At 44.7% G+C, this 141,685-nt stretch overlaps 5 protein-coding genes and 1 long non-coding RNA gene across 13 annotated transcripts; 3 read left to right on the forward strand and 3 right to left on the reverse strand.

Moving 5' to 3' along the window:
- The first annotated feature begins 4,009 nt into the window (after nt 1–4,009).
- LOC139600691 (uncharacterized) lies at nt 4,010–6,059 on the forward strand. Its single transcript, XR_011682642.1, has 3 exons — nt 4,010–4,098; nt 4,201–4,336; nt 4,937–6,059. It is a non-coding gene; the product is annotated as an uncharacterized lncRNA (long non-coding RNA).
- Nucleotides 6,060–7,110: 1,051 nt separating this feature from the next.
- PANK4 (pantothenate kinase 4 (inactive)) lies at nt 7,111–25,616 on the forward strand. The gene is made up of 19 exons (XM_071449053.1): nt 7,111–7,261; nt 9,792–9,874; nt 10,351–10,559; nt 11,969–12,152; nt 12,660–12,752; nt 13,884–14,037; nt 14,703–14,884; nt 16,264–16,345; nt 17,459–17,559; nt 18,177–18,332; nt 19,151–19,263; nt 19,743–19,830; nt 21,046–21,197; nt 21,615–21,670; nt 22,145–22,194; nt 23,331–23,438; nt 23,587–23,687; nt 24,124–24,192; nt 25,217–25,616. The coding sequence occupies exons 1-19, from the start codon at nt 7,144–7,146 to the stop codon at nt 25,428–25,430; spliced, it is 2,313 nt and encodes a 770-aa protein (XP_071305154.1). The 5' UTR covers nt 7,111–7,143; the 3' UTR covers nt 25,431–25,616.
- On the reverse strand, nt 25,328–37,782 carry LOC139600688 (probable glutamate receptor). 3 transcript variants are annotated; one of them, XR_011682640.1, is made up of 12 exons: nt 37,578–37,782; nt 35,875–35,986; nt 34,179–34,210; nt 33,119–33,178; nt 32,282–32,461; nt 31,198–31,424; nt 30,446–30,543; nt 29,765–29,982; nt 29,015–29,240; nt 28,356–28,603; nt 25,853–27,337; nt 25,328–25,473 (listed from the first exon to the last, which is right to left on the reverse strand). XR_011682640.1 is itself a non-coding variant. In XM_071449054.1 (11 exons), exons 1-11 carry the CDS (start codon nt 37,683–37,685, stop codon nt 27,236–27,238), a joined length of 1,611 nt encoding a protein of 536 aa, XP_071305155.1. In that variant the 5' UTR covers nt 37,686–37,716; the 3' UTR covers nt 25,602–27,235. The 3 variants fall into 3 exon arrangements, 2 of the variants coding, with proteins under 2 accessions (XP_071305155.1, XP_071305156.1); XM_071449054.1 differs by lacking the exon at nt 25,328–25,473 and having other exon boundaries at nt 25,602–27,337; nt 37,578–37,716; XM_071449055.1 differs by lacking the exon at nt 25,328–25,473 and having other exon boundaries at nt 25,602–27,337; nt 35,875–35,983; nt 37,578–37,715.
- Nucleotides 37,783–39,581: 1,799 nt separating this feature from the next.
- Nucleotides 39,582–106,389, reverse strand: PLCH2 (phospholipase C eta 2). 5 transcript variants are annotated; one of them, XM_071449049.1, is made up of 24 exons: nt 106,177–106,389; nt 70,372–70,518; nt 69,272–69,515; nt 68,252–68,381; nt 67,073–67,243; nt 65,167–65,260; nt 61,591–61,794; nt 60,408–60,528; nt 58,998–59,169; nt 58,632–58,739; nt 57,288–57,446; nt 56,455–56,547; nt 55,894–55,994; nt 55,474–55,571; nt 54,970–55,152; nt 54,082–54,189; nt 53,783–53,907; nt 53,290–53,374; nt 52,707–52,853; nt 51,735–51,814; nt 46,244–47,276; nt 43,540–43,569; nt 42,523–42,547; nt 42,333–42,414 (listed from the first exon to the last, which is right to left on the reverse strand). In XM_071449049.1, the coding sequence occupies exons 1-22, from the start codon at nt 106,286–106,288 to the stop codon at nt 43,559–43,561; spliced, it is 3,726 nt and encodes a 1,241-aa protein (XP_071305150.1). In that variant the 5' UTR covers nt 106,289–106,389; the 3' UTR covers nt 42,333–42,414; nt 42,523–42,547; nt 43,540–43,558. The 5 variants fall into 5 exon arrangements, with proteins under 5 accessions (XP_071305153.1, XP_071305150.1, XP_071305149.1 ...); XM_071449048.1 differs by lacking the exon at nt 42,333–42,414 and having other exon boundaries at nt 42,439–42,547; nt 106,177–106,388; XM_071449051.1 differs by lacking the exons at nt 42,333–42,414; nt 106,177–106,389 and adding an exon at nt 98,300–98,527 and having other exon boundaries at nt 42,439–42,547.
- An 11,664-nt stretch (nt 106,390–118,053) lies between these two features.
- Nucleotides 118,054–121,337, forward strand: PEX10 (peroxisomal biogenesis factor 10). The gene is made up of 6 exons (XM_071449056.1): nt 118,054–118,299; nt 118,461–118,541; nt 118,996–119,402; nt 120,070–120,245; nt 120,542–120,677; nt 120,885–121,337. Exons 1-6 carry the CDS (start codon nt 118,191–118,193, stop codon nt 120,954–120,956), a joined length of 981 nt encoding a protein of 326 aa, XP_071305157.1. The 5' UTR covers nt 118,054–118,190; the 3' UTR covers nt 120,957–121,337.
- A 387-nt stretch (nt 121,338–121,724) lies between these two features.
- On the reverse strand, nt 121,725–129,539 carry RER1 (retention in endoplasmic reticulum sorting receptor 1). 2 transcript variants are annotated; one of them, XM_071449058.1, is made up of 8 exons: nt 129,382–129,524; nt 128,901–129,018; nt 125,761–125,846; nt 125,116–125,220; nt 124,173–124,272; nt 123,576–123,654; nt 123,334–123,469; nt 121,725–122,566 (listed from the first exon to the last, which is right to left on the reverse strand). In XM_071449058.1, exons 3-8 carry the CDS (start codon nt 125,839–125,841, stop codon nt 122,477–122,479), a joined length of 591 nt encoding a protein of 196 aa, XP_071305159.1. In that variant the 5' UTR covers nt 125,842–125,846; nt 128,901–129,018; nt 129,382–129,524; the 3' UTR covers nt 121,725–122,476. The 2 variants fall into 2 exon arrangements, with proteins under 2 accessions (XP_071305159.1, XP_071305158.1); XM_071449057.1 differs by lacking the exon at nt 128,901–129,018 and having other exon boundaries at nt 129,382–129,539.
- Between the last annotated feature and the right edge of the window lie 12,146 nt (nt 129,540–141,685).

A 141,685-nucleotide genomic window follows, 5' to 3' on the forward strand; every position in this document is an offset into this window, starting at 1 on the left:
GAGAGGTTCAGACTTCCCGATAAACCTGATCCCAAAGATTTCTCTCTAATGTACAACTCTCCCTTTTCATTTTTAATTCTTATGGAATTTAGGGGGTTTTTCTTCCCCATGGTTTCTTTCATCTCTCAATGTCTAATTTAATTTATCAGCCCATTCCACTGATTGATGAATGGAAAAAGATGTTTGCTTTTACACATAAACTTTAGGTTTGCTGATAAATGAAATTATACATTGAAAGATGAAAGAAACCATGGGGAAGACAAAACCTCTAAATTCCATAAGAATTAAAAATTAAAAGGGAGGGTTGTACATTAGAGGGAAATCTCTGGTATCAGGTGTTTTGGGAAGTCTGAACCTCTCAAGTACCTCAGAAATGGGGAAAGAGAGAAGGGAAATTGGATAAAAAGGAGGCTGCATCCTCCAAAAATGGGAGAGACCCCAGGGGAATGCCCCATGGCCTCTGCCTTTATTGGAATAAAGTAAAAAGGGACTCCTCTGTCTCCTTTTTGGACATAAACCTCTGGTATTTGTGGGTTAATTTTCCTAACACTGGGGCTGTTCCTCAGCTCACAGCAATCCCACAGGTTCCCCTGTGGAACCAAAGATGCCCCTGCTGGTAAACCATCTCCAGACCACATTCCAAAGCAATCAGGTATTTCGTGTTCCCGTTCTTTTCTGAGGCTTCTCGGGAGAAGAAGTGCTAGTGAGGGGATTTGACAGAAAATAGAATGGAATTTTCAGAAAATAGAATGGAATTTTCAGAAAACATCATGGAATTTTCAGAAAATATCACCGAACTTTCAGAAAATATTGCCGAACTTTCAGAAAATACCATGGAAAATGCAGAAAAATGCAGGAATCCGGGGTGTTTGGGGGGCAGAGGGCTGTTGCGTGCCCGGCTCACCATTCCCATCAGATGGAGGGAGCTGCCAGGGTTTCCCATTTTGCCCCTCAACAATAGAAGTGTGCCTGGGAGGGTCCCGGGGAGAGCGGCGCCATCTGCCCGGCCCTCGCAGGAAGGGATCAGCCTTTAATCACCCCGAGCTGGCTGAGCCCTGTGGAGGCCGGGGCATTGTGCTGGGGACGGCGTGGCATCCTTTAAACCCGCTCATTTCGTATTTCCAGGGCTGGAAATTGGGTCAGAGCTTCCCTCCCCATCTCCCCGTGGCCGCCTCCAGCATCCTCCTTCCTTCCCATCCCCTTCATCCCAGGAGGGATCCAGAAAATCCCGTGCTTCACTTCCCTCTGCAGGAAACGGCACAAGCACATGCACGGATTGAACTTTGAACTTTGAACTTTGAACTTTGAACTTTGAACTTTTAATTTTTAACTTTTTTGAGAGGAACGGCGGATTCGTCTTTCCAAACAAGCTGTGGGGCTGCTGGTGGATAAAACCAGCACTGGGGGAGAGAAAAGAAGCAATGGGGAGGATTCCGCTGATTGATGAATGGGAAAAAGAGATGTTTGTTTTTACAAATAAACTGTAGGTTTGCTGATAAGTGAAATTAGACATTGAGAGGTGAAAGAAACCATGGGGAAGACAAAACCTCTAAATTCCGTAAGAATTAAAAATGAAAAGGGAGGGTTGTATATTACAGGGGAATCTTTGGTATCAGGTGTTTTGGAAAGTCTGAACCTCTCAAGTACCTCAGAAATGGGGAAAAACCCCTAAATTCCATAAGAATTAAAAATGAAAAGGGAGAGTTGTACATTAGAGGGAAATCTCTGGTATCAGGTGTATCAGGAAGTCTGAACCTCTCAGGTACCTCAGAAATGGGGACAGAGAGAAGGGAAATGTGGCAGGGAAATGGGGATGAAAAGGAGGCTGCATCCTCCAAAAATTGGAGAGATCCCAGGGGATGCCCCATGGCCTCTGCCTTTATTGGAATAAATTCAAAGGGCTTCTCTGTCTTCTTTTAGGACATAAACCTCTGGTGTTTGTGGATTAATTTTCCTAACACTTTTAACTTTTTTTGATTTAACTTTTTTTTTTGACTTAGAGATGAGGTAACTGAGTGGTGTTTTAAAAATTTTTATTCAATTTTTATTCTTATGAGAAGGGTGAGATACTACAGACATTATTTTCTTAATTTATAAAATTTTCTTAATTTATAAAATTGTAATCATAATTTGTTATAATATTAGAAGTTAGATATTTTTATTTACAATTCATTATAAGTGTTTCTTGGCCTATCAGCTTCAACCACACCATACTATAAACACCTTAAAATGAATCATCTAAAATTACCCCTCATAAGTCCTACTACAATACATCTTTCATAATTCTATTTCTCTAAAGTATCCAATCTTATTTACAAAACCAACCTTTAAAACTTACTTCTAATTCAATTTCTCTCCCAACAATGCCTATCCTATTCTGTAGTATTTCTAAGTCAATATTTCTTATCTCAAAATTTACATACAAATACAAGCTGTATAAACCCTCTATCAAATTTTAAGAATTTTCTACAAATCCGTTTCCCACACCTGCAGCAGGGATAGCCCCAGCTCCAAGGAATACTGCAGATTACTGCAGGAATGCTGCAGATTACAAGCTGACAAAATAATTCAGCTGATTTTGAATGAGACTCATGGTCTGTGTTAAGTCATAGCTCATGACAACCATCAAGAATTAAAATTGTTGTACCCTAAGTGATCCATCTAAATATAAATTGTCTTTGGGCTGGGAAGGGAATACGCCTGGCTTGTGGAAATTGTGGAAAAGGCTTTAAAATCTTCAGGTTAGTAATTAAAAGTACAGGATCACCTTTAGCAGAATTACATCCCTTTATTCACCAGCCCTCTGTGTGATGGGACACTTTGCTATCCAGGTATCCATGGACACAGGTTTGGCCAGGGGAGGGATGCTCTGATTAAATCAGAGATTTCCTGTCTGATTTTGAAAGGCAGACACAAGAAATAAGCAGGGTTCTCATCAATGTTGTAAGAAACAGGTGTTAAAAAGCTGCACGAGGCCTGACAGATCCTGAACACGACTGGGTTTGTACTGGGTTGTGCTGGAAGGGGGCAGCAGACCTGAGCTGGCAGCTTAAAACAGACTGGAAAAAAAAAAAAATATCAATATTGCTGCAAGGCAGCTCCAATCCAGGATCCTGCCTGCTCCTTTCTCTTCATTACAGAGAAATCCCAAAACTGAGCAGAGTGCCAGCAGGGCCTCACACCTGTGGAACAACCTGAAAATGGGATAATATAGCAAAATAATAGTCAGGAATTGACTTCTCGCTCCCTCTCAGATGTCTGTAAATGGGAAATATATTTAGGTGGAGGCTCAGGAACAGTGAGGCTTTTACAAAGTGGCATGAAATTAAACAGGACGTGTTTAGGAAAGACATCACAATCACCACATGTCTGCCGTAGGAAAGCCCAGATTAGCCAAACAAAAGCAAGGAAGAGCTCTGGGTATAACTTACAGAGGGACTTTCCACAACACAGAGGAAAATATTCCAAGCTAACTGTTTGAAGGGCTCTCCCCTCGATTTTAGCCTGAAAATTATCTGGTACTGTATTCATCTAAGCACGGTTTAATGTCAATGAAAGGGTTTAGTCCCTCTAACTCTGCATTTTTCCCTTTTCAACCTCTCTTTGGGGCGCAGAGCATTATCTCTTCCTGGGATCAGTCCTCTGTGCTTCATTTCAAGCCAGCCTGGGAAAAGGCAGCACATTGAGATGTCGAAGTTCCCAACATCAGGCAGAAGCCGGATGATAAAGACGGGCAACGCTTTCCCACGTTCCCTGCCCAGAGCCGCGATGCCAAACCCCATTGTGTCCCTCACTCCCCGGCCCACCTGCTCCTTTGGGAGCGGGGTATTATCCCCAGGCAATTCACAGTCAATTTGCCATGCTGTAATGGATGCTTTCCCATTGTCCCGGGCACGCACGGATTGGCTGGAGACTGTGGGAAACTGCGACTCGCTCCGGACCCAGACTTTGGTAATGCGGCTCCTGTGTATAAATAGGGCAGATCCCGGCTGATTTCCCCACTCCGAGCCGGGAGCAGCCCTTGGGATAACGCTGCTCTGTCCCTGGACATCTGCCCTAAGGCAGGACAGCATCCCACGGCCCGGAGGGGAGCGCAGGGTGAGTACCTGAGAAGGGAAGGGCCGCACCTGCCCGGGGCTGGGAGCTGGGGAGGGGGAGCCTCGCTGCTCACCTGCCCTCACCTTCCCTTCTGTGTTACAGCTCGGCAACCCCGGGTGGGATTTACAGCAGCTGGAGCTGTCTGGAGAAGGGATTGCAGAGGGACCAGCCCAGCTCTGAGCGGGGGAAAGGAGAAATCCTGGGGGGATGGCTGTGAGCGAGCCGGGATACGGGTGAGGTGAGTGCTGCCCATCCCATGCCCCATCCCACTGATCCCATCCCATTCCATCCTATCCCATTGATCCCATCCCATCCCAATGATCCCATCCCATCCCATCCCATCAATCCCATCCCATCCCAATGATCCCATCCAATCCCATCCCATCCCATCAATCTGATCCCATCCCATCCCAATCATCCCATCCCATCCTATCAATCTGATTCCATCCTATCCCATTGATCCCATCCCATCCCAATCATCCCATCCCATCCCATCCCATCAATCCGATCCCATCCAATCCCATTGATCCCATCCTGTCCCACTCATCCCATCCCATCCCATCCCATCAATCCCATCCCACTGATCCCATCCCATTGATCCCATCCCATCCCATCAATCCCATCCAATCCCATTGATCCATCCTATCCCACTGATCCCATCCTATCCCACTGATCCCATCCCATCAATCCCATCCCATCCCACCAATCCCATCCCACTGACCCCATCCCACCCATTGATCCCATCCCATCCCATCCCATCCCCTATCCCTCTCGCTGCCTTTTCCTTTGGGAAAACCATCTCCCTCTGTAACACTTTTCCCCTCTCCTTCCCTTGCAGCCCCTGCCAGGAGCCCTCAGCAGGATGACCCTGACGGGCTCCTCTGCAATTCCCGTCCCTCCATCCCACGGGGAAGCTGAGCTGCCACTCCTGGAGCTCACAGGTGGCACCTGGGGACCCTGCTGCTTCCTCCCAGCACCGAGGAGATGCCACGGCCTCGGGAGGCACCAGCATTTCCCAATCCTGGGATTTTTGGACTTTTCCCGTATTCCAGAGGAGCCCATGGCTTGGCTGTACAAGTCGCCCCCGCTCCTCTCACGAGTAGGGAAGAATGTTTCCCCTTTTTCTGAGCAGGTCGTTGCTCCGCGCGGGTGCGAGCTCCCCTTCTCCCTGAAGGAGCACAGCCATCCCACCGCGTGGAGAGAAAGTTGTTCTGAGGGAATGAATGCGAGCTGGATCCTCCTGCTGGGAGGGCTTGGCTGTTCTCAGCCTCTGTGAGGTTGTCCTTGTACCTCTGCTGGGAAAGCTGTAACCCCTGGGATGGTCAGAATTGCCAATTTTCCTCTTTCCTTTTCCTCCCAGGGCATCTGCACCTGGAATGTGTCTCGCTGTGACACATTTGGGAATCTGGCCTTCCCACGGTGCCACGAGGGGTTCTATAATATTTATAATCTGTAATGTTTATAATCTATAATATTTATAATCTGTAATATTTATAATCTGTAATATTTATAATCCTTAATATTTATAATCGATATTTATAGTGCGTACTGAGCACGCTCTGAGAATGGTCAAACCATATCCCAAACTGTGTAGAGGAAATTCCTCGGGATGTCTTGCTCACGAGCCAGGGCTGTTTGTGAGGTTCAGGATGCATGTGTGCCTTTTGTAAAGGCAGGAGCTCGTTTTTGTGTCCTTATAGGACCAAAAGTTACAGCTGTGCTGTCCACTGGGAAAGAAATATTTATCTAAGTCTTTCATGAAAGGCAGATGTATAAATTATATTTAATTTTTGGTACCCTTTTGCCAGGGGAAAATGGGAATTTGTTACTGTCCTTGGAGGATGTTATGATGTGTTCTGTGCAAGCTGCACCAATGTATGACCTGTGCCAGAGTTGTCTTGAACATCAGAAGTTGCAGAAACTTTTAAAGGTCGAAAATAAATAAAAATCTGCTTAATCAATCCAAAGTCTTTTTTTTTTTTTTTAATAGTTTTTACAGCTGGTTTGCCTGTGGTCAACTGGCATGAGACAGATTCCAGAGAAAGCAGAGATATTCAGATTTAACACCGAATTTCCCATCGGGACCTCTGCAATGCTGTTTTCCACAGCTCGGGAATATCAAACCCCAGCTCTCTCAATGTGAGACAAAAATAACAGCACGCCCGAGCAGCCAATTCTCTGGGAATTCAGAGCCAAGAAAGGTCACTGCAAGGGTGAAAAAAACCATGGAATGGTTTGCTTGGGAGGGACCTTAAATATCACTTAATTCCGACCCCTTGTGACAGGCAGGGACACCAAACAGAGGAAGCACTTTTAATTAATTTAAATAAAGTTTTCCAAGGCGCAAACTCACATTCCTGGGGATGCGTCCGGGTCACAAATCACTTGGAAACACGTGAGGGGTTAAAATTAGGGGGTTTGGCTACAGAGGACACGCGTGGGGCTGCTCAGTGGATGTGTGGCTGTATCGGTGTCCTGGACCCCCGTGAGCTAACGGGGATCCCCCAGCTCCCCCCGGGGTCTCTCTGCCCATTCCCCTCCACGTTTCACCGGGGGTCTCTCTCCCCATCACCCCCAGTTTTCTCCCCCAGGCTCGCATCGACCCCACCAAGGGTCTGTCCCTGTCCCCTCCCTCGCTCCTCCCGAGCTCTCTGCCCTGGCGTCTCTCCTCGTCCCCGCCCTGGGGTCTCCCTTCAATTTCCCCCGGGGGTCTCTCCGCCCTTTTCCCCACAGCTTTCCCCGGGGATCTCTCTGCCCTCCCCAGGGGTTTCTCTCCAATTTACCCCTCGGGGTCTCACCGACCCCTCCCCGGTATTTCCCCCCCATTCCCTCCGCGGTCTCTCTGGGGTCTCCCCCCGTTCCCTCGCGGTTTTTCTGCCCCCTCACCGCGAACTCCCTCAGGCCCCGCCCCCCCGCCAGTGGGAGGGGCCAGCGCGCTCTCCCCGCCTGATTCCCCGCGCCTCCTCTCGTTCGCATGCAGATTTATGCGCATACATTTGCATGCCGATGAGGCCGGGGTGAGGGAGGGAGTGGGTCGCGTTCAAAATGGCGGAACGGGGCGGGCGCGGCAGCGGTCACGGCAGCCTGGACAAGAGTATCACCCTCCCGCCCGACGAGATCTTCCGCAACCTGGAGAACGCCAAGCGCTTCGCCATAGACATCGGTAACCGGGCGGGGGAGGCCTGCGGGGAGGGGGCGGCGGCGGGGAACGGGCGGCAGCTCCAGCCCCGCTGAGGGGGCCCGCGGGGGGCCGGGCCGAGCGCGCGCGGGGCGCGCTGGGAAGTGTAGTCCCCCACGAAACGCGGGCCAGCGCGGGTGAGTGCGGGCTCACTACAGCTCCCAGCGGGTTGCGTGATATGGGGGTGGCACGGGGCACGACGGGAGTTGTAGTCCCGCCGCCGGGTGCCGGCGCGGCCCTAGCGAGGAGCGGCACTACAAGTCCCGGCGGGCCCCGCGTGGGTAACGGGCCGCGGGGAGCCGGGCGGGGTGGCCCGGTCGGGGCTGCCCTTGGCGGCCAAGGGGGGACAGGGGAGAGCCCGGCAGGCTCGGCCGGGGGGCGGCGGAGCTGGGGAACATCGGCTGCACCCCCTCAGAGCGCACCGGGCCTTGCCCCAGTGCGCCAGGCCCGAGTGCGAAGCCCCTCGGCCGCCCCCCGGCCCAGGCCGCGGCCCGCGGGATGCTGCGGGCGCTCCTCCTGCTCCCAAACCGGCCTGGAAGAAGCAAAAAGGGCCGGGGACGGCGGCTGTGGCACTGCCCGGGCAGGGCAGGGCGGATGCGGGGCTTGCCGTGTGTCGGGGTCTGTCACTGCTGCCTCAGTCACCCCCAAAACCACCCGCTGCCCTGTGCGTACACCCCAGCAGCCGACGCTGGCGATTTTCCCGGGGGACAGGGTGACACACGGGACAGGGTGACAGCCGGGAACTGTGCAGGGACAGGCTGAGCTTCTTCCCAGTTCCTTCGTGCAGGGATCAGCAGTGGTTCTGCGGACACCCACTAAGCCACAAGTGCCGTTTCACACATTTCCCTTCCCTTTTACGGTCTCGGGATCAGCGGAACTTTTTAGGAGAAAAGCCAGGGAAAAGAAAAGCAAGCTGTTACTGGTCAGGTGAACACTGCTCTGTGCGCTGGGGACTCAGGGAGAGTGGGAACAAAACCTGCACCATAGCAGAAAATGTTGTCGTGTCACTTCAGCCCCTCGGGAGCTGCTGGTTCCACGCCTGTGAAAATAACAGCTGGAGCTGGCCCTTTGTGCGGGTCAGCTCGGAATTAGAGTCCTGGGATTAGTTATAAAACCTAGTTACATGTCTCAGCTGGTGTTCTGAATGGATTTAAGTCTTTAAAAACTGGGAGAGCAAGGGGATAATGCACAAAGCCACGGCTCTGCATCCCGTGGGTCTGGTGGTGAATTCCTGCAGCACCTGTGTCATTGTTGGTGTAAAGAATGTGACATTCCAGCACTGAGCCTCAGCTTGGAGCTGTGGAGGGAAACTTTCCCATAAAAACTGGGCAAGCCCTCACCTTTTAGCAGAACAGACCGTGGGTTTTGTTTACCAGAAACTTCAAAGCACTGCCTGGGACACTGAAATCAGATCCAAGGTCAGGGAAGGTTTATTGCTTTAGTTACTGTAGGTGTCTGTCCATGGTCACTCTACGTTGACCTCACTTAAATTTTCCTGGAGTAAACTGCCTGTTTTTCTCCTACAGATTGCAAATATTTTCCTAACAAAAATGTTTGAGCATTGTGGAAGAGCTGACAGTATCTTTCACCTCTGCTGCTTTATTTCTTGGTTTTCATTAGGCAGCAGAGTGCAGTGCCACTGAATTTAGTCATTATTTAGGATCTAACATTGCCAGGTTTTTATTTACTTTCAGGACTTTAATGTCCTGACTTTAACCCAGCAGTGGATCACAGTTACCCTCAGACCTGGAGCACTGTGCTGGAAAACATTGAAGTTATTCAGTGTAACCCCAAATCCACTTTTGCAGGTCAGATGCAAAGACAGGGCAAGGGGTTGAATTCTTTTTCAAGGGGAGAGTTGAAAGTTTTATTGCCATGAGCAGACTGGAGGCCTGAAGGGGGTGACGAGGCTGCTCTGCTCAGACTTGCACGTTGCTAACATCTCCACTTTTGTGTGCTTGAGAAACAGCACTCTGAGCACTCTTTACCCCAAAGCCAAGACCAGTCTTGCAAAATAATTACTCAGTACAGAGGGTCATTTTCTAAACCATGACTTTGCAGGCTTGTCCCTAAAAGCAGGGTGAGAATATGATTTAGGTGTTGCTGCTGGAACACTCTGGCACATGGGGGGCATTGCTCAGTGGTGGAAAACCAGCTGAGAAAATCCTGGTGCGGTTTTGGGGGGTTTCATAAAGTTCCCAAACGATTTGAATGACAGCAGTACATGTACTGGCCTGGCTAATTAAGAATTTCCACTGCTCATCTTCATCCCACATCAGTCAGGCACAAATTGAATTTATGGAGCTTTTCCCTCCTGTGATGCTCTGGGGGTTAACCAGGCCAAGAAGTTCCTCAACAAAGAATTCTTTCTGCAAGGATTCTTTCTGCAATCCCATTAATTTTCTCTGGCTTTACCTGAGGAAATCTGGAGAACCAAGAGCTGACATCAACACAAGTTCTATTGTTTGCTCCAAGGTGAGGCATTAATCATAACTTGTCATCTCTTTATGAACAGGTGGTTCATTAACCAAGCTGGCTTATTACTCAACTGTACAGCACAAAGTGGCAAGAGTGAGATCCTTTGATCATTCTGGAAAGGTGAGAATTCCATCAGGGATCAGCTGCATGGGATTGACTCACAAGAGTGAGGTTCTGGACTGGCTAGAACAGAAATTATTGTATCCAAACACATCTAAATAATTTGTTTATATAAAACTTTTTAGGAAGTGTTTGTATTGCCAGGTACTATTTATATTTAATTTTTATTATTTATATTTATTTATTAAAATATTTATTTTCCAGACAGTAAGCGTGGTACTTTTGTAAAAAATCCCTGCTCCTGTGCAGACATAAGTTTCCTCATACAGAGGGATTTCCTGCACATGGGAGAATTGATTATCTCAGCTTAAGGAGAATTAAGAGCTGTGAAACTCTGTTCTTCTTTGACACAGCTTGAGGTGTTGTGTTTAATGGCATTAACACAGTTTCAAGGGCAAGAAAAGCACAAGTATTGATGTTGAGTAGTTCAGCATTTAACCTTGATGTTCTCTAAGAAATCCTTTTCTCTTTTAAAGGACATAGACAATGAACCTTTGTATGAAATATCTGTTCAGGAGGAGATTACAGCTCGACTTCACTTCATTAAATTTGAAAACACTTACATAGAAACCTGCCTAGATTTCATCAAAGACCATCTTGTCAATACAGAGACAAAAGTCATCAAAGCCACAGGTGGTGGTGCCTATAAATTCAAAGACCTTATTGAGAAGAAACTGGGGTTGAAGTAAGTGGAACTGCTTTTTCTTCTGTAAAGAATGAACTTACACCTACTCCAAAAGCTTTTGTCATTTTCCTGGGCATGCTCAGAGGTAATTCATGTGACACTCATTTATTGTACAGCTCCTACCTCAACTTCATGCAAAGGCTTGCAGCAGAACAAAAGGCAGCCCCGTGAATTTACAGGCTCATAAATTTCCTCTTCAAGCACCATTATCAAACACCAAATACTGAAAAGTTGACACTGAAACCTGCCTAGATGTCATCAAAGGCCATCTTATCAATACAGAGACAAAAGCCATCAAAGCCACACAGGGTGGTGCCTATAAATTCACACTTTCTGTGCTGTAAGTGTAGGAAAACATTCATTTACCCCAATATTAAACATCACTGGGGAGAGCTTCCAGGCACCTCTCCTGCTGTGATCTGTGTAGGGGATTCCTCACCCCCTGAGGGCCTGTACTCATCTTTTAGATTGTCTTTGCAAATCACTTATTTCTCCAGATAAGCTGGGCTCTGTTATCTCTATTTCACACCAGCCACCTTTAGTACCTTATTGGCTGTTACTAAAGATCAACTGATCAAGATAAGGAGGCACTTTCCCCTCTTATCTCATGTGGTGCACCTGGTTTAGGTTTTGATTTGGTTCTCACATACTCAGTTTTTCTCCACCGTGGAACACACAAATCATTCTGTGGCACTTAAGATGAGCTTGTGCCTTGTTTGTGTTTCCAGCAAGCCTCAGGATATATCCTGTAGGAATTTCCATAAATCAATAACAGCACAGAGACACAGAAGTTCACAGAAGTCAGTGTGTGTTAGCTGATTTATCAATCATCTTCTCCAAGTTTTGGATCACATTCCCAGACTCCTCACTGGGGATACCCTGTTGTGAATCCTGCTGCTCTTGTGAGAAGTCTCTTTTTCTGTGTTTGCTAATCCCACTTGTAGGCTCCTCCCAGCCCCTTGAATCTGTCATAAACAAGTGCTGAGATGTTGAGGGGGCCTTTTGTGCTTTATTAGGAGGCAGGGGAAGAGCAACAGACAATTATTCCATGTTGGGAAATTGTTTTTTTGAGGTTAATTTCCAGCTAAGCCTCCTGACCTACTTTATGGCAGGGGTGCACAGCCCATGAAAGGAGCAGGGCAGGAAAAGAGCAGTGTAAACAAGCAAACAGGATTATTTTTAATGACAACATGATTAAAGTTACTGTGTAACAGAACTCCAGCCTGGACTCCTGGCACAGGAGGGGAGCACCAGACCATGTGCAGATGGAGGTTTCATGTTTCCAGGGAGCTGGGCTTGTGCCAGCTGCTGTGAAAATTCCCCTCTGCAAAATCTGTGCAAACTCCAAAATCAAACTGCCTTATCAGGAGGGCTGGCACATTTATTTAAGGCTTTTTCCTCCCCCTCAGGGTTGATAAGGAAGATGTAATGACCTGCCTAATTAAGGGGTGCAACTTTGTGCTGAGGAACATCCCCCACGAGGTGTTTGCTTACCAGAAGGATTCAGACACAGAATTCCGGTTCCAGACCAACCACCCCAACATTTTCCCTTATTTGCTGGTGAACATTGGCTCAGGGGTCTCCATAGTGAAGGTGAGTGGTGGCCAAAATGCTCTGCTGGAGATTTGATAAAGGTGATCTGAAACCTCTCCCTGGTTCAGATTTGTACTTGCTCCTGGGTAGTGCAAGGTTTAAAAAGAAAATTGTGCTTTTTTTAAAGTTTATTGGTTTATTTCTATTAATTGCAGAGTTATGAATGTTTTTCTATTCACTAATTTTTTAAAATTACATTTAATCTGATGTTTAGAGAAGTGATTACCCAATGAGGACAAAGGCTGTCAGATCAAAGTGATTTTTTGTTTGTTTTGTTACACTGTTGAAGAGGCCAAGTTTAATGTCTATATTTAGCATTATTTGCTAAGAATTAAATACAAAGATTTCCAAAACTGCTTGTGGTGGATGTGCAATGTGCCCTTCTCACCTGCCACTTCCATCTCCACTGATTCCACTCCTCCAAAACCCTGCACTCTCTGACATTTAAATCTGTGTTCAACATTATAAAAGGACTTTCTAAATAAATCTGCCCTGTTTGACTCACAGGTAGAATCAGAAGACAAATTTGAATGGATTGGGGGCAGCTCAATTGGAGGTGGAACCTTCTGGGGTCTGGGAGCTCTGCTCACCAAAACAAAGGTACCCAAGTGTCTCTTTCAAGGGGGGTGGGATTAAATTAAATGCTGGGAGGAAGCCTGAAATGTTGGAATGTTTGGTAAGAAGGCTGAGTCCTGCACTTGTGTCCATATTTTTGACACTTCTGATGCATAAAAGGAAGTTTTTCATGAAAAAAAGATACTGGTGGAATATAGGGACAAGAATTAGAAGATGCTTATTGTGACCAAAAGCAATCAAGGACAAGTGATTGTCCTTGATGGACAAGAGCCTCCTCAAAGTAATTTTTTATTCTCTTTTCACATGAAAATGCCAGCCCAGTTCCTTCAGTACTGTCTGCAGAAGAAAGCAGGGAGCACAGAATTGCTGCAAAATGTCTGGGAGCTGAGAGGAGGAATTTTGCCTCATGGTTGGTTCTTTGGTTGCCAATTCAAATTTAAATCCTGGGCTGATGAACAAGGCCTGACTTAGTCCTGCTCTGACATCATGCTGGGCTTCCCAAAGAGCCACAGTGGCTTAAATGAGTCCTAAATGTCAGCAGTGTAGGAAAAGCTAGAGTTACAAATGCACCAGATAAGAAATGTCAAAGGGAGGGCACAGCCTGGGCTGGGCTTTTGGTTTGATGCTCCTAAAGAAGAAATCTTAGAACATGACAGTGCCTGCTCTTAATTCTCTCTTGGTTTTGTAGAAGAAATTCAAGTTAACAGGGTTATAAATTAAGTATTGGGATAATGGAGCTTGCCTGCAAGTTGAATTTCAGGGACAGTAAAGGCACACTGAGACTTTTTTCTCAAACTTCTCTTTTATTGTGCTCCAGGAAGACAAAATTCTGTTTCCTCTTAGTTCCTATGTTTCTGAATTTCAAGATAAGGGATTCCATGAGGCTTTTGACTGTTTTATATGTGCTGACCCACCCTAATTTTCAGGGGAAATTCAACAAAATATCTGCAGATAAGAAAGAGGTTGATTGTGGTGTTCATCTTTAAAGGAGTTCCACTTGAGATCTGTGTGCTTGATCACTGTGGATACATCCCTGTAATTAGAAGCAGCCTGTCTTTGGCTGGCAGGGTTAATTCTAGGACTGGTTTTGGTCAGTAAAGATGCTGCAGAGCTCTGGCTCAGGTCAGCTGTGGTAACTGTGCTTGTCACCCTCAGAAATTCGATGAATTGCTGCAGCTGGCCTCCAAGGGCCAGCACACCAACGTGGACATGCTGGTGAAGGATGTGTATGGAGGTGCCTACCACACCCTGGGGCTCAGTGGGAACCTCATTGCCAGCAGCTTTGGGAAGTCCACCACAGCAGACAAAGGTACTGGGAGAAAAAAGATCTCCCCAAACATCTCCTCTGGCTCTTGGGAATCAGCTTTATACTTTTTACAAGTAGAGCTGAAAATAATCCCCAGCTTCTTTCATGATTTTGTGTTTTGCCTGCACAATATTGATTTAAAATATTATGCAGTACTGATTTATGAGCAGACATTTAAATTATCAGTTTGGGATTGCCTAAGCCGAGGGAAAATTAAAAAATAGCTGTCTGGTTAGCCTGGGGTTAATTCCTTCCTGTGGGAAATAGATGTGGCTTTCTGGGCTCCAGAAGGGCCCTTTGGCAGTGATTTATTACAATTTGCAGTATCTTAATGAAATAATTGCAGTGCATCTCAGGCCAAGAGGGATGGATGAACCCTCACCCGTGGTTCCTAGAGAGAAGAAATGGATTCCTGCCATCCAGAAGTTTCTTTTCAAGAAATATTTCACATAGGCTTAGAGAGTTGGATTTTTTAAAATCAAATCACACTCCTCCTTGCTAGAAGTACATTATAGATGTGAGGTTTTTATTTTCTTCTCCACACATCAAGAAAGCTGCTCCAGCCCTGGATTTTTCTTTCCCCAGCTGCAGGTTCAGTTAGAAAAGCAGAGCCCACTGGAGCTTCCTCACTTTGTGTGTCATTTGCTTTCATCTTCCTTGCCTTCCAGAGTTTTCCAAAGAAGACATGGCCAAAAGTTTGCTCCACATGATCAGCAATGACATTGGCCAGCTGGCCTGCCTCCATGCCAAACTGCACAACCTGGATAAAATTTATTTTGGAGGGTTTTTTATCCGGGGCCACCCCGTCACCATGCGCACAATCACCTACAGCATCAACTTCTTCTCCAAGGTAAGGAAAACACAGGCTTCCCTACAGCAAAGTCCCATTTTAGGTGTTTTTCTAGGCTGTTGGGATACCTTAATAAATGAATTTGCACATGAAGTAAGCTTAGAATGCTGCTCCTTAGGTAGGTAAGGCAGGGATGTGTTGTGGGAGGGGTGAAATTCAATGTGAAATGTCTGGGAGTTGTGTCTGGCCTTTTTTCTCTCTCCCTACCTCCCTCTCTCTCTTTTTATTATTATTTTTTGATTGACAGTCTGTCTTGTAGCTCCAAGTAATGAGTTTCCACTGTGTTCTTAGATAGTCACCATCATTATTCAATTCCTCTTGCTGATTTGCATCTTTCCACCCCCAGGCCATGCAGTGTGGGGTTGTTCTGCTGAGGCACTTGGCATCAGCGTGGTTTTGTTACTAAAGAGAAAATCAAATCTCAAACCAACCAAGCTGAAGTTCTTTGCAGGTTTTGAAGCTGTGGAAAATACTGAAGATTTTTGACTAGGAGAAAGGTCTAATCCACAAGCTTGTTAATGGTTGTTACAGGTAGATTACAGTCCTGCACTTTATAGAGTAGATGATACCAATTTTTTCTCATCTCAGTGCTTTATGCAAGAGACTCCTGTGTGCTGCCTTTTCCCCTCTTTATTTCACCATTGTTGTCCCTTTCTGTTCCAAGAAAGCTATTGCAAAACTGCAGCTTTAGGTTGTTGTAAGAGACACTTTGCCAGGGGTTGAAATCCAGATCTCCCTGTGAGCTGGAGCTGCTGTTTCCCTCAGGGTGAGCTGTTCCCACAGTCACTGCTGAATTCCTTGGAAAAGGCCATGTCTCACCCAGCCTGGGAAAGCTGAGGGGCCCTGCTGTGAGGATGGAGGCTTCTCCTCCCCAGCATTCCTGTATTTGGCATTAATAATAAATTATTTGGATGGGGGAATGCTTGCCTGTGGGTAATGCCCAGTGTCTGTGTGGTGTTGAAGAGCAGTGCAATAAAATAAACACAATGAGCAGTGTCCCAAAGGTGTTGTTGGCTGCAGTGGCACACACTCACCTTGGCAATCCCATGCCCTTGCATTTCCAGCCTGCTGAAGCAAGAGGAGTTGAATATTCATGGATTGATGCAGTGGTGTTTTCCAGGCAAGGCCATAGAGCACACACCACTGGTGCATGGGTGTTTTCCAGCTGTGTGATAACTGGGGAATGATGTGTGTGAGCAATTCCTCCCTGAGCTGCTCCAGAAGCACCATTAAAAGTTGCTGAATGTGTGAGAATGTAGCACAAATGACTATTACCATCTTCTAGTTGTTTCTATTAAATTAAAGTGTGAAACTAGTGACAAAGAAGTGCCTGTTAGCCCTCAGGGACCATCCAATTGCAATGTTTCATATTGTGGCAGGGAGAGGTTCAGGCATTGTTCCTGAGACATGAAGGCTACCTGGGAGCCATTGGGGCATTTTTAAAAGGAGCTGAACAAGACAGTAAGTACAGCACTGCTCTGTTCTGTATATGCTGTGTTCTGAAATGTCAGTGTACTGTCCAAGTTTCTCTTAAGAGGCTGCATGTAAGCTGTTGCCTAAATAAATCCATTTGGCACTAATAAACACAGATGCTGGGCTTTGGTTTTATACGTTCTGGCAGGGACATCTGAATTTCTCACTGGATTTCCTGCTCACCTTTGAGAAGGCAGCAGGACTGGGCTCTTCTCTTCTCTGCACTTCTCCAAAGAGCAGTCACAGCTCTAAATCCAGCTGGAGAAATGTGGGTTTGGAGAACCTCCCCCTCTTTAAGAGGCCACTTCTGAATTCCTTTAATGTACTGAGGAAGACCAGCATCTCCAAACTGTGTTTGTCTGGGAGTGAAAAGCCTCACAGAGGAGACCCTTCTGTCCAGATCCCTTGGATCCAGGGTGCTTTGGTGGAATTCTGCCTATTTGGTTTCCCTTTTCCCCTCTTGGTGTACTGGCAAGGCAGGCAGTACATTGGTTACAGTGGCACAGCCACAGGCTGCTGATGGCACTTAGCTCAGCAAATATCAAATACACCTCCAAAAAATGGATGTGCAATTCTTTTCCTGCCCATTTGATAGAGATGGGCCAGGAACCAGCTACTGAGGAATTAAAGACATTGCTTCTGCAGCATGTACTGTACATCTGAGCTCATTAAACTTTTCTCAAATAAAGCAAATCTGGAAATAACTTCAGTGTTTCTCTGAAGCTTCCATTGTGCTTTGGGAGTTCTGTAATACTATTTTGTTAATAATGGATCTAGATTTAGAAATAAATGCTCAGTGATAGTGCTTTGGAGGCATGCTGATTAATGACAAGGAAATGGGGTTAAAAATAATGATTTTAGAACTTAAATTGTCTCTTGTCTCATTCAGGTTGAAGCTCCTTGGAGCAGGTAATTCATTGAGTGGTTGAAACATCTCTTTTGGGGGTTAGAGGGAAAAATTCTGTTTGCTTTTAAAGACAAGGGGAGCTGGCTTGTGTAGTGCAGCAGCTGCTCAGAGGGATGCTGGCTCTAGACTCACTCACAGGACTATTCTCAGTTTTATTTTCAGATTATGTGTGTCTGTGTCTTTCTCTTTTCTAGATCCAAACCAGTACAGCTGGGGAGAGAATTATGCTGGGAGTTCTGGGCTCATGAGCACATCCCCTGATGTTTCCCCTCTGCAGAGAACACGCAGTGGTACAGTATGTGCTGTCTTTCCTAGCCCTGTGTGTGTTCTCTTAGCAGTCCTGACCTGCACATGGGTGATTATTCTCCTGCTTGCCCTTGAGGCTCCTGTTTCCCAGGGAAGTGCCCAGTCTGGTGTCTGGTGTGGTGTTGTCTCCTGTCCTGTGTGGTGTTGGATGGGATGTTTCTGAAAACAGGCTGGCTGCTACTTTGGCTCGCTCTCCTTCACCAAAGTTGGGGGAATGTTTGTCTCTCAGCTGGATTTTGCTGCAGCTGAAATAGCTCAGAATTTGGAATTTCGTGTTCAGACATCTTTAAGCAGTGTTAATTTGCTTCCTCGTGAGAAGAAAAATCCAAGATTGGACAGAAGAGCACAAGCCCAGTCATCTCCTAAAGTCACTGACAGTACAGCAATTCTGATTGCACAGTGGATTATTTTCACATTTGTGTCTCTAGGGTGGGCATGGATAAAATAATCCACAGAGGGAACTGGATTATTTATGATGACCTATAATTGTCTGCAAATCTGTCAGTCTTAACAGTGGCTGGACTTCTGCAGCCCTTGTGCTAATTTAATTCATTGTGAATTAATTTCTGAGTGAGTTCTAATCCATTTCTTTCATTTCTCCCCTAGTTTGACATGCTGGAAATGGACAGATTGGAGAGACCACTTGTTAACCTGCCACTGCTGAAAGACCCTTCCACTTATATCCCAGACACTGTTGACCTCACAGATGATGCCATGGCCAGAAAATACTGGCTCACCTGCTTTGAGGAGGCACTGGATGGGGTAAGTGTCACAGAACAGTCCTGTGTGAGTGACACAGGTATTTGGGAAGGAAATCTTCTGTGGAGCAGAAGCATGTTTGTCCTGGAAAATGTTCCTGCTGTGACACCCCTCTGGAAGTGCAGCCCCTCCTTCCCTGTGACAGAGGCACCTGGCATTGTCCCAGTCCCTTAAGGAAGGGCTTGGTCTCTTTAAAGGCAGAAATGTTCTTTTGTGGTGCTTTTTTTTGCAGCTCCTGAAAGGTGTTTTCAGAGCATTTCTGTCTTTAATGGCACTTGGACCTCTGTGTACAGAGCTGCAGGCAGGACAGTTACACAACCAAAGGCCACAGATCCTTGGGTTGTTCCTCCTCTGGAGCAGTCCTGCTGCCTCACAGACACTTTCCCATGGGAAAGGCACAATTGAACCAGACATAAATTATTTCTTTTCTGCATTGAAGCTGATTCAGGCAGGTCACTGGAGTAAACAAAAAGAGAACACAAGGGGTCGATGTGCACCATTAAATTTCTGCTCCTGCTTCTCCTTTAGCGTATGTGCATTGTTACATTTTTTCCCCTCCTCTAAGTAATTAGAACTTATGCTTAATTTCTGACAGTACAGTCTGGAAAACAAACTTTAACTCTTTTGGGATGAAAAGATCCATTAAAATTGTTGTTTACTGTTTGGAATGAAGGGAGGCTGGGAGGTGCTATGTGGGAGGGAGCAGGCACAGAACAGGGAGGCAGATGGAGGGGTTATTGCTCAGACTGAACTTCACATCCATTACAAGGAGGAAGAGTTAATTTGGTAACTCCAAAAGTGTTGCCTCTTTTCTCTGCCAGGTGGCCAAGCGAGCTGCAGCCAGCCAGCCAGACTCTGTGGATGCACAGGAGAGAGCTGAGAAATTCCGCCAGAAATACTGGAATAAGCTCCAGACACTCAGGCAGCAGCCCTTGTAAGTTTTTATTTTCCCTTTTGGATCACTGGCTGCTTCTTTTGAGCAGTGAATGCTCACCAAAAGTTAACCAGAGCAAACAAAGCCAAGGAGGCTGAGGGCTCAGATGTGCCAAACATCCTCTGCACAGAGATTTTGGATTTCACGTGTTGGAGTTGAGCAGAGAAATTCTATCTTGGCAGAAAAATTGTTATTAAAAATTTGGATGTGGTTATTAAAAATAGCAGCGAGTTAATTCTGGACACTCTCCCTCCCTGTATTTAAATAATCTTTTTGTAGATTTAAGACTATTGAATCTACAGTAAATAATCTTAATTGTAGATTCAATAATCTTCTTGTAAAGCCACAGTTTAGCACCTGTGTCTTGCATCTTCAATGCTCATGTGAGGGGCTGTGACTCACAGAGGAAACAGAGGGAAAAAGAACTTTTTCTGTTTGAAGTAATTGATTTGTTTTTTCCCCCTTCTCCCTTTTCAAAGTGCATATGGTACCTTAACAGTCAGAAGTCTCTTGGATACAAGGGAGCACTGTTTGAACGAGTTCAGTTTTCCAGACCCCTATTCCAAGGTGAGTTCAAGACACTTTTCCATCACTCTGTGATGCATGGCTCAGAGGGGAGAGATCAGGAGCCAGTTCCTGCACTGGCTGGGAGGAGAAACAGCACTGGGGAATGGGACATGAACCCCTTCACCTCCACAGGCTGCTGGTGAGCAAAATGATAACCCAAAATATCAGCAGCTTCAGTGTCCTGAGAGCCCTGAGAAGCCATCCTGGTGCTCCTGAGCTGTGTGTGGTGGCTGTCACCAGACACTGTCACCAGGCTGACACTGCTCTGATTCTCTCCTTTTGTCACTCGTGAGGTTCTCAGCATTAGGTTGGAAAGGACACAATTCCCAACCTCCTGCTCTCAAAAACATTCATTACCCCTGTGCAGCTGTTTTCTCTCTGTGTTTTGTTCTGTGACATGAAATGATTGGGGAGAGGACATTTGAGTCATTATTTCTCAAAAAACAACTTTCTGTATGTCCATTCCTCACCACTTGTTTGTGTGCCATATAAATAACAACAGTGCTAGTGGCTGATCCAAGACTCTTTTCCTCACTGTTGACATATTTCTGCAAAATACAGAGAAAGTTCTCCCTGGCTGCACTGGCAGGTGCTACCTTCACTCTGAGAAAGGGCTAAAACATATGGGAGGTGGCTTTTACTTATGTTTGCTTCTTGTAATTCAGACAAGTTCACTGCCAGGACGAGATTTTGGTACCCAGAATCATTTTAAATTTTCCAAGAGAACTCACCCTGTAACACTGATCTCACTGGAGACAGAGAAGGGGGAAAAAAACCTGAGAGCTGCTGAGAATTTGGGATGATGCAAAAGAGAAAAAAAAACCAAACCCTTCAGATTTTGTGGGACTGCTGGTGGTGGTTTCCTGGGGTTGATGCATCATGTTACCACTACAGGGTTTTTGTGTGTCCACTCTCCCATTCCCCACCTTGCTCAAGAGCCATTTCCCAATCTGTTCAAGATCTATTGCACCTCTAATTTGCTAAGAAAAGTAATTCTTGGCCTATAGATCATATACTCAGGACTCAGGATTCACACTTTCTGTGAGAATCCAGGGAAGTTTTTCCATGGTCCTAAGCACACTGACAATACTTGGTTGGTCCATGAGAGGCCATGAGCACAGAGGAGATACTTAAAAGTGGCCTTGGGACTGAGACAGCCAAAGCTGGGTAAGAAATGTTGGTCTGTGAATCCAGTGTTTCCTGTCTGTCTTACAGGTAAAGCAGAAAGAAAATGGAATAGCCTTAAAGTGTTTCCAGAGTGTGATCGAGTCCCTGGACTCCCTGGGCTGGGAGGAGAGGCAGTTTGCACTGGTGAAAGGACTTCTGGCAGGGAATGTCTTTGACTGGGGAGCAAAGGCAGTCTCAGAGTAGGTGTTACATCCTTTACCAGCATCCTTTAAGCTACAGAATGTAAAAAATTCCTCAAGTCCTCAAAAGTTCCTCAATTTCCCCATCAGCACTGTTACAGCCTGCAGCTGGTTTAAGTCATTACCATTTTATGGTGGTTTGCAGACCCAAAAATGTCTTTTTTACCCTACTGCTTGCAAACATCTGTACATTGCTGAGGCTGTTTTCTTGTAGCATCAGAACTCTCATTTAATGTCCTGATGAGCCTTTTGTTTTTAACATGATTAAAAAATACATTTCCCAGTCCTGGGACCCACAGACACTCCCAGTACAAGCAGTGCAGTGAAATTGCTGGGCCCCAGCTAAAGAAATGTTTGAATTCCACTGATGTGAGGTGGAGGTGTTGAACTGTGCCCTTTGTCTCTCTCCTGTCCCAGTGTTCTGGAGTCTGAGCCACAGTTTGGGTTTGAAGAAGCCAAGTCAAAGCTCCAAGGTAAGGGGAGATCCCTGCTGGTGGTTGGATGTTAATGAGGGAATGGGGTGGGGATGTTTGTGGGGTTCTGGTACCCAGATGACAAAAAATCATTAGGGCTTGTTAGGGTTATATAAATGCAGAGTTTGGGTAAGGAATTAAACCTGCAGACTCTCTTTAAACACAGAGATGGTCACTCACTGTTGTGTCCCTGCCAGGGAAGTGTCCTGGGGGGTTCACACCCAGCTCACAGCACTCCTGAGCTCTAGTGTGAAAATTCCACTTCAGGCCTCCTGTCATGGAGCCATTCCCATAACAGAGAGCTCAGGAACTCTGCCAGCCTACACATTTAACATTGGAAACCTGAGCTCAAATGTTTCAGTGCTTCAGTGGGTGCAGCATGAGCCTCCTGCTTGTACCATGTGCAGAATGACTGCTGATAAGAGTGAGTGGCTGCTGATAAGAAATGCTGACACTGCTCTGTCTGTGCCACAGAACGTCCCTGGTTGGAAGATTCCTACAGCCAGTGGCTGGAGCGACTGAAGGTACGACCCTGGGTGGCCCTAACCCCACTAATTAATTAACCACCTTAATCATCAAACCACCTTGGTAATTGTGGGGTTTGAGCAGAACTCTGTTCAGACAGCCCAAAACAGATCCCAGCAATTCCCCATAAAGAAAGGAGTGAAGGAATTAGTCTGAAATGTGGTTACTTCCCAAGCTGCTTCCCTGAATTCCCACTGGAGCCCAGCTGCTCCCAGAGCCCTGAATTTAAAACCCTGGGGCCAAATGTAGTGTTTGAGTTGTTCCTCCCCCTGAGTAGCCAAGCTAAACCTGGCATTAATGTAGGAGCTTGCTGGAAGTAATGAACTTACCAATTAGGAAAGGTTTTTTTCTTTTTTTTCCCATGTGATCTCTTTTACCATTTAATTAAGATTAATTAAAAAGCTTTCGTGTCTTTGTGTAAATCTCTCTGTTGAAAATGGCAGCTTAAAGGTTGGGGATGAGCAGACTATAGCAAATCATTACATGCTCCATCTTAAAGCACCAGCTAATCTTGTGTAACAGGGATAATTAGGGAACTACAGGCACTGTCCTGTCAGTTTTTATTAGGAATTAAGCATTTTTTCAGTTCTTCTCTTGGTATGAACTGGAGTGAACTAAGTTTCATAACACCAGGTTGAGAGCAAATGAAGAGGTTAATGGAGAATAGGCACTATCTTTTCATTTTAGGATGTCACTGCCCCCACAGTCCATGCTGCCCTTTCCTGGCAGAAGGGAATGCTGTTCAGCCAGCACCAGGCTGGCTTAAAACACCCTCCAAGGTAGGTCCAGCTGGCACCCAGCACGTTCAGGATCAAAGCCTGACTCTGGAGTTAGGCCTGGCTTAAGTTGGCAGGTGGAGGTTTTATTGCTGGAGTTTTGAGAGCCCTGTCTCAAACACAGCACAAGAACTTGAGGGGTGTTTTAAAACAGGAGCTGTTTAGGGCCCTGTGCAAAGGCACCACCAGGGAGCCCCATTCCTCCTGTTGGTCACTGGTGTGTGCTGGGAGTTTGCTGCAAGCCAGACCCCAAGGCTCAGGTGTTTGAGGGTACAAAATGTGGGAGGAGTAGCTGTGAATAACAAACTGCCCTGAGCTGAGTGGTGCTCCATCCTGAATGCATTGGTTTTCTCTTGCAGGAGGGTCCCCCTCATAAATGTGCCTTAATTTTCGCAGATAACAGTGGGATAGACATAATTTTAGGAGTCTTTCCTTTTGTCCGAGAGCTCCTTTCTAGAGGGACAGAGGTGAGTGCTCTTCCTTGCCAATTCCTCTGGAGCTTTGGTAACTGCAGGACGGTGTCACTGCCCACCAGCAGGACACTCCTCTGCCAAACTGGGAATGATCCAAGCACCTGGAATGCCAGAGCCTGACTGTGTGACCTCCCTCCCCCAGGTGATTTTGGCCTGTAACTCTGGCCCTGCCCTCAACGACGTCACCTACAGCGAGTCCCTGATCGTGACCGAGCGCATCGCGGCCATGGACCCCGTGATCCAGTGAGCAGCAGCACCCCTGTCACCCCTCCCTGGGGACAGCACAGCCTGGGCACAGCCTGGCTTTGCAGTTCTCTCTTCGTCTGTAACTGCAGCCTCAGCCCAAGGCAGAGCATTTGCTTTTGTTAAAGTGAAAAATTTAGGAATTGGGTCTTTCTGGCATGCCCGTAGTTATATTTCTTGTTGTGTCTTCCCCTGACAAGCACTCCAGCTGCTCTACCAGGAATTTTCTGTGTTAATAGAAGCAAATCCATGTATGTCAGACACACAGTGTCCCCAGGAGAGGATGCTCAAGGAAACATTGTGTTTCCTGGTGAAGTCCCTGCAGCAAAGGAAGCCTTTGCAAAAGAGGTTTTGCTATTCCTGCTTCTCTGGCTTATTCCCAGATGTGAAAGGCCCTGCTGAAGCAGCTGTTTAATATTTTTGTCTTTTTAAACAGCTCTGCACTGAGGGATAAGAAGCTGCTGTTGGTTCAGACGGGCTCCAGTTCTCCGTGCCTGGATCTGAGGTACGTGGGCCAAGGCCACTGTGTGGTTTGTGTCCCTCAGCTGTAGGATGGTCAAAGGTTTGGCTGTGGAGCATCCCAGGCACCCTTCCCACTGGGAATCACTTCTGCACACCCATCAGGAGGGGCTTAGTGTGGATTTACAGAGCTCTGACACTGCTCAGGCTTTACAGCTGTTGGCTGTTGGTGAGATGTCTGTGTTCAGGACACAGCTGGGTCAGGAGCTGCGGTTATGGCTGATGTCAAAACCCCCTGGGACAGAAGCACCATTTCACCCTGTTTAACCTATTCTGATCAGTTCCTCTATTAGAGACATACCTGTGTCAAAATCCCAACTTGGCTGCATTTAAACAACATTTCAATCGATCCCCTTGGCTTTCAGGGGCCGCTGTTTGTGGGAACCAGTAACTGCATGCAGAATCCCAGAGGGCAGCTTGGGGCAGCTCTGGGGTGTGGCTGCAGGTTGGGCTGAGGTGTGGGCACAGTGGTGGCCATGGTGTGGCTGAAGTGGGGCCACTGTGGTGGCCACAGTGCGGCCATAGTGTGGCTGCAGGTTGGGCTAAGGTGTGGCTGCAGTGAGGCTGCAGATGGAGCTAAGGGGTGGCTGCAGGTGTGACCAAAGTGTGGCTGCAGTGGTAGCCAAGGGGTGGCTGTAGTGTGGCCATGGTGTGGGCTAAGGTGTGGCTGCAGTGAGGCTGCAAATGGAGCTGGGATGTGGCTGCAGGTGTGGCCTCAGTGGTGGCTGAGGGGTGGCTGCAGTGTGGCCATGGTGGGGCTGCAGGTGGAGCTGAGGTGGGGCTGCGGTGAGGCTGCAATGTGGCCATGGTGGGGCTGCAGATGGAACTAAGATGTGGCTGTGGTGTGGCTGAGGTGTGACCAAAGTGTGGCTGCAGGGGTGGCCGTGGTGTGGCTGCAGGTGGAGCTGAGGTGTGTCCTCAGTGGTGTCCTCAGTGGTGTCCTCAGTGTGTCCTCAGCGTGTCCTCAGTGGTGTCCTCAGCGTGTCCTCTCTGGCCGCTCTGTGTTGCAGCCGCCTGGACCAGGGCCTGGCCGTGCTGGTGCGGGAGCGACAGACAGACCTGGTGGTCATCGAGGGCATGGGCAGGGCCATCCACACCAACTACTACGCCGTGCTCAGGTGCGAGAGCCTCAAGCTGGCCGTCATCAAGAACTCGTGGCTCGCCGACCGCCTCGGGGGCAAAATCTTCAGCGTCATCTTCAAGTACGAAGTGCCCTGTAAATGATGGAGCTGGCACGGCCCACGGACTTGCACTAGTTTTACTTTAACTGTAAAGAATGTATTTTTATTACAACAGGGACAAGAGTTCACAGGAAATTCCGTATTTATATTGTGCTTTTGTGACTTAAAAAGCGACAATATGATTCACTCTATAGTCTACACACTCAAATATATATATGTATATCACTCATTGTTTATTTTGGTAAGTGTTTATTTTAATGCTGCAGTATTTGTGATGAAAAGACTTTATTTTTTTGTTCTGTGAGACATTCATATAGAAATATATTTAAATGTCAATGAAACCTTTTTTTATACATCTCTGCCTACTCTGCCAGCAGTGACACAGCACCTACCAAATAGTTTTTAACTGCTAAGTGAACCTGTTGTTGCATTTTCTGATGTTGCATTTTCAGCTTTTAGACTTACCTAAATCTCTCCTGCTCTGTGCAGCTCAGCAGATGGAAGGGCTGATCCACCTTCTCACCCCACAAACGTTGCTCAGGCTGTGGCTGAGCCAGGGCTGTTGCAGTCTGAGTTGAGGACCAGCCCTGGTTTCCCAACACCTGGAATTCCTAACCCCTTGCTTGTTCCCATTAGCAGGAGGGACAAGGGAGGGAGTCCTGCAGGGATGAGGGAGTCCTGCAGCTGCACTGAATCCCTTCACAGCAGCTGGAAGCTGAGTCTCACTGAGTTCCCCTCCCAGGGAATGTGCAGTGCTGGATTCAGGATCACCCATAACTTCCCAGCCTGAGCCCCCTTGGTTTCTGTTCCCTTCAGTTTTCCCTGCTGGGACTGACAAGGATTGGTGGCTTTGTTCCTGCAATGCAATTACAGCCATTCCCAAGGAACCCAATTTGGTTTTTCCCTCCTTCAGCTGCACAGTTCATAAATGGAGTGATTTCACCACCAATTTGCCCTAACACTTAAATGTTTCAGTCATCCCAGCTCCAAAAGGGAAAACAGCTTAATGAGGAAGGTGTTTAACATGCAGCTGAGAAACCTTCCCATAACCTTCAGCATTGTTTGAGAGCAGGAGGATGATGCAAAACACCCTCACATCTCCCCTTGCAGGGGAGCTGGGGCTCTGCTGTGTTTGACTCATCCCCACACTCCTTCCCTGCTCTGGTACTGATGAATTGCCACTGCCAATCCTCAATTCTTGGGCAACAAGAACAAAACATTCTCTGTCACTCCTGTGCTGGGAAGGGACAAAGGACAAGCCCTGCCTGGCATTTCTTAGCTCAGGCGCCACCTTGGTGGCAGGGGCTCCCTTTTTGGGGTGCAGGGAGGGCCTGTTTGGGGTTACAGCAGCACTGTCAGTTCTGATCCAGGAATTGCCTTCCAGGGACCAGCCCCTCCTGCTCAGGCAGGGTGAGGCTATTTCTAGCTGCAATGCTTAAGCTGCTGTTCCTAATTATGAGACAGACAAGAGCTTTAATGTTCCACGACTGTTCCTCACACAGGAATTAGTAGCAGAGGCTTCACATTAACCTGTCCCCAGTCACTTCCTCCTTCAGGCCTTCATGGACTTACAGGGTGAACTTCAAACCTAAACATGGATCCACCATCCTGGCCAGCTCTGCTCCAGTTTATCCATTTGTCACAGCTGCACTCAACCCCTTATCAATTTAAATTCTTCCAAGCCACTGAGAATTTTCCTTGTGTCTGCAGCTCCACCACCACTCCAGAAGTGCTGTGTGTGTGTGTGTCTGTAATTAGCAAACTAACACTCTAGACTAGCAGAAAAACATCTTCCTACACTGATACAGCTCCTAGGACGTGGCACAACCCTAACACAGCAAAAACTCCTCAAGCATTTGCCTTCCCTGACGGCTCCTGGCTTTGTCTGGCGGCTCCTTTTATGCGTAGACGAGTGCAGATTTCTTCTGTGAAAACAGAGCAACAAGATTTCTGAAAGAGAAATAGGGAGAGAAGGCTGTGGGTGGTTGTTCTGTGGATTCATCTTTTCCATGTGCACATTGGGAGAGCTGGAGAGCAGGAGCACCAAGGGGCACTGGTGCAGTTTCCCTGTGTGTGTGTTTTCCTTGTCTAATGACTAAAGAACAGCCAGCCCTGGGAATAAACTCATTAAGGATCATTTACTGTCCTCTCTAACACCCAGGTCAGTGGAATGCAGTTTGGCTGCCTTGGGAGTTCAGGGAATGGGATTTAATTTGTTTTTTGTTGGGGGGAAAGGGGTGCTAGGGGTTTATTTTATTTCTATATATTATATTTATGCTGTTCAGGGTTCAAACCCATCCCACAGTCCAATTTTGGCACTAACTGCACAGCCTTCCCTCACCCCTGCCCTACTGCACAGCTTTCCTTAGAAAACCAAGGTCAGGGTGGAAATGCTGGTGCAGGAGGGACACGGGGAGGCAGGACAAGGTGCAGGGCCCACCTTGGAGGCGGAAGGGACACGGGGATGCAGGAAAGGACCTGGAGCAGGAGCCAGGGCCCACCTTGGTGGAAGAAGGGACACAGGACAAGGTGCAGGGCCCACCTTCGAGAAAGAAGGGACACAGAGGGACAGGACAGGACCTGGAGCAGGAGCCATGGTTCACTTTGATGGAAGGAGGGATAGAGGAACACAGGACAAGGTGCAGGGCCCACTTTGGTGGAAGAAGGGACACAGGGATGGCAGGACAAGGTGCAAGGCCCACCTTGATGGAAGGAGGGACATGGGGATGCAGAATGGGGCTCAGAGGAGGAGCCAGGGCTCACTCTGGAGAAAGGAGGGACACAGAGGGACAGGACAGGACCTAGAGCAGGAGCCAGGGCCCACCTGGGTGGAAGGGGGGACACAGGGGGCAGGACAAGGTGCAGGGCCCACCTTGGAGAAAGAAGGGACACAGGGGGCAGGACAAGGCGCAGGGCCCACCTGGGTGGAAGAAGGGACACAGGGGGCAGGACAAGGTGCAGGGCCCACCTTGGCGTGCACGGCCGCGCGGCGGCTGCTGCTGGAGAGCTCGGCCAGGGCAGCGAGGATGCCGAGGGCGAGGCCGATGCCCAGCGTGAGGAAAAGCCCCCCCAGGGCCGGCGGCTCCAGGGGCGCCCAGCGCTCCCGGCTCTGGCGCAGGCAGCTGCTCTCCCACCATTTGTTCCTCAGGTAGTCCAGGTCACCCGACTCGCGCAGCTTGAGCACGGCGATGGACAGGGGCTTGGTCCAGGGGGATGCTTGGGGAGAGAGGAGAGAGAGGAGGATGGCAGAGCTCCCAGCCATGGTTTAGTTAAATATTGTCAAAGGGGGCAGAGGTATCACTGAACCCAGCCCCGCCTGCCAAAGGCTTTTCCTGGCTAACAACAATCCTGCCCTGGCCACAGATCCTGCCCTATCCACCTGTGGGATAGGGGCAGAGCAAAGGGGCTTTGGGAAGAACATGAGCAGACTGTGCCCTGCTCTGCATTCCTGGGGCCAAGGCCACCAGGAGATGGAATATTTGTGGATTAGAGTCCAAAGTGAGAGCCAGCGTTAACTCCCCACAGAGCAGTGACCCCACCCTGCAGCGTTCTCAGCCTGGTGACCCTGACAGCAGTGCTGGCTCTGGCCCGTTGGTACCCCAGGGAGCAGAGGGGACAGGGACTCACCCTGGGTGGTGGCAATGCCAAAGCCACGGGCTCCAATGACCTCGGGGGCCCTGATGAGGTTGCAGTGGCGGGCGGCCGCCAGGTCCTGCGAGATGGACTCGCCGATGAAGGCGTAGTTGGAGTCCATCACGCGCTGCACGGCTTCCTGGTAGGTCTTGACCAGCACGTGCTCCCTCCTCTTCTCCATGTACTCGTAGATCATCTGGTGGATGGGGTTCTTGGAGTTCTGCAGCCCAGAAATCCAAGGGTCAAACTCAAACGTCAAACCCAAGCGTCAAAAAATCCAAGGGTCAAACTCAAGGGTGAGACAACCACCAGAAAAAGAAAAATCTGCTTGTATGTACAAGGGTTGTAAAACAGGTTGGAGAAGAAAAGCATTTAAACCATTTTTGAACCCTTGCAAGCACAGATTGTCCCCCACCCTGGGGACAAACATCACCAGGAGTGCAAGTGTCACAGATGCTGAGGTACACAAGGGCAGCCCCTGAAGAGTAGAGAGATTTTTCATGGAGAATTCAGAATAAAAATAAGAATTCTATGCCCACTTTCCTGTGGGAAGAGGTGAAGGAAGGGCTGAACAGAACAATAATCAATAATAATAAACAATATTATTTGAAATATTCCAGGAAAACTGAGGGACTCAACAGTGACGAGGGTGCTGTAGGGGTTATAAGGCCTGAGCTGTGGGACAGCCCCAGCTCAGCAGTCCTACAGCCCCTGTGTGTGTGGGCACAGGGAAATTCTCTGCACCTTGAAGTAGTAGAAGGTCGAGGAACCCTCCAGGGTCCCAAACTCCAGGTTCCTCTGCTTGACCAGGTCCTCGAAGGTCTGGATGGGGAGCTGCTCGCTGCCCGAGCTCAGCAGGGCCGTGAAGTTGGCGATGTAGGCGGCCAGCAGGGCCAGGGTGAAGAGCCACCAGACCACAGCAATGACCCTCACCGAGAGTGCCTGGGGCCTGGGGGTGGCACCTGCACCACAGGGAGCCAAAAAAATCACATAAATCACACAGGAGGGGATGTGGGGCCAGAGACACACCAAGAACTGCAGGTCCACCGGCCTGAGTTACAGAGAGTTCCCTTTCAATAAAGGCAAATTGCAGATCCTGCCCTGCAGCTACACAGAGCCTGAGCCTGGAGGGTCCCTCCGTGCTGCTCTGGGCAGGGCTGGAGCAGCTGCAGTGGCACAAAGCTGCACAATCAGCTCCTCTGTACCAAGCAGCCCTGCCACGCTCAGCTGGGCATTGCCCCGGGCAATGGTTGCCCAGAGTAGAAAATATTTCCCAGCCAGAGTCAATCACCTGTACAAGCCCAGCAGGTCTGTACTCACACCTTCCCAAACTGGTTTAGTGCTCCAAGTGTCTCTCCTAGGACACCTTTTCACCCCAGTGTCACAGAAGGAGCTGTGTGCACCATCATCATCCTCCCAGCTCACCTTGCAGGGCCAGTGCTCCTGCTCCAAACCAGAGGCTGTTCAGGAAGGTGAAGTGGTTCTCTTCATTCTTTGGCTCATTCCATTCACAGGGGCTCAGTCTGTGGGAAAATGACAGGATAAAACCAGACATTCAGCAGGAAAAAAATAAAAATAAATCCCCATCAAGAGATCTGGTGTTCCTCACTGGGAGATCCCACTCATAATGCTGGCTTAATCTGACAGGATTTAAGCATTCTTAGCCCTTGTACTAGAGCTGCACAGGAGGTTCCTAGAGCAAAAGGCTCCCTGGGACTTTCTAAGCTCTTCATAGGTGAGAAAGGCACTGACTTGAACACAATCTGTGAAAGAAATGTGTGATGGTGTTCACAGGGGTCTGAGGATGAGGGAAGAGACGAGGATCTGACTCCATGTTTCAGAAGGCTTGATTTATTATTTTATGATATATATTATATTAAAATTATACTAAAAGAATAGAAGAAAGGATTTCATCAGAAGGCTGGCTAAGAATAGAATAAGAAGGAATGATAACAAAGGCTTGTGGCTCGGACTCTCTGTCTGAGCCAGCTGACTGTGATTGGCCATTAATTAGAATCAACCACATGAGACCAATCACAGATGCACCTGTTGCATTCCACAGCAGCAGATAACCATTGTTTACATTTTGTTCTTGAGGCTTCTCAGCTTCTCAGGAGGAAAAATCTTAAGGAAAGGATTTTTCAGAAAATATCATGGCTACGGAAATGCATTTGTACCTGGCAACAAGGAAGAGGCAGAAGCAGGTGAGCAGGTAAGCAAATAAAAGAGCTGTCCAGGTCTCCTTGCTGAAAGGGGACAGGAAGTGGAAGAAGGACATGTCCTGGGAGGCCGTGTCCTTGCGGAGCAGGATCCCAATCCCAGTCTGCAGGAAGGGGGTGGTGAAGGACACCACCTCCTCCCTGGCTGAAGTGACAGTCAGGGGAGCCACTGCAATGTCAGCTTCCTGCCAAGGAGACAAAAAACAGTCAGCCACCAGCCCAGGGAACATTTCTGTCCCTCGAACATTTCTGTCCCTCGAACATTTCTGTCCCTCGAACAACAGCCATATTTTGAATAAATCATAGATGGATATGGGTACTAGATCAACAGCCATATTTTGAATAAATCACAGTCGGATATGGGTACTAGATCAACAGCCATATTTTTAATAAACCACAGTTGGATATGGGTACCAGCTCAACATCCCTATTTTTAATAAATCACAGTCGGATATGGGTACTAGATCAACAGCCATATTTTTAATAAATCACAGTTGGATATGGATACTAGATCAACAGCCATATTTGGAATAAATCACAGTCGGATATGGGTACTAGATCAACAGCCATATTTTTAATAAATCATAGTTGGATAGGGGTACTAGATCAACATCCCTATTTTGGATAAATCACAGTTGGATATGGGTACTAGATCAACATCCGTATTTTTAATAAATCACAGTTGGATATTGGTACTAGATCAACACCCATATGTTTAATAAATCACAGTTGGATATGGGTACCAGCTCAACGTGCCTATTTTGAATAAACCACAGTCGGATATGGGTACTAGATCAACACGCCTATTTTGAATAAACCACAGTCGGGTATGGGTACCAGCTCAACGTGCCTATTTGGAATAAATCACAGTTGGATATTGGTACTAGCTCAACACGCCTATTTTGAATAAACCACAGTTGGATATGGGTACCAGCTCAACGTGCCCATTTGGAATAAACCACAGTTGGGTATGGGTACCAGCTCAACGTGCCCATTTGGAATAAACGGTCCCCGCAGGCGGCGGGGGCAGGCGGGGCCTCACCCTCCTGAGGATCTCGCCGATCATGCCGCTCCAGTTGCCCCCGGCCGCCACAGCCCCGTACTGGCCGTCGCCCACCACCCTGACGCGGTACTGGAAGCGCAGCATCCCCGCCAGGGCCGCCAGCAGCTCCATGCAGTATCCCTCCAGCTCTGCTCCCCTCACCATCACGTAGGGATCCTCCTGAGAGGCAGGGACACGCAGCCAGATCAGCCCAGGGGGGTTAAACTCGGCCTTGGTAAAACCGCCCCCTTATTCCTCCCCACTTTTTTTTTATTTTTAATTTTTTTTTCCTTTTTTCTGTTTTTTTTCTTTTTTTTTCTTCTTTTTTTTTCTTCTTTTTTTTTCTTTTTATTTCCTTTTTTATTTCCTTTTTTTTTCCTTTTTATTTCCTTTTTTATTTCCTTTTTTCTTTTTTTTCTTCTTTTTTTTCCTTTTTATTTCCTTTTTTTATTTCCTTTTTTTTTTCTTTTTTTTTTTCATTTTTTCCTTTTTATTTTATTTAATTGATATTAACATTTTCCAAGATTTCCCCCCCCCCCCCCCCCCCCCGCAAAATTCTCACATTCCTGAAGTTTTCTGGAATTACGGGAGGATTTTTGAGATGCAAAATCCATGGAAATTCCCAGGGTGGCCTCGAATGGGGGGAGTTCTCATCACAGTCCCCCCCACCCAAAAAAAAAATTTCAGAATTCTCGAAATTCCCGGAATTACCAAAAATTCTCAACCCCCCCTTCCCACACACACCCTTTAGTGAAATTGGGCTCCTGCCACGGTTTTGGGTGGGAAAAGGGGAATTAGCCCAAAAAAAGCTGTTCCCTGCCCCTGCCAGGGCCTTACCAGGATGGTTGTGACAGTCAGGGTTGGAAGCCCCTCTCCTGCTCCCCGAGGGTCCGTGCCCTGCAAGGCAGAAATTGAGGAACTGTTGGGTTTCAAGGTTTTTCAAAGGTATTTTGGGGTGACCTGGGAGGTGTAGGGGGGGTTAAACCAGCCCTAAACCTGCAGTGGCTGCTGCTGTTTCCTGACTAATTAATAAATCACAGCGTTTCACTTCATTGCCTGCTGCAAACAACAATCCCTGCAAATGCTGCTGCACATCTTCAGACGGTGCGTGCGGCCTCCCCAAGAGACCAATTCCTGCTGCAGACAAAAGAATTAGCAGCCAATTAAGGTCTCATTAGAGAGCAATTCCAGGAGACACAGAACAGTTGGAAACCTGAGAGGAGGAGGAGGAGGAGGAGGAGGAGAGGAAAAGTGGATTCATTTGTGTGAGTTAAAGACACATCTTCCAATTTTGCAGTCACCCACTCGAGAGGATTCCTCATCAAAGACACTGCAGGGCACTTGTAGCTTTTTCTAGTGAAGTGTCAAATTCTGTGAGGTTTGCTGGTCTTAAATGCATCTGCTTATTATAAATTACAGGATGATTTTTCTAGACAGAGAGAGGATGTGTATATGTGTGTGTGAATGTATAAATATATATAAATATATATATATATGCAGTACAAAATGTGCAAAAGAAACCTCAGTCCTTCCAAAGGATCTCGTTTTAATTCTCTCTGTGCCATGGAAGGGTTTGAGGGATGAGCTTTGAGTGGAAAGCTGTGATCACAAGTTCCCCAGCTCAACCAGCCATGAAGACAAGGGCTACTGGCAGGTTCTTCCATGGGGCACAGCTGAATTTTGAGCTCTGGATAAAAAATTCAGTCAAAAAAACTCACAAAAACAAACAGAGGAAAACAGCACAGAGACACAGCCGGCCATGAACACTGTACTTAAAATAATAACTCTTCAAAGATGAAAATATTTTACATTCTGATCACTATTTCTGAATTGAATACGTAAAATCATCAGCCCCACGCCTTCGTTAGTGGCTCTGCAGTAATGAACTCAGACATACCTTACTCATAGCATCATCATTCCTCCCAGCTCCTGGAAAAATACAACAAAATCAGATTTGTGTGGGTCCTGTATTCACAGCTCCTCATTTCACAGCGCACTGAAATAATCACAACAATCACCCTCAACTCCCCAAGTCCCTTTCTGTCCTCCCCCAGGGCACAAAAGAAGGCAGAGACAGCAGAGAGGGGCTGCAGGAGGTTCTGAAGTCACTTAATGATGTCACTTAATGATGCCACTTGGTGTCCCTCACCCTCTGAGGGCCTCCTGCACAGCCCAGACCCATCCCTGAGGAGGGGCAGCACCAGCTCCTCTTCCTCACACAGCCCAGACCTCCCCCCTTTCCTGCCAAGCCCCATCTTCCCCTGAGGAGAAGCCAAAGGTTCCTCACCACCCAATCCCCAGCCACTCATTTTTCTTACTCTTCCTTTCCCCTGCTGCTGGCAGGTTCTGCATCTGAGATGCAGAATTAAAACCACAATTTTGTCAATCTATTGCTTATTAATTGCCCAGGATGATTTTTCTAGAATCTGCTTAGCATTGCTCCTTGGACTCAGAGAATTCACAGCACAAAAGCCAAAAATCCCTCAAGATAAACTAAAAAATGCAGGATATGTTTTCACTCTTTCAAGCAAAAGCTGTGAGTTTTTCTCTAAATATAACAGCATATTCATTCATTATGTATTTATTTTTCCTTCTTTGGTGTTGCATTTTCTGGCCTTGTGCTGAACTCTGCATTGTTGTAAAACAAAACCTGTTTTTTCCCTCTCCATTACAGTTCTCCATGGGGGCTGGAAATCTCCACAAAGGAGTTCTCTTGTCTGCCTTTAGAAACCCTTCAAAGCCAGCAGCAGCTTTTGGAGGCCCCGTGGGGTTCCTTGGAAGGCAGCAGAGCCTCTGAGGGCTCCAGCTCCCGGCTCAAAGCCCCTTTGTGAACCCTCCTGAAAGGCCCAGGGGTGATGGGGCTGCAGCACCAACCCCAGGTCATGGCAGTGACAGTGCCCAGCATGGAGGATTCTGCTGGGAATCCTCCTGGAAATCCTGGGAATCCTCCTGGGAATCCTGGGAATCCTCCTGGAATCCTCCTGGGAGGCTGCAGCAGCACAGGATAAGGGAAAGGTTCGTCCCTCCCTTCCCCATAGGTTGGTGGTTGCAGGCAGAGACTGTGGCTGTAAAAAAATCAGCTTTTTTCTTTGCTCCTGCTACCCTGAGCTTGCCCAGCCCTCCAAAGGGTGGCTCCTGCTGGATTCCTGGGGAAAAGGCTCCTGGCACTGCTCAGGACTGGCCACCTCCCCTCAGTTTTCTCCTCCATCCTCAGCACACCTTGCTGCAGCTCAAGGGACCATAAACTCACAGAAGTGCAGCTTTAACCACAATAACCACACCTAAACCCACCCTTTTTTCTTGGCTTTTTTCATCTTCCCCCATCTCTGCCATCTGGTTTTCAACTGTAGCAGCAAAGGCACTTGGGGACATCAAAGGCATTTGGGGACATCAAAGGCGCTTGGTGGCACTCACAGAGCCCCAGCCACCAGGTGAGCCCTGGGGAATTTCTTAATAACCCATTTGAAAGAAAATTCTGAGATCAGGACAAAATTCTGCAAGCACTGGCAGGCAAAACCAGAAGGAATTAATGATTTAAAGAAGAACAAAGCCAGGTTTGGGTGCAGCCAACGCTTCTGGATCCTTTTCCTCACCTGCTTGGCTTGATTCCTTCAGGAGCAGCAGGGCTGTGAGCACACAGATTGTGAAGCGAAGTGATTTGTCCATGGGAGCAGAAATTCCTGCTGCTCCACAGGAACCTTCCTGCTGGAGGTGAAAGGCAAGCAGTTAAACCTGGTTCTACAGCTCCTCATCACTGGCTGAGAGCACTTTTTGTCCTGGATTTTCTGCTCCTTTTTCCGTGGAGCCACAATTCCAAACCAAGTCTCCAGCTGCAAACAGTCACTGCTGAGCTCAGCCAGAACAAACACTACAGAAAGGCTCTGGTGAAGCCTCCACTGCAGCAAAAAGGATGTGACAAACCTAAAAAAGGGGATTTACCCACTGGTGGTTCTCTCCCTGTGGGTTTCCCCCCAGGGAAAGGGCAGGAGAGGAAGCAGCAGCAATATTTTTAATGGTATTTGTTCTCCAACAAAATACAGGACACCATTACACCAGAAATTATAAAAAATAAATTTGAAATGCCCAAGAAAACTTACCATTTATGAGAGTGTGTAGGCAAAAATATACTACATGTGGCATTACTGGCAAACACTGGATTTAGGGATCTTACCTCATCAGCTTTTAGGAAATTTCCCACTCCTGCATCCTATGAAAACTCAGCTTTACAGCTCAGCACTTTCCCTCATTCATTTTCCCTAACGAAAGAAATAACTCAAACCTCCACAGAAGATTCCCTCCAGGTTAAATCTCAATGCTGATTTTGTTGTTGCCGCTGTTAAAATATTCTGCCAAATGGGAAAATGTTGTGAAAGGATCCCAGAGGAGAGGGCTGAGATCTGAGCTGTACATCAGCCAACACCTGTGGGAAATGGATGTGTAAGGAATTCTCAAAACCTGATAGAAAGCTTATACAGTCTTGTACATCTGTATGCAAATACTGAAATAAGGTGTGCTAATTCAGGAATGGAATAGAGATGACACTGTTGAGAGATTGAACTAGAAACAAATTTCAACAAGTTTCAAAATACAGCCTTGCAAAAAGACCAGGTATTTTAGAGAATTAGAGCTGTGAAAGATGCATTGTACTGTAACCAGGAAATAGGTTGGCTTCTGATGGACTGGTGCTGAGTTTTACATCTCTTGTGTCTCACAAGAGACTGATAATGGAATAAAGCCTTTTAAAACACCCCTGAGTTGCCCCATCTCTGTAAAAGCTGAGAAAACCAACAAACACTGACTTTATCCTACAACTGCTTTTTAGACAAAGTAGTTGCTGCTCTTGGCTGTTGCCAGAGCGGCACAAAAACTGAGCAGCTTCAACAAGGGGGGAAAAAAAAAATTGAAAAGAAGCAGCAGCCCTCAGGCTGAGCCAGGGAGGAGCTGTGCTTTTCCTGGTGGGATTAGCCTCTAAACTCCTGTTCCTTTTCCCTTTCAATTTGGTACGTGTAACAAAAATCACCTTTGTTTCAAGTGGGCTCCTCTAAAAATGCCCAAACTGATCAGAGCTCCTCCAAAAACACCCCCAAACTGATCAGAGCTCCTCCAAAAAAACCCCAAACTGATCAGAGCTGGTATCGCTGGCATCACCTCCAACAGAAAGCTGTTAACCACGCTGCTCATCTAAAAGCACAGATAGGGTGCAAATGTGGGTTCGAAAGGCACGAAGGAGCCGGGGGCAGCTGGCTTTGCCCCTTGCCAGAAGCAGAGCACGAACTGAAGGCAGTTTCTCACTTACAGCGACTCCCTGGGGCCGTCTGTCTGTCTGTCTGTCTGTCTGTCTGTCCGTCCGTCCGTCCGTTCGGGATGCCCGGCACAGCAGTGAGGATCCTGCAGGTTTGGGCATCCCGTGCTGGGTTAAATACCCGGGAGAGGAGGAGGAGGAGGAGGAAGAGGAGGAGGAGGAGGAGGAGTGGCTCTAAACGTGCCAGCTGGACCAGGGGACACCTTCGGGGGAAGGAGGAGACCTCACCAAGGGACCTTTGGAAGCAGCTGGGTCCCACAGCTGGATGCTGCATCGGGACTCACCGAATTCCCTCACTGTCCTGTGGAGTTGCTGTAAAATTCCTCCCTTTGGAGCTGTCCCCAGCAGCTGTGCCCGTTTTTCCTGCCTGTTGATCACACAGACAAAATCAGCTTTGAAAGACACAATTGAATGTTCATTGTCAGACTATAAATCCACATCCAGTCATGTCCAGTTCACTGCTTGTGATCTGGAGACTTTGGATTTCAGATCTCACCGTTTAATGAACTGAGATGCACATCCAGGAGTCTCAGGATGCACAGGAAGAGCAGAAGAATAAAGAGCAAAACTGTGACCTTCTGCTGACTTAAATTCCAAATAATTCTTAGATGCTGGAATAAATTCCACTCATAGGAATAAAAAAAATACATGATGAATAGTCAGTCTTACATAGTGTCACAAAACAAGCTGCAAAAGTGGTTGCTATTAATTTAGGAGCAAGAGGGCAAATTTCACATGTACCCTAATGATTTAAATCCAGACACTGTCAGTTAAAATTCTGAATGAAGGTAAATGTTTTAAAGTGATGCTGCATCCTGTGAGGTGCATTAATTTAACAAGTATTGCTTAATCAATTAAAGATGAAAATAATCTGCTTGTGAGACTCAGTCTTTGAGAAGACACGAATAGGCCTTTTAAACATTAACTTTCCAAAGCTGTCAAGTTACATGTACTTGACATTAAAGCTGCAAAAGCATTAAAGTTACAAAAGCAGCGACTCCCTGCAGCTTTTCAGCCTGAAATTAAAGTATTACATGAATGATTTTTCATCCAGAGAATGTTAATGAAACTTGCTTTGTGCTGGGACACAATGGGAGGCTCCTCTTGGCAGACCCCACGTTCTGCTGCAGCCTCACCTCCCTCCCCTCAGAGCCTGCAGCGATGCTGTGGGGTCACCTCCGTGCACATCCCAAAGCTCTGCTGCCCAAAGCTGCCCTGGGATCTTCGGGATCTGAGTCCTGCAGACAAACAGGGCAGATCTGAGCCAGCCTGGAACACTGAGGGAATGTCTTCGGACAAAACATGCTGAAGGGAATTTGAAAAGATTGAATCAGGAAATTTAACCCCTCCAGCCTTCTCACCATATTATGGTGATAACACAGTCAGCCTCACATTTTGATATCTCAGAGTTTAAATTTTGTTACTGTTTTGGTATCTCAGAGTTTAAATTCGTGTGGCCAAGGGATACTAAAATTAGAACCAAGAGCCCCTTCCCAGCTCCACAAGTGAGAGCCCTTCCAGGAGGAGTGTGAAGGAAGTAAAATGCACTTTCACTGTGCACTTTGCTGGGACAGGAATAGAAGTGATTTTTCAGTCAAGTGACAGGTGAAGAGCAAAATTGAGCTGCAGCATTTTCAGCCAGACTTTAAACCCCCTCAGTGATGAAACAGGGCCATCTGTGTTACTTGTACAGCTGCTCCAGGATGGATCAGCTCCTTCTGACTGTTTTTCTACTAATTCCACCAGTTGCCCCAGAGTTTTCATCCTGCCCCAGCCCCTGTGCTGTGTCTCACACCTCACAATGTCAGTCCCTGCCAATCCTTGCACAAGTTCTGGAGGACCTGAGAAAATCTGAGTGGGTCTGCGCTGGCTGCCCCTCTGAAAAAGAGTAAAATTAAATGTTATCCACAAAGGAAGCTGGAAAACAAAGCAGATAGAATGAACCATGCTTGTGTATCACAAACCCCAGTGTTGTGTTACGGCTAAAGAGTCACCAGCTGGGAGGTTAAATATGTTTATTTTAGTAGTGTAAGGTGGTTTTACAAACAAATTCTTAAATTTTGCAATATACACAAAAGAATCATTACAAAGGCAAAATATCCTCTCAATAATAGGGACTCTATGCAGCCTGAAATAAAATTAAACCTCTGTTTCTCTTTAAAATGCATCTCAGTAAACATTCTTCTCCATCACTGATAAAATGTACATCTATAATAAATGACATCATAACTGGGGACTGGGGGGGACACATGACAACATCCCTAAAAAAAAAACGTAAAAAAAAGGGGAAAGGAAAAATTATTACTCTGCTTAGGTTGTTATTTAATTCTAAATATGTCCATCTAAAAAAATTAAATATCTCTTTTTTTTTAAACATATCATTGAAAACTTTGCATGGCAGTGCAATACAGAAATAGTAAAATTTATCCAAAAAGTGCTATGTACAGCAGCATTGTTAAAATACCATAAGAAGGGACAGTGCTGTTTCAAGAAAAGACTAACATGCTTTGTAGCCATTTCTGAAGTAAAGTCAGAAGATATTTCTATTTTTAGCCATTCCCTTCTCTCTCCTGTCTCAATTCCCTCAGACAATGCCTTGAGACAAGGAGCAGTCACAGTTCAGGTTCAGGGTGTGCATGTGTACATACATGTGCAGACATATCTTTGCATACACACAGGTGTATATATATAGATATTTATATATATATATATAGATATATAAACAGGATGAGTTTATAAAAGCATTGCTTTGGAATGAGAGAGCTTTTCTTCAAAGAGAAAATATGGATTTTCACTGAAATAAGCAGGTCCACGATGGAAGATGGACTGTATCTACTGCATTATTAATTCACACCCTCAGAGGCCTCAAACTCTTCCAGAAAATAAAATATGATTTTAAGTCCAGCCTCCTTACATGGATCCATGATTTGTAAGAGCAAAATTCACCTTAGCTGTGGTTAGCATCACATTTAGCTATTACACATCAAGGTTACTATTATCAGAAGAATTATTGAAATTAGTAAAGACCAAGAGCAAACTGCAAACGCAAGAAGTGCTCACACACAAAGGAGGCCTGATTGGAGGCTGGGCAAAGCGCAATTAATGACGAATCCTCATCAGTTCCTTTGGAGTTGTGATCTCAAGCACCCTTGGCTCAAGGGAAGGCCAGGAAGCTCGGGATTGCTTTGGGCCTCTCAGGTTTTGCTGTGCTGGCAGTGCCCAGCGCCGCCAGGGTCACAGTTTGAGCATGAAGAACACCTCGGTGTCGGCCGCGCACTCGGGCTGGGCCTTGGGCGAGGCCGCCAGGGCCGCATGGGCAGCGGGGTCGGTGCAGCCGGCCCTGCCCACGCTGCAGGCGCCCTCGGGGTTGCCCCTCTCCTCGATGGGGCTGCCCCCGAGCTGTGCCCGGCCCTGCAGGCGCTGCCTCTCCTGGGCCTGCCTTGCCCTGTTGGCGATGTAGCGCACGCGGCTCTGGCTGCGCGACGACGAGCGGCGCAGCAGCCCCACGCTCTCGCCCTCCTCCTCCGACTCGCTGGGCTCGAGGCTGATGGGGGAGGTGATGTCGTTTTCCTGCTGGAAGGCTGTCAGCTTCTTCAGCTGCTCCGTCAGTTCATCCCGGGATTTGGCCGAGGGCCGCAGGCTGGCGGAGCGGCGCTGCTCCCGCATGGAGCGCGTGACGAAGCTCCTGCTGATGCTGCGGTATTTGCTTTCAAAAGTGCACACGATGTCGTCAGAGGTAAGGTCCCCGAGGCTTTTGGACTTTGTCTGGTTATTCCCGACCGTGTCATGCGCTTTGGATTTGTTAGAGGACTGCCTGAGGCTCTCCATGTAGAGCCTGCTCCAGGTGTGCCTTCTAGGAATGGACGAGAAGGCGTCCTGAGGGCTCCTGGCCAGGGGCCGGGGGCACAGCTCGTCGGCCGGCAGCTGGCCAGACCTCAGGTTGGGGTTGGACTTGCTCTTGCTGACCATTGGCATCTCGCTGCTGCAGGTGGTGGCGGAGCGGGGGCGCATGCCCTTCCTGATGGCCAGGGGCTCCAGGCTGTCCTGGCGGATGCCCAGGTCCGGGAGGCTTTTGCGGGCCAGGCTGGGGAGGGAGAGGTCGATGACGGTGTCGTTGGAGGACATGCTGGACGAGGAGGACATGCTGTCGCGGTGGCTGGCACAGTCCAGCTTGCTCCAGATCCGGTCATTGACAGTGGCATCAAAGTACACTTCAGCTGCTGGAGACTGGCTGCTCGGGGTTTTTATTAAGGCTGAGGAGTCTGACGTCTTCAGTCCTTCACTCTTTGCCCTTCTTGTCAATGTGTAAGAGCTTGTCTGGGAAACAGAGACAGGGAGAACCTGTGCAGCCCAGGCTTTCTGAGGAGAATCTGCCTGGGGGCTGTTACTGACACTGCTTTGCTGGGGTGGAACAGCTGCTGCACCCAGGTTTTGCCCTTTGCATTCAGAGGTGCTTTTTGTGTCTGCTGATACCTGACCTGGTTGGTTTTGCTTCTGGCAGTTTCCTACAGGTTGGCCAGCACTGTGATCTGCTGCCTCTACCAGCCTGGCTTTTTTGGGATGTGCTGCTGATCCACCCTGATCTTGAGCCTCACTGCTCTGTGTCCAGACATTTCCTTCTGTGGGACATCCTGCCACGTTTGTCCTCTCATCCTCTGGGGCTCCTAAACCTGCGTCAGCTGCTCTTGGGACATCCTGCCCTTGGTCTTCTGCAGCCAGATTGGTTCCTTGTTCCCTGGAGGGTAGGGGCTCTTGAGGCTGGTTGGGTGTTCTGCTTCCCTCTGATGGAGCCTCGGTGGAATGGTCAGAGCCAGATCCTTCCTCAGAGTCACTGTAGGAGGCAACAGGCAGGGGGAAGAGAAGGCTGCAGTGATGGCCCTCACTGGCAAGGACAGGCTCTTCTGTGATCGTTTCTAGGCTGCATAAAGAAGTGACTGACCTCTGCATGGAGAAGTGGCAGACATCTGCTTGGAAGGCATGAAAAGAAAAAGAAAGGAACAAGAAAAAGAGAGATACAGGGTTAGTTATCTCTTACAAATTACAGCTGAGCTTAGATTCATTCCTTATGTGTTACCATTTTGTTCTCAAGGTACAAGTTGTCCATGGTAATCACGATTTAAAAAAAAAAACTTGAGATTTCAAATGCCTGGCCAAAGGCAGCAAAACATTTTGCAGATTCAGTTTTAGCTGCACAAAGCCCTGTTGCTTCAAGAAATCTCAGTCCATGCAAGCAGCACCATGTGACTGTTCTGGTTTTCTTATCAAACAACAGCACTACCCAGCAATTTTTGCCCTTTGTGATCCCTTTTGTAAACCAGCTTTTCTTCCTCCACCATCCAGCACCACTTGATTTTCAGTTTTCCTTCCTTCCAGCATTTAAACAGGTCAGGGTATCAGAGCACAAGCAGAGCATGTACAATGATCAAACAGCAGTTTGACCAGCAGATGTGATCCCAGTGACCAACCACTCAGAAGAGAAGCAGCACAGGACTTGTGGAGCAGATTACAAATGATCTGCAGACAGTGGAATGTTAGCAATGGGACTTTTAAAAACAAAACAAAAGCTTTAAACAGGCTTTGTTCTTCCTAAAAAAAACTTGGTAATTTCTATTTCAAAAAAAAAAAAACCAACTCTGCAGACAGATGGGTCATGAACAGCAGGCTGTGAGTGCAACCCTGGAGAATCACTCCAGCCACCAATTACCTGGAGAAAATGCTCCATTCTCTGCAGTGTTTATCACCTGCACCCCAGGAGCCAAAGCAGTCATGCCCAGAAGATGATTCCCCATATCTCCAAAGCACAGTGCAGACATGCATTCCAGAACTAACAAAGCACCACCAAGGCAGACCACGACCTCAGGGATACAGGAGCAGGAAATTATAGGGCAGCAAACAGGGAAAAACCAGGGCTACAGGCAACAAGGTGCTGAAATCAGGGACACTCAGCAGACATTACCTTTGACTTGCTTGTCCTTTCAGTTCTTAACTAGACAGAGAGAGTGTGCATGTAGAATAATAGGACAGAACAGAGGAAAAATCCAATTAATGTAGGGAAGGCAGGTGCAGATAACAGGATAAATTAGTGCTCAGGGAGGGAAAGGAGACATAGAGGAATATCCACACATGGTTGTAGGATCCTAAGAATTTCTGACCAACCAGAGCACTCAATGGAATCCACACATGGATGGATATTAAGTTCATTTTTTTTTATCATAGAAGGATGAAAATATTTGTTGGTGTTGAAGGAACACACTCCACTGGATAGGGGTATGGAATCACAGAATCACAGAATCAGAGTGGCTTGTGATGGAAAGGACCCTAAAAATCATCAAGTTTTAAGTACCCTGACATAGGCAAGGACACCTTCCAGGCTGCTCAGAGGAATCTGAACTGCTCCAAAGCCCTCTCCTAATGGGAAACACCACTCCCAGAACCTGCCCAGGGAATATCAGGCCTTTCCTTTCCTGGGATACCAGGGTTTCCAGCCCAGTGCAGAACTCAGGGGTGGGAGCAGCTCTGCCCTGTCCTGCATTAGCTGGGAGCGCTGGAAGGAAATCAGGCACCTGTGCCCATAACCCAAATCCAACATTCCAGACTCTCAGTGCCTGGAGGAGTGTCAGGAAGGGCCCAGAGCTGATCAGATTTATAAATTCTCCTTCTGCCCATCCAGCAGCACAGATTAGGGCACGCTGGGAAGGGAAATCTCTGGAAAATGTAATTCTGGGCCAGCTATACTAAGAATAAATATTATTAAATATATTTATATTATATATTATTGTTGCTAAATATAGATCAATATATTTATATTTGTTTACATGTTGCATATTTATATAGAACATATATTTATATTATATAAATAATTGTTATAAAATACATTTATTTAATATATAATAAAGGGCCAGCTATAGTTTCCTGCCTTATCCCAGGGCACTTCCCCCAGCAGAATGCCAATTCCCAAGTGCAGCCATGGAGCTGGTTTCCCTGGTTTCCTGGCCCAAGGCATGGCCTTGCAGGAGTTTGGGAAAGGGAGCTGTTTGTGCAAACAGAGGGGCTGTCACTGGACCAGCAGCAGCCAGTCCAAGGCACCATTTCACCATTTTAAGGGTTTGCTGATTCCATGCTTGGGAAGTCAGATGGATTTAATCAAATTTCAAGCATATCACAATATTTGTTCAGTGACTTGGGGGGCTGGCAGGGGAGCTGGCACTGATAATGGGAAATGGTTTCATATGTCACAGTACTCAGAGTTTGTGAAAAGCCCAATGCCAATAATTTAGGCATAGAAAGAGTTCTGCTGCTTTGGATTAACTGCAAGTCACGGGAACCAGCAAATTTCTCCCCTCCCATTGTCCTGGTATTTTCCTAAAAGCCTGAAGCAGATATTGGAAAAATATGTTTATTTTAAAAAAAAAAAAAAGTTATAAAAAAATAGAAGGTAAATTTCAGGCACCCAATCAGATGAAATTGGTCAAATAAATAAAATATCTGAAATTTCTGTATGAGGCTTTCAAAGAAGCCCACTATAGGTGAGCAGTCAGAATCTGTTATCAAAAAAGGGAAAAGCACCAAAATAATTTCACTGTTCCTGAACATGTAATCATCAGTGTCCACATTTCTTGGACAATTAGCAAGGAGGGTGAGGGATTTGAGGAGGAGCTCTTGCAGTCACAGCCAAAAGCTGCATTTCCTACTTTCTCCTTACAGTTCTGGGAAGCAGAAAATTCTTATCAAAATCTCTTTCCTTCTGTCCCATTCCTGCCAAATCAGGAGCAAAAATGCCATTTTTCTCACTAAAAGACATCCTTTGATTGCCTCTGCTTTGATTTCCCGTCTCTACAAACTCCCAGTTCATGGTACAGGTGCAGCCACACAGTCCCAGTTTGAAACAACCACAAAATGCTGCAGCTTTAGGAACTTTCCTCTAAGTTTTGGGCACATTTTGGGTGGCAGTGGGGAATGGCAGGAGTGCCCCAGCCTGGCTGATGCCAGGGAGCAGCAGATCACACCCTCTGCCCTCAGGCCAGGAACATCACAGCACAGCAGAAGTGTTTGCACACACATTTAGGAGCAGAATGGGCTGCTGTGTTTATAAAATACATCTCCTGAAGAGAGAAACCCATCCAGTAATTCCTGGACTGACAGCAGTGATTTTGCAAGATCTTTGAGGAGGGAACAGGTTTATTGTTATCAGAGGGCACATTAGACATCATTCCTGATGTGGTTATCCCTCAGTGGAACACAAAGGTTGATAATGGAAATATTGTTTGTTGATGTGGGTTTTCCATATTTAATCTCACTTAATGCTCTGGTTTGGATCTTAAAATTTACTTAGTATCATACCACATTCACTAAGAAAATCAAGGAAACAAAAAGCCCTGAACAAACAACCCCAACATTTATGGACTACTGACAGTGCCACTACTGCAGATGGTTAACTAGGCATGGCAAGGACTAAGCTAAACCAGACACTTCTACAAAAAAAGAAAATAAAAATATTTATGCAGATTTTTTTTCTTCTGTCATTGCCAAAATTAAAAAAAAAAAAAAAGACCTCTTGACAGCCAAACAACATGGAGGAGCTTCTAAGTAAGGATGCTATGCAGAAGCTGAGACAATGACGTGATCTACAGTGGAGAAGGGTGAAGAAAATCTGGTCTTACCAGTAAAGAATATAGGGGATTTACTTCGAATTTCCTCCAATTTTTGAACGAACAAGGCGTTCATTTCCCTCTGGAGGGTGCCCACTTGCCTTCGAGAAGGTTCAGCCCAGTGCTTGGGGAATTCTGGGCTTCCAAGGCTTTCTAGACTGCTGGAGTTGGAGGACACAGAGCCATTGCTGGCTGCAACCAAGTTGACAGTGCTTCCATACTTGCCACCAGAGTGGCCCTGCCAGCGCTGCCGGGGCTGAGCCTTTATCCCGTGGCCCTTAGAGTCACCACTCGTCTTCCCTGGGCTGCTCCTCCTCAGGTCACCTGCAGTTCCAGGGCTGCTGCAGGGCTGCAAATCTGAGAGCGGCCTGGGCTGCCCTCTGACCACCCAGGTGTGCAGCTCCACCCTCTCCTCTGCACTGCTGCCCTGCAGGGGCTCTCTGGCCACCGTGGGCCTGCCAGGGTGGTCACTCCATGGCCCCTCAGGGTCAGGGCTCTCTTTGGAGCCAATCATGCATTTCATGCAGTTGGTGGCCACTCCGATCCTGCCCGAGCTGTTGATGGCACAGCGGGCAAAGACGCTCGGCTTCTCGCCCAGGGGCTCCTGCAGCCTCACCCTGTGTGCCCTGGGCAAGGGCTCGCTGAAGGGAGCCCCGGGGTGGGCACAGCTCTGCCCTGGCCCCTGGGGACAGCCCTGGGCCTTACCTTTCAAGCCCTTGCCAGGTGCCTCCCCAGCGGCACCGTCTCGGGGAGCTGGGGACGGGGAAGCGCTTTCTGGCTCTTGCACAAAGCGAGGCTGGGAGGCAGCTTCCACTTCCCTCCCTTCTCCAGCCCCTGCAGAGCTGCTGTCCTTTGTGTCAAAAGCAATTTCTGGAAAGCCCTTCTTGTTCTTCTTCTGGCTCTTGGTGGGTGCACTGGCCGTCCGTCTCAGGATGTGGCTGCTAAAGGAATGTTTGCGATGGAGCTGCCCAGCAGCATGACTGTCCAGAGAGGCCTGCTTTGGATTTCTGAGAAACAGCCCTTTTAGACCTAGAGCTTGTTTGGCCTGCAAAAGAAATAAGAAGAGAATAAAAACATTAAAATAAAAATAATAGCAAAAGAAAATAATAGAAAAATAAAAATGCAAGGCTCTTCCTCCCGAGCACAGGAACTCATGAACAAATGATCGTTCGCACACAGTTTCCTGATATATTCCTGCCATCAGCATGAGAACTAACCCAGAAATAGGACAGGCATTAAAAATGAAAAAAAAAAATCACTAACAGCAGCCTTGCAATATAACACATCTTTTTTTTTTTTTCTCAGCTATGTTTTTAGATAACATTTTGCAGCCACACTTATCTCTGTATTTGTCATCGTTTTCTTTCTAGCATGTAATTACTTACAACATCTACATAAACATTAGAGCTATTGAAAAGACAACAGCAAAAAAAAGGAAATACTTCTGTCTACAAGGCTTTCCTTCAGAAAGCTGAAGAGTTTCTCAGTTTCACCCAAAGCAGATGCATTTAAAATTCCTGCTGTAAATGCATTTTCTAGGAACTGCTAGGAAATAAACACTGGCCATAAAATAGAATATTTTTTTCAATATAAAGGAGATCTACACTCGAATTGAATTGAGCACTGTCATGAATAGCAGTTAACTATACACACACAAAAGATCATGGAGTATTTCAATTTCTACCTGTGTGATTGCATTTTGGTAATTTTTCCTACCATACAACACTTATCCCAAGACACTGGTGTATGTGTTCAGCACTGAGGAAACACACTATAAACAAGGGAAGTTAGTCAGTGTCACATTACAGTTGTCCACAGTCTTCAGCAGTTATTTAAGCATTAAACACACAAATTCACCATCATAAATCTCCCACCACCATACAACTGATTTACATTTCAATGAAACAGAGTTCCAGCATTCCTGCAAACATTCCAGGTGTACTTGCCAACTCTCCAAGGCCAGGCTGATGCCTGAGTCAGCGTTGGTTCGCTCTGAGCACAGAGATCACTTCAGGCACAGGAAGGTATTTCTCTTTTCATCTACTTCTCCCCCTTTGCTGTCTTTATTTCCCAGCTGGATCAGAGTTTTGAGCAGCTGTAGCATCCAGAATGAATAAAGCCAGGGTGGATCATGGCTGAAGTGCATTTTAGGAAGCCAGTGGCAGACCCTGACCAGCAGCCGTGCTCGCTGGCACTCGCTGTCACTTCCACTTCTGCCCTGCGATGTCACATGAGGCCACGTTTCTGCTGTGCCAAACAATGGCACAGAAGTGTCTCATTTAAATTACAACGGTCTTTCACCCCAAAATAAATATTTGAGTGCCTGCTTGTGCATTTCCAGTTCTGCTGTGCAGGACTTAATGCAGATGTTGGCTGCCCTGTGCACTGAGCCTGGGCTAAGAGCTGATTTTACCCCAAGTGTCCTGCTCAAGCTGCCCTGTGGGACCAAGGTTTATTTGGCTGACACAAGGGCCAGTAAAATTGTTCATAATATTATTTTTATATAATATTTAGTAAATTATAATTGATTGAAGTTTACTTATCACGTGCCAATTTCCAGTGTGAGTAAGACATTATCAAAAATTACCTTTAGGATAAGATAGAGATGGTGGAGTTTGATTTTTCCCATGCAAGGCAAATATTAAATATTGGAAAATCATCTGTGAGAGCTAGACTATTGAACAATCTGCTTGGATTACTGGGAGACAAGTTGGCAAGTACATGAATTTTTTGCTATAAAAATCAGACAATATAAATATTTGCAAAACCCAGAAAAAATTGTCATACAAACAACACAAACAAATAATATCCACCAAAAAGAAAAGGGAAGCACTGATGGAATGGGAGGCAGTGCAGGGCCCAAGGTGTCATTCTGGCTTGTTTGCTGCAGCTTTGTTAAGCTGGACACTGTTGCTTGAATCAATGGAGTGATTCAAGAACACAAAGGCAGATTTGATTAACTTAGGGGGGAAAAAAAAGTTTTAAAAGAAGGAAAAAAAAATAAAAGAGAGCAGTTTTGAGGGAGATCCAGGACACTGTGCTTTCAGCTTCCAGCCCAGCTTTTACAGGGCTGTTTCACTCTGGAAAGCAGACTTGAAAAACAGCACAAGAGGCTTTCCCCCAATTTAGCAAATTATTCACTGTCAATGTTCTTTTCTGTGTGAAAGAAGGGCTCTGAATTGCAGCCCTCCAGAGAAAAGGCAGGAGAGGGAGAGGCTCAGAGCAGGGGGAGAGTGGCAGGAATTTTATCCTGGATCTGCTTCACACGGGGAGGGCTCTGTGGCTGTCAGTGACCCCACAGGGGTGACCCAGCCAAATGTCACAGTCCATGTTCCATGAGTTGGAGAGCTCAAAGATGCTACCAAGGAAAAGGTTGATGCTAATGAAGCCACCACCTCAAGGCATGCAGGTGTGTGGTGGTGTCTGCACCTCCCTGGGACAGGAGGGGTACCTTCAAGGCGTCTAAAAACGCTCTGCTTCTAAAAGGAGACTTTTTTGACATAGAGAAGCCCACTGAAATCACAAACAGACAGAGTAAAGGCAGAGTAACAGTGAGGGAGGAGCTCAGAGATAGGCACATCTAGAAAAACCACAAGAAATTCTGCACTACATCAGCAGACCACAGAAGAGACAGAAACAAAGAAAAGCCTTTCCAGGAAACAGAGCAATCTGAAAGAGATTTCACACACAAGTTAAGATTCTTTTTTTCACCTAAGACTGTTTTAGTAATACCAAGCTACTGAGCAGGTGGAATATCTCCATTTATAAAAAAGTCTCAAAATGTAAATGTTTGCATTAGAATCTCTGGATTAATAAAGAATGGGTAAAACCAATTAGTAAAGAATGGGTAAAACCCAAACCAGGCTGATAACTGGGGTGATTTTTCTGCCCATAATTAAGAGAGGAGAAAAGAAAAAATACTAATTTGGACAGCAGTCTGTTAACCAAAAATCAAAGCAAAAAGTTACTCAGACAGACCAAACCAGAAAGGGATGTGCAATATTTGTTCCACATTTTCAGAGGTTTTTATTAAAAATTATAAATTAAAAAAAAAATACAAAAAAAAACCCCACCAAAACAAAACCACAACACATACAGATTTTCCTTTCAAATCCCTGTATTTTGTCTGTGCACAGAACCTCTTCCTAAACAGCAGCAAGCCCAGAGAGACTGAAGTGACCATGAGAAGCAATCAGGGAGCACCAAGAAAAATCTATGTCCCAAAAAAAACTGCCAAAGTTTCAATGGGCATTTGCCCTTCTGCAAACTGTCCCAGCCAGTCACTCATGAAGAAGTTAGGAAGAGCAAATTATTATGAAAGGCCAGGAAATGAAGGCTAAACAGAGAGAATTTGCCAAAGGAGGTTTGAATTGAGAATACTTCACTGCTGAAGAGGATGAACATCGGCCCTTCCATTAAACACTGCTGGCAAGGGCAGCGACTGGAGCTGAGTAACTGAGTGATCAATAAGTATAAAAAAGCTGTTTTCCTGTTCAGGATCGCTCGAATTTCCCTCTGGAGGAGGAGCTGGGCATTCCCAGCCCGCTGGATGCCTCCTCCTGCTGTCCTGATGCTGAAATTGCATCTCACTGCTGCGGGACCAACTGGGGTCCTGCGAGGAGCTCTGCACCCGATTTCACTGGCATTAACAGCCCTGAACGCTGCTGATGTTTTACTCGTGCTTGAGTAGGTTTTTGTAACACTTTGGCTTTGAAATGAAAGAAGAAAAATGAGAAAACAAAGGAGGCAGAGAAGCTTTCTTTCCTCCCGCTGTCATGATGCTGATATTGCATCTCACTGCTGCAGGACAAACAGATCCTGCAAGGAGCTTTGCACCTGATTTCTTCGGCATTAACAGCACAGATCACTGCACTCAGAGCACAGGAGCTGCCTCCTTTTTATCTGGACTAGGACAAGTCTGAAATTAGGGCTTTGCTTTCGTGGAAATTGAGATGTGGCACACTAAGAGTTGTTTATTTCCTGCACGTGAGGAAATCACACCCTTAATAACACACAAGGAGTGTAAATATTACCAGCATCACCTTTCCTCTGCATTTTAAGAGTTATTATGGCAAAAAATCCAAAGTAAATAAGCTTGAAGAATTTAATTAAATTTAAAATGCTAAAACATCAGAGAGAGCCTTTAAAGCACCAGCTTTGCAGGGAACAAGTGCTCAGGGTTCAGGTGTGCCACCTTTGGTTCAGCAAGGTGCACTCACAATCACATTATTTATATAAATGTGTGTGCTGCAAGGAAATTTCCTTCCCCTATGGCTTCCTCAAAAAGGCACTGCAAGAATCCCTTTTATCACTTTCCCTACAATTTGCCTTTATCTCCATGGACATTCAGAAAGATCTCAGGCTACCACGACAAGCACAGAGATCAATTTTACTCCAAGTGAACAAAAATGCCAGCCTGGACCTTGACCCACTGAGCTTCCCTGGTGTGATACAAGGTGCTGGCAGCTCCTGTGGGGGTGCTGCTCACCACAGAGACACTCACCTTACCACAGATGTCATTTATAGCCACATGCACAAAGATGGAAGCCTCTTCTATGCCCTCCAGGTACACGTGTCTGTAACCTGAAACAGAGGGAGCAGAGCTGGAGCAAGGCTGGCACAGCAGGAGCAGCTGGAGATTTTCCTTTTAGGAGCAGCAGAAGAGATCAAGCAGGATTCTTCCAGATCCTCCTCACAGTGAGGTTCCAGGCTTGAGCATCACCTTGCCACACTCAGGTGTAGCTGAGCCACACCACCTGCAAACTTCCCCCCCATTTTTTGTCATGATTTCATAAAACAGCCCTGTCCTGTTTCATCCAGGCTCTGTTATTGCTGCTGTCAAGCCATGATTTAAGCTTGACCACATTCTCTCCTCTGGACTGTTAGTCCATAATTGAGACTGCAAACCTTTCATCCAAGGTCAGTTTAGTGAGAATGGATGGGGTTTTTTAATCTTAAAGTGAAAATTTTTTCTTTACTTTGAAAGGAAAGAAAAATACACACACACAAGAAGTTTTAATGTGAAAGAAGACTGAAATGAAAACAGAAAGAGGAAACTGTCAGAAAATGGCATTTAATGGCCTGGATCCCATCATTAGAATAGGTAACTTTATGAGTAGTAGTTTAACACAGAACAGAGTCACAAACCCAATCAAAACTCTAGAGTTTTTTCAAAAACTGGTGTGAAGAAAGAGAGGACAAAGCACTAAAGGAGTAAAGTATTTAAAATCCACAGTATTTACCCTGCTTAACAATCTTACCTATTTTTTCAAAATCTAGTCCCAAAAATCTAGAGTTAATTGATTTAGTCTTCATCACCATATCAGTCAGGAGCTGACTAAGGCAGAGAACTCAGGGCCCAGACTCCAGCTTTTCTTGTTCTAACTAGAAATTTCTGCAGCAGATCCATTAATTTTGATTTTTCCCAGGAAAAAAAAATCCCAGCCCATTGATTTGGGATGACTCTTTCTCTTACCTGGCATCATGCTGCTGAAGGCAATTGTCCTCTGCCCGATGAAATCCCTCCCGATGGGGTCGTGGTCCCACACCAGGAACCGGATCAGGGCAATCTCTGGCATGTGCACTGTGAACACCAAGGTCTCCTCCCACATGGGGTTAAAACCTTCCAAAGGGGGAATCAGCCTTCAGGAATCTCATTCACAGCAAACAACAAGCCTGCCTAAGCTGTGGTGTCACTCTGGTTTTCCTGACAGATTGGTTGCTCTTGAAAAATCCAGTATTCCCACAAGGAACAGAGTTGGGTCTTGCCTAAATTTGGCCCTGCTTCCAGCAGGGGATTGGCCAACCTGCCTTTTTGACCACAGCGAGCTCAAAACACCCTTCTCTCACACATAATGAGAAAAAAAAATGTTTTGTTTCATACCAAGACCAACTCAATCAAACAAGTCAAGATCCAAGTCTAATTAACATTAAAAATGCTGAAATCCAGTTTTCAGTGCTTTGTCATAATAGGCACCAAATCTTATCTACTCCTATTTTTGTGAAAAAACCTGCCTGAAAGAGGATGTTTCAGCCATAAAAATCCCAGACAATCTTACCATTATCATCAACTACTCTGGTTTGTTCTTTGAAGCAATCAACAGGTAAGCCTATAACTTCTACTTCAACAAATGGATCTATGATCTGAAAAACAAAAACCAACAAATATTGAAAAGAAAGAGTGACAAAGAAGATGGAACCCAAGCAAATGGCTTTTACAATATGGGCACTGTACATGAATGTCTGGGTAATTATTGCTCCTGAGCCTTATGGAGTGGATTATTAAATTGATAAGATCTCTCTCCCTTTTTTTTCTTTTTGCTTCTCCTGGAAGGACTGTGCTAGCAGTTGGAGGAAAACCATCAAACCACAACTGTGATGCTTAAAAGTAAAAAAACACCACCAGAAGGTGTAGGATGTTCATGACCTAATTTATTCATGGTCTGTATCTCCTGACAAGTAACTGCAGGGTGTGAAATCCTCCTGCTTAGCCCAGCCAGTATGAAAATAAACCTTCTGCACCACAAAATAACAACCACAGCTGTCCCATACCTCTCCTCTGTCTCCCAGCATGGAATCACGTGGTTTGGGGAGTTGTTGACCACTGATAATTCTTAGAACCAGCTGTTTCTTCAATTGACCAGGCAGTGGGTCTTCAGAATTTGGGTTAAAGACACCTGTAAGAATAGAGAAGCCCATCATGTGAAGGTGCAACTTGACTTAAATTACAGATACCTTGGGGCTCTTTTGCTTCTGGCATCAGAAATGAATTTTTAAACAAACTGTACCAAGGCCTCACACTCAATCTGTCCTGGAATCAGTGTTCCCCTGGTTTTGCTGGTTTTCCTTACCTTGACACATGCAGTTGGGTTTGAGGACATAGCCACAGTTCCCATTGGCACTGAATTTGGCCCGGTTCAGTTGCAGCATTCTCCCCTCTGACTGGTAGTTTAGTGCAACTATTAAAAAAAAATAAATCAGATTCAAATTTGACTTCTTAGATGCAAAAAAAAATCAGATATCGTATGGAAAACTATTCTCTTATATATAGAGCTTCAGGGAGAGAACCTCTCCAGAAGAACTGAACTCTGAAGACCTCTTGCATTTGAGAAGTTCATTTATTTCCATTTACCAGACAACTCCTTGCATATAAAACACATGTTCAAGGTAATCAATCCAGGGACAGTACCAAGGAGGACTCCATGGTCAGCAAAGCTGGATAAGCAGAGGACTCAGAGTGCTCTAAGGGGTGATTCCAGTGCTCCTATTCAAACATCCCCTTGGATTAAGCTCTTTTCTGACCCAGGGATGGGGCAGCTGAGAGGTGTTCCAAAAAATTTTATTCTACTTTTAGTCTCATGTGAAGGGTGAGACAATACAGATGTTATAATTCACACCATCAGAATCAGAAGCCAACTATTTCCTAATTACAATATCCTATAAGCATTTCTTGGCCTATCAGCTTTTGTTACACAATGTTGTAAATGTTTTAAAGCAAATCACCTAAAATTACCCCTTGTAAGCCCTTACTACAATGCACCTTTCATAGTTCTATTTCTCTAAAGTATCCAGTCTTATTTGCAAAGCCACCCTTTGAAACTCCTTTCTAGTTCCATTTCTCTCTCAACAACACCTATCCTATCCCATGGACAGAATCCTCTACAAACCCATTTCCCACAGCATCCCTCCCAAAATAAAAACCAAAAAAAAATTAAATAAATAAAGAGGTTTCAGCTCACCAAGTTGGCAGCCGGCATTCCAGAAGGGCTGGGGGTTGTAGTTGCTGGAGTCCACCCTGTAGGAGGAGGGGTAGATGCGGGACAGCTGGTGCTGGTTGAAGCGCAGGTACTGCGCCGGCTTCTGCTGCAGGATCTGGTGGGCCTTGGTTTCGCTGAAAGATGAAACCTGCCAGCTGGAAGAGACTGCAGAGGAGATTAGAGGTAATCTCCTTATTCATTTATTTATGATCTAGATAAAGCTTTCAAAAGTACATAGCATTAGTTCCTTTTTAGCTATCAAGCATCATTTCAGTGCATGCCACTCAGAGGGAACTCTGTTTTCCTTAAATTACAGCAGACACTCTGCTTATTGGGGCAGTTATGGTTGGGAAAGTGAAGCTGAATATGATGATGACTTGAATCTTCATTAAGAAGTCTTCTTTTAATGAAAAGATATGTAAGAACATAAACATTTCCATTTCTTTGTGCAGCAATTATTTTCACCAAACTTTTAGTTCAACTTACTTTCAGTTTCAACATCATGGATGCCAACTGACTTTGTGTATTTCACCAGGTCAGACAGGGCCCTGGACAGCTTCATTGTCTTCTTCTGTCGGCTTACCCTAGGAAGGTAACAAATTAACAGAACAAATTAACTTCCCATCCCCAGTTAAGGGGTAAATGTTATCTTTCCTACTTAAAAATAAATCATGGTAAAGAAATGTATGAGACAGTAAGAGCTCAAAATGCATAAAAGGTCCACTGTGCTTGGCTAATGAATCTGAAGAGCACCAAGAGATCATTCTGGTGATTTTGTGGCAGACATTGACATCTCCCCACTGCAGCCACCAGCAAACTGGCATCTAGACCAGAAGCAAACCTATTTAGTGGGTGCATTTATGCTGGCATATTTTAGCAACAAAGTTGTCCAATCATTTAACAAACCTGCTGTAATGTACAGAGCTCCTGGCTAAATTCCCTTGAGAATCTGAATCGTCTTCACCCTCTTCCAGACTTGATGCCTTTTTCAATTTGCTTCCTTTTTTCTGTGCCAGAAGGAAATAAAACCATAATATCATAACTGTGTGATCAAAGTTTGAGCAGCTGGCTACAATTCTGCTTTGTTATGCCAATGAGTGTGTTACTTAGAGAAAATGGAAAATGACAGCTTTTGTAACACTCGGCTCTGCAGCAAAATTTGCACCTGGGGGAAACTCAGCCCAGGGTCTGAGCCTTGTTACAAAGGAAGCACAAATCTTCAGATAAAAGGTGTAAATTAATTTTTGTGGTTCTCAGCTAGATCTTGGATGCCCTCAGCCCTTCATGTAGATGGAATCCGTGATGTTATGCACAATGATAAGCAGCTCCCCAGCCTGTCTGTTCAGTGAACAGCCTCACAGCTGCAGATGTTGCAGTTATGAAATTCCTCTCCAGTGCATGCAAAAATAAAAATCCCTCCAAGAATCCAAGCTCTGGTGCCAAGCCCTCACCTTGGCAGGGGCTCACCTTGCGTTTGGAGAAGCTGCCCATGAGTGACCTGCTGGGCCTCTTGCTGGCACTGAAATCTTCCCCGGATTCTGCATCATCCTCAAGTTTACTCTGAAGCAAGCAAAGAGAGAGGAAAGAACACAGGAGCTCAGACAGAGTGCTCAGACAGAGGTCTCTGGGTACCAACACAAACAGGAGGGGATTTTAGCACTGACTATTCTGGGTAACATCTCTGCTAAAGGGTTTGTCAAGCCTTGGCCTTGCTTGGCTCTCACAAGAATTCTCTGATACGTCATGTAAAGCATTGGGTTTAAAATACATCAAAACTCACCCACAGAATGTTTTGGGAAGCTGATTTTTAGTTCTCATCCCTAGTTTAGTTTTAATCCCTGGTTATTGCACCTGCTTATTGTTGGCAGATCTCCACTGCTTTTTCATTTGAGTGGAACAACCTTCCCGAAGTTTTTGTGGCTTATTACAAAGCCTAAAATGAAAATGCCTCAACTTCATGAAGTGTAGTCTGTGGGCTGAGTACATTTTTATAAATTAGAGTTAATATAAAATTAAAATATACTGAAAATGCATAGAACATAGAGAACTGAGGAACAAAAAGAGCCCAACATTCAAAAGGAGTTTTTATAATGGAAAATCAAATTCTTTGTTGAAAAGTCATTTCAGAGTACATTTCATGCTCCAATTGCTGTGTGAGCAAGATAAATAGTTTGTGTATCTGACAGTGATGTTCACCTGGCATCATCATTAACTGCATGAATTCAGCTATGAAGCTGAAGTCAATATAAGATATATTTAGTAAACTAATGAAACACAAGTACAATTAAACACAAATTCACCTTCTTACTATCAGACTTCAGCCCAGCCTTTCCTGAGGATGGGAGAGTGGAAACTGTAAAATTATTTGGATCTTCACAGTCACGGATTTTGGATTCTTTTATCAGTGAGTCAAGTTTTTTCTTTGCTATATTCTCCACTCTTTTCCTGTTAGCAGATGCCTGCAAACAAAACATTAAACCATTAAACAAGGCAGTGATGAAGGAAGCATCATGTGAGTCCAGTGCCATGTCCAGGCTGACTCTGCAGCTGCAAGAGGTGCAAGATCTATTGGGTGGAAGGGATGGGAGATGCTTTGGAATCCTCTTTTCAGCAAATCAAAGGCAAAATGCAAGAGAACTCCTGTTCCCTGCTCTGTGTGCACCATGGCCCACGTGAGGAAGCGGGAAAATAAAACCAAAAATAAAAATCAAGAGTTTTCTTTTCCACTCAGGTCTTTTAAGGGGTGACAGATTGTGTTCTCTCAGTAGGCCCCAAGAATTCCCAGTTACATTTGTCATGAAACAAGCTCTGATTTTCTGAACTCTTCAAAATTTCGTTTTGGAAAGCAAACCAGGTGTAGCAAATCTCAGATTCAAAGCATCAGTAAATCTCAGCAAAGTGAACTGTTAATAACAAAGATGGTGCTGTAAAACACTGAAAAGTGATATACTGACATGTAATAACATCCAAAAAGCAAAGAAATTATATTTCTCCTTTGTTAGTCTTATTCACAGAGAAGTTTCTCTTTTAGATGAAAAGGATCAGATCCATAATACAAAATGAGGAAATAGCCTGAGGGAGAGAGGACTGAGAATGCAAACTGTCTCCAAGACAATCTGGTTTATGTCATTAAATGGTTTTGCTGTGTTTTGTATTGTTCCTGCAAGGTGCAGTGGAATTTGCCAAAAGATTAAAGTGACAAAAAAATAGAACTTTTAAAAAAGGAAGAAGAAACAAGGGATTTTCAGATTGAAGCCAGCAGAGATTTTTCTTACAGTAAAAATCAATCAAGCTCAGCATTCAGCAAAGCAAAGGGATGCTCTGTAAAAATGACCAGAAATTGATGTAAATACAATCTTTTCTTTTTTTTTTTTTTTTTTTTTTTTTGCATTTTAGGGGAAGCACACTGTGATGCACTGAAGAATCATGAGATATTAATATTCTAAACTTGAAACACAACCCCTAGAAACAGGTTAGAACAGGCTGTGCACTTTTGTGAATCTGCCCCCATGGAGGTTTAGAACCTGAACCCCTTGTGATGAGCCCCAGAGGTCAGACCACAGCCAAAATCCAGAGAGCTCCCCCCAGGTTTCCTCTCACTGGGATGGGAAGCCTTGACAGACATTTGCATTCACTTCACTTACATCTCCATTCATTAGTTTACAGTCATCATCAATCTCATCAGCACTGTCCTCATCAGAAACTTCTCCTTCCTCTGCATCCTCACTGATGTTGGCTGGAAGTTTCTTGCCCTAGAAGATAAATTTATTACAGAGGCAGGGGAGCATGCAGCTCTTGCTATGACATATTCTAAAAAAAACCCCAAATTATTCAAAGCATGCTATTTCCAGGGTTTTACTGACTGAGAAGACATTTTTTATGAACCTTAAGTAGCAGTTTCCTAAGGTCTGTTTTTTGTGAAGTGATTTAAGTCAGGGTACAGTGATAACCAGGCAGAAATCATCACCACAAACAAGAGGAGGGAAAGGACACATGAAGCAGGAGTTTACCTTAACCAGGATCTTGCCTTTAAGACTTGCTGGTGAGGGGAGCTTTGTGGAGTCATCGTTGTGCACAGAGGACAGATCCAGTTTGTCTCCCAGGATTTCTGTAAGGTACTGAGCCATTTTCTTCTGCTGCACGATGCTGCAGTGGTTCTCAATTGACAGGATCACAGGGTACCTGCAGGGACCAGAAAGCACCAGCTGCAAATTTGGCTTTTACACCATGAAGGCTTTTCCCACTAACAACAGAGCAGGGTCACACAGATAAACCTGCAGACAAAGCCTCTTCTACAAAGACAGCAAGTGTTGTTTCTAGTTTTAGTTTCACTGTTCTTATTTATTGTTGATTATCCAGACCAAGGCCAAGAAACAACTATGCCTGGTTGAAGATAGGACTTGTGGAGCATCTACTCCAGTGTGGTCAGTGCCAGTAAAACCACACTGAAGATGGATTTCTCTCTAGAGATGATGCATTTTTAAGATCAGCACAACAGCCTTTTATAAAGGAGTTTTGCAGGATCAAACTATCAGGGATTCATTCATTAAAAATCAATTATTTTTACCCTGACATCTGGCCTTCATTGGCTCCTCATCAGGATTTGAGCCACACCAGGACCAAACTTTCCCAGTTGATGATGTGGTCCCAGTTACCATTTTTGCAAAGGTTTAAAAGCTGAACCATTTCAGAAGCACTGCCTTTGATTTGTTTATCATGACTTCAGGCAAACTGCAAGAACTATCAGGCTCACAAGAAGTTTGCCTGGTCTGAAAATTTAGTGCAAGTTTATTTTCTATTTGTAAAGGCAGATGGGCTGCTTTGGGCGAGCTACTGGAAAATTTTTACAGTGATAAAGTGATTTCTATTTAAAAAAAACCAAAGGTTGCTACACACATTTTGACTGTGTGGAGGAGGAGAACAGTAACTGCCAAGGTATATGAAACTTCCCATGAATAATACTGATTTTCTGAACAATATACCTGTAGGGAAAATAACTTCTTTCTGATGAACACCCTGCTTTGTCCACAACCAGGTTACTCTCTCTTTGGATCCTTTATTCCCTGACTTGTTTCCTATCCCTGGAGCACCCAGGTGTAGCCTTGGCAGCACCAGAGTGCTCATCCAGAGAGACAAAGTGGTTTAACTGCCAGCCCTTCACTAAAAACATTCACTGGCAAAACCTGTTGTTCCTCAGGTGTTGTACAAGCTCAATCAAGCCAGCTCCACACCTCTGTGCAGAATGTCCCCCACTCAGCTTTGCCTTGGTGTCTCTTTCTGAAGGATCTGAAGGATTTCCCCCAGAAAACAACTCCAAATTCTGTCTGGAATTCTGGAACAGGTCAGGGATGTACAAGGATGCCAGGGAACACTCCCATTCACAGCCCTGAGACCCAGAGGCTGGCAGGCTGGATACATACTCATTCTTGATGAAGGCATATTTGTTGATAGTTTCAATGACATCTTTGAAGAGGATTTTGGAAGTCAGAGTGTATCCATGGTGGACAATTGGTTCCCCGTCCGGCCCGTCCCAGCAGTCAACTGCAGGACAGAAACAGTGACACCATCAGAGCAGGAACAGCTGGGCCAGCCTCTGTGGGGGACAATAAAACCCTGCAATTCCCTTCAGCAGCCCAGCCAGCCATGTCCCCAAAGCAGGGCACAGGCTCATTCCCACCCTGCACTGCCTCCTCTCTGTGCTGAGCATCCTTCCCGGGAAGGAACTTCCTGAACTTGGCCTCGTGCTGGGACCAGCTGACTGTTCCCACTGTCTGAGAGAGCCCCAAGCAGAGAAACTCTTTTAAAAAGTGCCGAGGACTTTATGACAGGGAGAGAGGTGACAGAGCAGAGCATTGCTTTCATTGTGCTCCTGCTGAACCTGAAAAGGAAAGCAGAGGCTCTCAGCCAGGCTGCTCACACCACAGGCCAAGCCAAGACCTGCCCATCCCTTGCCCAGCCTGGATTTTGCCTGACTTTGTCTATAATATTTGTCTATTATCATATTTCCATGGAATATTTTACTCTCCTGAAGCACCCAATGGCAGATCCACAATCCAACCTAAAGCAAACCATATTTGCCTTCTGAAAAGCTGTGCAAACACTTTGATGGTCAGAACATGAAAGATGAGGATGAAAGAGGCAATGTCTCAGAAAGGCAGCACAAGAAGGGATTGCACAAAAAGGTGCCCTGGTCACTGCAGACACTGTCACCATTTCACAGAATATCTCCCTGAGCAGAAATACCCACTTTCCTCTCAGGTGTGGCTGAACTCTGCCATATTTGCCAGTCTGGCTGTCACACACTTGGCTAGGCAGGACAAGCACCAGTGTGTTCTGCCCAACATCAGCATCCTCTCTACAACAGGAGTTTTACAATTTTTTTTTCCTCACCACCAACACCACCACTACTCAAATGTCCATCTCAAGAAAATTTGCCCATTCTATCCCAACATTATTTTGTTCTTCTTTATGAAAGGAAAACATCGTTTTCCTAGGATTTTTCCTCTCCCCAGCTACCATGCCTTCTGCAGAAGCCACAAATCTTTCTTCAGAGAGGAAAAACAAGACCACAGAGCCCACTGGCAGCTCCTTTTTGCTCTTTACCTTCCACACAGCGACAGCCAGACTGTAGCACCCATGCATACATGTCCACCCTGGACTGGGACATCAGCTGATCTCCCATGAGGTAGGTGTTGTGTGAAGAGGTAATGAAGTAGTGACTCAGAGGGTAGCTCATGTCCTGGTTCACTTGGTAATGCTCTGGGTTGAAGATGTCCCCCGATGGACTCCGCATGTAATTGGTGAAACCTGTCAACAAACAACACTTTAAATAATGTTTCATCGATGTTTCACTGATTCATCCTTTTTGTTGCTGTAACATTCCTAAAACAAGCTGAAAATGCATCCCTATATTCACCAGCACATTTAAGATAAAGAAACAGAACCACTACACCCAAACTGTCACCATGACCAAGTGCAATTATTGCTTTTCTCATTGCTTTGTACGTTTTCCTGCTCTGCCTTTCCTGACAAAAATGTGTCTATTTAATCCAAAACTTATAACTTGTGCCAAAAGATTCTGCTAGGACATTGGCTCACGTGGCACATAAAAGCCTCCAGAGATCTGCAGTCATATCCTGGAGCTGCTCCTCAGTGAAATCTTGTAAGATCTACAGTATTGGGCTGTGTGGAGATAGTTTTTGATGGCCCAGCAGGAGATACTCTCGATACTCCTCTCTTCTCTTTCAGTATTTTCCCCCAAAAAACCACCAGAATAATGACAGTACACATTGGCTTGTACAAGCTACACTCTCTAATTTGGAAATCACACCACAAACCTGCCTGTGGAGTGGGGAGCTCTGCAGTACTGCACTAATGTCACTTCAGAGACTAAAGTTCACTCCAGAATTGACACTGAAATATCAATTATCTGTGGGGCTTTCAGTGGTGCTACCAGAAGAATTTCTTTTCCAGAGCAGTGGGATGCTTGGAAATCCTGCAGGCATCATCACCTGGGCCCTGTGTGTATTGCAATCACTACTCTTGTTCAGAAGCAAGGTTTTAGCAAGTTATGATTTAATCTTTGTGTGAAATTGCTGCTCTCAGACCTCCAGCAGACATTTGTGCACATATCACAGCCACTTTCACAATTCAGACTGACACAAAACACTGTAACTTCCACTTCAGATCTCCCCCAAAGGTTTTTCTTTCACCACCAAGGAAAGACTCAGACTCCCATTCACACCCTGGCATCAGTGCTGATGCCTTTGGTCAGAGGGTTTCTGCTTCAAGACTTCCAATTCTCCTGACATTTCACTCATTCCATAAATGAATCAGTGCCCCTGTAAAAATCCTGCCAGACTTCCAAAGGTCTTAACACACTTCGACTGTGACAAGAGAAAATGTCGCCTTTATGATGGTCCCTCTAGGCTACACATTTGGTGTTGATGAAAGTTTTATTAAAGGAAAAGAGCCGATAAACAGAAACAGCAGCCAAAACATTTTGAACAACACACTGGGACACAGCGCCAGGGAATTCAACTCAGCCCAGCTGAATATTGAATCTCTTGGAGCATGCACCATGATCAATGAGCACATCAGTGATAGAGGCAGGGTGAAAACAAAAGATAAACCAAGGCAGAGCAGCCACTGTGGCGAATGGACAGAGCACAGGGTGTGTCAGCAAACACACAGCCACCCACTGGTGGCAGGTGATCAGCTCTTCCTGCAAACCAATCGGCTGCTGCGAGATCAATTCCACCCAGCGCTGGCAGGGCAGCAGCTGCAGCAGCACCATTGTTTGCTTTGAGCTCTTGTTAAAATGTGATGGTTGCAGTGAGTTCACACTAACTGGATTTATCAGTCCTACAAGGAAGAAGGAGGAGTGGAGGAAGGTGCTGGTGGCAGTGAGTCCCACAGGACTGCAGTGGTCACCCTCAGGGGAGGTGGCACTCTGATCAGCAGACAAAGGTAAAGGCTTTCTTTAGAGACTCTGAATGAGCCCATTGTCACAGTCCAAGGTGCTCCATGACAAAAGCCAGCACAGCTGAGGACGGGCACATGAATAAATAGGACAGGACAAAGAACAGTGAACTGTTATTTCACTCCTATTGAGGTGCAGCCAGGTGTGGGCAGGACGGTCCTGTCAGGGCTGTACCAATCTGAGGAATGAACAGGCAGCTTCAGCTTCCGTGGCTGCTGCATTTCAGTCCCCAGGGCAGCACCGGAGTTGTTTTCTGGGAGACAGGAGACGTCTAAAGTCTCAACTCCTCACAGACAAGAGAGGAATAACTCCTCTGCATGTGTGTGCACACATGTTCATACATGATGTACATGCAGACACAGGTTTGGGGTTTTTAAGCAGCTCTTCCTCCTCTGTCAGCACCAGCCCAGCAGTGAGCCCCTGTCAGCTCCTCAGTCACCTCTGTTTTGTTTGGATGTCACCAGAAATGTCCTGCATTAATTAGGCTCCAGATTAGGTCTGTTCTGTTCTGCTGCACTTGGAGCAAGTTACTGGAGGGGTTAAGGTCACACAGCTTTTTCCAGTTGTCTCCAAAGGACCTCACCTTCTGCTTCTCTCTGATCAGGAGCAGACACCAGCAGAATGTCACCATGCTGGACTCTCCCTTTTCCTGACCCATAAACTCTCTAATGTTTTATCATCCATTCTGAGGCAAAGCAATTGTAAAGATTTTGTTGTTGTTGTTTTTGTTTTTCTCTATGGAAACTTACAATACTTTGAAAAGCCTACTCTTTACTTTTTTAGGTATGAGGAAAGCAAGATAATGAACTCACTTATTCATTATTTATGTGACTGCAACTGTCTGTAAAGACCAGAAAATGAAAAGAATGTCATCTGCTCCCTCACTGGCATTAGCATAAGCTTTAAAATAAATTGAAAATTTAGTCTGGAAGTAGAACAGACCTTGACCCATCCTAAGCAACCACCTTACACACTGTACCAGAAACTACCCACTTCTTCCTGCAGGAAACCAAACAACTTCTGTTCTGCCACTTTTCAAGATGACAACACACCCACAGAAATGGACAAGGCTGATTTTCTAAACGTCCAAGAACTTTGGCACAGAACCTAATTCCTCAGGAAAGTGCTCCCTTCTTGGGGTCAATAAATCTGGCTGAAGATTTGCTGTTTAGGGGAAAGGACTTACAGCCAGCCCCCAGAATAACAGCTACCACCCTGGTGGTACAGCATGGGTATATTTAGAGAGAAGGCTTCAGCAGAAAAGGTCAGGAAGGCAGGACCAATTTCATCTATCATCCCACTCAGACATTTACTCTGGATCACATCACTCCTCTTATATTAAGACTTAATTTGATTTCCAAATTGATTTGATTTCCAAAAATACCTGCAGGAATGATGCAACTAAATTCAACTGTATTTTCCAAAAGCATAAATAGAGACACCTCCAGTTCCAGCTGACTTTCAATGACTGCTGCTTCATCCTGATATGTACCTTTCAAAAATCCTCCCAAGAGATCTGGTTTTTTTAGGTTCCTCAGTAAATGGTAGATATTTTTTAAAAAAGCAAAAGGACTGGAAACATACTTTATACAACATGACAAAATTCTACATCTCTATATTCTGCAAGCAGCAGCATTATTCTCCTGAGCCCTGAGCCAGTTCCCTTTTCCCCACAAAAGCTGCACCAGCCAGCTTACCATCAATTCCCAGGGCTCCCTCCTTCTTGTTCTCTGGGCACGGCTCAAACTTGCTGATGATTTCCAGGCAATGTTCTTTAGTCACATTTGTCATCTGGAAAAGCAGCAGAAATGGAGTGTTAACTATTAATCACAGCTTCTCTGAGCTCTCTCCATCTCCAGTCCAACAACTGGGCAGATTATCCACGGTGGGACTGAGGATTTCCAGTGCCCCAGAGGGATTCTCACTCCTGTCAATCAGTGTCAGGTCAGATCAGAAGGGGAGCTCTCTGTGAAAAGTTTTCTGTGCTATTGGCAGCTGCCTGATGTGAGAGTTCTGCTTTGTAGGTCAGATCTGTTGTTAGGCACCACAGAGCGTCCAAACAGAACGAGCTTTGCCACAAACCAATGGGATCTCTTCTCTTGTAGGATTAGAGGATTAGTTTGCATTATCAAAGGGTTTTTTTCCTTTAAAATAAAACAAGAAAATGTCTCATCTTTATGCAGCAGACAGAAAAATCTGTTAGTAGCAGGGAAACAGAGAAACAGGACATAATGTTCTCAGGAAATCTGCTAACTTCAAGGTTGCTCTGCATTCTCAACTGAAAAAAAAAGAGTACAAAGGGAAATATTTGTCTGTAAATGTTGTCATTTATGAAACCAGGGTCATTAATGCTGAGCTGTAACTTTTTTTTTACATAATGCAGTGTTTTAGTAACCTAATTTTAACACAATTAATACCCCTGCTATTAACTGTTGATGTGTTCTCTATTATCCTGATATTATTTAACATTCCTGTCCTGAATGGTCCAGCAAATCCTTTCTATTAGATGCTGTACATGAAAACACAGCCCTTGTCATCAGAGTGCAATAAAGTGACCATCAATTTGGCAACACAGAATCTTTGCCTGGGGGAAAATGAAACCACCAGCACATCTGCTACAAGATCAATGCCTTTTCTGGGGGTAATTGAAACCTAATAAATAAAAGTAAAAGAAGAAGACAAAAACCTCTAACTCTGGATTTGAACATCAATGATGCTAGGTTCAAAAGATGAAGCTCTGGAAGACCAGGTTTTCCTGGAATGGAGTAAAGATGTTTTCCCTGTCCATGTTGTATGAGAAGGGTGGCAAGGGAGAGAATTCCTCCAGGCAGGATTTGGCCATGTCAGTAATTAGCTGAGTTGATTTCTGTCCTGTGGTGAGTGTTCATTTTCCCCTCACCCTCTGGAAGATCAATTGACCAATGAAATGGAAACACACCCCACTTATCTAAGAAGATAACTGCTAGAGAGTTGGATTTTTTATTCATTCCTTTCATGGACAATGACTGAAAATCATCGACAGTTATGGCTTACAGGCATGAAGCTTCAGAGGAGACCATGACAGGAAAAGGACAAAGATAAGTTGAAGGACTTATTCCTGAAGCACTGGACTTAAATCACTCTGAGAAAATTCCTTGGGTACTACAATGTGTTTCAAAAACTCTCCTATACATTAATCATCCTCTCAACTGCTCTTTGAAAGATAATCTTCCAGTTTACATACTGAAATAGTGTGACAAAGGAATTCAGAGTTTCATCATGGGCTGTGCACTAGGTCACAAGCAGAGCCAGGAACACCAGCTTTGCTCCGAGGTGCTGAATACTGGGAACAGACAGATGCTGATGGGATTGTTCAAGGGGAACACGTGAAAAAAGAAAGCAATTCTAGAGATTATATTTAGGGCCTCACCAAAAGAGCCTACAGGGCAAAAAGGTAGTGAGAGCAAGAAGATTCAAGAAATACTCCTAGATGAAAATCAAGAGACATCTGTCTCTTTTTCACATGCACGGCATCGAAGTCCCCACCCCTTTTTAAAGGGAATTCATTCCCAGTGGCAAGCAGGAAGGCCTGCAGCTGGAATTCTGCTCCTGGCTTGGGCCTACCTTCTGCTCAGTCTCCAAGAAGCGTTTCAGGTCATCTGTGTCCAGGTAGTCCTTGTGGTTGCTGTAGGTGAGCATCAGCAGGTACAGATCGCGTCGCGTCGACATCATCTTGTAGAAAGCACAGAACTCCTCAAAGTCCAGCGTGCCCTGGTTGTCATCTGTGTCAGCCTCCTGCAGCACACAGCAACCAGACAGTCACAACCCAACTGCCTGCACCAATTTTAGATAAACAAACCCCTGCATGAGAGGGAAGCACTGGAATCAAACGCAGGTTGAAGCTGCGTGATGTGGCTGCTAGAACTGACTGATCTATCAGCCTTGTCACAGGAATCCTCTGCACAGCTTTGAACCTCTCCCATGGACACATCCATGCCAAAAACAACTCTGAAGGTTTTAATTGTTCCACAGGGAACCCTGCTGAAGAATTTCTTCTGTCTATGGCAATTACGTGAAGGCAAGTTCCCCTCCAACAACGTGTGTGTGTCTGGCAGAATTACCCACACACATCTTCAGAAGATCATTGGAGCCCAAGTATCCTGAAATTAATTTTATATCCAGGATTTGAGAGGATATCTGCTAAATCCATGGCCATAAATTAATAAAATCTGGAAGAATACTAATTTTGCAAGTAAAGAAAAAAATCATCAGGGATTTCACATAAAGGCTTGCTGGTCCCTGCAGGGACTTTGTGATAACAAAAGCTACACATCTCCATTGTTGCTCATTAAATTGGGCCAAGGTCAGCAGAACACAATGTCAAACAAACAGCTCTCAGCAGTGCAAAAATCTGACAGATACAGAAGTTTGCATGCTGGGTATTTTATTAGTACCAGCTATCAGAGGATACTGGATACTTGATTTGATAATATTTTTAGAGAGAACATAACTGGAGGAGGAAACATGACTGGGTTTCTGACCTAAAAAGTATAGCAAAAGAGCAATCTTGGAACTGTGTGTTTTCACGTTATGTAACACCAGAAGGTACCTGGTGTGTTGCCTTTTTCTGTGCATAACAATTTATCTGTGACGTTTTTCTGGAGCTCTTTCCAATTTACCAAATGGACTGTGTAGTATCTCTCAGTAGAGTGGAAACAAACCACCTGCTGAAGTATTTGCTATCTCTCCTACTGGATTTCGTGTTAAATCCTTGCTTTTTCAGGAAAAAAAAAAAATTCTTACCTTAAACATTTGCTTGACTTTCTGTCGGGGTAGGTTCACATTCAGTTTGTGCATGAGCTGGAGCACTTCACTAATACTCAGACTGCCATCCCCATTTTTATCTGCCTCATCAAATGTCTGCTTCAACCACATTGAACAGGAGTTAAGGAACAGCACGGAATATTGAAGGATATTACTGAACATCATGCATATATTATTTTTTCACATTAGGAAACACTGCAAATGAGGCTGGGAATGAAAGGTCAAGCTAATATCTAACTCTCCTCATGTTACTTCAGTAACAGCTTCTAGACTTGCTGTGCTCAACATGCCACATGTGCTCTCTGCCTATTTGACAATACAGAAGAAAAACTTCTGAGTGAATCTCAGTGTTACATTGTGATGGTGTTCGCAGGGGTCTTAGGATGAGGGAAGAGACGAGGATCTGATTCTATGTTTCTTGATTTATTATTTTATGATAGATATTCTATTAAAACTTTACTAAAAGAATAGAAGAAAGGACTTAATCAGAGGGCTAGCTAAGAATAGAATAAGAATGGAATGATAAAAAAGGCTTGTGTCTTGGACAGAGAGTCTGAGCCAGCTGGACTGTGGTTGGCCATTAATTAGAAACAACCACATGAGACCAATCCCAGATGCACCTGTTGCATTCCACTGCAGCAGGTAACCATTGGTTACATTTTGTTCCTCAGGCTTCTCAGCTTCTCAGGAGAAAAAATCTTAATGAAAGGATTTTTCAGAAAATATCATGGCTACATTACATCACCAAATTAAATGGATGGGTTTACACTGGGAGTGAGACTGAAGAATGCACCTGTGTCTTTTTCAGTCCACTGCACTCAGTCATCTCCATCTCCAGGACAATCCTCTTTAGGATCTCTGTCTCTGGAAGCAGGGAATACAGTGGGAACTGCTTTGAAGCTCTGAGCCTAGTGCTTACTTGTAGCAAAGCAAATACTGTAAGGAATCCTGATCTTCTCCCAGTGCGGGGAAAGCTCCCAGGCAGCAGAGGAAGGATATTGGTCTCTGGTCCTTTGGCGTTTGGAGAGGCTGTCCTCATCGCTGATGCCTGCCATCAGGTACTTCAGCCCTGTGATCCAGGTCCGTGCTTCCTCAGCGCTGGAGGACACCAGGTCCAGGGACTCCATGTGGTCCCCGTAGTAGATGCTGAAGCAGCAGTTGGGGTCGAAGCTGCCGTCGGCGTAGCGCTGGAAGATCTCCGACTGCTTCCCCTCACACACCTCCTGGATGGAGTCGATGGAAACTGCAGGGACACAGCTGCAGCTCAGCAATGGCTGCGAGCAGGCCCAGACACAGCCCGGAGAGGGAGAGCCCAAACCTCACCCTGCACGGCCCCAGTTCACACAGGGGTTGCCTCCAACTCATTTACAGCACCCTACACCCCTGCAACCTGCATGGCCAACCACAGCACCTTCAACTTTATAAATTACCCATCATAAAATCATTTACTGCCCTTTAAAGTCAAGTACAATACTGTGGAATCCTTTGAACCCTTCAGGGAAATACCCAGGGCCTTGCCTTGGAAAAAGGTAGAGTTTTCCCCACCTAGGCTGAAAGAGAGGAGTTCCCCCATGGTGCTCTGCAGCACTATTGCCAATCTAATGCAGATTGCTTCCCCCATTGGCCAGTTGACCTTGCCCACCTCAATTATTCATCCCTCATTGCCCCTACAGGCCGCTGCCCTTTGCACAACCCCTGTTCCCTCAGACCACTGACCCCATACTTAAGTCTTTACACAGCACATGCTTGTGTGTTCTGTCCCTGATTTCCCTTCAGCATGGTGGAGCAAACCTTCACTGGAATTTATCATACAAAAGGTCCTTCTGCCTCTCTTTTCTGAGCTAGCTGTGGTGAGTGTGCTGTGTGGACTTCACTGCTTTCCCTGAATTCTTACCCAAGATAGTGGATGGTGTTGCCTATTTCCCAATAAGCTTTTCCACAAGAGATGCTTATTGGGAAATAGGCAACACCATCCACCATCTAAACCTCACACTGCCACACACCACCTCTCATTGAGCCAGACCCTTCATTCTCCTTTGTTTACAAGAGCACAAGGCCCCAGGAGAGGTCAGAGGGGAGGTTCTGTGGCTGACACTCACTTTTGGCTTTCTCATTCTTCCGAGAGGGTCTCCAGCGAATGCAGGACCTGTGATCATCCAAGTAGTAGAAGCGGACCAGCCCCTTGGAGCCTCCTCGGAGTTTGATCATCTGGGTGCCCGCCTGCATGGAGCTCATACATCTTTCCACTGAGAGGGGAATAAAGAGAGAGCAGTGAGCCAGACCTTGCTCCCTTTGGAATTGCCTTTACAGGATGGAAACACATCAAGCAGCTGCCAAATGAACGGTTTCAGTCAAAGGAGGAGGGTTCCTGTAGTGTCTGGTGTAAGAGGTCAGGGTTAAGATCAAAAAGTCAGAAAGATTCTTGGTGGCTGTGGACTTACCTGTAAATGTGAAAGTTTTCATTCCCATATTGATTTCTAAGAAGTGATCATATGTTGGGACCAGCACAAGGTATGTGCCTTTCTCAAGACCATCTCAAATCTGAGCTCCTACAACATGTAAACCTTGTGCTGGACACAGGGTGAAATTTCACCTGGAAACTGGAATCCTTGGCCAGCAAGGTCCCACTGCTTCTATGGATTAAGTCACTGATCCCATGGATTTGCTTAGCAAGAACCTCACAAACTTTTCATCTCCCAAATCCCCCAAACCCACATTTTCCTAGCAGGAAGCCTCTCACCTGTGCTGTACTTTGGGCCTCAGGACCTGTTCCGTTCCTGAGCGTTTGGCAGAATCCCAGACAGTGCAGCCTGAAAAGCCACGAGTGTTGGGAGAAGCTCCCTCCAAGGGTCTGCTCTGCCCCTGCAGGGATCCTGCCCTTTCCTGGGGAGCTGCTGCCAAACCAGGGCTCTGGCACTGGCAGCCCCTGGGAGCCAGGTTGGGGCTTTCTGAAATCCAGCTGCTGCAAGGACTGAGCTCAACAACTTCAATCCAACTGTGAGTGGCTGGCTCTGTCCCAGGAATAAATGCAGACTCACATTTTCTGCCAAGTCTCCCATTTATTTCCCCTGATGACAGAGCAGAGCCTGTGACCTGATTTTCCTCTGACTTTCTGCCTGATCCGTTTAAGTAAAATTAAAACTATTACTGTGTTCAACATTCTTTTTTTTTTTTTTTCTTCAGCCCTAGAGATGAGAAGTGAAAATTACTGCTGAGATTCTGGATTGAAGAATGAAAATTAATACATGCAATACACATTCTAGTTCAGAAATAAATGCAAGGAGATTCTGAGGTCAGCTTTCTTTTATCAATCTTCTGCCATCAAGATTAAAGATGAAACAGTGTCCAGATGAACACACTGATTCCATGTGTTCCAAAATGCATCAACACCAACACAACAACTTGGGTGATTCAAGTCCACCTCTCAGGCAAAAGCAAAAGCAAGGTAAGTAAAAAGAAATGGGAAAAAGCTTTGATGTCCCTGTGCTTTAGAGCTCATGTTCAGATAAAGTCAATTAATTCACTCTGGAAAAGGTTCAGCAAAATAGACTCATTTGAAAGCAGACCTCCACGGTACAAGAAAATTTTAATTTGAAGGCACAATTCTGTTGAGTTCATTGTCCATGTTAATAAAATATTCATGGAGAGAAGGTGTGGAATTGAGAGCAAGATAATCCCTGGTGTAACATTTTACTTCTTAAAGCTGGACCCTTGTCTTCAGGCACAGATACCTTTAGAGAAAATCAATATTCAGCAGGTATCACCATAAAGGCAAGAGCTGTGCCAGAAACATCCACTGCAACATCAGATCCAAAGTCAGCCCAACCCTCTCCCAGACACTCAATCTTTTCAAAATCTGCTTTCATTCTCATTCAGAAGAAGAGAAATATTTCTCAGATTTACTGAAATCATAATTATGGGAAGCTTGAACTGATTTTCATTTCACAAGGCTCATAGGGTTTTTGAAAAAAAATTCAGTCAAAATAGCTAATAAAAGAATTTCTCTGAACATTAATCACACACACTTAAATCACATTAAATTTCCAACTTCTTCTTTGGGAATTATAGCAGTAAATAATCTTATTGGAAGAAACCAGAAGAGTAGCAATGGGAAAAGTATCCAAGATCACACCTGTTACAAAGCAGAAGATAATGAAGAAGTACCAAAATAAAACCACACTTTGTGCAACACCCATTTACTTTGCTTTTGCATGAAGCTGGAACACGTTCTCTGCTGTTAAAATTTTAATAAGCATCCTTAGATTGCTTTTTCCATGCTGCTGTTTATTTTGTTGGAGGATTTCTCCCCCAAAGCCACCCTGAGCACCTCACTGCAGCTGCCTGCTGCAGTTCCAGCTCCTCTGCACTGAGCCTGGGTGACCCATGGCCAGCCCCAATATTTCAGTGTTGCCATCTTTTTGGGGCTGGTGACACAGGAGGGCACAAGAAATCCTCCCCTTCCTGTGGGAGAGCAGATTTTGTGGATCCTGGCAATGCAGGGGGAAGGAAAATCCCAAAGGGAATGCAGAGGTGTTTGCTGGGGGCACCAGGCAAGGGCCAGGACATGGAGCAGGGACATTTCCCCACCTGTCCCTTCTGGGGACTGAAAGTTTGGAGCACTACAGAGACTGGAAGAAAGAAAAAAATAAAAAGAAAAAAGAAATCCTAGTGGTACTTATATCAAACAGAAAATGATATGGTTTTTTTCCCTGAAGTCTTTCGCAGCATGTAAGTGAAAAGGGCACACTGCTGAGAAGCAGAACTGTTTCTCCTTGCCATTGTTCACATTCCTTCTTTAAGGATTCGTTCCTATCCTTCAGATAAAAATCCCCCAGTCTTGCAATGAATCAGGTTTTTGAAGAAATGGCTCTTAACTATCTTCAATTAAGGCTGAATTACAGCTTTTCTGTTTTTCACTTCATTAGTTCCTTTTTTTTTTTTTTTCAGAATTCAGCTTATGTTCAGCTCTCTTCTGATCTAATGAGTTGCCTCAATTTGCATCTGAACAAAAAAATTGTGGAGAGAAGATGGATCTCTGTATACTGCAGCACAGAGCACTGTCAGAGCAAAGCAGAGCAGGGATAGAAACATGGAACACCCAGTTCCACACGGGACTGATGCAGCAAAAAGGCTCCCAGTGATTTCTCATGCTTCTTAATAACATTTATATTTACTATACAAAGTGTTAAAGCAACAATAAATAGCAAAACCAAACAAACCACAAACCCTACAATTTGTCCTGAAACAAGGGGGGAAAAGGAGACTGATATAATTCCTATTGTTAGAAAGATGTTCTAGTGTCTGCAAATTAATTATTTATGGTTCAGTAGCATTATTGTCTTTTAGGAGTCTCTGAGTTTGATATAAATATGTGAAGGAGTGGGAGTATTTTAGCATGTGGGGATGAAAAGAAGTCAGGAGATTGAGTCATTGAGTATTTTTGTACACGGACCAGCTTTGTCAGAAGACTCCCATCCCTGGGCTCGAGGCAGCCCCAGGCTGTGTCACACACCTTTGCCCCTGGCAGGCTTAGGGACAGAGAGCATCAAAGCCCTCTGCCCCAAGAACAGACCCTGGAGGGATGAATCCTAATTGTGTGCCTCACACCAACCCCCTCCTAAACAACATCAGGAGAGGAGAGCGGATTCCAGCAGCTCATTTCTCTCCAGAAGATGTTTGTGAGCCCAGAGAAACCCCCCAGTACATGTGCACCAGGAGGGCAAGAAAATATCCCCTTAAAATATCACCAAACCAAAACAGCTTTCCCACACACAAACAGAGGACTCCCACACTTGTCACACATTCAGCACTGCCAATCCATTGAAGACATAATGACTGCCCCGTTTTTTTACAGTCTCACTGGAAATGGTTTCACAGCTATAAGTGGCTCATCAATATGTAAACCAAAGAGCTGGCTGGCTCCAGCTATTCCTGCCAGGAATATCGCTTTCTTTCTAGACAGGAGGCATAAAATCTTTTTAAAAATCAATATATCAATATAATGATATAAAATATGCAATGTATCCAAGGACACAACATATCCAGCAGAGTGTGTTGGGAATTCTGTCCAGAAGATATTTTGCCAATCCTGCCTAAGAACTGGCTGTGGTGCTCCTGGCCCAGGTACACCAGACTCACTCACATCACTCCATTGGATCCAGTTAAAAACCAGATCACATCCAAACTCATTAATCTTCATTTGTTTCATTCTGCATCCCTCCAGCCTAATGAACTGGTGCCTCTCACCTTTTAAACCAACCATTTTATCCCTAGCACAGCTTTGTCCCCCTTGTTGGCTCAAGCTTCACTGAAGTTCAGGACTTCTACTGTTCTGCTCATTGGCCAAAACGAATCTGGAAGTGTCTTTGGAAAAGAACATTTCTCTATAATACTGCCAGCAATGGTTGGGACAGTGTTTACAGGGTACAAGAGATGATGGAAGACTGAACCCATCCTTAAAGCACACCATCCCTAATAGATGAGGTGTTAATGGGAGAAGAGATGTTCTTAATCCTGTGGAAATTAGGGGCTTGATTTGAGGTCAGGCTGTCAGCTCTCCATCCCTCCAGCAGCCACCAGCATCCAGGGAAATGCAGAAGCAGAGTAGGATGGTGTTTCTCCTCTGCAAAAATTCCCAGTACTTGCCGAGCTATCTATGTGTCCAACTTTCTTGCTAAAAAAAAAATCTTTGATCGATGAAGCTGACAGACAAACAGGACAGAAAAGTGCTCAGGGAATGGGTGGTTCTGGTCAGGCTGCAGGTTTCCTCACTGGCCATGCAGAAGTGGCCCAAGAAGATTGTTATTAAAGTGCTTTTACTAGAACAGCTGTTTTCTCTGGCCATCTCTAATCAGGTTTGCTGGGTTTATTAGCAATTTAAAGGAAAGGCTGCTGTGAGTACCCAAAGGGGATCCTTCTCACAGAGCCAGTGAAGCTTGAGAGTTTTGTGTATCTGAATTCAGAAAACAGCCTCTAAACAGTCCAGTCACCTGGTGTAGATCAAGACAGCAGAGATGCTTCCAAATGCTCATTTTTAAAACCCCAAGCTACAAATAAAGAGTTAAGAGTTGTACAGTACTGGCAGACAGCAAAACTGTTGTGCAGTGGATAAGGAGAAGAAGACAGAGTCTATGCAACAGAATATTTAAAAGGGTCAGCAAATTTCAAAATGTACAATTTTGCTGTAGCTTGTCCTGGAGAACATAAATCAATCATGAAATTATAAGTGGGGGCTTGCTGAAGACAAAAAGAGCTGCACTAACATCAGACCAGGGCTGCCTCCTCCTTCCTTCTTTTCTGCTCCCCACGCTGCTGCTACACAAAGGTGCCACTAACTAAGATTGCAGCATGAAAGATTTAAAGGTGTCACCGTTTCATTGAATGCAGGGGTTCAGCATCTTACCAAAGTGGCCAATTTTCCATCTCGGAGAGGCGACGATGCTGCCACCAACCCAGAAAAAGTCTTCAGCCAGACGAGCCACTGAGAACTTGTTTTGAAGCAAGGGAGATTTTGAGATATCCATATCTGAGCTGGACTGGAAACAAGCACTGATGGCCTTAGGAGGCATCAAAATTTTATAGTACACATTCTCCATGTAGCAGAATAAAAATGTTATCAGAAAAATAGAAAACAGCCATCGATTTCCAAAACCCAGTGGTATTTTTCAGGTATTTTTCAGGTATTTTTCAGGTATTTTTCAGGTTGTTTCAGAACAGTTTCTCAGGTAATATAGGTCTCTTTCACAGTCCAGATTTGCAACATTAAAATCCCAATAAAATCCTTCTTATTGTGATGTACCTGTGACTACTTTGAAGAATTGGGTGGGCTTCAGTTCAAGATTTTAAAGAAGACACATGATGGAGCACGAGGCAGTTTGGCATGTAGATGAAACCATTTCTGGACAGCAAGGCCTCCTGATGATATCCTTTTCCTCCTGCTGATTTTCTTTTTCCTTTGGTACTTTCCCAACTGCTTGGCATCATCAAGACATTACAGCAATTTATTGTTGTTGGCTCCTCCACCACTTCCTCCTCCTGACAGTGATTCCCACAAGGAGAAAACCCTTTGGTCACAAACAGATTTGCAGGTTCCACTCTTTCTGGGGCTCTACCTGCTCTTCAAAGCCAACCAACAACATCCCCTGCAGTAAATAATGCACAGTTAACAGCACAATCCATTCCCCTCTCTGCCCTCCTGAGCCACCCTTGCCTTTCACTGTGGATCTGCCCAGGTGCATAAGCTCTTCAGTCTCTTTCCAGGGCTGGAAAAAAAAGAATAATCACATTTTCTTCTCATACAGCTCCTCAAAATATCATTGTACCAATCTTCTTCTCTTCTCTGGAGTTTCTCCTCACTATTTTAATGGGCATTTCTGATAAAAGAAAGAACATTTCTCTCTAGGCAGCAAAAACTAGATACGATGGAAACACAGCAACACATGTTTGCTTCAAATCCTAAATCCATCACAGGCACTAATCCTAAGCTGTGCTCCTGCCCTATCCAGTCAAGGGATTTAGGTGACACGTTACAACTGAAAAAAAAAAAAGGTTTCAAATAAGTGCATTCTTCTGCTTCTCTTCTTCATCTTCACCTTCTTCTCCTCCTCTTCCTTCTCCTTCTTTCCATCTCACACCCTATTTAGGGATGCCTTTGCAGGCTGACACAGCCACAGAAGATCTTGCTCAGGGCACAGCCAGGCAGCTCCTGTGCCCAGAGCTGCTGTAACAGAACCAGGAGCACTGAGGGGGCTCCAGGACTGACAGATAAAAGCAGGTGAGGATGAATTTTTAAAAAGCACTAAGTCACTACTTCATTCCATTTGAAATGCACCCATTGAACTCCAAATACAGAAATCTGTCCCGTAGGTTATCACTTAAGCTACATTAAGTTTTAAGTACAATAGACAATCTCTCTTGCCATCTGTGATCTGTACAAGGAGCCTCATATGCTTCTACCCTGATGAGCTAAACACAAATTGCCCATTTAAAAACACATTCATTAAGTGCTTCCTACTCTTCCTTTCACAGTTTGAAAAAAGCTTTGGAGTAGTTAATTCTGGAGATGATTCACTCTCAATTACAAGTTGTTTATTTCACCACCAATGCCCAGAGTTCTTATACTGGGCTTGACTCAGAGTTTAACCACAGATTAATTCCAAACCAGAACCGAACTGGGTCTGCATCACGGGAAGCAGTGATGCCATGTACACTCTTGCCACTATTTATTTAAACATTTCAACCGCAGCCTTCCAGCCTCCTAAGGCATCTTTCAAGAGCAATTTCATGAGATGACTGCAAACTGTCATCAGGGAAAGAGCAACTTCTCCTGGAAAATGCTCAGAAGGATATATGCATCCCACAGAAAACTCTGCCCTGAAGGGAAGAACAAAGGAAACTTTGTTCTAAAGATCCTCATCCTTCCTTCACGTGAAGCCAGGATGAGAGCTGGGACCTGGGGGTTTCATTGTCTTCTCTATCATCTGCTTCTCTGAATTCCTCAAATAAATCCATAAATACCTTTGTGTAATGCCCATGCTTTAGAAGCACCACCTTAAATGGTGAGAATGTCACTGCTGTACCTCACAGGGAAGGAGAGAGAACTTAGAGGCTCTCAATTACGAGGAAGCAGAGTTAAGGCAAATTTCTGCATAAACCAAAAGTATTGCAGCTGTTTAGCTCCTTTTTTCCCCTCTTGCAGTACTAATCAGGTTTCCTTGCAGTTCTCCAGGCTGTGCATGCAACAAAATCAGTGACTGGCATAGAATGCTAAAGGTGCTCTCTTCAAAATTCAAATATCAGTTCTGCCAGGACATCATAGACTCTGCATTCACCATTTATGTGTTATCAACCTGGTGACAAGGGGAAGGGAGGAGAAGAGGGAAATGGAACTCCCATTGCAGCATTGCTCAAGATATTGGTTTCATGGTTCATAATTAGAATTCTGCAAATGCAGGGCTTCAAATATGGATTTGGTTTTATTTGAGTAGAGAGAAATGCCAATGATTTATAGCACTGGAAAAGAACTATTACAATATTCAAGTTAAAGTTAGATTTTTAATCCTAAGAGCACACAGAGAAGGTTAATTTAAATTATTTCAGTTCACTATCCATACACCCCTTCAGGCCTCCTAAGGAAATCCTCATTTCCTTAGGAGGAAAGGAAAAACAGAGAAAAATAAAATCTTTTAGAAGGCTCCTCCATTTATTATGCTGGATGCTGGATAACAGTGTGGAAAAGCAGCAGGGAATAATGAAGGGTTAAATTGGACACAATCCCTCTCCCAACTCTTAAGCACACTGAGCTGAGGACTTAGGATCTAAGCCTGCTGAAATGGGTTTCTATTCTTGCCTCTCTTGACATCCTCAGAGCAATCTTGCTCACCTGACCCAACAGGGAGATTAAAGACTTCTTTCCACAGCACTTCAGGAACTTATTATTGTCTGAGTGTAACAAAGGCTCTTCATGCCATGAAATAGATTTTAAAACCAACATTGTCTGGGTCTCCAGGCTAAAAATGGAACTCAGAGCACTTGAACAATGCTGGAATGTCAAAGTCTTGCTTTGAGGAAGAAAGTCAGTTGGAGAGTGCCAGAGGAGCCAGACTCCATCCCCCAGAAAGAACATCTTGAGGAAGACACAGGAGCACAACACACATATGGTTTGGAAGATGGAGAAAAGGGAACAGGATGGAGATCCTCCTGAGACAAATGGGTTTATCAAAAATGCAGGGATTCATTTGACTGCTGAGGGATGGAAAAAGTGTGAACAGTTATGTAATACAAAAGGAAACAGCTGCAGACCTCAAAGTAGAAAAACCAAAACTAGAAAGTTCGATATCCTGACTGCCAAAGACATGAAATGTTACAGAGCTGGCAATGTGTTTGACCTGCAAATCCACCAGGATCAGAGCTGTGCCTTCCCAGCCCTGCACTCCCTTTACCTTTGCATGGACACACTACAGACCCAGTTCACCAGATTAACAAACTGACCTCGTCACAGGAGGCTGATTCTGAAACACTGAGCTGCTCATGGGCAGCTTTAGTGATACACACAAGAACTTTAATGCAGCTGCTCCCATTTCCCACTTCCCACCCAGGGAAATCTCGCTCCTAATGGCTGTGGAATCACAAGAAAATTATTAACAACAAGACAGTCATAAAATACAAGGAGGAAACAGAAGATATCAGTGCCTTCTGGCACACCTCTCTCTCACTTACTTTTGCCCTTCCTGTTGCACTTTCACCAGTCAAAATACCCTATAAAAATTGCAGAAACTCCATTTACAGCTACATCTTAGCTACCCCAGCCCAAGATCTTCATAGGAGTTAGCCAGCCTGTTACCCCCTTGTGAAGCACTAAATGCAAAGATGTTTGTGAAATACCAAAAGCAAGAACATCTCATTGAAGTGCACATCACTAAATACAAGTCAGGAATACTCTCAGTTATGGTAAAGGTTCAAAACTCCACATACATGGGCACAAACACAAGCAGCAGGAGATGACTGGACTTGATGAACCAAAGGTGAATGATGCCCATTCACTACTTTTAAACATGTGATTTATGTTTGCTCCCTTTCCCCCAGAAATGCTGCTTCCAAGAGGGCTAAAGCAGCATGAACTGAGCAGCCAGACCAGCCAGCTCAGCTGCAGCTTTTCTTTTTTCTCTCTGCTGGAGTAATTTGCCTTTGTGTTTCCAATGCACTCTTCTTTTTCACAGCTGTGTCTGCATGCAACAGCTGCCCACTGCTTTTAGTGTGGGCTCTTCCCAAAAAGAGGAATTTGGGGAGCAGATGCTGATGGAAAAAAAGACATTCACAGTTCCATTTTCTACTTTTGTCTTTCAACTAAAAACTTCTGTATTAGTTCTATCAAGAATTTAATAAATCTTCTGTATTAGTTCTATCAAGAATTGACTAAATCAATCACTTTCAGATGGTTTTGGCTCAGAAAGGCCAGAGCACCTGCTCTGGGGCCACAACCTTATCCCAACTGTGCATAAGCTGCCTTTTCCCTAATTCTAGCCCAGTTCCACCCTCTGCCATGGGCACAGGCAGAGCCTGCCCGACCATCTGGACAGCACCTCTAAGCACAGTAATCCCCCCTCGAGATTAACACTGCACATCTTGCCCAGATCAAGTGGAATTCAGGTTATTCCATGGCCCCTGTGCCTCACCCACCAGGCCTCCATGTGTAACATTTGTGCACTGGCTCTGAGCATATTCAGCAAGTTATTAACTTGTCTGAAATCCACCTGTCCTCAGCATCCATCCACTGGCAATTCCACTGGGAGAGGCTGTAACATCACATTTTCCTGGTGCTCCTTTCCCTGCTGGAATTCACAGTGGGCAAACCCTGGAACAGCTGCTTTAGGCAACCACAACCATGAACTCTCCAAAACTGTTTGGAAAGTCCCATTATAAAAATGAACCAGTTGTGAAATCCCTTAAATGACTTCATTCACTTGAAGGAGTGTTTGTGGAATGGGGACCCATTAGCAACAACAGCACTAATTTAATGACAATTACTCTGCCTCCTGCCATGATGTTTAGTTCTCTTGGGCTCATCTGGAAAAAAATGATGCAATTATTTTAATTAAGTGAGAACAGTGATTTGAGCTGCTGAAGTCTTTTCCTTGCAAAGCTGTGGCAAACAAATTTTGTCAGTTGTAGAAAAATGCCAGCATAAAATGAAGATTTTAAGACTATAAATGGTGCTCTAAGGTCACCTTGTCTCCAACCACCAACTCATATAAGAAAATGTCCCTACACACTTAATTGAAGTAAGATCATAAACCCTTTACGTTTAAAGGTCTTTCAGTGCTTGACCATCTGTTCAGGGCCATGGGGCACAAACACAGAGAGGGAGATTAAGGCAGGTTGGGACAAAAGCAATCCACCAATATGATTACTCCTTCTAGGAAAACCCCACTGAGAACTCAAGAATCCAAGGAAAAATGGGCACAGGAATGCAAGACAGGTTGAAAGACCTAATACTGAAATTCATCACCAAAAAGTGATTTTAACTCACAAATTTTACTTCTGTATTTAGGATGAATTTTAATGTATTCTATCTGTATAAATGGAGAACTGTTCCAGACCTTCCTTTTGAGCCATGTACATTTTGAAATATGTGACAGACTCCCTATTTCTTCAAATATAGACCAGTTTCATGAAAGATGGGGAAAAAAAGGAGCTACAATGGCTCTAGGAATAACTCAGTCTCTGTCTTCATTCAGCTTTTCTCAGCTTCTGCGACATCCAAGAGACAGCCTTATGAGGCTGTTCTTTAAATCTCCCTTAACTTATCAAAAACTTATCACTCAACAGAACCCAGCATCTGTAAATCTCAGAAACCAATGGCACGTCCTTCTGGAAGCTTGAAAGATGACCATGATTGTGGTTTCCTTTGAGCAGGAACCACGTGCTGCAATCCCAGAGGGGAAAATCACCAGCAGAAAACAGCACAGAGCGCAGGGTGCTGAGCTGGAGCCCACAGCAAGCTCAGGGGCTGCAGCCTCCCAGCTGATTGCCCAATTTCATCTGGTCCTGGATTCAGTAGGGCTCAGGTAAATGTACAGGGAGTAAAGTAATTGCTCCTGAGCCCTTACAGGAAATCTGTTTCTATCTTTTGCTATGGCCTCCAATATCCACCTCAGCTCGAAACAAAGCATCCTGACAGATTCATTTCTCCCCAGGGCTTAGAGCCAGAAGATAAGCAGGCATTTGAAGGCTGATGCAAGTGTCAGCTCGCTGGCTGAACTGGAGAAATGGGCTTTCAGGAAAATATTTTACAGAGAGCCACATTTAACAGCAGTTCTGGACTTTGTTCAGTACTGGCAGGTCCACATTCACTCCATGGCAGATCACATCATGCCAGAAAATTTAGGTGCTCTCTGCCACATAATGTCTTTAGACCTATAGAGGCCAATATTGATTATCCAGCAGAGGCCAATATTCATCATCCCTCTGCAATTCCCTGAAGATGGAAAGCTTTCCCATTTAGCTGGACTGGATTCACATTCCCCCCCAAAATGATTGTCAGGGACAGAAGGGATATGAATCAGCAATCTGCACGTATGCTACCAGTTAATTTGAAGTTGTGCACTTAGCATTAACATGACATTTTCTTTGCAATGTTTCCCTAATTTTTTTTTTTTTAATCTAGTTGAAAATGAGGCATCTGGAAACCATCTCTTCTTGAGGGTTAGACCAGCAGAAACAACATCTTCAGTGAAAGGCAAAATCAGGAGCAGTGATGCTGGAGAACCAGAGAACACCTGAGTGTTGATCTTCCCCAGTGAGAGACATTGTGCAAATGCTGTTCCTGGGGGTCTGTAGCAGTTTGGAGGCTGAAATTCTGCAGCCACATCCCACGAGCTGTTCCACTGGAAGATGTTTGCCAGCTGCCACATTTTTTGAAGGATTTCCCCAGACAAGATGCTTCTCTTAGGACATGGCCCATTCTCCTCCCAATTGCACTGACAGTATCAGCTGTTTCTTTACTGATAGCTGAGCATTTCAGAATTACTGGGAACAAGGAATATTTTGGATCTTCATCAATGACTCCTCAGCCTCTAGTCAGCCAGAACTCCTTAAAAAAAGGAGTGGCAAGGCAAAGCCTTGAGAGCCTGGGTTTGGGGCCTCTCACTATGAATGTTTGAGCAGACCATCATATGAAGGCTTCTGGAGGCTTCCATACACTGGGGAATTACTGGCTTCAGTTGCATCATGACTGGTTTTATATCTAAGTGGGGGGAGAATCCCATTTCCTTTTAATGCTACAGATGACAGCAAGAAGTGGAACCCTTAACAAGAACCACAACCCCCTGCTTGTGCTTCAGCCCATGGAAGCCCTGCCCATGAAGCTCTGCTCTTTTCGGGGAGCCCATTTGTTTTCCAGGTGTTTCCACTCCCTGGCTTAGAAGGACACCATCTGGCAGGAGCACTGAGCTGGCTGAATCACAAACAGATTCAATCTCAGCCTCAGCAGCTTCCTACTGCCAGCAAGGAATCAACCTGAGTGGCTGCTACCTGGGTGATCTCCAGGGAGATCCTCAGGTGAGAGCCCCTCTCTCTTATTCCTGCTTTCAGAAGTTGGAAGCTGAACCCAGTAGGAAGAAGCCAAAAGGACTTTGGGTGCCTCCATCACACCTTCCCTGAGGACTTTGTCTGTTTAAAGTACCAATGCACATTGGTGCATTTTCAGAGAACAATAACTGGATCAGGAATACTCAGGCTGTCCCATCGCGACCTTTTCAAAACCAAACTGTTCTGGTTTTCAGTCCTGAAACACTTCTGTTAGAAAATTCAATCATTAAAAGTGTGTTAAGGCTCTCCACTGCAGAGGGCAGGGTGAGAAGGGATGCTGGGATGGAATTGCTCCCTGTGAGGGTGCACAGGTGCCCAGAGCAGCTGTGGCTGCCCCTGGATCCCTGGAAGTGTCCAAGACCAGCTTGGACGAGGCTTGGAGCAGCCTCATGGGGATGAAACAAAACAATATTTTAGGTCCCTTCCAACCCAAACCATTCCAAGATTCTGTGATAAATGTGCCACTCCAGCCAACTCATCCAAAACTTGAGGATTTACACATTCTGAAGATTTAAGAAAACTACCTTCTTTCCTTGGAGCAAAAAAAATTCTTGCTTAGAGGGAATAGTTTCTCCCTATTTAGCACATTGTTCAGTTAAAGCTTCCATGCTCCCAAATCTCCAGCCTCTACGCCAGCAATATGGTATAGGTAAATAAAATCTTATGCCAAGTATTAAAATCTGCTTTTTTGCTTTTTAAATAAATATTGACAATGCCCAAATGCACCTCATCATCATTGCTTCATTCTTAACAAATCTCCAAGGAAATTGGTTAACATTTGTCTGTTGTTGTGATGCACGTGGAGACTCTCTCATTATTACCTGAATTGTTTGCATACTTCTCAGATTCACTAAATCTGTTTCAGCCTAGAAGTATTCTTGGATTTTATATTAATTTCATCAATAAACAAATCAATTTCCAAAATGGTAATAAAACTATGGAAAAAACAAGGGCAATTTCTATGTACAATAGAAGCTTTTCCTATGTGATGTTCTGTGGTCACCCTCTTCCTTTTTTAATTACAGTTCTGCTCTAGAATGGGACTCTTTAAAGTCAATTTGCTGTAATTTTCACATCCACATCCTTCTTCAGGTTCTGGAGCAGTATTTGCTGCAGTGATGAGTGACTGCACAGGTGCAGCCACACCTGAGTTACCTGCTGTCCTTTTCTCAGTGAATGGCATTGCTGGAGCTTCCTTGTGGTATTTTAATAGCAAAGACAAGGCAAAGCCAAACCAGAGCTCACAGGTACAAGGTTTGGTTCTGACAGCCAAACACCAAGTTAGAGCCAAGCATTTTTCCACTTTGGTAAAGTTTTCATCTAGAAATGATTTTTAGAAAAGAAGAGAGAACTTTAAGGAGTGCTTCCTTCAAAAGGGGTTGAGGAACAGGCCCTAAGCATTGATTAGTTGAGTGAGGGATACTGCTCTGCCTTCCCAAGGACACCCAGGTGTGAGACCAGTGTCCAGAGCAGCTTTTTTGAGCACACAGAACCCAAGACATCCTTCTTTACTTGTTGCATAACTCCTGTAAAACCACAAGCCTAACAGGCATAAATAACAGAATGCATACAGACAAGCAGCCAGGCACTGGAGTCAATTCATTTACATCTCAGGGAAGGGTTTCTCTCTCTGGGCTTTTCCTGAGTAAATCAAGGAGGAAATAAAGCTTTTAAAAATAAAAACTGGGCTTTTGAGAATTGGTCTTGAGTTCATAGATTCATCAGCCATCAGTACAGGAGGGATGAGCTCCGAGTTCAGCATGCAGGACACTGCAGCACAGTTTTCCCAGCTCGAGGCGCTTCCCTGACTTCACCCCTGGTTTAATCCCACCAGGGAAAACTTCAACCCCAACTGATTCTGTGCACTCTTCTTGTTGGATGGGTGTAAGGAAACTACATCTAACGAGTAGCAAATCACCTGTTTTAAAAAATTAAAACAATACAGCTGACTCACAACAGTACTAGAGTCTCTTTTCTCTCTTCTAATGTGGGTAGCAGAAGGTCTCAGGTTAAAAATAGAAAGCCTTTCTTATGGTGACAGCAGCTAGTGAAGCAAGCAGAAAAGGAGCATGAACATACCTGGTGCACTCCTTCATTGCACACTTTATGCAGGAGGAAACAGCCATTAGAGATACATTTATTATTTAAGCTTTAGTGATAGTAGGAGGCAAAGGTACAGCAAAAGCTCCCTTAAGAACCTGCTGTATTTGTTTAAAGCATTTAAGTTTGAATAACAGAAAAGAAGTGTCCAAGGAAGCTTTGTAAACTACACTTTACAGCAAAACTAATTTCCCTCAGAAAGGTGGTTAAAATAAACATTTTTCCCCCCCTTACCTTCTTCAGGACTGAGGCATTTAATTGTGCTTGCATCATCCATATTCCAGTGAGAGATTCAAGTAAAAACACCAGAGGAAGCAGCAAAGACCATATGCACATCCCTGATCTCTCCAAAGACTCCTGTAAAGAACGAGGAGAGGAGCCTTGCCCGTGGTTTCACTGCAGCATCCGAGGGCTCCTGGGGCTGCCTGCTGCCTGTGCTCTGAGCAGCCTCATCCTTTATTCCCTGTGCAGGGGTGCAGCAGGAACTGCTGCCAGGTAGGAGCCAGTGCAGGAGCTCAATGAATGTTCCCAGCCTTTCCCTGCAACTCAAGTGTTCAGCCACCTGGGATAACTGTTCCTTAACTCTTTGCCTCCCTGCTCCCAGGCAGGACGTGGGGATGGTTTTTTGCTTTACTCCTTTGGAAAAGGAACTGAAGGGAAAACTTGTGGATGTCAGCAAAGAAGCACAGAGGATAATTCGCTTTTCATTCCTCTGGGATGTGTTGCAGTAGGCAGTGAGGTGTCACTTCGTTTAAGAAGGGAAAAAAACCAACCTCTTTTTTATGTTAATGCCTCCCCTGTGTCCATTCAGCATCCTACACATTGTTATGGGATCCTCCCAGACTTGTTTAAGTTTAGAAAGCAAGTCTATAGCTACTGATAAAAATAGGCAAGCTGTTCTTTTTGGATTTCTTTCTAACTCCTTTTCTTGGCAAAAATGACAAATTTCCCACCTTTTTAACTTGCAAGGAAATATTAATGCAGAATTAATGGAATATGGCTAGGAAACAATGCACATTATTGTAGTCTGTGTCCCAAAGCACAATACAGGAGAAGACAGACACAGACCTTTGAGTTCTGTCTAAATCCTGGAGAAGAATTTCAGCATCTTGATATGAGGGTGCTGCCTAAAAACTCCAACCAGGAATAGTTCCTGCCCCTCCTACATGCCACTGAAATACACAGGATAAAACAATTTGTTCCCTTGGGGGCTTGAAATCTAATTAAACAGGAATGATAAAGGATTGGGAAAAGTTAGTGTCTCCTCTAGGAAAGGAACCTGCTGCTGGGGTTGGGCAGGGTAGGCAGGATCACAGCATCCTGCCCAACACCCAGGACACTCCAGGCAGGGCATTCCTGCAGGTCCATCAGGCAGTGCTGCCCTGGATCCTCTCCCCCCTGGCTGCAGGAGCTGAAGCCAATCTGTTTCTGCTGTTTGGTGTTTCCCTCTTGCCTTGCACCTCCCCATCCTGACCTGCTTCAGCACATGAGGTGCTGTGGAAGGCTCAGAGCCCCTTTCTCCAGCCCCACTCAGGCTCTCCACGCTGGGAGTGTTGACTCTCCTTCATGTTCCCAGCTGCTGCAGCTGGATTCTCCTGCTGTTTCCATCCCACATCAACTTTGCATTTCAGATATCAATCACTATTGCAGAAAGATCAAGATCTTTGCAAGATCTGACACAACCCCCTGCAGTTTTCATTCAGGCATGAATCCATGGTCATTGCCATCTAAGGAATGGCTCCAGGACTTGGCTCAAGTTTACTTTCAATAAAACATTATCCTATTTGCTTAGTGGCTTTCTGCACTAGCTGTGTCCCCTGAGGTCCCATCTCCTGAGCAACCCATCCAGAAGCACTTGAGGAGCACTTACTGCAGGAGCCTCTGGGGCCTCCTGTATTTACACCACCTTACATTTGGGTAATTCCTCTTGCAGGCACTGTGCTTTAACACAGGCTTATCAGGGTGAACGCTGCACACAATGTGCCAGGTTTATCCTAAAAGTAACTCTCATTTCTGTTCTTATTTCCTGTTGGCAAGTGCAGGTTATCAACAAATCTCGTCTCATATCAAAAGGGAGAAGATGGGCAAGTGCTGAGGCCCAGAAAGTGCCTGTCAGGCAACTTCCCTGGGGAAACCAGGGCAGGAAATCTTCACACTGCAGGGTAGGCTCAATTCACTGCTAGAGACGAACCTCTCATTCAACACCACCTATTCCTCACAACCTGATCAAGAGACAGAGCAAATTGAAAGATTGCAGCTAAGAACAATTCACTAATTACCCCATCAAACTAAGAACAATTCACTAATTACCCCATCAAACTGAGCAAAGCTTGTTGCTTCACCAGGCTATGCTTTCTTTAGAAGAAAAATATAATCCCATCTGAGACTATTAAAAATTCAGAATCAGTACCTAATTACTGTGTGACATAAATTCCATAAAATGAAATGTTTTGTTTCTTTGGGAGTTTTTTGCTGTGCAGTTAGAACAGGGTCACAGAACAAACGTCAGAGAAACATTTGAATGCCTTCACAACACATGCAAATTTTTTGAAATAAAGAGAACACAGACTGTGCTATCATCAAGACCAAAGCATTTTACATTAAAAGATTCTCTTATTCCAAGTAATGTCTAGTCTAAACCAGGAAATTTCTCTGTGCAAAGACAATCTGCTGACTCTTGAAATCAATGACAAACTTTTATCTGGATTTGTGGGCTCTGATTCACACCAGAAGTTCATACATGGCTGGGAAAGGTCACCAGCACTCCAGTTTGGAGAGCACAGAGCTGGCATGGAGCAAACCTACCCCGCTGTCAGTTCCACATCACACAAAGCATAGCATGCCCTAATTCCTTCATCCTCCATTCCCAGCTCTCCAGCTCTACCCAACAGAGCAGAAGAGTGACTTGTGGAATGCTGCTGTCACATCACGAAGGTTTAAAGTCCTAAGAAGGGACTAAAAGGGGCCAGGACTTCTCTCAATTCCTTCTTTCCACGATATGCAGAGGAAGCCCAGAGTGATGCCACTGAGCAGCTGGCCCTGGTTAGGGGAGCTGAGCCATGACCTGACAAAGATCTGCCCTTGCTGTGTGGCTGCACTTCCACAGAGGATCCTGAGCTACCCCAGGCCTCTGCCAGGGCCCAGCCCCATCCTGGCTGCCTGGAAAGGAGCAGGGCACTTCCAGAGAAACAGCACAAGGCACCCAAGCTAATGGCACAGCTACATTATAGTTTGACTACACATTCACCTACACATACATCCTTCATCCCAAGGCTCCAGCTGCCACTTTTTGTCACATTCTAGGACCTATTTCCTGACAGAAATAACAGAGATCTCATAGCCCAGCACAGGGGAGGAATGAGCTGGGGACTGAATGAGCCAGCTGGGAAATGCAGCACCACCACGTTACACCATGGTTAAGTGGAGAATGGAACATCCACAACGTCAGGAACATTCTAAATAACTTCTGGAAGTCAAACACTGAGCCCTCCTTGAAAGCCATTAAACTCCATCCAGAGAGTTCCATCTCTCACAATCCGTGGCATCACTTCAAGACCTTCTATAAATCAACTTCAACACATGTGGGTGTCTGTTCTTAAGTTTTTGTTCCCATAGTTACCAATGTACTTTACCACAGAAGAGAACAGCAGGTGGCAAGACATAGAACAAAATCACCATTCTCTTAACATATGAAGAGTTGGGACGTTTCAAATTAAGGTTTTATTGCAAAATGTTTACAGAGAGTAACCAAGACGAGCACTATCAGATTAGAAAACTCTAAGATCCTTCCATACATTTAATCCTGAGTCAACAAAAAATTCAACATCCAGTAGGATGATCAATTTCCAGCCCTGCATCAGATGATGCCATGGGATTGCACAATCTACTGCAGCAATAGTTTTGTCTTTGTAATTTGAAATTCTCCCTAGGTCCCCTTGATACCTTCCCATGTACTTTCTTCAGAGAAAAGGTGAAGAGGCCCAGCACACTATACACAAGATAGATTTCTCCAAATAATATTATCTTTGTGGGATAGAAACAGTAAAAACAACCACCAACAGTCTGACTTGAAGGCTGCTATCAAAACTCTCACAGCTTGAAAGTAATAACTTCTCCATTGTCAACACAAATAGAGGGCAAAATCACTGGCATTGAATGTGCTGTAAATACCAAAGAGATGCTTTGCAAAAATAAGTTTTGTGACTCTTTCTGTAATAAAATCAGACACTGTGGGGCTGTGTGCTGTCCATTGCCTCCTGCTGCTCCTCAGGCAGAGGAATAAAGGTAATGCCCTTCACATGTGCAGTGCTACAGGCTCCCATCCTGTCTGGCAGCAGGACAGGAACCAAAACTTAACAGCTAAACTGTACCTGCTCCTGAAACCCTCTGCAGTGACCAGCTCACCTCCCTGGGGCTCACCAGGCTGTTTATAGCACAGAGATAATCACCATTCCTTTGGCTCTCAGAGGTATCAGCCATTCCTTTGGCTCTCCCTTTCATCCCCCTTCTCCCAGACTTCTACTGAGCACCAAAAGGAAAGAGAACACTGAGAAAGTTGGTTGAACTAAGCTGGTTTAACCTGATTTTTTTTCACCACACAGTTTCGGAATAAACAACATTTACAATCTTTATTATTTCGGTCTTAGATCTTTTTTCTGATTTGGAGATTGGAAGAACTGAAGTGTTTTGGTGGCCTATTTTCTTATAGACCCATAAATCATCTTGGCTGTTTGAGGTTTTCAGGGAACACACATTCTTCCAAGAAAATCTGTGTTACATAAGATGGGAAGATGCTCATGTCTAGCACAGAAGGGGGAAAGGCAGTAATGAAAGAAGGCAAAACTAGTTCCAAATAGATTTTGGAGTCTTTGAAAGCCTTCAGAAGTAAAGCTCAGCTACCAACCAGACTGAACTAGTCCTGAGTTCTCAACCACAACAGTGACAAGAACAGTCCACAGCACCACAACCCCAGCCCCACACACACCTCGAGCCTGTCTGCAGCACTTCTGTCTCCTGCGGTGTTTTATAAACGAGTTTTCAACATGTTTTCAAACTTCTGACTAACAATCTGAAAATGAGGGAAAGATCATTGGCTGGACTGCTTTGTTTAGACAAAAACACTTCAGTAAGTGGTTATACTGTGTGCAGGTGATAGAATCTGGAGGTGCTGCAGTGACAGCTGCAGACAGATGTGTTTGCTGCTGGAATTCCTGCTACTTCTCAGATCACTAAAAGGAAAACATAAAAATCCCTTGGCTTGCTGCTCCTCTTTGTCCCTCCGAGGTTTATTACTGAAAAGTCGAACCCTGTGTTATGTCTTGCTGCACAATTGCTCTCATTGTGGTACCGTGGAATATGTGACAAGCTGCAGGCAGCCCACAGGCAGCAGTGCCAGCTGCCCTGCAGAGTGGCTGTGTGGTTTCCCAAGTGCAGGAATTCTGTACAGCCAGAGCTGGCAGGCAAACAGCTGGGAGCTGGACGCCTTAGGCAGGAGATCTTCCAGGTGTCCTAGCAAGGAGTTGTGGTCCAGGTATGGACATCATACCTGGAGATCATTTCCCTGGAGATCATTTCCCTTCCCTGTGACTGTAGTTCCACCCTCACAGTACTTTCCCTGTCTTTTCTACTTCGTTTTGTCAGCTCCTCCAGTGAGGTGCTGAACCTCAGTTACTCCAGTGAGTCTGGTTATCCCAGATGCATCCAAGCAACAGAGACACAGTTCACAAAATTAATGTTCAATTACCTCAGATCCCTTTGTTGCTCCATGCAATCTTTTTTCTCCCTTTAAAAATAGAAATGCATTAATATTCTCGCTGGAGTGCAGCCCTGCACAGTTGCTTTATTCCATGTTTCTGCTGGGGGTAGTGAGGGATCCTGCTCCCAGCTCCCTGCTCCTGCTCCTGTTACTGCTTGTGACATATTTCCAGCCTGCAGCCCATTGTCTGCACAGCCCTGCTGCCTCTGAGGATCCTCTGTCAGCACTGTGGGAGAGCTGTGCAAAAGGCACAAAGCAACCACAACCAGGAGAGAATCATGGCTGCCTGAACTACATGGATTGTCCCTGTGAACAGATAATAACCTGCTTCAGGGTAAATCACATCTTTGGTGTGTGCTGAGGACAAGATATGAGGTACCCAAGACAGGAATGGAGCCAAGAAATAAATTAATCATTTCATTTTTCAGCAGACAGCACTCTGACACATATGACAAAATCTCCTGAGCTAATTTTCTCCCAAAATCAAAACTTGCAATTCATTCAGTCACAACTGTGACATGGATTTCTGAGCACAGACACAGTTCTCAGACAGTTGAGCCATGAAAAAGGCACGGTGGGGTGGAATTGATTACTAATTAGTAATAGAAGACACATATGCTTGCATCCATAGAAAACAGCTGTGCTGCACTCTGTTCCATTGTCCCAAATAAATTGGAAAAGATAAATGCATTGCTCTGTGAGGCACAAAGTAGATGAGGCATTCATGCTTTGTTAAACTTTCCAGGCACTTGAGGGTGTTTGAAATTATGATGCATGTTAAATTTAAGCAGATTTATTATCCACGTGTTCCAAATGCAATGAACACTTCACTGCCTCACATTTCCTACTTTAAAAATAGCAGGTTTTCTAGACTGAACACACAAGTGTGTCTTGTGTAGGTCTAACATAAAACTTCTAGTCATACAGATGCTCTGAAGCAGCAATTAATGCCTAATTTTAAACATTTTCCTATCTATTTATGCACACACAGCTTCAAGTGCCCACAAGAGCAGGTACAATAAAAGACTTGGATAATAATAGTGGGGAAGTGCTGGGTCTTTCTAAGCCAAAGGAATTTTGGGTGCTTTGCATCAGAAATTCTTAAATAAAAAAGTTTCACCATGAAACACTCAGATCAGTCCACCTGTTGCCAAAATGAGGACAAATCATTTTGCACTCTAAGGCCTGATAATTAGATAATTAGGGTTGCAACCCTAATACATTTGGGTTTGGATAAACATTGTCCAAACTTTGCTTGCCCACACAAGATTGAAGCAGAGGACGAAGATGCAGCAACACAAGAAGAGAAGTTTAGAGTGTGGAAATTATCAGTCACTATCTGCACTAATTAGGACTCTGGGTACTCATTAAGAGGAACCTTTCTGCACAGTAGAAAGGTATCTCAAATCAGACCTTTTTGTAGTGTACTTTGTATTTTGTAATTAGAACAAACTCCCATAGCAGATCCGTGAGATTTCTGTGTCACGTTTTCGGCGTGTAGAGAAACCAAAAATGAGATATCTGAGTTATACATGAAATTTTCAGGCTTGTTCCTTTACTTCCCAGCACTGTCCTTATGCAATGCTTTAATTTAGACTATCCTGAGTACTGGTGCAGAATTAATCAGGTCAGCAAAGGGCCTGCCAGCCACGATTACTGCACCTTTAAATACTTCTTTTCACTGTCACTTCAGCTGTTACTCTTCTATTTTTAAATCAGTTTCAAACTCAAGACCCACGGGCAGGGGGCAAATCCTTCCCCAAAAATGCCACGGACAAGGGGCCAACACCAACCTCAGCTCTTGAGGTTATTCCCCTTTTTCCTACAGCTTGTTTACTGGATTGTTAAGCATTCTGGCAGCAAATGGAAGGGGGTGGGGAAGAAGACGAGCTGCCACATTTCTAAAATTAGCATCTTCTGTCTCCGAGAAGCCTGTGGAGATTTAAAAAAAATTAGGTTTCTCTGCAAGATGCAGAGAGATGTGGAATTTAAACTGCGTTACACAGCTCAAATCCTGAGCTCTGTTTCATACCTGCAAGCTAGTTCACCTACCTTCCCTTTCATCCCTCTTCTCCCAGCTGCCACTTAGAGACTGTTACAAAATACCTAGTCCATCATTTTATTGTAAATGGAACTGCATTCTTGTACCCTGTCATCCCCAGGAGCCAGTGCACGGAGCCACAGACTCATTCCCTGTTCCAGGTCACTCCTGCTGGGCTCTCTCACAGCCTCTGAGGGGCTGCAGTTCCCTGCTCAGGGATTTTCTCCCCTCAGCTCTGGTTTTTTGGTGCTCAGGTAGCAGGTAAAGCCCTGCTCAGGGGATGTGTTGAGTCCTCCTCCAGTCTGGGATGTAAGCATTCCTTAGAGCCGGCTGCAGGAGCTGCTGTTCCACAAATTGTGTGTGCACAGAGCCAGGACTGCTCCAGTTCCAGAGCTGGGCTGTACAGACATGTTGGTTTTACCACACACCCTGCCATGAGAACACCATGAAAAGTGACATTTTGGTCTTTGCTGTTTATTAATAAAACCCAACAGTGAAAGAACTGACTGTGCCTCAGTTCCTTCAATGCCACCATTGCCATTTGTTCTGCACAGAAATAGCAGAATATTATATCAGACCTGTGCTGAAAAACCCTAACCCAGAATACTGGGCTTTCACAGATGGGCTTGAAGTTAGAAATGGAAGTGACTCAAGAATAAAACTCAAGTTTCTTTCCAAGAACCACTAAGGGTGCCAAAGTCTTCCTTTGGATCACCTTGTGAAGGAACCAAAGACTCAGCCATGACACAAATGCAGACTGGCACAGGCAGAATTAAAACATATGGGACCAGAAGGGTTTGTTCCAAAAGTCCCTTTTCTTCTTTTAGCAATTATATTTATTCTACTGCTATTACAAGTCACAGTTCATGTCTTATGACAACTATATATGCTCAGATTTATTTCAGGTATTGGAAGCATCAGTGGGCAGCGTTACAGCAGAAAATTGTGAAAAGAAATGGGAAGGTTTCAGGATTTCTACAAAGGAAAGTTCCCAAAATAACTCATGTATTTTGAATCAACATGTTTTGGTTCATCAATATAGTTACTGGCTTAAAAAGCACATGAGATAGTATATAGTATATAGTATATGTTATTCTGACATATATTATAGATTGGATGTACCTGGTAGTATGCAGTATAGATTAGATATATATAAATTTAAATGAGATGAGATGAGATGACATGACATGATAACATGGTTTAAATAAATTATAAAATCAGCATATTTTGTTCTAAAACTGACAAAATAGGTTTATTTGAAACTTTAGTGAAATACTTTTTTTTTATTTTCAATCTGACATGAGAAAAAAATCTAAAAAAAAATTCTATTCTACAAAGCATTTCCCATTTGATGAAACCCCATAGAGCCAAAGTAAGGGATTTCATTCAAGTTGCTCAAGGCACCTCTAGCTAAGATGTTTAGTACAAAATTTTTCTGGACCTGAGTCTTGCAGTTAAAAGATGAGCTTTCCTGACTGGGGACAGAAAAATCACATAAACCTGCCCCAAAATCCAGCAGAGCAAATCAGAGGGTTCGAGAGGCACAAGTCAAGGCCTTGTCCCATGCCAGGGCTGTCCTACAAACAGTGCAGGGGTGCTGCAGGTCCTGCCTTAGCACAGGAGTTACTGCAAGTCAATTCTCTGCACACATCTCTGCCTGTCACTGCTAAATTACAATTACAGTCATCCCTTTTAGCTGTTTGCACTGATTAAATGAAAGCACAGAACTCAGTTTATCTGATTAGCCAGCCTGAGCAGCAAAAAATTACCCTGCAAGCAGCATCTTCACTGCTCTTAGTGACACCCTGCACCCACTTTATCTTTGCTCTGCCCTCTCAGAGGGCAGCCCTTGGGAATTTCCAGGATCAGAATTTTCCCTCAAAGCTGATTTTAATCCCAGGTGCCCAAGGGTGCATGAAACCCTCCTGTCCCTCCTTAAGGGAAACCCCTGCCCCCACCAGAGCAGGGAGCTCAGCCTGTCCTCACTGTCCACAGGCCAGGGTTTGTTCATCCTTGTAATAAATTATGGATGCCCCCCCATACACATCTGTTACTCAAATCACCAGTTAATAATGTATGAATAAATGAAGAGACTGCTCTGAGGGGAGAGAGCTGTGGGGGACTAAACTTTGAATTCTCTGCTACAGCAGCAAGCATCAAAGCTGTACTGCCAGGCTTGACCTCAGCTGGGTTTTCTTTTTTAAGAGGGTTAGAGCTAGCACCTTATGAACATGAACGGCTGAACAGCAGGGGCATGGCATGAAAGCTGGCCCAGAAACACGGGGAAAGAACGAAACACCAAATGAAAATGTGCCAGAAGCACATGGGTATCAAACGTCTTTGCTATCCTGTGTCAGTCTGAACTGGGAGCTAAGGTCACAAGTGAATTGATAATTCTCACCAGAAATACATTGTTAATTCAGGGGAACAGATGCCATTTGAAAATACAAAGCCTGCAAATAAGAAAAAAGGTGAAGAAAGGCTGCTGAAGAAGTTTCTACGTTTATAGTAAGCTTGTGCATCACACGCTCCAGAACTGCAACTTGGGACCAAGCGCTGCTGGCTCTCAAGCTGGAAACACGAGAGCACGCTTAGGAACCCCGGCTGTAAACAGCGCTCGGTGTGGCCCAGAAGCGGCTCCAGGAGGGGACAGCGGCGCCCCCAGCCCGCGGGTACCGCTCGCTGCCGCCGGGATGCGCTGAGGGCGCTCGGAGCGCGGGGAGCGCTCCCGGCCGGGCAGGCAGCGCTGCATGGGCCCGAGCAGCACAGCCCCAGCCCAGGGCACCGGGGACACCGAGAGCAGCACAGCCCCTGCCCAGGGCACCGGGGGGACAATGAGAGCAGCACAGCCCCAGCCCAGGGCACCGGGGGACACCGAGAGCAGCACAGCCCCTGCCCAGCCCCTGCCCAGGGCACCGGGGGACACCGAGAGCAGCACAGCCCCTGCCCAGGGCACCGGGGGACACTCAGAGCAGCACAGCCCCTGCCCAGGGCACCGGGGACACCGAGAGCAGCACAGCCCCTGCCCAGGGCACCAGGGGACACCAAGAGCAGCACAGCCCCTGCCCAGGGCACCGGGGGAATGTGAGAGCAGCACAGCCCCTGCCCAGGGCACCGGGGGACACCGAGAGCAGCACAGCCCCTGCCCAGCTCCTGCCCAGGGCACCGGGGGAATGTGAGAGCAGCACAGCCCCAGCTGTTCCATCCTCACAGAAGCTGCAAACAGAACTGCAAGTATCCCAGCGGGCGAATGGGCACAAGAATTCAGTGCAGGTGCGCTGCATGAACGACAAATCTTAGACACAAAGAGCTGTGCCAAGCCAGGCAGTGTCTTCCAGGGACTTGACTGAGCCTCCTCCTCACACAAGTGAGTGCAGCTCATCCATCAAGAGAAGCATCTCCTGTTCAGGTGCTGGAGACTGATGGAAAAGCTATTTCTCCCCTATAAAAATGAATGGCACAGTCTGCCACTGCATTGTTTCTTGTCCCTAAATTACCCACTTATGCTGCACCTTTCACAAGAAAAAGGAAGCAGAGAATCTTCACAACTCCCTCACAATTCTAACTTTTATTATTGCTTTAAATTTTACTCTGACCAAGGTAGGAAATCTGCACATCTTGTGTGGTGCTTGCAGTCAGTTCACAACTTGGACTGAGAAGCAAACAGCAAAGTGCTCAGCGCACACCCTGTCCAGCCACCTGAACTCCGGGCAGGAAAGCAAATCAGGCTCTGAAGCAGACAGTGAAGAACTCAGAGACCCTCTGGTGATAGTTATTGGCAAAGTCTCTCTGATATCACAGCCACATTTACAGGACGTCACAACCACAATTTGCTGTGCAGAGAATCCAGACTTTATCCCTACACTGTCTGTAAGAAGCTTGAGTCTGAAATCTGGTACTTGTACTATTAAAAAAGCTCTTCCAGCTGAGGATTAATCATCTCAGTAGGACTGTGCAAATGCATGTGAGATGAGTGGGGAAGGTTATATAAAGCCCACAGAGAGAAGGAAAATGCAGAATAGAACTGAGGACCAGGCTTGCACAGCACCTGAATGCCTGCAGGTGCTTCTAACAGAGATGCATTCCGAGTGCTGATTGTAATTTACTTGTCAGTCATTTACTTGATTAATTATCTCCTCCAAGTGGCTCATCACGCAGGGTAGCTGAAGTGTTACAACCATCATTAGAGACGCAGTAGTGTGATCCTCCAGCAGACACAGATCCAGGAACAGCCCCCTCTGCACAAACACACTTTGCCACGAGACACGCAGCTGACAAACGTGTGTACAGAGCCCCAGGAGCACACAGCACTGCAGAACCACCTGAGAGCTGCACATGGGAATGGCTTCAATGAACCATGCACCACAGGAGAAGATAAGATGACTGCACAACCCAACCTGATCAGCATAATCTACAGCAGCAGAACTCCTGTAAATTCACTGAGAGAACGCAGGAACATCAGCACTGTGTGCCAGCAGAAATCATTTTATACACACAGCAGTGAGTAATGACACCAAGAAATGACGGGCAGAGTTTAGCACAGTGCATTGTGGTGGAGTTTTTGTTGTTCAAGAGCCAACCTTCCCTTCCTCCATCAGTAAACTTTGCAAGGTACACTCAAATGCAATGTCTACAGCTACTGAAAGTGCTCTGGAGTAAACAATTCATTCAGAGAATTGGGAATTGCTCTGTCCTTAGCATTATGGTTTCTCCGAAGCAATACATGTTTCATTTGCTGTAAGTGGAATGGATTTTCATTTACTTAGCAGCCTTTGTTTTTATCTAAATACTATGGCTGTAATTAATAAAACATGCCTTCTTAAAGATAAAAGATCTTTTGAAATGACAGTGAGCTGATGAGATCTAAAAAATGCTATCCTCTAACAAACAGGGTCAAATGGCTGAATATCTCTGAGCAAGTGAGGAAAAGGAAGAGTAATGTGATGCTATGAAAGTGCTACTGAACAACAACTGAGCCCATAAGCACAATTTATCTTCTAGCAAAAATTCTAGTGGATGAGGTAAAAAGAATAAATCCACCTACTGTGTTTCTGCGATGGGCTTCCTAAATCCATCATCTTGTAGAGATAAGAGGGGTTTTCTCAATTTCCTATGTTAGGAAGTAAAAATACTCTGCATTTTCCCTCCGTCTTGCTCCCTCTTCTGCAAGTCTGTGTCTGTGTGAGAAGGCAGTTTGAATTTCATCCCGTTTATTAGCTCAGGCACTGAGGAATCACTGTCACTTTTGTGATGTACAAGCTCCTTTCCTCTACACAACACCGAGGAAGCGGGGGAGAGAGGAGAGCTAGGATTTTATCTAAACTACTTTTTGCTGGAACAATTAACTCTTTGCTGACTGACAGGCTCCTTCCTGGTGTATCTTGTGTCAGTTGACACTGAAATGTCTGCTCCTCTACAGGGGATTCTCTCTGACAGCTGTTAAATGCTCATGTTGCTTCCTTTAAGGTTTCCTCTGCTTTTCTCTTCCACTGTTTAACTGGGAACTCCAGTCAGACACCAGCACAGCCATGATCTCCTACAACCACATGAGGTGACCCTGCTCAATTATGCCAGAGGGACTAAAGGTCACACATTTGTTCCTCAGTCCCTACAGCTTCTAAGACTTAAAGAGGTCTCTAATAGGGATTTATTCTCCACCAACTAATGCTTGCTGCTTCTTCAGGTTTACATTTAGCACCTCTAACCCTGAATATCCAAAACTGAACAAAATTATTTGCAATGAAACCAAATGCACTGCTGCTAGAAGAATGAAATGTGAATGCACCTGTGTATACCACCATCCTCAAACACTTTCATTCTCAAGGTAACAGGACAGAATCCTGTTCATTCCTCTGCAGTGAATTTTCAGTTAGGTAACAACAAATGATCTTGCTTCACTTTCTCAACCACCTGTTCTAAAAAAGAAACACAGTTCAGTAACACCACCCCACAGCCACTTCCACATTCAGCCAGGTCTGCAAAGGTTTCCCCAAATTTAGTGTTTTCCTGGGAGAACTATTACATAAACATAAATATATGAATATATGTATGTATGTATGTATGTATGTATGTATGTATGTATGTATATATAAAACTCTGTAGATATTTGCATCTCTTGAGAGAGTTTTAACTTTTTAATCCCTGCCCACAGTAAAACCTCCCCGATGCAAATTTTTACTTGGACTCTATGAGAAAAACGAGTCAAATTAACTAGATTTTCCACACTAACCATTTTCCTCCAGAGAACAGCATTCAGGATTAAGCACAAACCTTTTTTCCCCCCTTACTTCAAACAGCACTTTGTAGTCCATCTCTTCCTTTTTTCTGCTGGTAAATGAGGACAAAACCTGTTCTGCAATCGTGGATCTGAATGCTAGTGATTCTAACGTATTTCTATTTTCATACTTAATTCTAACAAATGAGCATTTTGAACTTTCAATAAGCTTCATTTCTTGATTTTTGAGCATTATCTTGACAGCAACCCAGCTCCTGTATCTGCCACTATCCCAAACACTTCCCTGGAATGACTTTCCTCTGACTTTCACTGCTGGTCCCACTCATTCTAGTTCCTGCCTATGCCAACACCCAGCTCATTCACTGTGACACAAGCTCGAGCTTTTTCTTCCTCTGATCCAGTCACAAATCCTGCTGGCCTCCTGGGAATCAGCATCCCCCCTTTCAGTTCAGAGAGAGAGACACCAGTTAAGGGGATTAGAATAGTCTCTAAACAGGTTTAAAACATTTTGTCTTCTTCACTGAGCCAATTGCCTGGAACTTCAGCATTTCAGCAGGGAAAAAGATTATTACTTCAGGGAAATATCAGTGGTTCTGATATTGCCAGAAACAATCTCACTCTTCTCTAAACTGTTCACAGCTCTTCTATTGTGTGCAGAGCATTTTCAGCATAGAAGGGCCATAATAGAACAGCCTTTCTTCATAGTGGCTACACAGGTTTAACTCCTGGTTTGTACTTCTGAGATCATGAGTTCAAGAATATTCTCATTTCTTCTCTACAGAGCCAGCAATTCAGCTGAAGGATCCTGGATTTGCCTGGGAGATGGCAGCAGCCACACATCAAGTGGTTCCTCATAGTTTGATAACTGTAGAAAACCACTATGGTTTGCTTCAGAAGACAACTGGAGTTATTTGTTCTCTCAAGAAACAAAGCATTCCCCTCTCTGATGAAGCATTTAACCTCAGATCAAACTGACAGATAAGATTCTAATGTGAAGATAAATAGAAAACTGCTTGGAGATGAAGGGCATTGAAATGTTTGGGGAGGTGACTAACACCAAAACCCAGGGAGGTTCACAGTATCACAGTCATGATTTTAAAACAGTTTGCCAAACTCCAAATGCAAACCAAAGCCAGCCATGCTGTAAGACACACGGGCTAGTAATCACTTGGCTGTACCTGCTTTTGGTGGCTTTCAGGGGGATTAAGTTTACCAGAACTATCAGCAAATACAAATAACTCGCTTGTGAGAAAGTGTAAGAGGGAGAGACTCAGCTCTTGTTTACAGAGCCTGGGAGCAGCATCCCTGTGAGTGGCTTTGACTGACAGGATTATTCACAGCTAATGGCAGCATCTCCAGAACTTCCCACAGATAATGCCAATATCGTTGCACTCTGTTAAACAATATTGCATTTCCACCCCTCCCATCTCTGACAACACACAGGCTGAGCACTCATATGAATGAATGAAAGGAACAGATTTTTCCTCTTGCAGCATTATAAAGACCTCATTTTTAATTGCTCCAGCACTGCTTCAGTGAATCCAGAAGTTGGTTTACTACCTCTAAATGTGCTGCACTTATTCTAACCATCTGACTGAGCATGATTTTTACCTTATTCACTTTTATCAGGCTCAAACCAAGGTAACTTCCCTGCTACCAGGTACACCTACCAAGAACTTTCACTGTGCCCTGCTACAAGTAGCAGTAACCTTGGTTAATGACCCTCAAGGGATGCCAGGTACAAAAGCTGCAGGAGCAGCGGCACTCGGGTGGTTCTGAGGCAGCTGGGAGGTCCCAGCGCTGGGTGCTGGCAGGACGGAGGCTGTGAGACTGCTCACCCAGCAGATGGCAACCGCGACACGGCCTCGGCAGGAGCGGTGTCCCGAACCGGGCATGGGGCGCGCACGGCGCCGCTTGTTCTGCTGGATTTGTCCCTTTGGCCGCTACACGCGTCCAAAACCCTCACAGGCAGAAAGAGACACATCGGATAGGGCGGCAACACTTGAGGGGGCACAGGAGGAGAAAGAAGGAACAGATGGTAACATTCAGGTGATTCAGTTTCTAGTCCAGAAAAAAAAAAACACTGATTCTGTAACAGAGTTCAGTCAGTGCCTTTTATCTCCTTTTCCCCTGTTAACTTGTACAGGAAAAGCAGAGCTGCTCCATAAATTGAGTATCCAGGTAACGCTGCCCTTTTCATTACAGCCTCATGATTCACGGGCACAGAGCAAAGAAAGGTGAGGCCAAACTGCAATATTCCCACAGACCATGGAGAAGGAGCAACAAAGCAGAGCTCTGTTAGAGCCACCTTTGTGGTGCACATTTACAATCTTCATCCTAACGAACCTCCACTGAGACAAAGGCAGATGGTTATTAGTATTTCCTGATTCTAAAACAAAATCACTACCAAGGGCAGAGGCTGTGTGAGCTGGAGACAAAGCAGATTCCTCCCTGCTCCATAGCAGGTGTCAATTCACTGGAATTTAGGCTCCTGCCTTCCAAGAGATTGCAGCAGGAATGTGTGAGCCTGAACAGGAGTTAGGAGACTAAACACCTTTAGGCACCTTGGCACAGAGCCTCCAAAAACTGCACTACAATGCACTTTACCAAAAACACAGGCAAACAAAAATCCCAACCAAAAAAATCTAAGAAAGAAGTTAATCTAGAAAGCCTTAGAGATTTTCATTACCTCTTGAATCTCTATGGGCTAAATTGCAAGGCTTGAAACGGTCACTTGATTGAAACTAAAATAATTGAGGAAACAAATCTACATTCCTCAGAGACAGGAAAAAAGGAACCTGAGTCACATCAGCTGAAAGACAAAACACTTAAGCACAGTCATAATGAAGTTCAAGGTCCTGGGCTCAGTGGTTCATTCTGGACTCCTGAGCCTGAGCCTCGTGCTCAGCCCTTTGCTGGCAGCAAGGAGACAGACACCCTCCAGGTACCTTGTGCCACACATGATTCCCAAATCCCTGCCCTCCATCAGGTGCAGGAGAATTTATTTATGGAGTGTGAATGAATGGACAGAGCTGAGAGCTGCCCTTGGGTGCCGAGCCCCAGCCATGGTTATCTCTGCCTGCAGTGACCCCAAGACACTTCCTCACCCTTTACAATGCACTCTGCTTCACACAAGGGACAATTTCATTTTCCTTCTAAGACTTGAACAGTCTTAAAGAATTCTACATGAGCCTGGATGTCCAAAACCAGCCTATTTAACAAAATGAAAACTGCTTCAGTTTCACTGTTCCATCAGTCCTCAGATCTAGTCCAGGCCACCACCACTCAAGATTAAAAACCTCCAGGGTTCAGACTCATTTGTGGCCTACAGATTGCATGTTGCAGAATAGTTCCCAAGCAGCTGATATCAGCACCCACTATTGCCACTCTCTAGACCTTACCAGAGTTAGTTCAGTTCTGAATTGCTGAGGTTGGACATTATTATTATTATTTGTATTTCAGAATACATAAAAAAGACCTCAACATGACTGAGAAGTGTCTGTTGTGCAGGAACAGCAGTTCCCATTTGTAATCAGAAAAAGAGACAACATAAGGATAAAATGAAACTACAGAAAGAGCCAAACAAGAAGGCAGTAAGAGAATCAGAACTAGAATCTGGATCTGCTGAGCAGTCCAGTGTTGTGTTCTTAGGTTCATATCTTCATTACAACAGTCTGTGGACTCATTAACATAAATTAGTATAAGCTGACACTGCCAACAAAGGAAACAATTGTTCATTCTGCAAACCTCACTTGTGCATTTCTGCCTCTGCAGCAAAAGGGAGGACAAACAGCAGCTCTCAGTGTTCCTTACACTACAGCCTTGTCCTCCATTCAGAAAGGAAAAAAGGTGTAGAAAACAGAACTTTCAGCTGAGTCTGTGCAAAACCTTCAGGATCTTGTGTCACAACTGTGTAGCAGCACTGCCTGTGTCACAGCAAACTGAGGAGAATGCCATGTCTGAGCTCAGTCATTATAGGGATAACTGTGTCTGCTCAGATGGGACTCAAACTGCACCAACAAAACCCAAATCCCAACCAGGTCCCATCCTTCCCTCACTGCCTTGTACATGCAGAACAAGCAGAACTGCAGCATCAGGTCACATTTTATTTTTAGCTGAAAAACCAGTGAAACGGGGCATTTTCACAGAAATCTAACTCTAACTGAAGCTCCTGTCAGACAGCTGGTGCCAATTCACAGAATGTCACCTGTCTGTCTGTCCTTCAGCTCAGCTTGTGCCACAGAGGGGTTTGGGTTGAAGGGGGCTCTGGAGATGCCCCAGCCCAAGCCCTGCCATGGCAGCAGCTGCTCACAGCCAGGCAGATGCTGGAGCCCCAGCTGAAGGGCAGCTCAAGTGCTTCTCCAGGCTAATCTGATGTACCACATATCTCAGCAAACTGGATTTTGCATGTCTGTGCACAGCACTCTTTCATCAGATTACAAGGGAAAAGTGAGTCTAGACTTGCCAGAGCATATTTGAAAAATAGAGGATTACTGAATTTGCCATATCCCTCCTTGATTCTGGACTCTCCCAATGCTGCTGTAATAAGGACTAATGACATTATATATAACCAAATTATGTAAAAGTTAATTGCATTCCACTCAGATTTCCTTTTTACATACCAATCTGCTTCCTCATCCATGTACAGCCTACACAGAAAAGTGGAGATTTTACTGCAAAAAAGCAACAGGTTTTGAAAAGTGTCTCAGTTGATGAAACATCAGAAAGCTGCACAAGAGAGCCAAGAGTTCCAAGCCACTGAAGATGAGTAAGCACAGAAGGAGATTGTGGGTTACTGTGATACTGTGGGGCCAGAGGATCAATTGAGGGGCACTTAATTAACTTTGTGGAGTAATTGCAGCCCGTGGTTTAACTCCAGCTCCATCCTTTCCTCAGTCTTCTGGCAGATAAACTCACCCAAACATGAAAGGAGAAGCGTTGCACTTGGCAGGCTGGCCTGACAAGGCTGAAATGTTATTTCTGAAGGCACAGGCTGCTCCAGAGCAGCTCAGCACTGGTGCTGTCACCTCTGTGCAGGTGGCTCAGAGTCTGTCACAGCACAGAGGCAAAACCACATCAGAGCTGCACTTCAACAGAGCCATGGAAAGAGTTAAAGAGAGAGTCGAGGCCAGGCTCAAGTGGGTGTTCTGAACCAGCCTGCAAAGGGATTCCTGAGCCCAGACCAGCTTTTGTTCAGGTCCAGACCCACTTGCATTGGAATGCTGGGAGTGCACAATGCAGACTTTCTCTCCCTCCAGCTATTTCTGCCTTTTCTTTGCACTTTGTCCTAGGTTTGCACACTGACAGAGCTTCGTGTACAGGAATGTGTCATGCACATCCAGAGTCATCATCTTACAAATAAAAAATGAGTTCTCTAACAGTCAGTTTGTGTGATACAGCAATAACTGGAATAGATCACCTCACTTCTGTGGTGCCAGAACACACAAATGATGCAATACCCCCATTTCACATCTGAATTTCTGCACTTTACTTTTTCAAACTCCTTTCAAATCAATATAAGAAGCACGCTGAGACAATGATAATGGCTTGATGGCTCTACCAGGAAAAGTAACATCAGTAAATGTGTAAGAAAGATAAGAACTAGGATAATGACAATCAATCACGGATTAATAATTTCACCGACAGGCTGGTTTTAGTACACCTACAATATACATATATTCAGCTAGTAAAAAATACACTTATCAGCACAAATTGTAAGCCAACAGAAAGCAAAATTGATCTCACAATTGCTGGATATTTAACCAGATGTACAAAATTAGGTCCTGTGAAAACCCAGCCAAAACTTTCAGTGCTGTCTACTTCATGATTGTAGGCAGTAAATCAAATGCATTTCAAGCAAATGAGTCCTGTGTTGAATAAATGAAGATTTGATTTAAATATTAAGCTAAATAATCTTTTTATTATTTATTTTAAATGCAAAAAACCCCAGGCCCTCCTCCCTCAGATGTCTCCCATAGCACAAATTCATCTGCCACAGACATCAGTTACACAATTCCCTCCCTCCTACCCAATCTCCAGTCTACACTTGATGTGCACAATCACTTCTGTAATCTCCAGAGCTTCCTAAGAGAAGAGCTCATTTTCCCCTGTGCAGCTGTCAACACTGAGAAAAGAGCAACAGCCAACAATAGTTATTCTTTGAGCTCTGCATCTCCCAGCTCAGCTCAGACAACTCCATGGCACAGAGCCACAACCTGAGGCACTATAAATCCCAGCCTCATCAACTTCAAGAAACATTTTCCAGAAGCATTGGAAAGGATCAAGGAAAAAATTTGCAATCTCTTGACAGTCTCATCCCAGGATACTCATCTACATTTTTTTACAAGTTTTACAAATCCTACACATGAAGGTCTGTTCACACAACTGAAATCTCACAGACTGCACAAGCAAGGACAGAAGAAAGATTGATTCAAAGTTATCCTCAGTGTACAGGGCAATGGTTGTTTTGGGGATTTTTTAGTACACTTTACCCAAACTCTAGTCTCAATACCAACTACACAGAAAAAAAGGGACTGAGGAATATGCAAGCACAGTTCCCTCAAATTTAAGGCAAACTAGCTGTCCCATATGAAATATCAATACAATGAAAGTAAATTTGGAGAAGAAGAAAAGAGTGCATTTTCAATATCAAACTATGAGATGAAAGGATGGGACCTTCCACTCACCTACTGTGAGGATGTTTGCAGAGAGGAAATGGCAGCAGTTTCCCTCATGGAGAATGGATTCTTCTCTTTGTGTCAAATCCCCTGCCAGAGATTTTGGAGAAGTCAGAGCCATCTCAAGCTTTCAGAGCAGCCTAGCAACAGTGCTTGCTCCAAGTCAAACAAAGCACTTCAGTGCAGATATCTGCAGAAAGTTTCAGTCAAGCAATGAAAATATCCAAGAAAAAGCAACAATTTCAGGATGTTGCTGCTTTGCTTGCTTTGGAAGTGCCAGTGAGCGCCTTGTCTGGAATTCCACATTCAGGAGACTGTCCTGGTTTAATTCTTTTGCCACATATTCCACTCATTGAACAACAGGATTTGCAGTATCAGTGTAGAGAAAGAACCAGGGAGCTCAGTCTTGGCAGGATGGATGTGAGGGCCCTTCCCAGGAGCACAGGAGTTACAAACATTCCGTGGATCTTCCCAGTGTTTCTTGCATGTGGATACCCTGGAGAAGACATTTTTTTAAACAGTGGAAGTTACTTTAACTGTGAGATATTTACCACAGGAGCATACTTAGGTGATGTGCAATGCACTGACCTCAGCAGACAGAAGGCACCAACTCTTCCTTCCCTCACCCCAGGATTTTCCACAGACAAAGCTCCATTTCTGCCAGCAGCAACTTCTCCAGAAGCCAAAGTGCTCATGCTGGGGTTAATGAATTTATACACACAGACACACAGAGATGCAACACGTGCATACACACTTAGCTCAGTCGTTCTGCACCACAAGTGGAGGTACTGGGTGCATTCCCAAAGGACTCTGCCTGATGCTGGCTCCCTCATCCACTTCCATCCCCAACCCTTGAAGCCCTTTGCTCCTCTTACCTGCTGTCAGCTGTCTCCATCCTGTATCTCTGGCATTCCCTTTCCCTCTCCTTACCCATCTTCTGCCCAGTGGATACAGAAGACTCACCTTTCCAAAACTTTCAGTGGATGCCTTCCTCAGAGGAAGAGGGTCAAAGAAGGCTCCCTCCAAACCAGCAATCACAGCAGACAGAAACCTGGGATCCTACCTGGTGCTGGTAACTGTTTGAATCTCTGGGAGTCTCCTTCAGTTTGTAATTACAAGTTGAGCTCTGAAACATTGCCCTAACATGTTTTGTTGTGAAAGCACAGATCCAGTTTGACATTATTTTAAAGAGAGAGGGCAATGAAGCTCACTATTAATTACAGTGATTAGAAATAGAGGAGGGGGTTTGAGACATTTGTAGCAAAAAATGAGTAAGAGAATGCCCTGCTAGAGCATCTGCCTGCTTGAAGCTGTACCTCTCTCCTTGTCTTTGGTCCCTCATTCAGCTTCTTTGGGAAGTCACTTCCTCCCTGCCATTATCTTTTCACCATGCCCCACCTTCTCCATTCTCATGCTGTTAAAAACTCCTGTGTTCAGAGGGAGCATCACAGTGAAGTAACACCCTTATGTGGAGCCAAATGCATGGCAACTTCATCTAAGGGACAGCAGTGCTTGGCAATAATTATCCTGTAAAAAGTCAGCATCATTACAATCATTTGTTTCCACAATTACATGGGAAATATCTCACAGGGCATCCTGTGTCTCTGCAATTGTTATGGACTCAGAGAGTGACATTCATTTGGCAAAGAATATCTTTATTGCAGAGCACAGCTGGAGGAATCAAAACCCAAATTGTAAACTTAGGGCAGATTTCAAAAGCTGACTGGCTTGAGAGGGGAGGAAGATAATAAATTATCAAAGATACATCCTGTGCCCCCCATATACTCATTCTTGTACATGCTGTCACCTGTCCCTGTAATTGCCTCCCTCCATTATTCCCTGGCATATAAATAATTAGGTAAAAGAATACAGAGCTAGCATTCTGCTTTAGACTGAGAAAAATCAATTCATACACTTCCATGTATTCATTTAATACACTTCCATGCATTCATTTAATACATTTCATGCATTCATTTTGTGCATCCAAAAATAAATAGTGGTTTTTTTTTTCCTTTAGGTTAATCCTTGATTATCCTTAATTGATATCAAAAATACATATTTTAAAAAATCCTTGATATCCTTAATTGATATCAAAAATACATATAAAAAGCTGACATGTTTTATTTAGAATAGAACCTTAAGTAGATGTTAGCTGGTATGTCAGGATTTAAATCAACTTGTCCAGAGGAAAAGCCAAAACTGCCCCCAGCAGCAGTTCTGGAGCTGCTCAATTGCATGCTCTGGGCAGGTACTGCAGGTGACAGGCACTGCCTCAGTTATCATCTGCTTTGGTCATCTGGGCAACTCCTGACCACAGTTTTATAGCCACCAGCCACAAAGTGCCATGTGTGGTACCTGTGCACTGAATGTTTAACCCTGGGATCGATCCCGGCTCACAGGACAGAAGGAACTGCTCTGACAGCAAGACAAGATCAGCCCATTTCCTTTGGGAAAGCTGAACTGGTGGGTAGTCACTGCTGACTCTCTCACCTCTTTGCTCCAGGGCTTATTTGCAAGGCCATTTCCTTTGGAGGAAGTTCAATCAGTGTGACTAATTAGACACCAAAGAACATGACCAAGACTGAATGGGCACGGGTGCTCCTGCTGGTGCCAGAGCAGCATCATTCCACTGAAAGCAGCTGAGCTTTACGTTGATGTGGCTCATTAAATATTTTATTGTCTTGAGTTATGTCAAATTCATGTTCTTTATGCTTTGTTATGATCTGAAAGTGAAGCTGCTTTAAGGCAGCTGATCTCTGAATGTCTTCACTTTCCATGCAAAAGTTCTTCCTGCACTCAGTCCCACCTTTGACAGCTTCCTACAGGTCCTCAGAGTTCCCTTCCTCCCCTCCCTCTCTTCAGCATACCTGTGTTGATAAAAAATAAAAGCCAAGCCCCCCTTCCCAAACCAATCCCCACAAATCCTATGCAGCCAATGGAAAAGTACACAATGAATCCCTAAAAATACAGATTGGTATCTTAGAACAACATTCAGGGGGCAGATTTCCTATTAAAGTAAATGAAAGAAGTTCAGTTGGCTTTCCTGGAAAATTTGTTGTGAAGGTTGGATGATGGAAAATATCAGTTGCACTGTCTGGAAATGCCTCACCTCTGTTACAGCAGGAACCACAGTGGCTCTGAGAACAGCACTGCTCACTGGCAGAACACATCAAACAGCAAAAAGAGAGCAACTGGATCTGTTCAGACCACATGAACAAGATTTAAACTGTCTGCTCAGGCTAAGAGCCCTACCTAAGATTGTTGTGTGAGGTTCTGTATTCCCTTGGAAAAAAGGACTTAAAACCCTAGAGGCAGGATCTGTATCACTCACAGACAATAAAAGCTGTGTACACCATTAACAATTCTCTAGCCATTTTTATATCACTCTAGTATTTAAAGCTTAACCCCACAAGACCTGCTTTTGTTCAGGGAGGTTTTGTGTGGCATCCACAGAGCTCAGACAAGCTCTGATATCCTCCCAGGACAGACACACTGATACCATGAATGAAACACACAAAAACCAAGCCATCACTTAAACCTGAATAGTTTGATCAGGAAGCAGATCAATGGATAAAAGATCAAAGCGCCATCAAATGGGAGGAAAAAAATAATAGCTTAAAGAATTTAAATGTGAGAGCCGGGATTTGCTTTTAAGCTGCAGTGTGGTTGTCTGTGACACGCTGCTCATTTGAAGGAATGCAGCTCCATTCAGCAGGAATTGCACGGAGATAACCTGCACGCCCAGGCACGCCCGAGCACAGCCAGGGCTGCTCCCGAGGAGAGGAGGCTGCTGCAGCCCCGTGGAACAAGGGCTGAGCCCACACCTTAGGGTGTGATCCCGCATTCTTCCTCCCGAGGGACCGGGCACACACTCACAGCGCCGCCGAGCCGCTGAGCCCCGTGGCAAACAGCTCGGTTAAAAAGGAGAGAGTGCAGACAAGGCACAAGGGGACACCAGGATGGATTCCTTTCTGGCAGACTGCTGTGCTCACCTTCACCCAGAACATCCCACTTAAAAGAGCACTTTGCATTTGTCAGCTTTTCCTCACCCGCCCCTTACAGCCTGAGCTCGAGCCCTACATTTTTGTTGAATGATGTAACTGAAAATTCTTTATGCAAGTAAGCAGACTTATTATTAAATCCAAATTATTTATTTCAGGTTTGTATGAGCCATGTCATACGACTTTAGCATTCACTTTATAAAACAAAATGCGAAATTTGTAACAATTTTTATCTATAGGGACAGACCTGTTTGTAATCCCCTGCCCTATTTATCCTGAATTGCCAAAACCCCTCTTGATTTCACCATCACTCCTTGTCACCAGCCAGTTCCCAGACCTGTCTGAAGTGACAATGGAAACACAGCAGCCTCTCGCTTCTGAAGAAAATTTGCATTTTGTATTAGCAAGGGAGAACGGGCAATTTCTATTAGGAGGCAAAAGGAACTAATTAAGCAAAGTTCTAAATCTCATCCAATAGCTTGGCTCAAAAGAACTTTGAAAATGAAAGTTTCATACTTTAGACCACAAAAAACAAAAAGCCTCAGAGAAGAAAGGAGGGAGGAAGATCTCCTTGTTAGGAGACAGACGGGAAGTGAGGACTGCTGGAAAAGGTTCTGCTGCACTTGGGAATTTGTGAGTCATACTGAGGAGAGATAGACTATGGGCTCCAATGCCACTTGTAATCAGATCTATAATTCCAGTAATGTTCATGCTGTCAGTTGTGCTGGCAGGCTTGGTCACTCTCCAGAAGTCTGACTTTTGAAAAAGTTTTTTCTTCAATTTCATGTAAATGAGCAGGAATTTCTTTTAAGAATAATGTCTTTAATCAAACTGCTTTGGTTCTGTACAGCAGCTTAGTGCTACACTGAGAATCTCTTGGATATTAAGGATTAATTTGTGCTGGGGGAGTTAGAGAAAAGGTGGCACCTTGTCACCTTTCACAAGTCAAACATCAGCTTTCTCCTGAGGATGCCTGGTAGGGCCAAACACAAGAGCCCAAGCACAGGCAGACAGACACTAAGAGAATATTGCAAACAAGAAAAACATGCTTGTGCTTGGCAACTTCAAGAGGACACTGCAGTTTTAATTTTTTTGTTTTTCCAAATATCCAAACCAATTTCTTAAATTATGAATCTCCTTCTCTATTAGCAGGAATGGGTCTGGGAACCACTCAATTTGTCCTCATTTTGTCAAACCCAGGGCAGTGACGTGCACACATGGGAATTACAAGGCAGCAAATCTTTAGGGCCTGATCCAATAAATTTCAAAGTACAGCTCTGCTTTGCTCTCCACCTTATCATGGACTTTAGTACTTGGTTAGTCAATAAATAACATTACTTCAATAACCTCATCTCAGTCTAAACTCACAGGAGGGGAAGAAGTGGGATAGGTCACTTTACACTGTAGGAGACAAAAACCTGTTAAGTTGTTTAAATAGAAAATATTTCACATAGTCCTTGCAGCAATCCTACCAAATAATGCCATTATAACTCATCCCAAAGTTGTGTTTCTGAGGTTCTCCTCTGCAGGCTATAGAACTTCTTCCAGGCACCTCAATTGCAGCTGCCATTGTTTCCTCAGGCTCCATTCCTTAGTTGTTTTTTGTTGTTGTTTTTTTGGTGTTTGGGTTTATTATTATTATTATTATTATTATTATTATTATTATTATTATTATTATTAAATAAAGCACAAATTACATGTTTTCAGTTAAGGGCAGAGAAAACTTCCAGAGAATCTGTTCCAGCATCTAAGGGCAGTAGGAAATCTGGAATAACAAGCTGTAGGGGTGGTGAGGGGGGGCAATGTTGAAGGGGAGAAGAGGCAGGGAGGAGCTTCCTTTAAGTTACCTTACAATAACTAATCCTGCAAGGAGAGCTGAGAGGAGACATCCTCTGAACACCAGAGTGAACACAAAAAGTGCTGCTGTAAGTTTCTACCTAACAGCCCTTGGCAAACACCTCAGGGAATGGAAACCAGAGAGCTTGTGCAGCACGTTCAATCCCTCCCAGGAATGCTAACATGGAAAGATCCCTCACCTTCCCACCTGCTCTCCCTTGTCTGAGGCAGTCCAGAGCTCCCTGACAACTGTTAAGATGTCAGAAGATTCCAGGAGCCATTCCCTAATTAAATGGAAACGAGCAAGGCTGTGATGAACAATAAAAAATGTGGGCCAAGATCAGAACCAGGTACACCAAAATCAGCCTCTCGAGTTTCATGCTGTATTTGTGATGCAAATGGATCTGAAATCCTCACTCAGGTTATGCTTGTCTTGATGTCTGCACCCAGCATTTCTCTCAGGACTGCACAGTCTCATGTGCAGTCTACCAGATAGCAGAGAGCAGGAAGGAAGCTGAGGACTTTGCCTCAGCATGTGGGAAGGTTTGTCACAGCCTGCAGTGTGCAGGTACCTATCCAATGACTCTGTGTGCTGAGGGGAACTGCTCCACCCCCACAAAATGAAGGCAGATTAAACAATGAATCAAAAGATTGGAAATTCCCTACAGATTTAGAGTCTGTGCCCTAAGCAGTGATGTGGAGACCAGAATTTCAGTGGCTTGCAGCAAACACTGGGCTGAGGAGCACACAGTGGCCGTGGATAGCTCCCCTCAGAGCAGGGCTTGGCTCATGAAATGCATTTCCTTCTCTGCCAGCTGAGCCTGGGTGCATGGCCAGTACCTGCTGCTCATGTCACAGCTGCCAGCAGGGATTGTCACAAGGGATGGACACAAGGTTTGCCATCATCCAGCGAGTCCAGAGGGAGCAATGGAAGCAGAGGTGAACTCAAAAATGAGGTCAAGACAGTGGAAGAGAAAGAAGATTCGGGCACAACACCGGAGAATCTATTTCAGTATTAAGATCAGATCAATTTAAGCTTATCATGGGAAGAAGTGGGTCATTTCAAAGATAAGTAATGCAGAACTGAGATATCTGGGTGTATGAAAATTGTATTGCTGTAAATTCAAATAATCCTTAGTAACTGCAAGACTATCTTTGCTGAAAAACCTCTTCAGCCTCATCCTCTCACCCACTCAAGTTCATTTATACATTAATTTTCTCAGCTCTGGACAAATTAACAAGAACAAATTCTAGGGATATTCACAAGTATGTTGTCCCTTTGAGCTATATTTAGGAACTGATTTAGGGCTCTGTACCATTTATTTCAAAACCAAAGTGAGGTTGTGTTGTTTTGAAACTATGAGTACAGGATTTTAGAAGAGCCTTGCACACCATATATTTTATTGCTCTGTTATTCCTGCAGGACCATTCACTAAGATATTCTCAGCCACTTTGAGTTAAATCTGGAGTAGCTTTTAATTCAGAAAAATTACAGAAACTATGAATATAAACAAAAGTCTCTTCAGACAATGTAGAAGGAGTTTGACTATAAAATGGAATGTTATCATCCTTTTTTGCAAAGCCAGAATAAACTTTTTCTTTGGCTGAGAATAATCAAAATACACTGCATTATAGGAGCTCATCTTGCCAACAGAGTCATAAATATGAGATTCAGTGAGCCCTGAGTGTTTCAAGGTTCAGTTATACAGGTTCATATTATAAAAATAAGCAGTTCTGGAGAAATATTGCTTATTGAATAAAAAAGCCCACAGTTAACAGCTCTGCCATGACAAATGTTTCTGTATCTGGCCATGGCCTGTGCTCTCTGCAATAAACCCTTGGTGCCCAAAGCAGAGAGGCTGTGACAAGCAGTGCTCCTGCTGCAGGGCTCAGAGCCAAGTTAACATTTCTCCCTGTCCCCAGAGCCAGTGCTGAGGCCACCAGAACCCAGTGACTGACAGCACTCAGCCTTGCCCACACTCAGATAACTCAGTGGCCTCGGCACTCACTGACCTCCCCTCGCTTGCACTGAGCAGTTTCTCACACTAATCTCACTGGGCAAAAAGGAATTTTTCCCCAGCACCGTTTTTGCACCCTCAGTAAGGACAGAAAAAGCTCTCCCAGTAGACAAAACTTTCACCACATTCTTTGAAACAATAAGTTAACTTTGAGCTCCATTCTGAACACGGCATCAATTTCCTACCTCAAACCAACCACAGCCAGCAGTGACTCTTACTCTACTTCTGTTTTATTTTATAACAGACAACCTACCTCCACCATGAAACAGAGCATGATCCTAGAAATCATCACCCTGAGGATTCAGGGTATATTTAAGACCCACATCTGAACCCTGAAGCCTGAGGCATTTGGAGCATACACAGCCCCAGCAATCCAGCCATCCTTATTATTTGCCACATCTTTGCAATCATTACCCACATTTTTATGCCAGGAAAGAACTGGAAATTATTTCTCTATAGCCCAAAATAATAAGGGGTTTTTTTTTAATTTAAAATTTTTCAAAAATAAAAACATCCATACCTTTTCAAAGTGTTGTGCATGTCTTTCCTCCCAAGTTAAGACTTGGCTGTTCAGTCCCAGAATCAGCCACGTTCTGTTGCTAAACTGGTATTTTATTTAAATATCTGAAGTTTATTTTACATCCAATCTCTCTTATCCAAGTCAGTTTTCATTTTGGCTCCGTACACCTGGGAAAGCTCAAGGCTCAGGTTATCAGTTCTGAATGAATGCAGTAGTCTTTCATTTAAAAAAAGCAGTTGTCCAGTTAGAAAAGTCTAAACCTGAATCACAAATATGGTTTGCTTCATCCCTACAAGCTCAGAGAATCTAAACATTTAGGACTAACAGAATTCCAAGGTTCCTGAACATTTTCATGAACAAGAGAAAGTATGATAAAATAAAACAAGCATTAGACGTGATGCTCTTTCCATTTTCCCTCTTCCTTCAAAAAGAAGAGCAAAAGCAGCAGCAAATTCCTCTACAGCTACAAGGCTGTGCACGCTGCTGGGATAGCGTGTTCTAAACTTTGTTTCTAACACCCAAGAGCGAGCAAAAGTGTTAAAATAACACCACAATGATGGCTGCAAGAGAAAAGTAGCAAAGCAAACGCCGCACACACACACACACACCTTTGTCTCTCCCGGCCGGGCAGTGCAGACGGGCGCTCCCGGCTCCTGTGTGTCCAACCTTCCTAACCCGGGACAAACCCGGGAGGAGAGAGCGAGGGAGGGACCGGAGCCGTCAGCAGCGAAATCCCGCCCCGCTCTCACATGCGGAGGGCTCGGAGCTCTCCGATCACAAAGCAGCTTTACAGCCCCTGCTCAAACAGTTCAGCTCCAGGGTAACAAGTTCAAAGTGGGAGGAGGCAAAGGGAATCGGAGGGTGGTAACAATGCCGAGCAGACGTTTCGCTCCTTTGGCATCCGCAGAACCTGTTCTTCAGGTTGGAAACTGAAACATCTGCCCGCTGCCCTGCTTGAAAGCTGCGCTCCGAACCTCGTGTCTCCCAACAGGGCTGCAGAGGCAAAAATCAGATTTTATGATGCACAGACAAGTAGCCTGTGGGAGGAAAAGTTAATCATTGCCGAGCAGCGAGGGTTTTTTACATTTTGGACTTCCTTGTGGTAACGTCAGCGCAGCAGCTCGCTCCCCTGTCAGCTCTGTTAGAAGGAAAAGCAGAGAAGCATGACCGTGGAAATCAAGAAAAACTCCCAAAAACTTAATCAAAAACATAGCAATGACGTTTTAAGAGATAATGGTGGTTTTCTGAAGTCACCAGTATCAATCAGAGTACAGAGGAGTACCTGTATTCTGACTGAATAATTGTAATAAGAATCTGAATCAGATTTTCCTGGCAGATCATAGTGTAACAACCAACATTTTATGCATGTGTGTGCTTTTATGTGTGAATATATGTATTAAAGCATATCACAAAATGGGAAGGTTACTTGGCATGCTGCACTTCCTCACTTCAGAACACACTGGCAGGGTCCCCACCCTTCAAAAGATCACAAAACAACTTTTAGAATATAATAAAATCCACATGATAAGTCAAAACGGGCATATACACAGAACTTACACACTTCAAATGTTTTAACACTTGTTGGCAGAGTCCGACCTTCAGCTTTATAAATGGTTTCCAGTATAATAATTAAGTGGTCATTAGTCAGGATTTCAGCTTTGCAAAAAAACCCTCTCAAGCTCTTCTTTGGTTTCTTGACCCATAAAACAAGAAAATCACATTTACTCACTTCAGCAAAAGTGCAACAAATATGTTTGGTATTTTCCTTAACAATTTAGCTGTTGGACAGAGTTACACACAGCTCTGCCTTCAAACAAAAATCAAATTGTGAGAGATTGGATTGGAAGCCTGAACAAAATGATCCAAGGATCGGTCAGTAAATTTTGTATATTTTAAAAAGTCTATAATTTAAGGTGGCAGCTTCGAGTTTCTTATTTAATAGATTTAAGTGTGGAAATGTCCCATTCCAGACCCCACTTCCCGTGGGATATTTCCTTGTGCAGGTGCGTCCCCTACTGTTGAACGGCGAAAAATGTGCCAATTTTTTTCCCTAATTCCATTGATTTTACAGAGGGAAGAATCCGCGATTCTATTGATTGCGACACACTCTAACAAATAAAATCTGAGCAGCGCCTGGAGCAGGGAGGGAGGGATTAAGAACGTTTTGCTTATCTGTAAGATTCATCACAGCTTTACTTATCACGAACAACTTCTGGTGCAGTTTAATTAGAACTTTGATGCCACGATCTGTGCACTAATAGGCTGCTGAAAGGATTACAAATATCCAGTTTATTTGTGGTTATGTTTGGCCACAGGGAGCCTTTCTTTGCTTCTCAGTAAAAAGGAAGGAAAAACCCACCAAGCTCCTGCTCTCCTAAAACTTTCCAGTGAGTTCCTTCCATATCAATCTGTAAATTCTTCAGGAAAACACCTACTTTAATTTCAGTTAAATAGTTTTGTCAAATAAATTAATTAAATGTGGAACTGTTTAACTGTCCTTTCACTTTAGCATGCTGCAAAACTGAATTTATAACAATGCGACATTAAAATCTGCCGGGAAAAAAGGAAAAAAAAAAGGTATTTTGGCAAAAATGAATGTACCAGACATCAGAGTGTAAATATGTATAACTACACACACACGTAGAGGTTTATCCGCCTGGTACCAGGATTTTGGAGAAGGATGTACGGACATGTTGATGTGTTTGTAGCTTTGCCGTGTGGAGGTTGTGTTTGTTGGTTTTGGCAGAAAACAAAGGGCAGCTTGTTGTTTCCCCACACAAACAGCTCATCTTTGAAGGGATGCACGGAGGCTTTCGCAGCTGTTAAAAGAGCAGTGGTAGGACACTGAACACACCTTCCTTCTGAATTATCCATTTCTTTAAAAAGGAATTTTTTTAAAAGCAGGAATAGATGACACCATGAAAGGCATCGCTGCTTTAAGCCTAAAACTGCAGATAGTGGATGGCAACATGATGTTTAATTAAAAAAAAAAAAAAAAAAAAAAAAAAAAAAAAAAAAAAAAAAAAAAAAAGAGTTGCGGAAGGGCTGGAGAATTTGTACAAGGTTACAAGGTTGTGGAGGGCACCTGCGTGGGGAGCGGTGATTCGGTGGGTTCCGTGTGAACTGTGTTCTGAAACATTCTAGATCTCACTTTTACCGATCTTTGCACCTCAGCTGTGATCGCGGGGCTCCTTCCCGTTCCTTTTCCCTCCCCTTTCCCCGCCCCTTCCCGCCCCTTTTTCCGCCCCTCACTGTCCATTTCCTCGCCCCTTTTCCCACCCCTCACACCTCTTCCCGCCCCTTTTCCCGCCCCTTTTCCTGCCCCTTTTTCCGCCCCACCCCTCACAGCTCTTCCCTCTCCTCAGGCTCTTCCCGCCCCTTTTCCCACCCCTTTTCCCTCCTTTCCCTCCCATTCCCTCCCCTCACGGCACTTTTTCCAACCCTTTTCCCACTCTATCCGCCCCTTTTCCCACCCTTTTCCCACTCGTCCCGCCCCTTTTCCCGCCCATTTCTCCCCCTCAGGGTAGGGAGGCGTTTCCCGCCCCTTTTCCCGCCCCTCACTGACGGGATATCCCTGCGCGGCCGGCGGGTGCTCCGCCGCCGCCGGTTCCACGGCGCCGCCTGAGGCCCCGTGTCCCTCCGCCCGCCATGGCGGCGGCGGCGGGCCCGGCGCGGCTGGTGCGCTGCGGGCAGAAGGATGAGCTGTACCGGGCCGGGCTGCGCAGCGGGGCCGGCACGGCGCTGAGGGGACTGGCGGGTAATGCCTGAGGGGGGATTGGATCCATCCCGAGCCCTCGCGGGTGTCCCGGGATCCGCCGGCACAGCGGCTCTGGATGGGGGTCGGAGGGGACCGGGAGGAATTCCCCGGGAGGGCTCGGCCCAGCACGGACCGGGTGCAGTGACAGCCCCGTCCCGCAGGTGCCCGGCCGTGGCTGGCGTGGAGGAGGGAGGTGGAGCTGCTCTCCGATGTGGCTTATTTCGTGCTCACCACGCTGTCAGGTAACCTTCTCTGTCATTTATCGTTTTTTATCATTTCTGCCAACATCTGAAAGCTGAGGGGTCAGTGCTGGTGATCACCACCTGAGACTGCCCAACAGCAGTCTGTTCTTACCAGCCTGGGGGTTGGTTTGGTTTGAATAAATGCCTACTGGTAAATATGAAGCCACGAAATTGTTGGGGTTGGGTTCAAACACACAGATAGATGTTCTTCTAAAAGCAATTTTTTAAAAGCAGGAATAGGAATTTTTTAAAATCAGGGATACCATGAAAAGTATCCCTGCTTCAAGCCTAAAACTGCAGATAATGGATGTCACCATGACTCTTATCTTAATTCAACAAAAAAAACCTATTTTGAAATTCCAGAGCCTGAACAGCCTGTCCCCACTGCTCAGCACATCCAGAATGACCCTGCAGTTGCCCTCTCACCCTGTTTTCCGTTGCACACATTGTTTAGGTTATCAGACCCTGGGAGAAGAGTATGTGAACATCATTCAGGTTGACCCGAGCAAGAAGAAGGTGCCTTCTTTCCTTCGTCGGGCCCTCTTCATTTCCCTGCACACCTTGGTGCCCTACTGCCTGGAAAAGGCTCTGCTGCACCTGCAACACGAGCTGCAGGTGGAGGCTGAGGAATCCAGGGGCCCAGAGAACCCCCCAGCACTTGGCTTTCCCAGCAGGAGCTTCATCCGCAGCTGGATTCGGAAGCAGGTCGGGCAGCTCAGTGAGCAGCAGAAGAAAAGAACCTCCCAGGTCGTGGATGTCCTCAAACAATCCATCCCCCTGCTACACCGGCTCCACCTGGCAGTGTTCTACATCCAGGGCACCTTCTATCACCTGTCCAAAAGGGTCACAGGCATCTCATATGTAAGTGGTTTTGGTTCAAGATGTGTCCACTGCAGGATTTTGGCCTCTTGGGTGCTGTGTGTATACAAGGGATAAGGAGTTTGGTTGTTGTTGCAGAGCAAAAGGGTGAGTCCCTGCAGACAAGAGGTTACAGGTAATAAACATCAATGTTTATTGATGTTCATACATATTCTATGTGTGATGTTCATACATATGCTATGTATGAAGTTACTGTGTAACTTCAGTTTGTCTGCCACAAACACATTAGAAGTGAGAGGGGACTTGATAAATCCATGGGAAATACTGTTTTGAACACACTCAGTATACATTAGGTAGCACTTTTCTATATGAAGACAATTTTGTATCGTTACAAAAAAACATCAGCAATATGTACAGACAAAAGAGTTCTCAACAATTCCCAGCATCAGTGCAGGAAAGAGGTGTTTGTTTGCTCAGAGATACACAAGAAAACCAAACCAATTAAAGCTGCAATTTTTATGGGCAGACAGCAGCTAAGTCCAGCCTGACTGAAGGTGATTACACCTCCTGAGAGACAGCTGGTTGAGAAGTCCTAAAATGTCAATTTTTTTGAGATTATGAGAATCCCAAATTAAGTCTCTTGCAGATGGGGAGGGAGAGAACAGTTTCCAAAAACCACAGTAACAAAACATCTCTGTGAATTCTCTAGCTGCATTTTGGAGGACTGCAAGGAGAGGATCAGAGTATCAGATCAAGTTACAAGTTTCTTGGAATAATTTCCCTCTTCCACCTTCTGCTGACCATTGGAGTTCAGATGTACAGCTTCAAACAGAAGCAGAGAGCAAGGCAGGAGTGGAGGCTGCACCGCAACCTCACCCACCAGAAGTAAGAAAGAGGTGGTTCTTGACTCCTGGGAAAGAGGTGGGAATGAACAGGGGCAGCACAGGAGTGACACCCCAATTTAGGTTACAGTCTGGTGTAAACATTTCATTAATTAGCATAAGTAATTATTTGCTGGTTTGTGCATGTCTTGGACTTCATCCCTTGGTGTTTTTGAGACCTCCATGAAAAGGGCTGATGCTTGAGCACAGGTTTTACCCCAGGATGTATTACCCAGTATTTCTGCCAAGCAGAGTGAGTGCAATTAACACAATTAACCCCAACGTGGCTGTGTTAATTAGAAGCAGGAGCAGGGAGGCGGCGGCCGGGCGCCAGTCACGCTGCACACTGTGCCTGGAGGAGAGGAGGCACAGCACAGCCACCCCCTGTGGGCACCTCTTCTGCTGGGAGTGCATCACGGCCTGGTGCAGCACCAGGGTGAGTACACAGAGCTCCCCAGCACCTGTGGGAATGCAGTGACAATCACATAGGTGAGCTCAGTACTTCACACTGGGCCAGCTCAGGGGAGCTTGTACCACAGCTGAGACTGAAAAATTATTTTCTGAAAGTAGCTAAGCAGTTCTGTTCAGATTTTTTTAAATACAACTATTCAATATGTCCATCTATTCCTTTTTCTTTCTGTAGGCAGAATGTCCACTGTGCAGAGAGAAGTTCCATCCTCAGAAACTCATCTACCTACGGCACTACCAAATGTAAAGGAAACCTCTTCTGTCTCCTCATACTTGGGCTGGTCCAAGAAAAGCCTTTATTAAACTGGAAACTGCCTGTGCAAGGTGGTACTACATTCCTGTGTGACAGAATAAAGCTATTTTTGCTTCTATCTTCAATATGGACTATGTTCTTTCTCTACATTCTTTGTTCTATCTTCAATATGGACTATGTTCTTTCTCTACATTCTTTGTTCTATCTTCAATATGGACTATGTTCTTTCTCTACATTCTTTGTTCTATCTTCAATATGGACTATGTTCTTTCTCTACATTCTTTGTTCTATCTTCAATATGGAATATGTTCTTTCTCTACATTCTTTCTCTTCTGATGTAGCTCCTGACCATATTAAAAATGGGGTTCTAAACCATGCTTAACTCAAGTGAATGATCCCTGAAGAGCTGAAGAAGGCAGTGCATGGAGGTAAAGTGAGGGCAACCATTAATGAAAAGGAGTCATAAATAGTGTTAGATCAGGAGATGTATATAAAGATAGAGAACAAGTAAAGGGGAACACTGTCTTTTAATAAATTTTGGAATTAAAAAGTCACTTAATAAAACTGTAGTTGTATCACATGAAAAAGTTTACATGCAGGTCCATTTATCTCTCATTTTTCTTCCCCCCCATAAAAAAAGAAAATCTGTGTTAAAACCCCATGACTGTCTGTTCTGGCCAGTTTGGGTACGTCCTGTGGGGCTGCACGAAGCCAACTTCAATTATTGAAGAAACCATTACGTATGAAAGAAACTCCAACCAATAACAATTAAAATATATATTTTTATAATTCCAGGTCCTCAAAGGAAATTGTAATAGAGTTTGAACAAAGTTCTGAGTCATCAGAAAGAGCCCAATTTTAGCATCTGCTGGGAGATGGAACAGTGAAACTGGCATTAAAACCCAACACAAACGAGTTGCTTTAGAAGCTAAATGAGTATTTTTGCCCTACTGCAAACCCCATAATTTAGTAATTTCTTATTCCTATCTATACTTGTTTGGTTATAACTCAGTAATACCATGCATTTAGGAAACTGGCTTAAGTTCTGCATCTAATTTAGGTCTACTGAATTTTTCTATGAAAACAGCACACGGCCATGAAGCAGAAAACAGCATCACGTGTGCCAGCTTACACTTTCCTCCACAGATGTGCACAGCACTTCAGGGTGATGTTGAGCAGGAGAACTATGTAAAAATATCCAACTCTAGGCCATTAACCTCTCCAGTGCAACAGATCTTGAAAGAAATACATTATCCCAAACCCATGGGATTATCCAAAGCTTCTCCAACTTCTTACAAAAGAGAATAAACTCAATGCAATTTGGTTAGAATGCCAGTTTCCTTGAGAATCTGATATTTCAGATAAAAATAGCAAGATCCTCGTAAAATGAAAATTCAACTGCTTTGTCACCACTCTGTTAATCACTTTTATGAAGAAAAAAGGCATTGTTACAATGGCTCAAAATCGTTCCTTTAGTGAGCAGTAGAATTGGTCAACAGGTTGATTGCTTCTTCCTAGCTAGCAAAGGTCTTCCCCACATCCTCTTTCCCTTTGTATTTCCTCTTGCCATGTGTGAAGGGTATATATCTGTACTTTATCATGTGCTGCAAAGAGAAAACAGCAGTTGTTGAGACAAGAAGGATATGTAATATTCAGAAAAAATGGTTTCTAATACACACTGTCAATTACTGAGAGCTCCAGAAAGAGAGTTCTTAGTAAAGGTAATGAAATAGCTAATCCTACAGCAGTTGAAATCTAAACAGGACTATGAGAGCAGTTTATAAATCTCAGATTTTGTGTTACCCAGCAAATTGTACACTACAGTGAAGATTACTGATTGGGGAACCACGGGAACTGGAGAGAGCACAGAGGTACTAATTATTTACTGCCCTTTCAACTTTAATTTACCACTTTGAATCACAGTACATGCCCAAAATTCTGAATGTCTGAGGAAAAAATAAGGTGGTTTTTTAAAAAATGCTAACAAACCTTACGAAATTTGTTAAAATGTTCTGAATCACTTGCCTATGTTCTTTCCCTTTCTCTCTTCTACTTCCTCACACCACCTGTGAGAACTTCCCTTTTCACTCACCAGAGATGGTTCAACACCTCTGCATCCAAAATAGCCACAGGAAGTGGATGAGAACCTGCATAAAACCCTGACACTGCACTCTAAAGTCAAAACCTTTTGGAAACAAGAATAAAGTTTTGTAAAACATGCCCCACAATTAATGTTCAAGTATTAATTACTGAAGTTCCTCCAGTAAAATAAGTGTGTGCAGCACACCCACATTGAAGGGCTCCACTGGATGGCCCAGTTTGAAGCAATGCTGTAAATCCTGACATCACAAATTCCCTGTTGCCAAATTACCTTGATTTGCCTCTTCATAGTGATACAAAATAGCATAATGAAGTACATCACAAGGATTGGCCAAAACACAGGAACGTTGAAAGCCTCAAAAAATGTACAAGCCATAGCAACCAGGATTCCTTTAGTGGCAGAATGCCTGAAAAATAACAGTAACAATTAATCCTTCAAGCCCAGTTACCATTAGTGTCATGCAGATATTTTTATTTTTCAAAAACAGACCACAGGCAGATGGATCCACTCACCAGAATTTGAATTCTGGGAGCCTTCTAATGAAAGGCCGAAATTCTTCATTTTGCCTTGTAGGTAAGGAAGGACCATCATCTAAAAATAACAGAAAAGAAACCAAACCACAAACCTCCTCACAGTAGTTTTTTACACTATTCAGACTCCAGTTTTTTTAAACTTTTTATCTTAAAAAAATAAAAGTCACAAAACAAAAGCACACCCAATTTCCATTATCACACGCAGATCCCAGTTAAGAGTTGCTGATTTAATCTAAGTTCACATAGATTCCTTAAAATAAACTTAACATGGATTCATTTAAAGAAAATAGGGACTAGGAATGCCAGGCCATTGAGTTACTAAAGATAGAGCCTAAGTCACATAAACCTCCTTTTAAAACACAGAAAACTAATACAATATGGAATATATTCAAGTCCCATGAAAATGGACAAATTTTATAGCAACTCTTGATGTTAAGTTGTATAGATTTTTTTTTCAGGTCTAAAAAATACAATGTAGTGCTAAAACTGCATTATCTTTCCACTACAGTATCAGACAAAAGGGGCTGGAAATTTGACCAAGTTTGAAATTCTGGTAGAAAGGAACTTTTCCCATACCTGAATCTTCCATTAGAGAGGGGTCTACCTTTGGCGACAGGAAAGCTATGAAGAGGTTGAGGTGGTAGATTCCCAAGGCATATGTCACAATGTACCAACCCTGCACAGGGAGGAACAGACAAGGCTAAAAGCCTCCTGAAAATCATTCTCTGACACTGATTTTTTAACAAGATTAAACAAGCTGGGTTTTGTGCTTCCTTGAGAAGCTTTTCTATGTCCTCATATTAACGGAAAGGTTTCTGGGCTTGTAAAAATATCAATTCTCAATGATCAAAACAAGTTTTAGAACATGACAGGAGAGCAAATCTCTCATGTAGTGACAGATTCAACATGAAACCATGGTCTAGCATCCAGGTTCTCTATGTTCAAGATGTGGACTTCAAAATAGTAAAAAGCATAAAACCATCCCTTTTTAAATTATCTTTGCAGTCTCAGGGTCTGAAATGTTCCTACTACGATGACCTGTAAAGGTTTCAAATTCTGTAATCTTCAATTTTTGGGAATAACAGCTCCCAAGTTCTTAACTGAACTGCAGACTGGCATGGAACAGAAACATCTGATTAGTGGGGAACAGTCTGTCCCTGCAGGGAGAGAAATGTTGACAAAATCATTCCTCATGGTTTTCATGACAGAAAGGAACCCCTGGCTCTGAGCATGTTCTTAAACAGCTTTGAGATAAAAGGAAAAACTTAATTACAACAGTTTCCAGAGATTTATTTTGTGAATTCAGATTAATATCCTCAAGTGTTCACACATTTTTCTCTCTGTATCAGCAGCTTCCACACCCACAGGATGTGTTCTCTCTTCAGACTCCACAATTTACCTTCTGCCATGTGCACACCTGATTCTAAAGTAACAGCACACTTCAAAAGCACTCCTAGAATCCAAATTAGACCAGCAACAATATCTGGAACCACTTCAGCATCAAATGCAGTCCTCTCACCTGCAGTAAATAAACTCTAATCATGTAGATAAAGCTCAGCCCCAGCGTTACAATCCATCGCACTGCAGTGTAGGGGGTGGATTTGTCTAACCAGGACTGGTAGATCTGGAGGAAACAAAGTGCACAGAAATGAATAAATACTGTAAAATACTTGATGCACAATGGATAAAGCTTATTTGAGGGTAGTATGGGCAAAAGAAAGCATTTGGGAGGAGTATTTTGGGAAAGAGTAATATGAAACACTTTCATTCTTTACTACAAATAAATTACAGAACTGTACTTACAAGCTTCTATATTTGTACAAAGGAAAAAAGTCCCTCATGCTTGGGGATTTTGTAAAGCAATTTAAATTTTCTGTATTTTATGCAAGTTGCTTCCGTTAAGATGAATTTGAAACTAAATCTGAACTCACTCCTCATTTCTGACAGTAACAACATATTTTCACTGTGCAATGCCACACATATGCCCATTAAATATACCAGTAAATCATTTATTATAGATATTTATCTATTTTTAAAGGCTTCAAAAGAAATCTTTTGTATAGATTTTTAGCTTTTCAACTACCCAGCCAACAAGGAGTGAGTTCAAGAAGCTGCAGTGAGATCTGATTCCAAAGGAGTCAGAAAAATCCTTCACAAAACCAACCTGTCCAAGTCTTGAGAAAAATCTATAGACCACAGAAGGTTTTCCATGCACAGACTCCCCAATGCTGTCCCCTTCTGACATGGTGGCTGTGGAAACAAAACATGGGACAAGGCAACATTGAAATCCAAAATCTAAGCTCAGGGAGGTTTAAAGCACATCCTCTGAGCCAGCATTTACACAAAATATTCTCCTGGCTTGGCCTGTTTGAAACAAATTACTCTGAATATTTTTAAAGAGAGGACATTCATGCCAAAATGAATGAAAATTCCTTGTCCAAGAAAGCAAAGAACAGGGTATTTACAAAGACAAGACAGGATCCAGTGTGTTTTAGGGAAGGAAATAAAGAAGTCCATGAGGAAATTGAGGACCAGCCCAGTTGGACATTGTCACCTTGCTAAGGGACAGGCTGAGGTACAAGCCCTGAGCAGTGAGGTCTGAACTGATGGCAGCACCTCCCTCCTGCCACCTCGGGCTCCAGAGGCAAAGAGCAAAACCACAGTGAGGAGATTTTTTTTTAAAAGCTGGTTAGGATTTTAAATACTGAGTAACTACATAGTGGAGAAATAAACTCAGGACTCTGCACACCAGTGGTTTCAGCCTCTGCCAGAGCACCAAACCCAAAATGCTGCCCAGGCTGGAATCATTCCATGAGTTTCTCTGTCTCTTGAACACCAAGAGCTGAGCAGTGACAGGAGAGTTTTATACAAGAGCAAAACTGTACAGTCAAAGGCCCAAGAGCCTGAACTCAAATATAAAATTACTCAAGGGGATTATTTTTCAGTTCATGCCTCGCCTACCAATTGAAGAGCTTTATTTTTCTTATCAGTGAGTTTTACAGCTCACTTGGAGATAGAAGCCAAATAAAGTGGATCCTAAGCAGAAACATTTTGCCACATCACCAAGAGCAATCCCTGGCACTACTTCCTGGAATCCTCATCTGTGGGAGGGACTGTGTAACTCTGGGATACTGGGAGTACACTCAGCCCTACTCAAGAGCCTCACAGGGTAACAAATCTGAATGAAACATTCATAAATTTAAAAAAAAAAAAAAGCAAATTGTCTTAGATGCTGCAATACAGACTGCTGCAGAAAATTAAAGATCAAGGACAACCTGAGGAAGCACAAAACCTTAAAGCTGTGTGTTTTTTCTGTAAACATCTGAAAACTACATCCTGTGGAATAATTAGAAAGTAGAAAAAAAAGGAGCCCTGTTACACTGTTACACTTCAAAAGCAAAGGGGACTCATTAGGAGGCTTCAGGAGCTGAGTCCACTTTGATTCAAGCTAGAGCTAAAAGAAAAGAATCGAGTAGAAAGTCATAGACTCTACACACTTTTCCATTAAGACAAAAAGGAATAGTTATTCTTCTCCCCACTCTCTGCAGGGCAGAAACTGTTCAGCATTCTCAGCTGAGCATCATTTGGAGCTTTATTTTGGGGTATTTTTTAATGTCCTGAAGTATAAAGCTGTAACAAAAAGTTATTCAACTAATTTGAATCACAGAATAATTTATCCGAGATCAATGAAAACTCTCATAGTGTCAAAATTAATTCTACCCGACATGGGCTACAGGCAGACCTTAGAAGACAATCCTGTAAATGTTACCCTGTGCAGAGCAAGTGGAAACTCATGTGTGTGAGGCTACTGAAGGCTTCATGCTGGAGCAGGGGTTATGGTGTAAAATATTGCATTATGTGTGATTATGTGTGATTTTTATCATGCACACAGTTCTTCCAAAGCAAACCAAGAAATAAATCAGTTCTACTGAGGAGAAACCTCTCAGCTTAACCACAAGACCCAGACTAGAATTTAAAGTAATTATTTCTCATCACATTAAAACTCTGCTGGAGGAACACCTGTAATGAACAATTATCAAAGGCAGGAGTCCCTGGCACTGCTCTGAGGGCAGCTCACAGTTAAGAACACTGGGCTGTGTTGGTTTAAGGGAATGATTAAACCTAGACAGTTGCAATTTCTCTTTCATAATCATGGAACCATAGAATGATTTGGGTTGGGAGGGACCTTAAAGATCATCCCATTCCACCCCTACCACAGGCAGGGACACCTTCCACTATCCCAGGGAGCTCCAATGTCCATCCAGCCTGGCCTTGGGCACTGCCAGGGATCAGGGGCAGCCCCAGCTGCTCTGGGCACCCTGTGCCAGGCCCTGCCCACCCTCCCAGGGAAGAATTCCTTCCCAATATCCATCTAACCCTGCCCTCTGGAAGGTTTAAGCCACTCCCCCTTGTCCTGTCACTCCAGGCCCTTGTGAAAAGCCTCTCTCCATCCTTTCTGAAGGGAAACATCAGATTCAGTGCCCAGCACAAGGAGCTGTGACCGCCCTGCAGCCACTCCAGGACAACCAGACACACACACAGAGGTGAACACAGCAGAAATGAACACAACCAGGCACACACACACACAAATTAACACAAGCAGGCACACACACAGAGCTGAACACAACCAGACACACACAGAGAGGTGAACACAGCAGAAATGAACACAATCAGGCACACACACACACAAATTAACACAAGCAGGCACACACACAGAGCTGAACACAACCAGGCACACACAGAGGTGAACATAACCAGGCACACACAGAAATGGACACAACCAGGCACACACACACAGAAATGAACACAAGCAGAAACACACACACAGGTTAACAGAACCAAGCACACACACAGAGAAATGAATACAACCAGACAAACACAGAGCTGAACACAACCAGGCACACACACACACACACAGGTTAACACAATCAGACACACAGACAGAGCTGGACACAACCAGGCACACACACATTAACACAACCAACGAGAGAATCGTTTGTACCAGCAGAACTGAGGCTGCTCCTATAACGAAACCGTATTACAGCATTTTTCTCCGCTAGAAAACACCACGTAAGCGAAGGTACGGCCTGAACAATTATGCTTTTCACCGCTATTGTTATGGTAATTTCATTACAAACAGCACTGATCGCTGAGTTCTGAAAAGCAGAACCTCCGGCAGTAAGAATATCCTCATATCATCACACAGAGATGCAGAATTACTCTGCTCCTAATACAGATTTTTCCTAAATTTAAAATAGAAATTAAGCAGGTAACTAGCAAAAACACATTACTGATTCCGGTTACCTTATCTCATAGAGGAACTGTCTTTGGACAGCAGCACACTAAGGTGATTTATTAAGAACTGGGTGAACGGACAACCACGGGGAAACATCCCATTGGTCGCTCAGATGGGTTTTTCACACTAAAAAAAGGCAGCGTTTAATTTTATCCATTGCCACAGCAGCCGAGCAGCACCTGCGCTTCTCGCTTGTGCCCGCAAGCGGGGACTTCCCCTTGCCCGGGCACCGCTCAGCCCCGGGCGCAATGAACGGGGAGGGGCTGCGCTGCCTTGGCACGGAGCGGGGCCGGCAAAGGAGGAACCGAGCCCCGGGAGGCCGCGGCCGGAGCGCCGAGCCCGCAGCAGCCCCCGCGCTCCCGGAGGGGCCGCTCGCTCCAGGCCCCCGCCCGCCGCCCGCGGGTGTCAGCGCCGCGCCCGGCGGCCTGGAGGCGCAGTGCCCACTCCCAGTCCCACCCCGCTCCGGCCCCGGTCGGTCCCGGTACTCACAGGCCACCGGGCCGGTCCTGCCTTCCGCTCCCGCCCCTCCACACACCAATATGGCGGCAGCACCGGGATCCCCTTCCGCTTCCGGGGTTCAGGGGCGGGGCACAGCCCCGGTGCTGCCCCTCTATTGGCCCCGGGGGAAAGGGAGGGGTCGGGGCGGCGGCTGGCGTGCGCGCTCCGTGAGGGGACACGGGGAGCGGGCGGGGCGGTATCGGCGGAGAGGCGGAAGGTGTCGGGGTGTGTGTGTGGCCTGTGAGGCGGGGCGGGATCGGGCGGTACCGGCGCGGACCGAGCGCGGGACAGGACGGGGCGCGCGCCGCCGAACGGGCCCGCCCTGCTACCCTGAGGGGAGCGCCAGGCCACGCCCCCCGCGCTAGCGCAGCCAATGGGAGCGGCTGCTGGGGCGGGCGTGGACGCGCGACCAATAGCGGGACGGCGGCGGGCGGGGAGGCTCGGCCGAGGGCGGGGCCGAACCGAGTACAGCCGAACTCAGCCGAGCGCCAGCCGTGCTCTACCGAGAGGGGCCGAATCGAACCCGAGCAGAACCGAACTCAGCCGAACTCAGCCGAGCCCGAACCCATCTCTACCGAGATTGGCCGAGCTGAGCCCGAGTCGAACCGAACCGAAGCGAGCGGAGTCCCCTCACGGGATGAGGCGAAAGCTGTTGAAGGATTTCAAGTTTTAACTAGTTCGGTGTATTTTATTAAACGAAAACATGAACCTCCAGGAATCAAAATCAGTAGAAGACAAGAAATACTCGTTACGTTGAAAAAGAGGTGACACAAACATCCCTACGCGTGCTGAGGTGCGTTTGTTCCCGTGGGACAGAAACACTGATACACGAACCCCAGCCATGATAATTTATTTTCCATGGATTCGCTGCCCCGAGGCTGTTCCGAGTTTCTGTACCGCCTTTGGGCACCACTGGGCGTCTCTCCAGCATCTCTTTTGGGGCTGAATCAGTAAATTCTTCAGGCTCCGTGGCTGCAGCATTTTGTACTAAAGTTTACATTCAGTACATGCTCAAAAGTGACAAGATGCCAAAAAAAAAAATAGTCCTGACGCTTTTCAAAACCTATTGATTTAGTATTTATAGTATGCAAGTATATGAGTATAGTTATTTCATACATATAATAAATAGATTAGAAATCAATATATAATTATACATATTAATATAAATATAATGATATAATAATACAATTATAATATAAATACATTATAGTATAAATATATTAAATATATTAATATAAAATATATGAACTATATATAAAATATGGTATTATATATTATATTTCAAGCTCTAGGGTATCCCAGCATTACTTCTGTGGGGTATAGGATGGATTGAATATTGACATGAATGTTTAATCTCAGTTTCAGCTGCAGCAGCATCAGGGCCAGGTTTTTAGATCAATCCTTGGCAAGTCATAATCTCTTTAGAGAGTGGATGCTGTCAGTTAACAGCACACTGCAGTCTGGGAATCTTCACAGATTCAGGTCGATTAAATGTCCACTAAACAAACAATAATTACAACTATCAACAAAGGAGATTAATAATAACAAACAACTTTGATTTATCTCCTTTTTAACAGTAAAACTGGTTTTGCATTTGGTAAAACTGTTGTGAAGAGCTGCAAGAAAGGAACTATAACTGAGTAATAAGGAACATGTAGAAGAGTCCCTGAAAGCTGGTTTTAAAAATAATGAAAATAATTTAAAACAATTAAATAGAGCCCCCAGTGACCTGTGGTGACCTGTGGTTTTCATGCATTTTTATGTGCACAGGTTCGAGAATGAAAGGAAACCATGACACATGAGTGAAGTTTGCAGAGGTTAATGAGGGAAAACACTCATTTTTTTGCCATCAAAATGTTTCCTCCCTGTGCTGCCTCCTCTCTGGCTGCTGCCTGCTTCCATGCTGTCCCCGTGGCTGTGTCCCTGTGTGCCTTGGCTGAGCGTGCTTTGTCCTGGTTCCTGAGGAAGCCCTGCTGGCTCACACACCTGTTAGCCCCACAAACAGGTGCCCGTCCTTCTGGGCTTCCTCACCTGCAGGAATCCATCCCAGTTCCCTGTTCAGAGCGCTCAGCTCGCTGCAAATTATTTACATTTCTACAATTTTGGTTATTTATTATTAGGCTGTGTGTGAGTGGGCAATAAGACACAATAAATCTTCCCAAATCTTTATTATTATTATTATTATTATTATTATTATTATTATTATTATTATTATTACAACATAAGGACGTATGATGTAAAAAAACCATGAATAGATCTCCCCACTAGTAAGTGTTGAGCTCTATTTTAATGGCTTTTGGAGGGGACCACTAAATTCTGCTTTAGTGGTGCCAGAATTTACCTACCCTGAGTAAAACTAGGTGTGAATTTCTGTAGTTCATTTACTACAGTTCGGTTGTTTTCTCAGAACTAGCTGTTTCAAAGTTGTTCCCCACGATGAATAAATTCGTAACATCTCAGGTTTTTCAAACACAAAATGAGTCATGCCAACCTGTTTTCGTGGGCTGCTGCAGAAATGAATTAATATGATAATATGACCCTGTGAAATTACTACTGTTGGTGTAATAAATGTTCTTATTTATTACCCCTAACATTTAATTGTAGTTTAAATAAATTCCATACAAACACATTTACTGCAGAGTTTAGAAACACTCCACGATTATATAATGCAGGAAGAAATCCCCTATCAGTGATTCTTAGGAGAGGAGGATTTGTAGGGTTGGTACCAAGCTGGTTTGTCATGAACTCTTCATGGAATCCCAAACTGGTTTGGGCTGGGAGGGACTTTAAAGCCCATCCAGGGACATCCATGGGCAGGGACACCTTCCACTATCCCAGATTGCTCCAAGCTCTGTCCAAGCTGGCCTGGGACACTTCCAGGGATGGGACATCCATTTCTGGTTTGGTCTCTCTCAGCCCCTTGCAGTGGCTCTGTGTCTGTGGCATCCTCTCTCTGAATCTCAGAGAACACAGGGCCTTGCTAAAACACAAGAGCTTTTCTGTGTTCAAAGCAGAATTTCCAGTTCTGCCTTAAAATCCAAACCAAACACAAACAAACCCTCTGCAGCTGAATTCATCCCATCCCTGGGAGCTTGGAGCTCTCCCTTTTCCCCTCTCCCTGCTCCCTTTGGGCACTGGTGGCTCTTTTCCTGGAGGCCCCCGTGTCCCTGCGGGTGTTCACGCCTTTGTTTCTCTGCAGAAATGTGTGATGTAGAGATTGTGCTTGTGTGGACGTCAGCATTTCCAGACCTTGCATGTGTTGCATTGCTAAGCAACTTTTAGCAACACTTATCTCGCGTCCTTATGCCATCTGGAAAAGAGGATTAGACAAGGAAATGTGCCAGGGAGAGACAAAGGCACATCTAAGAAAGAGGTGGCTTAATTGCTAAAGAGAATGAGTGACATTAATAGTAGGCAATCAGCAGAAGTGATTGAAAGCAGGCACAATGCTTCACAGGTAGTGATAAGGAAGCTCTGGGAAAGGTGGAATATTTTATATCCCCTGGCCTCTTCCCTCCCTGCAGGAGGCACAACTTGGCTGCATCCCATTGCATGATGCAAGATGAAGGCCCCTGGGATTTCAGATTATGAATTAGATACGGGTCCAGTGACAGTGAGGCTTTTCTAGATCCTCCAGTTGTTCTGTCCATCCAGGAGTGTCACTGCTGTTTGGAGATCCTTCCCCTACAGCAGAGGAGGCTGTGAGCTGCCAGTGGAGCCTGGAACCCGAGCTGTTGCTTGTAGAGATGTTGTACCCATGAGTTGCAATGATTTTGTACGTGAGTTACCAGCAGTGCAGCTATTGTGGGATATCTGCTGAGGAAAACGTCCTTGCTTTGGGGGGGTGGCAAGGGTAGAGCAGAGCACGTGGTTCAGGAGTGTGTTTCTAAAGTCCCTTGTCTTTGTTGTCATCTTCAGCACACCTGTAACTGCAGGAGGTGTAAACCAAGCCACACCTTTGGCTACTAAATCCATCTGGAGCTTCAGCTGGGTTCACACACATTTGAGAATTGTAGGAGACCTTCTTCTGGTACCTCTGCTGTTATCACATAAAAAGCCAAATATCCAACTTAATAGAAGAATGATCATTTCAGGCTTTAAATATTCTTATTCTCTAGTTCCTTATGCACTCTGAGATTGCAGAAATGTTGCCTGATGGCTAAACAGGATTTAGTACCACATAAAACCAGTGAGGTTTGTTACTGAGCTGTTTAATTTCCCATACCTGGACTTTTGACTGCACTTTGACCATTGTCTGATTATTTCCATCTCAGTTGTGACTCTAATGGAACAATTCACACTAAATTTCAGTGCCAGCTCTGGGCTTCAAGATGATTTTTACATGTATCTTGGAACAGAACTGTCCCCCAGTATACAATCCTGCACTTTCTTCTCCCAGCAGGAACTGAAACCACTATTCCTGACCATGTCCCCTCCTGTCCTGGCTGGCTGTGCTGCCAGTTAATGCCATTCAAATGGTGGCAGCACGTTCATGATGACGTCAGGCTGAGCTGCACACTGACGTGTCCACTTTTAACATTGCTGGAAACTTAATTGGCTCATACCTAAACTGCTGTGGCATTTGGCTTTGCAGCCTTAGGAACCTTTAAACTTTTATGCAAAGGGAATACCTTGGGTGAAATGCAGACTGGATTTAAATAACCAAAGCTTTTTGGAATGGAGTTTGGTACACTATTTTACTTTTCACAATCTTTAAAAAGCAAAATAATGTGTGATTCTGTATGTGACAAAGCAGTTATTCATTCTTGCCATGTAATTTAATGCGATGTTCTATATGAACTGAAGGGCTTCACATAATAGTATCCCACAGTAACAAACCTTGGGCAAGAAATGTTTGATTCTCCTCCCTTTCCCCTTTAGAGCAGTGCCACATAATCCTTGGTTGTTGTGTGGTCTCCTATTCAACTTTTCACACAAATGTTGGAAGGGTATTTATAAAAAGTCTTGAGGACCACCCACTTTGCTATTGAAAATTGGCTGAAATAATCCCTTCTTTATAATTTAGCTGTGGTGTTGTCGAAATTTCAGTTCCATGTGTATTTCTGTTCAAGGGGCAGGGGAGAAATGACGTGTTGGATGGACGGGACGCTGGGGCTGATTGTGGAGGTGACACCTGTGACAGGCCCAGTGCCTGGGATGTCCCTGCACTGTGCTCCCTGCTCCTGACAGGACTCTGACATAATGCTGTGGCTGTCCCTCTCCTGATGGATATGATCTGACTGGAGTGTTTGGCATCCTCTGAGTGCTCAGCTCTCCCAGAGCACGAGGTTCTCTGGAGCAAGAGGGACAGAGACCTTTCCTGAGCTTCATTCCAATTAAATGCAGAAGTACAGTGAGGTGTCCAATGTTCTTCAAAGGAATTTTTATTCTTGCAATGAAGGAGTGTTTTTTGCCTTCAATACTGTCAATTTTTAATTTTAAAAGGAAAGTACTTTGGAATCAAAAAGTTGGAAAAATAGGGAAAAAAAACCCAAGCTCTGAGTGTGCATGCATGGTTTGTGTGCTTGTCAGAGAATAATCCCAGTTAGTGTAAGTTACACATTAGACACTGGAAACAGTAAAGGATTGCTCAGCAGGTTGTAATTTGTCAAGCACGGAGCACAAATGAATCCCATCCTAATGCAGAGATATGGAATCCATGGCTTCATGGAAAGCTTGTCTAATCCAATTGACTTCTGGGGGGGTTCTGTTTGCACAGCACACACAGCTCCAACCAGAGCACAGCTGGGCAAGAGGTGCTCAGAAATGCATCTTGGATTGCCTCACTCAGATGGGAGTGTATCACCTCAAAGAAAATGATCCCAAAACCTGGGAATCCAGCAAGTATGGATGTACTCTCAGTGTCAGACAAACAAAACACATGGAATGGAACTCGATACAGCAGCCCATCCAAACAATATTTGCATGTCAGAATCTACTGTGGGATGTTAACAGTCTCAAAATGAAATATTTAACAAAAAAACCAGAGGAATATAGTTCACCAGATTGATTTATTTCTACCTTTAATTCTAGACATGCTTACAGTGCCAGGTCATGTGTTCTGAACCCAGAATGAAAGTGTTTCTTTTTAGAAGCATTTCCTCTAAAGGAATAAGTTTTTGGAGGTTTCAAAAGTCTCACAGTAAAGTGCTTCTTTAATCCAGCCAAAGTTGATAGTAATCAAAATTCATAGCAATGTTCAAACCCTGTGGAATGTTGGGATGGTCTGTTCCATGATTAGTTAGCAGATGTTAACTTTAACAGGCCCTTTTTTCTGGCTCTGTAAGCTGAACAATACGGAATTGAATAGGTCTTGAAGAAATCGCTACACAATCATGGGAGTATTCTCTTCAGATTACTATAAGGATATATTTGAAGAGAGAAAATTTGTTCCACTCCTGTTCATTGGGTATTTAGAAGACTTAATTTTCCCTTTTCTCAGCAGTGCAATCATTTACATTCTGCATTAAGAAAGCATGATATTCCTGTTTATTGCAAAAACTTAATTGTTTTCTTTTAATCTTTTTAAAATGCATTTTTGTGGAAGTTGAGGTTATTCACAGGACTTCAGTTTAAACATCCAGATAATTATTTCAGGCAGAGAGATAGCTTGGCTTTGGTGAAGAATCAGCCTTTAAGGGAATGAATGTGTGTCTTCTTTCTGTCCCTCTGGGAAGACAGGTTTGCTTTACCACTGCACAGCAGAGAGGATCTGGGGGGAAAAGAGCAAAAACCAACCCTGTGGAGACTGAGGTGAGGGGAAGGAGGTTCACCAGGTGTCAAAGCAGATCTTCCTCCTGCAGCCTGTGGAAGGTTTGGAAGAAGCTGCATGGAGCAGGTGTTTGGTGTCCTGGAGGAAATGCAGAACAGGGAAAGCCCAGGAGGAGCAGGAGCAGGAGCAGGAGCAGGAGCAGGAGCAGGAGCAGGAGCAGAAAGGCCAGGCAGGAGCAGGAGCAGGAGCAGGAGCAGGTTCAGGTTCAGTTCAGGTTCAGGTTCAGTTCAGTTCAGATTCAGGTCCAGGTTCAGATTCAGGTTCAGTTCAGATTCAGGTTCAGGTTCAGATTCAGATTCACGTTCAGTTCAGATTCAGGTTCAGGTTCAGGTCCAGGTCCAGATTCAGGTTCAGTTCAGTTCAGTTCAGGTTCAGATTCAGGTTCAGGTTCAGTTCAGTTCAGATTCAGGTTCAGGTCCAGATTCAGGTTCAGGTCCAGGTCCAGGTTCAGGTTCAGGTTCTCCTGATGGGACTCTGGCTTGTGGAGCAGCCCTGCTGGAGCAGGGAACAGGCAAGGAGGAGGGAGCAGCAGAGAGGGAATGCCATGGGCTGGCCACAACCCCCACTCCTCATGCCCTGCACCACTCTGAAGTATTTCATGCTCTGAAGTATTTCATGCTCTGAAGTATTTAAGTCCCTGGAAACTGCTGGGTGCATCAGTACTTTTAAGAAGCCAGGAACCCTTAAACCTCACCAAAATGTGTTTCAAAAATCTCACCCAGCATTAAGTTTCTCTCTATATTTTATAGCAATGTTGTTCTTTTTTTCCTTGTCAAGGATAATAGCTGATGTCAGAATTGTAAATACTCTACAATAATTATTTGAAGTACAGAACCAGATTAAATAGACCCTACAGTGAAATATTTCTTTGAAGCTGTGAAACTTGATTCTTTGTTTATTAGGAAAGTTACTGCTTTAAGATGGTGCAGCATTTCAAAAGACTTGGAAAACACAAGAAGTCCTAAATAAATTCTAAATTCCCATTTGTCAGCTCCATCTCCAGTCTGACACAACCTCATAGATTTAAGTTGTTGGAGAGGTAGTTCTCAATATGATGCTTAATTTATGTTTTCTCCTGGATACTCTGCTGTAAATTTAATATACTGAGCACCTAATGGATGTCATGGTGAATTTTTCCTTATATTTGGACTTAATTAAGATTTAAAACCCATCAGCACAAACAAACAAAAATGTCAAAACTGTTTTCTCTCCCTGGCTCTGAGTGTATAAGCTATCTTTTGACATATGTTGCATCTGGAAGCTGGGAACTGAAATCTCCTGTTTCTGTCATTAGCAATTCTGGATTTGCACTGCCTGATTTGCCATTCCCTGAGGGAGGCAGAGCCAGAATCTGGGTCTGACACCCAATCTAGAGCAGGAGATGCTTCGAGCAGCCAGCATGGTGAGTAAAGATAATGGATTAGTCAACTGCTCAGCTTCCTGGTTAGCTGAAAAATAAAAAACTATCTTTGCATTGCAGTAAAATAACTTGAGAGTATAAGAAACAGCCTTTGTAATCCAAACAGGCAGGGCTTTTTTTTAGCAGAGTGCTGAATTCCTCATAACAAATACAAACAAAGTAATTTTTTGACATTGATTCCATTCTGTAGGAGAAATCTTTCCCTCCTGGGGTTTCTGCTCAGTTATTTTATTCAGGCAAAACACAGTGGTGTGCAATAAGATCAAAAGAGTTCAAGTTAATAATTTCTGCAGTCCTAATTCATTTACCAAGAAAGAAATAGGGCCTTATACTTAAATCTGGACCCCAGACTTTATACCCTTCACTGATATTCAGAAACACTGCTAGTACTTCACATATTTTCAGTAACAACTTTGGCATGAGAAATGGTCCCATAAATACAGCAGCTACAGGATCTTAAACTGTGGGAGTTCTACTTTCAGGGAAAAACAGGAATATTCAGGCATGTAGGCTTTTATGTCCACGCAAAACCATTTTCACATTTTACAAATTATTCAAGCAGATGGTGGAGGCAGAAATGTTTCAATTTTTTCCTGATTTAATGTTCTGTCTGATCTTTAATTCGTGGAGATTGAATGGCTGTTTTAACCTGGGAATTACTTTGGTGCTGGAGTAACAAGTTCTAGTTCAAGTGAGAAGCTGAATGTTAAAAAATCACTTTTCCTCCAGAAACACCTGGTTTGACTAATTCTCTTAAGGTTCTAAAGGTGGTGGGTTTGGGTTCTGCTTATTTATATTTATTGTGAGATTTGCAGCATTGGAATCCCCAAACCATAACACTGGATACATTACACTTTCTCTTGATGCTTTAATTGCAAGAGAAAGTTTAGAGGGGGAAAAAACAAAAACAAAAACAACAAAACAAACAAACAAAAAAATCCCACTACCACAAAATCCTCCTGGCTATGAAACAAAATCTGAAGACTTGATGACTTTGATCTTAAGTTTCAAATTTGGTGCTTCTGAGGAGGTTTTTGGTAGCTGTGGCTGCAGAGGTGACTGTCCCACCTGTGTTACTGTGTGGAAGCCCTGAAAAACAACCAGTTGATTTGCAACCTCTGTGCAAATCCTGAGTGTGACTCATGAATTTAATCAATTAGAAACAAAATATCTTGTGACTCTCTGGATGGGGCACCATATGTTGCAACAGAAAAAGAGCACTTTAGGAGGAGGCAGTTTGGTGTTTTTGGAAAGATGACATTGGAGAGAAAATGTAGAAAATGTGTTTGGCTTTAAATATTAGGACTTCAAAACAAAACCCAGCCGTTGTTTTGCATAGTTCAGTGAGCTAAAGATTGTTTTGGGGATTGGAGTCATCCTGTTCTTACGGGCACTCGACTATTTCTGGTGTTGGTGTCACTGCTCGGGGGTGTTGCTGTGCATGTGATTGTGGTTTGTCCTTTCTGAGTGTTCATGGCAGGCAGACTCTGGGCTTTGCAGAGCTCACTAATCAATGAGTTCAGTTTGGCCAGGGAAAATTGGCACTGGAAGGTGAGTGAGGCAGAGGGGGCAGAAGGAGTGGGAAGGAGGGAAAAGGAGGGAAGGAAAAAGGAAAAAGAAGAATGAACACAAAGTTCTATTCAAGTCTATTCAAAGATCTTTTCTCTGGGCATTGCTGTACTGATTTCCTTTCTGATTCTTCTCATCTCTGCTTTTGGAGAGAAATGTTGGCTAACTCTCAAAATACCTTGGGAATAAACCTCTGCTGATGGGTAAATGATGAGATCCTCGAGGCATTCACGCCCCACTGCCCGTGGTATGGATATAATCATTCAGTGATGGAGAATCATCCTGTTCCATCCAGTATTGATGAACTGTCAGGGAAAGGGTTCCAAGAGGCTTTGCTGTTTAGTAATAATATCTGTGTAGCTCGAGTTGAAATATGGATGGTTTTCATATTTCAAATAGGTAATGGGATCCAAGCCCATGCAAGATGGTTTTGATGTTATTTGATGGGAAAACCTCTTTTGTCACTACTTAGTAACACATCTTAATTCTTACAAATTAATTTCTGGTACTTTCATGGTGTTGGCCAAGCAAGTGACCTCCACGTGCAGCTCTTTAGGTTTTTTCTTTTCTTTTTTCCTCTTTTTCTTACCACTCGTGATGCACTTTTGCATTTTTTCTTAAGGTATTGATTATTTTCCAAGGCTCCTTGAAGTAGGATGAGATCCATTGCTAAACAGAGCAGCAATTTTCCTTTGGTTATTTCAGTTTGCCACACTGATGGAAGCAATGCGTGCATGGTGAGGAATGTTCTCCTCCAGATTCTTGATGTTATTACAAGATATCACAATGTAATAAAGAAAACAATTCCTAGGCACTGATAGCAATGACATAATATTGCTGCTTGTCCAGATCTCTGTAATCCCTCTGGTTTGCATTTGCTCCATATCAACACATTTCTGCTGCATCAGCGAAAATATTTTTCATTTTTCTGGACTGAAGAATGTTCTGGTCCGATGTGTCTTAAATTTACAGGAATTTACAAGACTGAGTAACAAGCTTTCAATTGAAACCAGGGCTGGGAATACACGGAGCTGGGGTGTGGAGCCAACTCAAACACATCACTGGGTCATTGTTCAGGAGGTTGGAGCTGTAAAAAGTTCAAGTTTTGGCTCCTACTGTTTTTAGGTCCAAGTATTGTCCTTAAGTATTCTGCCATCTTTTTCAAATTTATCAGCATTGGATGTTTTTTCATCCTCCACCCACTGCCTCCACTGAGTTCCACTGAAAGTTAAATCTCTAACTGAGATTCTTTCCTGAAGGTTCTGTAGGACTGAACAGGTCCCTTCTTTCTTTTACAGCTGTGAGCATTCCAGTAGCAATTCCATTTTGCAATGTCTGTATATGACTGCTAACACTGGACCTGATGGGAAACCAAACCCACTGAGGTGATGTAAGCACTGATAATTTCAGTTGGTCCATGAAGCAGATCCTAGCTCACATAGGCCCATGTTCAGATGATTGGCCAGCCAGGAGACAGCAAACAAGACTGGATTTCCAAGAGTGGAATTGTGGAATTCTCAGCAGCTTCTTTAACAAAAAAGGTGACAAATGAGAGCCACTCTTTATGTCATCATGTCATAGCACTGAACTAGAATAAGTTGACTGGTTGCATAAATTTAATCACATAATCAGTGGTTTCATGGCTTAAAACCATGTGCATGGGGGAAAATATCCTGTTTTCTCCCTACTATTTCTTGGTCCAAGAAGCCCTTTTTTAGACTATTTGACAAAAGTGAGTGTGTAACTGAATTCAGGAACAGCATCAGATGACACATAGGCTGTCATATGTTAGTTAAAAAAAAAAAAAGAAAAATAGTTACCATAACAACTGACTCACCACTTGTATTTCCAAGAGAGAGAATATCTTAAAAGAAAATGTGATGGGTCAGTCCATGTGTGTTGGTGCTGTCAGTGAACAAGCAGGAACATTTTTCATGGGTGGCAAGAATGATTTTTTTCTTACTCAAATAAGGATTTGATCTCAGAAATAAGACTGTGCTTCTTGGAGGATCCTTTCCATTGAAACAACAATGCAAGAAATTATGTTTAAAAACAAAGCCAAAATTCTCAACCCCGATCACTGTATCTCTAAACAAATTAGGAAACACTCTTTTTTTCTTTTAGAATTACTGATTTTCCCTTTGGGGGTCATTGCTGAAGAGCTGATCCTGCTCATGCCTGAAGGCAGCAGGACTTTTACTGCTGACGTTGGAGTGTGTGTGCTCAAGCCCTGCCGTGATTTCCTCTCTGTTTTGTGTCAGCCCCTCTGAGCCTGCTCCAAAGCCACTCCCCCAGACGTTTTCCTGCTTCTCCTCTGAAGCCCTCAGTGCTAAAATTTGACATCATCACTCGAGGTAGCCTGAGGATCATCAGAGACTTTGATGTAATTTCCACTACAGACAAATACTCTGCTGAAAAAAAAGGTTTTGACTCTACCCCCTCTTTCCTGCAGGCAGTGATAAATAAAGAATTTCTGCAGAATCCAATTATTTTTAATCTGACATTTCATACATTTTCCTGGGTTAGGGCAGAGG

The sequence above is a fragment of the Agelaius tricolor genome, unplaced genomic scaffold (genome assembly GCF_023055355.1).
Source record: "Agelaius tricolor isolate 1412-34295 unplaced genomic scaffold, bAgeTri1.0.p SCAF_28, whole genome shotgun sequence".
NCBI lineage: Eukaryota > Metazoa > Chordata > Aves > Passeriformes > Icteridae > Agelaius > Agelaius tricolor.

Coding starts and splice junctions, on each gene's coding strand:
- PANK4 (XM_071449053.1), top strand. CDS start 7,144: ATGGCGGAACGGGGCGGGCGCGGCAGCGGTCACGGCAGCCTGGACAAG. Junction 7,262..9,791: donor GCGCTTCGCCATAGACATCG/GTAACCGGGCGG, acceptor CTTTATGAACAG/GTGGTTCATTAACCAAGCTG. Junction 21,198..21,614: donor GGAGCAAAGGCAGTCTCAGA/GTAGGTGTTACA, acceptor CTCCTGTCCCAG/TGTTCTGGAGTCTGAGCCAC.
- LOC139600688 (XM_071449054.1), bottom strand. CDS start 37,685: ATGCCCAAACCTGCAGGATCCTCACTGCTGTGCCGGGCATCCCGAACG. Junction 32,462..33,118: donor TGACTGTCACAACCATCCTG/GTAAGGCCCTGG, acceptor CCTGCCTCTCAG/GAGGATCCCTACGTGATGGT. Junction 29,241..29,764: donor CGACCTTCTACTACTTCAAG/GTGCAGAGAATT, acceptor TCTGGGCTGCAG/AACTCCAAGAACCCCATCCA.
- PLCH2 (XM_071449052.1), bottom strand. CDS start 106,288: ATGGCTCTGACTTCTCCAAAATCTCTGGCAGGGGATTTGACACAAAGA. Junction 68,382..69,271: donor CGCCAAAGGACCAGAGACCA/ATATCCTTCCTC, acceptor CTCCTGTTCAAT/GTGGTTGAAGCAGACATTTG. Junction 55,995..56,454: donor GCAGCTTCTCCAAACGCAAG/GTGAGCCCCTGC, acceptor CTTCTGGCACAG/AAAAAAGGAAGCAAATTGAA.
- PEX10 (XM_071449056.1), top strand. CDS start 118,191: ATGGCGGCGGCGGCGGGCCCGGCGCGGCTGGTGCGCTGCGGGCAGAAG. Junction 119,403..120,069: donor GGGTCACAGGCATCTCATAT/GTAAGTGGTTTT, acceptor TGAATTCTCTAG/CTGCATTTTGGAGGACTGCA. Junction 120,678..120,884: donor CGGCCTGGTGCAGCACCAGG/GTGAGTACACAG, acceptor TTCTTTCTGTAG/GCAGAATGTCCACTGTGCAG.
- RER1 (XM_071449057.1), bottom strand. CDS start 125,841: ATGTCAGAAGGGGACAGCATTGGGGAGTCTGTGCATGGAAAACCTTCT. Junction 124,273..125,115: donor TTAGAGTTTATTTACTGCAG/GTGAGAGGACTG, acceptor CTCCCTGTGCAG/GGTTGGTACATTGTGACATA. Junction 122,567..123,333: donor CTATGAAGAGGCAAATCAAG/GTAATTTGGCAA, acceptor TTCTCTTTGCAG/CACATGATAAAGTACAGATA.